Source organism: Phyllobates terribilis, unplaced genomic scaffold (assembly GCF_046119375.1).
Source record: "Phyllobates terribilis strain yellow unplaced genomic scaffold, ASM4611937v1 Scaffold_1__5_contigs__length_1240528914, whole genome shotgun sequence".
NCBI classification, from domain to species: domain Eukaryota; kingdom Metazoa; phylum Chordata; class Amphibia; order Anura; family Dendrobatidae; genus Phyllobates; species Phyllobates terribilis.
This window is the reverse complement of record NW_027362761.1, coordinates 864,264,544-864,408,722: the sequence shown is the minus strand read 5'-3', so window position 1 is coordinate 864,408,722 and position 144,179 is coordinate 864,264,544. Positions and strand designations below refer to the sequence as shown.

At 40.4% G+C, this 144,179-nt stretch overlaps 2 protein-coding genes across 2 annotated transcripts in view; both read left to right on the top strand.

Annotated features, from left to right (window-relative positions):
• UBE2D3 (ubiquitin conjugating enzyme E2 D3) overlaps positions 1 to 43,219 on the top strand; it is a 58,043-nt gene extending 14,824 nt beyond the window's left edge. The window contains exons 2-7 of the mRNA XM_073639180.1: positions 11,668 to 11,731; positions 14,259 to 14,290; positions 17,403 to 17,480; positions 39,348 to 39,453; positions 40,290 to 40,383; positions 41,708 to 43,219. Coding sequence (XP_073495281.1) covers positions 11,668 to 11,731; positions 14,259 to 14,290; positions 17,403 to 17,480; positions 39,348 to 39,453; positions 40,290 to 40,383; positions 41,708 to 41,753 — 420 coding nt within the window. The 3' untranslated portion in view covers positions 41,754 to 43,219. The remainder of the gene's footprint in view (positions 1 to 11,667; positions 11,732 to 14,258; positions 14,291 to 17,402; positions 17,481 to 39,347; positions 39,454 to 40,289; positions 40,384 to 41,707) is intronic.
• A 31,784-nt stretch (positions 43,220 to 75,003) lies between these two features.
• On the top strand, positions 75,004 to 143,655 carry MANBA (mannosidase beta). Its single transcript, XM_073639168.1, has 17 exons — positions 75,004 to 75,352; positions 85,902 to 85,996; positions 93,800 to 93,905; positions 94,653 to 94,820; positions 105,927 to 106,050; positions 112,378 to 112,553; positions 113,708 to 113,818; positions 115,804 to 115,955; positions 116,211 to 116,328; positions 116,685 to 116,771; positions 122,733 to 122,900; positions 125,450 to 125,668; positions 131,091 to 131,255; positions 136,025 to 136,169; positions 138,209 to 138,351; positions 140,905 to 141,162; positions 143,307 to 143,655. Exons 1-17 carry the CDS (start codon positions 75,155 to 75,157, stop codon positions 143,538 to 143,540), a joined length of 2,667 nt encoding a protein of 888 aa, XP_073495269.1. The 5' UTR covers positions 75,004 to 75,154; the 3' UTR covers positions 143,541 to 143,655.
• The last annotated feature ends 524 nt before the right edge of the window (positions 143,656 to 144,179 follow it).

Sequence of the window (144,179 nt, the reverse complement as noted above, 5' to 3'; positions counted from 1 at the left end):
TGAATCGACACTTCAGTTTTTTCAGCAGTATGGCTAGGAGTTGATCTGCAGTACCTGGCAACGCCCACTAAACTGACAGAACTGGAGTGTTCACTGTTAACATCTGGTTGCTGATTGGAGTTAAACAGATTGTCCTGGAAAACCTCTTTAACAAATGGCTGCACTCATTTTCAAGAGAATGAACTTTAACCTCTTTCTGGCCCAAGGCGACTAATGTATATCTGTGCTCTTGGCCTTATGGGCCAGATATGTATTAGTACGCCTTGGCAATTTCGCCCGCGCACAAGCGGTGCAGGCGAGATTGCCGCTGATTGTCAGAGCTGACACCCTGTGCTATGTGCAGGGAGAGGTCCAGCACCGCTCCCTGCACATTAACCCCCGAAATGCTGCGATCAATTTCGATCGCAGCATTCCGGTGGCAAGAGGGGGTTAAGTGCGATACCTACCTTCTCTGCCGGTGTCTTGAGTCTGGTCCCGGATGTTGTCATGGCAACATCCGGGTCACTAGGAGGCAGGAAGTTACTTTGGTCATAGGCAGTGCGCGACCAAAGTAACTTCTCCCTGTGCAGCAGGGACGGTGTTGCATAGCACGTTAGGCTGCAAAAAGTGAAAGTCCCATAGTGGGACAATGTGTAAAAGATCAAAGTACACATTTGGTATGCTGTGTCCGGAACGATCTGACCTATAAAACTGTCCCACTAGTTAACCCCTTTAGTGAACACTGTAAACAAAAAAACAAACAATGCTTTATCATACCGCCAAACAAAAAATGGAATAAAACGCGATCAAAAAGACTTAATATAAATAAAAATGGTACCGCTGAAAGCATCATCTTGTCCCACAAAAAAACAAGTCGCCATACAGCTCCAACGGCCGAAAAATAAAGTTCTAGCTCTCAGAATAAAGCGATGCAAAAACAATTATTTTTTCTATAAAATAGTTTGTGTAAAAGCACCAAAACACAAAAAAAATATTAATGTGGTACCGCTGTAAACGTACTAACCCGAAGAATAAAACTGTCTTATCAGTTTTACCACACGCAGAACGGCATAAAAAACAATTCGTGAATTGTTGGTTTTTGTTTATTCTGCCTCCCAAAGATCGGAATAGAAAGCGATAGAAAATGTCACGTGCTCGAAAATGGTACCAATAAAAATGTCAACTTGTCCTGCAAAAAAACAAGCCGTCGCATGACTGTCGGCTGAAATATGGAAAAATTATAGCTCTCAAAATATGGAGATGCAAAAAAAGTTTTTAGCGTGTGACAGCGGTCAATCATAAAAACTCTCTATGAATCTGGTATCGCTGTAATCGCACTGAGCCGAAGAACAAAGTCGTCTAATCACTTATACTACACGAGGAACGGCGTAAATAATTGAGGTTGGGCTGGGTTTTTTTTTTTTTTATATAGAAGTAAAGAAAAAAAAAATGCTGACAATATGGCCACAATTGTTGAGCACAAGTGCTCGCTACTTGAGTTTGCATCAGGTGCTCGGGTATGCACAGAGTATCGCGGGTGCTCAAGTTTAAGCCCCTTATGTCTTACAGCTTTTATACAGCTACAAAAACCTTGCGGGGATTTCCTGCCATGCACGAGCGATCCCAGCATGGTTTTTTATTTTTTGGGTGTCTAATAACCGTGAAACATGCGGGCGGGGACTCGAGCGTGTCACTTGACCACCCACGATGCTTGGTGCATACCAGAGTACCCGATGCAAGCTCATGTAGTGAGCACTTGCGCTCAAGACTAATGACAACTTAATATGATGACCTAATGTTATCAAATTCTCTGTTGTACCTCTGGGTTCAAAATGTTCACTGTACCCCTTGATAAAATCCTTGAGGGGTGTACTTTCCAAAATGGGGTCACTTGTGGGGAGTTTCCACTGTTTAGTCACATCAGGGGCCCTCCAAATGCAACATGGCGTCCACTAATTATTCAAGCAAATTTTACATTCAAAAAGGTAAAATGGCACTTCTTCCCTGCCGTATGCCCAAACAGTGGTTTTCCCCCACATATGGGGTATCTGCGTGCTCAGGAGGAATAGCACAACAAATTTTGGGGTTAAATGATACCCTTGCGAAAAAAAAAGGGGGTCTAAAGTAACATTTTTGTGAAAAAAAGTTTACTTTTTTTTCTTCAACATTCCAAAAATTCCTGTGAAGCACCTGAAGGGTTAATAAAGTTCTTGAATGGGGTTTTGAGCACCTTTAGGCTGTGTGCCCACGTAGCGTTTTTCAAGCGTTTATGCTGTGGAATTTCCGCAGCGGAAACGCTTGTGAAACGCTAGGTAATCCGCACCCCATGGTCCCCAAGGGGATTCCGCATGTTCTATGCACATGCTGCGGATTTTTCCGCAGCGTTTATGCTGCGTACAAAAATCCGCAGCATGTCATTTAATTTTGCGGAAGTGCAGCGGAACTCCCGCCATTGACTTGCATAGAAACCGCGACTGTACATTTTTACAAGCGGCTTCTATGCGTCTCTATGTGCGGATGGTACCCAGTTCTGGAGGAGAGGAGACTCTCATCCAGACCTGGGTACCATTGTACCTGTAAAAAAAAGAATAAAATAACAAAGTTTATACTCACCTGTCCGGCGTCTTCTCTCTGAATGCCAGCAGCGCTGAAGGACCTTCGGTGACGTCAGTCATGTGACCGCAGGCCCTTCACCGCTCTGTCTCGCGATATGCCGGCAGCCAGGAACCAGACAGGAACGAGTGCTGCTGCACACACCGAGGCCTCGGGGGTGAGTATAGCTTTATTTGTTTTAATTTTTACAGTTCACACTGTATAAATCCATGCTGTTTGCATGGATTTATACAGTGTGACCTAGTTGTCAAGCACTTTCCAAGTGATGCTATCGCCTGGAAAGTGCTTGTCAATCTGCATGTGGATCCGCATGTATTCTGCAGGAAAAACGCATACACAATCTGCATGCGTTTTTTTCTGCCAGGGAGATGCAGAAATTTTCTGCTTCATTTCTGCATCGTGGGCACATAGCCTCAAAGCAGAGAGTTATGTCAGACAAAATAGTTACTACATAACATTTCCCACGTCTACATCAGTACAATTTTGGAACCAGAAAATACCCCAAAGTGACACAATCCTAAAAACTGCACCCCTCAGGCTATGTGCCCACGATGCAGAAATGAAGCAGAAAATTTCTGCAGCATTTCTGCATCTCCCTGGCAGAAAAAAACGCATGCAGATTGTGCATGCGTTTTTCCTGCAGAATACATGCGGGTTCACATGCGTTTCCACATGCAGATTGACAAGCACTTTCCAGGCGATAGCATCACTTGGAAAGTGCTTGACAACTAGGTCACACTGTATAAATCCATGCAAACAGCATGGATTTATACAGTGTGAACCGTAAAAATTAAAACAAATAAAGCTATACTCACCCCCGAGGCCTCGGTGTGTGCAGCAGCGCTCTTTCCTGTCTGGTTCCCGGCTGCCGGCATATCGCGAGACAGAGCGGTGAAGGGCCTGCGGTCACATGACTGTGACGTCACCGAAGGTCCTTCAGCGCTGCTGGCATTCAGAGAGAAGACGCCGGACAGGTGAATATAAACTTTATTTGTTATTTTATTCTTTTTTTTTACAGGTACAATGGTACCCAGGTCTGGATGAGAGTCTCCTCTCCTCCAGAACTGGGTACCATCCGCACATAGAGACGCATAGAAGCCGCTTGTAAAAATGTACAGTCGCGGTTTCTGTGCGTCTCACTGCAAGTCAATGGCGGGAGTTCCGCTGCACTTCCGCAAAATTAAATGACATGCTGCGGATTTTTGTACGCAGCATAAACGCTGCGGAAAAATCCGCAGCATGTGCATAGAACATGCGGAATCCCCTTGGGGACCATGGGGTGCGGATTACCTAGCGTTTCCGCTGCGGAAATTCCGCAGCATAAACGCTTGAAAAACGCTACGTGGGCACACAGCCTCAGAGCATGAAAATTCAAAGTTTGAAAATTGTGAAATTTTCACCAAATTTCCGTTTTTTTTTTCACACAAACGCTAGTGATATCGAATAAATTTTACCACAATCATGAAGTACAATATGTCATGAAAAACAATCAGAATCGGTGGGATCCGTTGAAGCGTTTCAGAGTAATTACCTCATAAAGTGACAGTGGTCAGAATTGTAAAAATTGAGCTGGTCATTAATGTGCAAACCACCCTCGGGGGTAAAGGGGCGTAATATATATATATTTTATACACGCATATGCGCCCAGCCTTTGTTTGTGGAATACAGGGTTAAAGTTAATCTCAACACTAAAACCAGATTTTTGTTTTGTATGCACTCAGTCTAAAGACCTTTCAGTAACGTTTCCACTGATATACTTCTACCACCAAAATGAAAGTGCTGTGGTACCTACAAGCAAAATGATTGGCTATTTTTGTAAAATTAATTTGTCTTTCATGCTGATTAGATATTTTAGTTCACTCACAAGCTGCCCATGCATGTTAGATGCACATCAGTGGTTCTGGCTGACCAGCAATTCTGTATGGGTTGTATTCACCCTCAAGGGTAGAAAAGGGGCTCGATATTTATCTTATTAGGTCTGACTCATCTGGGTTGAAAAAATGGCTCCGATGTTCCTGAAAAGTCGGGCAAGTGTCTGCGAGTACAATTTGATTTTTCTCACCTAGCATCCGTATGCAATGCGTCTTTACATCACCTTTTACATACAGGAATTGTCATTTCAAGCTAGTTACTAAGAAAACAATCTTCTATAAAAATATAGATATGGGATAATGTCATTGAGATATATAATCAGTGCAGGGTGTGTGTAGTTTAGTTTACATGTATTTAGCTAATCAATAAATTAAACAAAAAAAATGGCATGGAGTCCCCCTACTTTTTTCTTAACCAGCTGAGGGAAAGTGGACAGCTGGGGGCTAATGTTGTTTATACCTTGGGAAGGGGGTAGTAAACATGGAAGTTCCCAAGCTATTAATATCAGCTCACAACCGTATACTCAGCCTTTATTGGTTATTAAAATGGGGGACCCCACAAAAATGACTTGCGGTCCCCCATACAATTAATAACCAACAAAGGCTAGGCAGGCAGCTACGGGCTGAATAGGCCATGGATATTGGCCCCCCTCCCAGACTAACACATCAGCTCTCAACCACCCCAGAAATGGCGCATCCATAAGATGAGTCAATTCTGGTGCTTGGCCTTTGCTCTTCCCACTTGCCCTTGTGCGGTGGCAAGTGGGTTAATAGTATTGTGGTTAATATCAACTTTGTATTGTGAACTGACATCAAAGCCAGGGGTTAGAAATTGAAAGGAGTCTAGAAGATGACTCCAAAGACATACTGAGAGGGAATCTATATTGTGAGCCCCGATGGGGACCGCGACGATAATATATGTAAAGCGCTGCGGAATATGTTAGCGCTATATTAAAATAAAGATTATTAGATGCCCCATTATTAACCTCATAGTCATGTTAAAAAATACACAGCCAGTATAGGTTTTTTCTTTAATTGAAAAAGGCTAGCTCCTTTTATTCTAAACACTCACCACCCTCTTTACCCAATTATTGTGAAGTGCAAAATGCCATATTTCTCACCTGTCCAGCGATGATCCATTTTGTCCCTCGACGAGTTCAACTCTGCTACATTTACATGCCTTGCTTAATGGTGACATGTGACCGTTCAGCCTGGCATCTAGAAGAGACACTGAGCTGCGAGTGATAGCGCTGCATCAGTACCTCGTGGTCACGTGAATAAGGTGAGCGGCGTTCAAAACCGATTACGGTAACTCCTTTCAGAAATTGCAGAAAAATGCTGCATTTATTCTGTATGTGAACACAGCCTAGTGAAACATGTATGATCAGGGTTGAATTTAACACCATGTATTATGTGACAGGTCTTTGACATTCAGATTTTTAAGCCAGGAAAAACCACATATAAAACGTTTTTTTTTTTTTTCATTTGAGTTTATTAAAGGGGTATTCCCATCTCAAATCCTGTTTCAATATCTACTAAGTGTAATATTACCCCTTTCGCACCAGAGCCTGTTTTTGCCTTCGTGACAACCAATTTTTCAATTCTGACCAGTGACACTTTGAGGTTATAACTCTGGAACGCTTCAACGTATCACACTAATTTTTTTTTCTTCTTGACATATTTTACTTCTGATAGTGGTAAAATTTGTTCGATAAAATTTGCGTTTGTCTGAAAATATCCCTTAACATGTCCCTTTTGTCACATTATTTTCATGGGTACCATCATTTCTGTCCAGGCCTTTCATGAGTTTAATTTTTTTTTTAAATTCTGTGGAAGCAGGATTGAAAAGCAATGACTGACTTTTATTTGTTCATTTTCATAGATTTTTAATTTATTACTTTTGTCAAATTCAAGTCATTTCTGTGACCATTGTGGGTTTTTCTTTCATTAAACGAGGGGTACCAACAATTTTGACCACGTGTATATAGTTTCCATCTGAATGACGTGATTTAGATGAAATCCCTGAGGGATCCATTCATTATAACAAGGCAGCATAGTTACTCTGGACTCCGTCTTGCTTCTGTTCAATTGGTGACCTTTTCATAAGTGCACAAAACTGTGGCAGACCACACTTTTCTGCACGCCAAAAGAGACTGCCACCGCCGAATTATAGGCCAGACTGCGTCCAGTGTACCCATCTGCCTCATTATAGGGAATCTTCTGTTGGTATTTCAGAGATTTACATGGAAACCCTGGTGTGAGCGCAGGATAAATGTGAACTGAGCCATACTATGATCTTTGGGAGACAGAATGAACAAATCAACAGCAGGTGAAGAATTGGTTTTATTTATTTTATGCTGTTCCTCGTGCAGTATAAGTGATTAGATGACTTTATTCTTTGGCTTGGTGCGTTTACAGCGATACCAGATTTATATCAGGTTTTTCTGTTTGGCTACTGTCACACACTAAACTTTTTTTTTTTTTTTTTCCCAAAAACAAGTTTTTGCATTGCCATATTTTAAGAGCTATAATTTTTCCATATTTCTGCTGAGTCATGTGATGGCTTGTTTGCGGGACAAGTTGACATTTTTATTGGTACCATTTTAGGTCACATGACCTTTTTTTAATCTTCTTCTATTAACATTTTTGGGAGGCAGAATGAACAAAAACCGGCAATTCGGGATTTGTTTTTTTGCTTTTGTTCCCCGTGTGGTGAAATTGATAAGGCCGCTTCATTCTTCAGGTCAGTACCATTACAGCAATACCACTTTTTTTTTTTTTTGTTTTATAACTTTTTAATTTTTCCACTGACTGAGCTTTATGGCTTTTTTTTTATTTGCTGGACAATTATATATATATTATATAAAATATACACTGCTCAAAAATATAAAGGCAACACTCAAATAACACATCCTAGATCTGAATGAAATATTCTCATTGAATACTTTGTTCTGTACAAAGTTGAATGTACTGACAACAAAATCACACAAAAATCAATGGAAATCAAATTTATTAACCAATGGAGGCCTGGCTTTGCAGTCACCCCCCCCCCCCCCCCCCTCCCCTCCCCTCCCCTCCCAAAATTAAAGTGGGGGAAAAAACACTACAGGCTGATCCAACTGTGATGTAATGCCCTTAAAACAAGTCAAGATGAGGTTCAGTATTGTGTGTGTGTGTGGCCTCCACGTGCCTGTATGACCTCCCTACAACGCCTGGGCATGCTCCTGATGATGAGGTTGCGGTGGTCTCCTGTGGGATCTCCTCCCAGACCTGGACTAAAGCATCCGCCAACTCCTGGACAGTCTGTGGTGCAACATGACGTTGGTGGATTGACGAGAAATGATGTCTCAGATGTGCTTAATCGGATTCAGGTCTGGGGAACGGGCGGGCCAGTCCATAGCTTCAATGCCTTCATCTTGCAGGAACTGATGACACACTCCATCCACATGAGGTCTGGCATTGTCCAGCATTAGGAGGAACCCAGGGCCAACCGCACAAGCATATGGTCTCACAAGGGGTCTGAGGATCTCATCTCTGTACCTAATGGCAGTCAGGCTACCTCTGGCGAGCACATGGAGGGCTGTTCGGCCCTCGACAGAAATGCCACCCCACACCATTACTGACCCACTGCCAAACCGGTCATGCTGAAGTATGTTGCAGGCAGCAGATCGCTCTCCATGGCATCTCCAGACTGTCACGTGTTCAGTGTGAACCTGCTTTCAATCCTGGTGTTCTGTGGCAAATGCCAAGCGTCCTGCACGGTGTTGGGCTGTGAGTACAGCCCCCATCTGTGGACGTCGGGCCCTCATACCACCCTCATGGAGTCGGTTTCTAATCGTTTGTGCAGACACATGCACATTTGTGGCCTGCTGGAGGTCATTTTGCAGGGCTCTGGCAGTGCTCCTCCTGTTTCTCCTTGCACAAAGGCGGAGGTAGCGGTCCTGCTGCTGGGTTTTGCCCTCCTACAGCCCCGTCCTGGTGTACTGGCCTGTCACCTGGTAGCGCCTCCTGCCTCTGGACACTACGCTGACTGACACAGCAAACCTTCTTGCCACAGCTTGCATTTATGTGCCATCCTGGATGAGCTGCATTACCTGAGCAACTTCTGTGGGTTGTAGAGTCCGTCTCATGCTACCACGAGTGTGAAAGCACAACCAACATTCAAAAGTGACCAAAACATCAGCCAGAAAGCATTGGTCACCTGCAGAACCGTTCCTTTGAGGGTGTCTTGATAATTGCAAATAATTTCCATCTATTGTCTATTCCATTTGCCCAAGAGCATGTGAAATTGATTGTGTTGCTTCCTAAGTGGACAGTGTGATTTACTTGGAGTTACATTCTGTTTAAGTGTTCCCTTAATTTTTTTGAGCAGTGTATTTAAGTGTGCACAGAAGGGTTTAACTAGTGTGACCGTTTTACAGATCGCGTTTTCCTGATGCAGCAATACCAAATGTGCGCTTCTTGCTTTTACAAAAATACTTCTTTATTGGTTTAATTTTTTTTTTTTTTTTTTTTTTTTTTTATAAACTTAGTCCCTGTATGGGACCTCAATTTTTATTTTTCTGATCACTGTCAGCTATACACTGTGAGATCGCCTGTTAGACTCAGCTGCTGGCTGCACTGTACATTATCAATCGCTGGGTTCTATGCTCAGACTGTGTAGCCGTCCTGTCTTGGAAGCTCTATATGAGAACAGTCAGTGCGCATAGAAGCTGGCGATTAATGCAGGAGTGAGGTGGCCGGGCAGGAAACTACTGCACAGACTAACTATACGCGCTACTGAGAACCCCGACAGTCCTAATAATGACCTCCTTACTAACTGCGCCAGCGTGGCCAGAAACGCCATAGAGGTCGTGACCATGGATACTTGAGTGACTGCGATACACTGCACATGGGGTAAGCAATACAGCTAAAAAAAACTATACAGAATATCTAATTGAAGGTAATTACTAATATTACACCTAGTACATATCAAAATGGGATCTTTGAGATGGAAATTCCCCTTTTAAGTTAAAAAAAAAAAATACCCGGCAACTTGATTTTTCTTACAGCGATACAAAATTTGTATACTTATTTTATTAGTGAAAAGTTAAAATTCTAAAATTTGTGTTGAAAGAAAGGCTTTCAAAACTCGAATTTTAGTTCATTTTTTTTTTTTTTATCAATGGGGAAAAAAAATCAAAATCATATCAATATTTGGTGTGACCACTTTTTTGCTTTTAAAATGGCATCAATACTTCCAGGTACACCTGTACATAACTTTTATAGAAACTGTGTAGGGGAGGTTGTTCCAAAAATCGTAAATCACTAACCACAGATCTTCTATGGATATAAGATTCTCTCTCCAGTCTCGTTGAGATTTTCTCTGCTGGCCGGGCTGTATCCTCGCTACCAGGACTCCTTGTTCTTTTACCCTGAAGATCGTTCTTAATCCCTTAAGAACCTCGGGTTTTTCGAGTTTTCGTTTTATGCTCCCATAGCTTTTTTTTTTTTTTTGGTCAATATGGCCGTGTGAGGGCTTATTTTTTGCGGGATAAGTCTTACTTTTGAACGACTTTACTGGTTTTACCATATCGTGTACGGGAAAACCATTCCAAGTGCGGTGAAATTGAAAAAAAAATGCCGTGTGTGTTTTGTTTTTTTACCCTACATTCACTGAATGCTAACACTGACCTGCCATTCTTATTCTCCAGGTCATTACGAGTTCGTAGATGCCAAACATTTATAGGTTCTTTTTTTAAGTGGTGATAAAAATCCAAAGTTTGCTTTAAAAAAAAGTGCCATTTTCCGAGACCCGTAGAGTCTTAATTTTTCAGAATCTGGGGACGGGTGAGGGCTTTTTTTTTTTTTGCGAGCCGAACTGACGTTTTTTATTGATACCATTTTGGGGTAGATCCGATGTTTTGTTTTATTGCACTGTTGTGGTGACCAAGAAAACCGTAATTCTGGCGTTTAGTATTTTTTGCTCTCGTTACGCCGTTTACCGATCGGCTTAATTTTTTTTATTGATCAGGAGATTCTGAACGTGGTGATGCCAAATGTGGGTGTTTTTTTTTTTATTTTTTTTTTTTTATTTTGAATGGGGCGAAAGGGGGGTGACTTTAAACTTATTTTATTTTTTTAATATTTTTAAAACCCTTTTTCTTACACTTTCTGCATGGTTCTATAGTCTCCATAGGAGACTAGAAGCAGCAGGTGTGTGATTGCTTCTACTGCATACAGGCGGTGAGCAGATCGCCTGTATGCAGTAGAAATGCTCATGTGCTATGAGTGCCGACCACTAAGTGGCGCTCATAGCAATCTTCACATGACAACCACATGTCTGCTGCAGACCCCGGTTTGTCATGCCCATGCATCGGTGACCTGCGATCATGTGACAGTGTCACCGATGGGCTGGGCTAATGCCTAACTTCCGGCGTGGCAATGTTAAATGCCGCTGTCCGCTTGACCGTGGCATTTAACTGGTTAACAGCCGCGGGTGGATCGCGATTCCACCCCTGGCTGTTGCTGGCACATGTCGGCTGTATAAATCAGCTGACATGTGCCCGGTTCAGTGCAGGCTCGGTGCCGGAACCTGCACTGAACCAGGGGTGATGTACTAACACGCCCGAGGCTTTAAAGGGCTTGTTCCACGAACAAAGTACATGTTAGTTAATTGTGGAATAATAAGGTCCACAAATGATGTGCTGAAAAAAAAATGTTCCTGTGCGGAGTCTTATAAATGTGCCTCTAAGTACTGTGTAATGGCTGTGTCTGACCGTGCAGGAACATCGGCTGCACATGCATATCTCCTGACCACTGCAGGAGATTCATCTGAAAATTGGATGAGACTGCTATTTAAGTTTATGGGTACGCGAAAAAAAAAGATTGCCGTATGGAGCCACAGTATCCAAATTTTAAAGCTACATTGCAATTCTGTAGCATGGGAAAATAGTAAATGGTCTTGTAACTGATAGCAGCTGCTGTAAGAAACAAAAAACAGATTGCATAAGTTGTCCCACTTTTCTGGATGAAGCTCTAAAATGTTTCTGCCGTCATGTGAACATATCCTTCCTGAAAGAGCAGCAATTTTCTAATCCTTTCAAAACCCTGGTACTTGCAGCATACGACATGAATTTCTTCATTAAAAATATACCATTTTTTTTTTTGTTTCATCTAACAATTGCCTGGATTTTCAGTCTCGTGTATATTTTTATCTTCACAGGAACTGAATGATTTGGCCCGTGATCCTCCAGCACAATGTTCTGCAGGTCCAGTTGGAGATGACAGTAAGCAATACTTATTAGAATAAGCTTTACAGAATAATTCCTGCATGTTACTTCCATGTTTAAGTTCTCCAACCTCCAAAACTGGGTTGTGCGCACATTTTACCTATGACTGACTTAACTCCTTAACCCTTTTCGTGACCGGGCCATTTTTGTTTTTTGCTCCCTTTCTTCCCAGAGCCATAACTTTTATTTTTTGGTCAATATGGCCATAGGAGGGCTTGTTTTTTGCCAGACAAGTTGTACTTTTGAAAGACCCCATTGGTTTACCATATCGTGTACTGAAAAACTGGAAGAAAATTCCAAACTTTGTTACAAGAAAAAAAGGCTCCATTATCAGTGACTCGTAGCGTCTCCATTTTACAGGATCTGGGGCTGGGTGAGGGCCTAACTCTTGCCCTCCGCTCTGACTTTTTTTTTCTTGATACCATTATGGGGTAGATCTGATGTTTTGATCGCACGTTATTGCATTTTATTGATATGTAGTGGTGACTAAAAAAATGTAACTCTGGCATTTTGACTTTTTTGCCACTCGTTACGCTGTTGACTGATCGGATTAATTAATTATTTTTTATATTGATCGAGCGATTCTGAACTCGGCGATACCATATGTGTATATTTTTCTTTTTTTTTTTTGAGTGGGGCAAAGGGTGGGGGGGGTGATTTTAAACTTCTATTTATTTACTTTTTTGCATACTTCAATAGTCTCCATACTAGAAGCTGCAATTGTCTGCTTCTGCTGGACGCAATCATCAGATCGCCTTTGTGTAGCAGAAATGCTCACTTATGAGCGCCGACTACTGGGCGGCTCTCATAGCAATCTGGCAATGACAACGGCAGGGGTCTCCTGCAGACCCCGGGTTGTCATGCCAACCCATTGGAGAACCGAGGTTATGTGACACGGGCACTGATGGGAGGTGACAATGACACGCACCCGGTTTGTGCGCGTTAAATGCCGCTGTCAGACATGTTGTAGTAATACAGCACATGTCAGAAAGGGGTTAAGGACCAGGTGACGTCTCGTTCTTTTGTTTTTTTTTTTTTCCTCCCTCTTATTTAAAAGAACCATACCTATATATATATATATATATATATATATATATATATATATATATATATATATATATATATATATATATATATATATATATATATATATATATATTCCGCTGACATAGCTGTATGAGGGCTTCTTTTCTACAGGATTTTTAGATTTGACATTTTGTGGCAGCCAGAGCCCCGCACCTTCCATGCTGTCCTATGCGGTAGACTCCGGGAAAATGGCCGCCGGAGGTGGTTCATGCTCAGCATTTTCCCGGAGTCCACAAAATGTCGGCGGAGCCACTGCATCACCGAACACCTCTCAGCAAAACGTGGCAGACAGCATGGGGCCCGCAGCCGCCTCTGAGCACCCCGTCTTGCCTCCGCAGCATCTTCAGGACCTTGCTCCACTGCAGCCGGTAAGGTGATTTCGCTTTGTAAGACGCACTCCTATTTTCCCCCCAAATCTGAGGGGAATAAAGTGCGTCTTGTAAAGCGAAAAATACGGTATTTCCCCAAAAGGCAAGAATAAAGTAATTTTTGCAGGAACTGGTTATGAAGCAAGCTCTCAAGTTGAGCATGCTAAATGAATTGCAGGTGCTGGCTTCTTACACAGCTGACGCCTGCCTCTAAGACCAAATTTACACACCTGTGGGAACCCATTATAGTCTAGGGGTATAATTGTCCAGAGACGGACCAAAAATTGATGAAAAATCTGATCCAACATGCTGGTGTACTAGTGAAAAATGGTCCTTACCACTCCCCCTTCAGATAGAATCCCTTTAAGAGATCTGTCACCCCCCCCCCCCCCCCAGGCAATATCAGACCACTACTATGGCCATACAGAGTATAGAAAAGTAAATCTGCAAGTCGGATTTTATTAAAGAAGATTTCTCAGCAATTAGACCATTACTATTGGCCATCCAGGTAAGTATAGATTTACTTTTCTATACCCTGTATGGCCATAGTAGTGGTCTATCGCCCGGGGGGTGACACATTACCTTTAATTTTAGAGTACACTGCACATTAGTATTACTGTCTATTGTACAATCACAGGTTCAAGTCCATTAGATGAATTATAGAAGTGTGAATTTTGTATAGCCATTTAACTTCTTAAAACATCATGTAATTTAAAAAGCAATGAGTTTATTTTATCTGCCCCAAAATGGTACCATTAATTAGGAGCTCACCCAGTTAAAATTATAAAATATTGTGTATCCAATGATGTTTAAATAAAAACTTCTTAAATTAAAATGTTCACCATTTTTGTTCAATTTGGTATAATCCTACAGTTGCAAAATGAAGGTGAATTGTCACATTTCTCTGCTTCAGAGTGAAGGCTACATTCCTCCTCGCATTAAGTAAAGTTCACAGAAAAATGTAAAAGTTGTGGCTCTTAGAAGGCAACTTAAAAAAAATTGCCTAAACTATAAGCGTAGGTTTAACTGCGGGTGTACGAATGCTTAAAGATTTTTTTAATCTCTTCCAGTGTTTCATTGGCAAGCAACAATTATGGGCCCTGTAAGTATGAAGACTGTTTTAACTTGAGCGTTTGTCCACTTAATTTCATGTAAAATATTCTTGCGCCAAGGAAAAGTCTTTTTCTCAAATTTGTTCAAATTGCTTTAAGAGTAGCGTTTATTTTTTCATAAGTTGGTAGCACACGCGAAAATAAACTGCAGTATATCTTATCAGAGAGTGTGCTTCTTTCTCCGCCAACACGGATCTTTCATTCTCAATGCACAGGTAAAATGTCTTCTGTGAAGACACGGGTATATTACTGAGATGGCAGATAACAGTTGGTGCTTACAAAGATTTGTGAGACAGTGATTTTTCAGGCGAAGTTGCAGCAGAATTTGCCTCTAGCTCCTCCATAGAATTGCACCAATGGTTTCACTAATGTGTAAATCTGTCTTCACTGAAAGCATGAAATGAGTGAAGTAGTAATCCAGGGGTAGAGAGAAGCAGAATTTCCTGATAAAGATGTTAAATTCATGTGTACTAATAATTGAGATAAAAATGTTAATTGCAGTTACTCTTTTTAATATTAGTATTAAAGCTATTAAGTAAGGCCTGGTTCATGGTAGTGTTTTTAAATCTACGTAGAACTGCAAAATGTTCAGCAGGAGAGATTTTAATATATATAGTTAAAATTTAACCTTTAATAATATACATTTAAAAGAAGACATTACCTCAAATTTGTAAGACGTAAGTGCTGTGACTGACAACCAGTGCTCAAGTAATAAAAAAATGGCTTTGTCTCACCAATCAGAAGGTTCAGTTCAGGAAGCAGGAGAATTATGAAGCGGGAACATTCAATATTTCTAGTAGAAAGAAGTCAGAAAGGGAATATATGTAATATCAACTTCCCTGTTGTGCCCCTGTCTAACTTCTGTCCTGACAAGGACAGACCCCAAGTATAAACTAATGACCCATCAAAGCAAGAGTGTATAATACATGTGAGCTTTTTCAATCCCTACGCGTTTCCTCCCCCATCTGGGGGAATCGTCAGTGGATTTAGATTGTGGCCTCTGGTGCCGCAGTGGCAGACTCCCAGAGATGAGGTCTGACTTGCAGTCCCTGTTTGTAAAGTGGTCACTGACCATTCACAGCACTTGCACTTTTGTGTTACAAGTTTGAGGTAATGTTTTCTTTAAAATGTAACCTTTAATAATATACATTTAAACTATATTTATATATTATCTCTCCTGCTGAATATTCTGATACTTTGTGAGTCATCATAGGGACAGTGACTACACTGTTACCCTTGCTGCTTATATATACTATGTAGAACTGCATCAGAAAAAAATATGTACATTTATCTGCAGTTTTTTCAGTGCCTGGGCTACACATAAAACGATCTACAAGATTGCAGGGAAAAAGTTCTTGGTGAAGGCGCTTAGCCTAAGGCTAAGTGCCCACGATACAGAAATGCAGCATATTTTTTCCGCTTCTCCCTGGCAGGAAACGCATGCGGATTTTACTAGCGTTTTCCCTGCCAGGTAGAAGCGTTTGTCAAGCGTCTTCACATGCGGGTTTTTCAAGCGTTTTTCCCGCCAGGTAGAAGCGTTTGTCAAGCGTTTTTGCATGCATTTCTGCATGCAGGTTATCACGTTTTTTTCCAAGCGATTTTAGCATCGCTTGGAAAGTGCTTGACAACTTGGTCACACTATATAAATCCATGCAACTGGCATATATAGTGTGACCAAGTAAATAGTTAAAAAAAAGAATGGTAAAAAATAAAGATTATACTTTCCTTCTGATGGCCCCCGGTGTTCTCACCTGCGTCCGGTCTGTTATACAGCCCGCGGTGGTGTGAAAGGACCTTGCATGATGTCATTTAGTCATGTGACGGTCGCGTGACCTGTCACATGACTAAATGACGTCATGGCTGGTCCTGTCACACCACCGCGACCCATACAACAGACCAGACGCAGCGGAGAAAACTCTGAGGGCCATTGGAAGGCAAGTATAATCTTTTTTTTTTTATTATTTTAAATTCTTTTTTTTAACAGATACTATGGTACCCGGGTCTGGAGGAGAGTCTCTTCTTCTCCAGACCCGGGTACCATCCGCACACAGAATCTCATAATATCCGCCTGTGCATATGTGCTCACACAGATATTATGCAAGTCAATGGCAGCAATTACACTGCGTGTCCGCAAAATTAATGGACATGCTGCGTATTTTTCTGCAATGATCCGCAGCGGAAATTTCCGCAGCATGTGCACAGCACATGCGGATTATCATTGGGGACCATGGAGCACGTATTAACAAGCGTTTTCACTGTGGAAATTCCGCGGCAAAAATGCATAGTTGGCACCCAGCCTTACTCTGAAATGCTTGTAGTTACCGTATTACTGTCAAATGTATGTGAAATAACACCTATGGGGGCCAGTGTGACGATTACCCATTAAAATAATTACCAGTACACCTCACATCAGGGTCACAACGTAGCCTATATTTAGTCTTTAATATCAGTGCATCAGCACCATATTTGTTCTCCATATGTTGCCATTGGCCCTAGCCTGGGAAGCACACATTGTGCTTTTTAAAGATGATTGTGCCAGGAGTCCGATTGCTTAAAGCGGATTTGTCAGATTTTGCAATACAAACTAAACACATTTAGTAAATAGATGACTTGTTGTATATGTGATGGCCGTATGTCAGAATGGCTACTCAGTGCTGAGATCTCGCACTTCTCTGTACAAGCTGCAGCTGCTAGCCAGAGACTGAATACAATTTTTCATGAACTCTTACTATAGGGAAAAACTAGCTGAGTATTGGCGAAGGGGATACACATATCTGCAGAGTGTATGCAGACTTGTCTCCTTACAGTTCAGTTTACTGCATTGAGGCAAAGTACGTACAGATCTATTTAATAATGCATGCAGTTTGCATTCACTGCTATATAATGGCAGATTTCACAAAGCAGTCTGGGGTTGCAACAATACACACTTAAACCCAATAGTTGAAATGACCAATGTCCTTTTATGCTTGGTCTCTAGGAATAAGCTCAGGCATATGTTCTTGAGACTAGGCTATTAGTTAGTTTTCCTGCCACTCTTAAATTCTTAATATATATACAGTTTTCTCAAAATGTTAATTAAATCTTTTTTTATTATTGTTTCAGAATGACAGTCCATATCAAGGTGGTGTTTTTTTCTTGACGATCCATTTTCCTACAGACTACCCCTTCAAACCTCCCAAAGTAAGTGTTTTTTGCTTTTTTAAGAAACCAAACTTATGCCACAAAAAGACAGAGGAAAAGTTGTTTTCTAAGACATCAAAAAAGCCTGTTGTATTAAAAGCTTTGCTATCTATTACAATATGCTCAGTCCTAAGCTGTTCTCTAGCATGTAAGAATCATTTTCACTGCAGAACCCTGATTAATCTATAGAAAATGAATGTGTGATATTGCAGCTAATGTTAAAATAATGGGTTATCTCTTCAGCAATGCAAACTTTTTTTTTCAAATCTGATTAGTGATGTGTGCACATAATTAAGCGGACTAAACCTCTTGGCCAGTACTGCTGGAAATACGATAAAGTACAGCACTAGAATCGCGGTCTGTCATGCTGCGGCGTATAGTGCTGAAGATTCCCTGGATACTGATGACCTACCTCCACTAGTTAGCTGTATGGAGCTGTTCTGGCTCTCTACAGTGGTTACATCTCGCCACCTTCAGCGCAGCATGGTGAAGTCCTTTTCAAGTACAGAATTCACTTAAATAGTAGCTGAGCTGTAGCACCTGAGCATGGCCACTATACACTGTAAGGCTGTGTAGGCCATCGATACTGAATTAATGGGCCAACCCTTTTAAAGGGGGCATGTCATGTCCAGAAATGCTATTTACCTGCATATATAGGATTAATTTGCAGGTTAACAGTGTTAAGTACCACTGCAGAGGGTTTTGTTTGTTTTTTTTTCTTTAATTTCGCCTCCAATTAGGTATCAGTAATGCATGTTCCCTGTGCTAGTAAAGTACTTGCGGCACGTTTTCTTCTGCACCATGTGACTGGCGGCTCTTGACGACTTATACTTCGATAGATGGTAATAGTTGTGACATCCGGACCTCACAAAATGGCAGAGAGGGGCCTGAACTAGTAGAATACAGCGACCGGTAAGTATTTAGCTACACATAAAGAACATGCATTAATGATTAAACTTGGTGGTGAAAGTAAAAGCCCCTCTGGAGTGGTACTAAAAAATTATTTTAGGCTGGCTTGCTAGAGCAGCGGCTACAAAAAAAAAACAACTTGTGGCCTCACTGCAGCAGCTTGCTTTGTCACCGGGGCGGTGCAGGGAGCTTTTAATGCATGTTCACACAACGTCTTTTTCAAGCAGATTGTGCCTGAAAAAGCACCATAAAAAAGCTAAAAGAATGAAAATATGAACTGTAATGTCAAAATAACTTACTATGACCTATGTTCAGTCTTTGTAGCTTCTTTTAGCCGCTTCATAGCTTTCAAAGCCTGAAGAGGTTAAATGAAGTTACCTGAACACTATATTTTGTTGACTTCCATTTGGAAGCCTCTAGTTTTAGTTTACATATACTGATAAAAAGATGCCAGCGGCAAATCCGACATAAAAACGACTAAAAAGACCATTCTTCAGGAAACTGCCGGCTGTGGTTTTCTTTAACCCCTTCAGGACCCAGCCTATTTTGACCCTAAAGACCTTGGCATTTTTGTCAATTCTGACCAGTGTCCCTTTACGAAGTAAAAACTCTGGAACACTTCAACGGATCCTAGCGATTCTGAGATTGTTTTTTCGTGACATATTGCGCTTCATGTTAGTATTAAACGCAAATATTATCAACCTAAATTTATTTGTGAAAAAATCAAAAATATGGGAAAAATTTTGAAAATTTTGCAATTTTAAAATTTTGAATTTTTATTCTGCTAAACTAGAGTGATGTGACACAAAATAGTTAATAAATAACATTTCCCACATGTCTACTTTACATCAGCACAATTTTGGGAAAAAAAAAAAATTTTGGTAGGAAGTTAGAAGGGTTCAAAGTTCATCAGCAAATTTTCTTTTTTCCAGCAAAATTTGCAAAGCCATTTTTTTTAGTGACCACATCACATTTGAAGTCCCTTTGAGGGGTGTACATGACAGAAAACACCCAAAAGTGACACCATTCCAAAAACTGCACCCCTCAAGCTACTCAAAACTACATTCAAGAAGATTATTAACCCTTCAGGTGCATCACAGGAACTAAAGCCACATGGAAGAAAAAAATGAACATTTTTATTTTTCTAACAAATTTTCTTTTAGCCTAAATTTTTTAATTTTCACATGGGTAACAGGATAAAATGCATCCTAAAATGTGTTGGTCAATTTCTCCTGAGTACACTGATACCTCATATGTGGTCATAAACCACTGTTTGGGCACACGGCAGGGCTCAGAAGGGAAGGAGCGCCATTTTACTTTTTGAATGGAAAATTAGCTCCAAAAGTCAAATTGCGCTCCTTCTCTTCTGAGCCCTGCCATGCGCCCAAACAGTGGTTTATGACCACATATGAGGTATCAGTGTACTCAGGAGAAATTGACCAACACATTTTAGGATGCATTTTATCCTGTTACCCATGTGAAAATTAAAAAATTTAGGCTAAAAGAAAATTTTTGTGAAAAAAAAGTACTGTTTTGTTTTCACAGATCATTTTGTGAAGCACCTGGGGGTTCCAAGTGCTCACTATGCATCTAGATAGGTGCCTTGGGGGGTCTAGTTTCCAAAATGGGGTCACTTGTGGGGGAGCTCCAATGTTTGGGCACACAGCGACTCTCCAAAAGCAACATGGTGTCCGCTAACAAATTGTCGACTCAAATTGTTAGAAGACACCATGTTGCGTTTGGAGAGCCGCTGTGTGCCCAAACATTGGAGCTCCCCCACAAGTGACCCCATTTTGGAAACTAGACCCCCCAAGGCACTTACCTAGATGCATAGTGAGCACTTGGGACCCCCAGGTCCTTAGGAAATTAATCCGTAAAAATAAAGTTTTTTTTTTTTTTTTTCATTTTTATCAATCAATTTGTGAAGCACCTGGGGGTTCCAAGTGCTCACTATGCATCTATATAGGTGCCTTGGGGGGTCTAGTTTCCAAAATGGGGTCACTTGTTGGTGAGCTCCAATGTTTGGGCACACAGGGACTCTCCAAACGCAAAGGGTTCCAATTTGTTAGCGGACACCATTGTGTAGTGCATGTCAGGTTGGTGTGCGGTGTGGTATATTGTGCATACAACACACACACACACACACACACACACACACACACACACACACACACACACACACACACACACACACACACACACACACACACGGAGTGGCGGCGGCAGACGCGATCCGCAGGGGGTCCACAGCAGACGATCTAGGGTTGGGAAGGTGCTGGGAGGTTTCAGCCATCCCTCCATATCTGATTGGGGGGCTAGCGTCACATGGATACTAGCCCCAATCAGATCTGGGGGGAGGGGGGGGAACAGAGGGGACACTCCCCCCAGCCAATGGCTGATGCTGTAAGCATCAGGCAATGCCCAGATTTAAATATTACACCAATTTTCATTGGTGAAATATTTAATTCATACCGATTGGCAGTTTCACTAAAAGTGAAAATGAAACAGCCAATCGGAGGGGTCCCAGGCACGGGGAGGTTAATCCACCCCCCGGGGGGTCGACTTCAGGATGTCCAGTTGCAGTAGCAACTGTGACACCTGAGCGACCCCGCTCGCAGGCGCTGCAGGGGCTCTTTCCCTCCATGTCACAGACGCTGTGACATGGGTCGGGAACGAACTGTTTTCCATGTCACAAACGGTGTGACACGGGTCGGGAAGGGGTTAAGCGTCTTCTGCTTCAAATAATGCAGCTGGTATGCCAGCATCAAAATTTTTTGTGTGCACATACCCTTACAGTCACTGCTCACTTTACCTTAGCCTGCTCTGCACAACAGGCTGTCCCTGCTGGTTTCATGCTTTTTTTTTTTTACTGGTGGAGACTGGCAAGTGACCACAGCAGTCAATAATTAGCCACAGCAGTAAACCTGTCACCACTGTCGACTGAGTGAAGGGCCTGTCAGCACAGAATGACTGCTAAACCAAGTACAGGCACTCAGTGCTTCATGGTGGGGCCAAACCTTTAAATACCCCTTACCACCTGCTTGGTTTTCATCTATCTCCACCATTCTCATGAGGGGAATGGCGATGGGTGGGAAGGGAAGGTGTATTTAAATGATTGGCCCTGCCGTGAATCACCGAGCAGCAGGACTTCGTTTGAATAGTGCCTTCAACACCAGGGGGTTAAGTGTGTTTGGACTCTATGGATTTTAATGTGAATTGCCAGTTTGTCACGCATCCAAATTTCTGGCGAAAATGAGCTTTGAAAAGTTTCATTTTTTGGGGGGGGTGGGTGCAACTGTGATTTTGCACACAAAATGCAACACTTTGCAGTTTCGCACCATTCTTGCTCCACCTCCGACAATGGGGGGTGTGACTACTATCAAATTCATGACGAGCCCCAGCGTTCGATACACCACAAATCTTACTACAGCAGCGGCTAGAGTAAGACTTGTGAGGAGTCTCAAGTCAGTGCTCGACACTATGCGCCTCAACGAATTCGTTAAGGGGCACGAGCCTATTACTTTTGATTCATTATCTACACCAAAACGCCACCTCCTCAACACGGGCGAGCGAATCGCTGGTCTTGATGAAACGTTATACCAGACCCCCGTGTGATTTGGCAATGCAGAATAGGAGTGATGAGCAAGCGTGTTCTGTTAACACTTACGGCGAGCATGCTCGGGTACTCACTGAGTATTTGCGGCGTGCTCGAATGTTATGTTTGAGTCACTGTGTGTGTATGATTTGCAACTGTTTGTTTGACAGCTTTAATACATGTGAGGAATGCCTGACGGTCGCAAATCATGCACACACTGACTCGAAACATAACATTCGAGCATGCCGAAGATGCTCAGAAAACACCCGAGCATGCTCGTAAATCTTGAGTAAGGAGCATGCTCGCTCATCACTACAGAATAGCTGTCATGTGACTCAGAAGAGAACTGGAGCCTGCTGGAAACAGGGAAAGTCTGAGATTTGTGAGACAATTACCACACTTGCAATTCATATACATTTACACAGGTTTAGACAATACGTTTCATGAGTTGCTTTAGACTAAGTATGGTTAAGGACCCTATTTTCTCACAAAACAAGTGAACTCTTATCTTTCTATTGACGTTATCTATCCATATTCTCACTAGAACACAAGTATTAAATAAGTAATTAAAAAAAACAAAAACCTACGTGCATAAAATGCACCAATAAATCCAAGAATACCTATATAGAAATGTGCAAGGCTCAATCAATAAGAACTTTTTTTTTTATCAAATAAAGGAAAAAAGCATAAAAACAGACATACAAAAGTCAGACATATAAGATGCTAAAGGTAGGCAAGTGATAACAAAACGCCCTGCTGTGAATACTACAAATCAATACACAGTTATTGTGTGCAATCGCAGTATCGAGGACTGATATTCAGAAGGCCGAAGCCAAATTGCCAGTGCTTTATAAGTTAAGACCCTTTAAGGGGACGACTAAAGTTGATGCGAGATGCGCGTTGGGTGTGCTTTTCTTTGACAGCAATACAGTGGCAGGAAGTACGTTTACCTATCAGTGTAATCACTTGATATCACTTGCTCACTTGCTCCCTGTTTATCTGAATGTACCTTAAAGGGCCTTAATTTATTCAGCACTGGCTATTTTGGCTTGTACCTTTTTGAGTATCTGTCAATACTGCGATTGCACACAGATATCACTCTATTGATTTTGTAGTATTCACACAAGGGCGTTTTATCACTTGCCTACCTTTAGTATTTTATGTCTGACTTGTGTGCTTTGATTTTTTTTTTTTTTTTTTCATTTGGTTACCAAATGAAGAATATTATTGACTTTGAGGCTTGCACATTTCTATAGTAGTTATTCTTGAGTAATAAACGAAAAATCACTTTCAAAAAGGCCTCCTAACCAAAAATTGTAAACCTATATAGTACAATAGTAAACTATATTGGATATGGAATTTATAAAATATCTATCTCTAAAAATATGAAAATGGTGACACTCACGCAGACATAAGCCTACTCTACTACTTAAGGAATGGGTGTTACAGGTATTGAGGGGTGAGTACAGCCATAAAGCACTGATCAAAACCACTAGTAAACTCTGCTTATACTTTTCAGTGCTCCATTCAAGTTATAAAGATAACTGTGGTAATATAAGTGATCCATTTATCAGGTGAATTTGCCCAATACGTGAATTGGAAACAGTGCTAAAAAAATCAACAGTAAAGTGAAGAAAAAAAATCTACTGCATAGAAGCTGTGTAAGGCAGTGCTACAGTTTTTTGATACTCGCCCCTCACCATAATCTTGCTGCCTGCAAAGGCGTACCTCGACGTGCGTTTCTTTGCTATTGCAACTTCGTCAGGAGCGCAATATCTCTAACCTGTTATACCAATCCCTTCAGTGGTACGGCATGTTGTATGCCTTGGGTTTGCCACCATTATATTCATGTTTTGTTGTTGTGAATTTCAGATCTAAAATATTTTACTGCTGTCCCTCCTTAGTTTTTCTATATAGGTTTACAATGAGTAATAAGATTTGCCTAAGAATAACTTTCATCACTGGTCTTGGACGATCTCATCTAGGCTAAAAATTCTGATCTACCTATTCTGGATCTAGGTTATTGCCATGACCACAGTTTACTTACATGTATCTTCAGCTTCCTATGTCTCGTATTTCTGGTTCTCCCCACACTGGTGTTTATGGGACAACCACTCCTAAAACACCTGAAGCAGTTGCTTGATGAGACATTCTGTTAGGTAGTCAGGGCCCTACTCTGTATCACTATACATAATGAGGCTACATAATGTGACATAGCTGTAGTGTGATGGCTATTAAAAACCGAGCAGCATGAACCACCTGACAAAATGCACAACCATGGGTGCTCTGACATGCTGTGGCATGTTAGCCAAAACCTATATTGAGCTGGGAACAATGTGATGTAAATGACTAGTCACAGGGGAAGGTCCAAACTGTCCCCCACCCACCCCTCTCTTCTAGCTCTGCTTGACTGACTGCTTAATGTATATGCACATAATGTCCTGCAAAAGTTTTAGCCAGGTCTGGAAGAAATTCTGCAAATAATGCTTTAAAAAAATGTGTTTTTAATCAACTAAGAATATGAACAATTAAACAAAATAAAAATCTAGATCAAATCAATATTGTGATCACATCAGCAATATATTTGCAGAGTTTTTGAAAAAGCTCTGTAGGGAGGTTGTTCAAATATCTTTGAGAACGGACCACAGAACTTCTGTATGTAAGCTTTTGCAAATCCTTCATTCTCTAAAAGGGAATTTGTCAGCGACTAACTCTTTAAAGCCATTTATATTGCATGTAAGTCATAGAATAAAATGAGTAAGTCGTTGAATAAAGATCTCTGAACCGATGTGGATTTCTGAGGGAAAAGATGTTTTTTCTTAGATCTTAATGGCTCATCTAAGTATTAGGCTAAGTGCCCACAATACCGAAATGCTGCATATTTTTTCCGCTTCTCCCTGGCCGGAAAAACTGCAGATTTTACATGCGTTTTTCCCGCCAGGTAGAAGCGTTTCAAGCGTTTTTGCATGCATTTCTGCATGCGGGTTATCAAGTGAATTTAGCATCACTTGGAAAAGAGCTTGATAACTTGGTCACACTATATATAAATCCATGCAACCGCATGGATTTATATAGTGACTAAGTAATAGTTGGGGGAAAAAAAAGAATAAGAATGGTAAAAAATAAAGATGATACTTGCCTTCCGATGTCCCCCGGTATTTTCTCCACTCAGTCTGGTCTCTTGGGCGGCTCGCTGTGGTGTGAAGGACCTGCGGTGACGTCATTGAGTCATGTGACAGGTCACGCGACCGCCGATGTCAGCGGTCTCGTGACCTGTCACATGACTAAATGATGTCCTAACGCCACCGATACAACAGACCGGACGCATCGATGAGGGGGCCATCAGAAGGTAAGAATAATCTTTTATTTTTTATTTTAAAATCTTTTTTTAACATGTTCTAAGGTACCTGGGTCTGGAGGAGATTCTCCTCTTCTCCAGACCTGGGTACCATCCGCACATAGAAACGCATATTATCCGTGTGTGCAAATGTGCTGACACGGATAATATGCGTTTCAATGCAAGTCAATGACTGCAATTACGCTGCAAGTCTGCAAAATTAATGGACATACTGCGTATTTTTCCACAATGATCCGCAGCTGAAATTTACGCAGCATCGTATTGCCAAGCGTTTTCGCTGTGGAAATTCCGCAGCAAAGCCACTTGAAAAGCGCATAGTGGGCACACAGCCTTAAGGACACGAATCTGCCTCCAGAGCTTATTGTAAATTAAAGGGGGGTGATACCAGAGTAAGATATGACTGGTGGTCTGCTCTCCTGATTTGCATAATTCACAATGACCTGTTATTTTAAATGAGAACTCTGTGGAGGCAGATTCTCAGGGAGATCAGTGTCTGGGCTATATATCTTAAAATGTAAATGATCTGTTAAGGAAAACATGGATTTCTCTGCAATAAGACATTGGATCACTCATATCAAGATATCATTTTCTTCAACTTTTTATGACTTGTATGGCTAAGGGGGGCTGATCCCACTGACGGTCCCTTTAATATAATCTCAGACACACCCATTGTTGAGATCTGCACTGTGTGGGCAAATCACTTCTTGGACTCTGGTGTTTTTTTTGTTTTTTTAGGGCTCATTCAGACGTCCGTGCCAAAAAGTCCAAGAATAGACTGGCCCTGGGTCTCCTGACCGGAGCATGACAGCTTCATGTGTTTCTGAGGCTTTCATGCTCTGATCGCAATGCATGGACTGGCTGCAGGTCTCCTTACACTGAAGATAATTCTTAATGACAATGGGTTGTATATTTGGGTCATTGTCCTACTTCAGAACAAATATCAAGCCATTCAGAAGATTCCCTGATGGTATTGAATGATGGGTAAGTATCTGCCTGTATCTCTCAGCATTGATTGCACTCAGAAGTGGGCAATGTTGAGGACTGTAGACTCCATGGTTGAGGAAACTTGGCAAATGAAAGACACATCATGCTCCTTTCCCTTTCACCCCTTACATCAGATGTAGAGTTGCTTCATATGTCTGTTCCCTGCCTTTGATGCGACTCCCCAGCCGAGACCGCACCTTTCCCAGCAGATAATGGCTGAATTATTCAGCTGATAGGTTGCTATGACAGCTGGAAGTCTGCTGAAGACATCAGTGATTGTCATGACTGTACTCCTGTGAAGGTAAACCTTTAAAATGTTATGGCTCTTAAAAGAAAGGGAGGAAAAAATGAAAAATGGCCGCAGCAGGAAGTGGTTAAATCGGAAGATGCTTAGGATTATACGCAACCAGTGGGACTCTGCTGGACCAATGTACTGTTCGGAAAAGTCTGTCCAAAAGTGGACGTTCTAGAAGAATTGGGGCCAAAAAAGGCTATACCTTCGACATGGAAACAAGCGAGCCGACTCAGCTAGGGTGCAATAAAAAAATTGTCAGCAGGTGCTCAGAAAAAAAGTACTGGAATTGATAATGCGGGCCCCCAAAAAGCAGTGATCTCATCGAGTCTGTCTGGGATTACATGAAGACACGGGAGAATTTACACAAGCCTACAGTCATGCCAAAAAAGTTTTGAGACTGAGGCTGCGTGCACACGATGCGTTTTTCATGCGTTTATGCTGCGGAATCTCCGCAGCGGAAACGCATCAAAAACGCATGGTAATCCGCACCCCATGGTCCCCAATGGCATTCCGCAATGTCAATGCACATGCTGTGGATTTTTCCGCAGCGTTTCTGCAGCGCTCATAAATCTGCAGCATGTGCATTAATTTTGCGGAAGCGCCGCCATTGACTTGCATTGAGACGCATAGAATGCGCGTCTGTACATTTGTGCAAGCGGATTCTATGCGTCTCTATGTGCGGATGGTACCCAGTTCTGGAGGAGAGAAGACTCTCATCCAGACCTGGGTACCATTGTACCTGTAAAAAAAAGAATAAAATAATAAAGTTATATTCACCTTTCCGACGGCTCTCTCTGCATGCCGGCAGCGCTGAAGGACCTTCGGTGACGTCAGTCATGTGACCGCAGTCCCCTCACCGCTGTGTCTCGCGATATGCCGGCAGCCGGGAACCAGACAGGAAGGAGCGCTGCAGCACACGCTGGGGAATCTGGGTGAGTATAGCTTTATTTTTTTTATTTTTACGGTCACACTATATAAATCCATGCTATTTGCATGGATTTATACAGTGTGACCTAGTTGTCAAGCACTTTCCAAGTGATGCTATTGCCTGGAAAGCGCTTGTCAATCTGCATGCGGAAACGCATGTGGATCCGCATGTATTCTGCATGAAAAACGCATGCACAATCTGCATGCGTTTTTTCTGCCAGGGAGATGCAGAAATTTTCTGCTTCATTTCTGCATCGTGGGCACAGCCTGACACACATTCTGTTTTTCAATTTTAGCAACATGTTTCTATGCTTACTGAAGTACAATTATAAGCTTTTCATAGTCTTTACATTTTTATTAACCAATCCATCAAGCTTATTCAAAGACTTACTATTTACAGTGCTGACCCTGTTTTTCCAGACTTCTGCAATTTGCCATGGCACCTTGATATCAGCTTCTGGGTCAAATCTTTTCTGATGGAAGCCCATTCTTACCGAAATAGTGCTTGGGGTTTATCACAATTTCTGGCTTTGTTTGTCCACCCACCTTATGAGAATTAATCAAAGGTTCTCAATTCCATTGAAAACTGGAGTTCCTGCACATGATCCCACAATTTTCATGTTTTGCTCATCGAGCTACTTATTTATCCCTTTTTGCTTGTCATGGTGCTCCATCATACTGAAAAATCCATTGTTAATCATCAAAATTGCTTCTTGGAGTAGCTTCTCTTGGAGGATACTTTAATTCCATTTTTTATTCATGGCAGTGTTAGACAAAGTTGTTAGTGAGCCCACTCCCTTAAATGAAAAGCAACCCCACATACAGTATGAATGATCTTCAGAATAGTATCGGCATGAAGCAAGACTCATGGTGGCACTCAACTATTCTTCAGATGTCCTTTCAGGTGTGCCAAACAGTCTGAAAGGGGCTTCATCAGAGAAAATAACTTTGCAAGGATTGGACTGCAGAGAGCTGGGGTAAAGTTATTTTATTCTCTGAAGCCTCCTTCAGATTGTGTAAGCGCTAAACTTTTCAATGCTATGTCAGGATGTGGCGCAGGAGCGGATTTCTGCATGTCTTGATAAATAAGGGTCAGCACTGTTTAATATTGAGTCTTTTTGCATAAACACAATATTTTTGTCAAAAGTATGAACTTATGAAATTCATATAATTGTATGTCAGTAGCAATAGAAACATCTGACTACAAGATCCATAAACTGAAGCGGAAAACTTATTACCAAAATTTGTCTATCTCCAGTTTTGACCATGACTGTATATCCACACAATCTGTGGTTGGCTCTCCGAGGTGTTAGGAACAGCCTCTGCCGTGTTTATTCAAAAACTGTGCAGGTGTATCTGGGAAAGAATGCGGTCTTGAAAAACATAGCCACGCCAAGTATTGATCGGATTTAATTTCTTACTCATTCACTAATTTTTTTTGCATTTATTACTTTTAAAGTAATTATCAAATATCTTTACATTGCAGCATTTTTACCCACTCCTAAAATACATGTAATATAATACATCACCTACATAGGTGTCCGATTCATTAAGGCCTGCTTTTTGTATGCTCTGTCTTAATGGGATGCTGTAGTAGGATCCAGCAAATTGATTAAGTGTGCCTCTTAAAGAGGAACCTGTAAACTGTCCCCAGTGCGGTGTTAGTGATGCAATACTAACATGCTTTTTTTCATTAAAATTGGCGCTATAATCCTTTGCAAAAACCACTTTATATAATTACATGGTACCTTCCCATTTAGTCATAGGGGTGTGCTTCATTGCATTGTCAGGCTGGTCGTCGACCGTTCAGTTTGAATTATGTTCCTGGGTTTGTGCTGACGTCACTTGAATATTCGCTTTGAAAATCACGCCTTTCCGCAGTGTGTATTACTGTATCCGCACTTGCGAATTGTGTATTGGGGAGCCGCACTTGCACATCGTCAATCGGCGAGCCACTCATTGAAGCTGTGCATTTCCCAGCGGCTTCGGCGCAAGAGCTTGTCCCCAATGTGCAAGCACGGATACTGTAATACACTGCGCCAGCACAGGATTTCTATGCAAATGCAAGTGATGGCACAAATCCGGGGACATTCAAATTGAGTAGGCTGCAACAAGTCGGACTGAATGCCATGAAGCACACCCCTATGACTAAAAGAGCAGGTACCATATACAGTGGGTACGGAAGTATTCAGATCCCTTTAAATTTTTCACTTTTTCATTGCAGCCATTTAATAAATTCTAAAGTTCATTTTTTTTTCTCTCAATGTACTCTGCACCCCATCTTGACTGAAAAACATAGAAATTTTTGCAAATTTATTAAAGAAACTGAAACATCACATGGTCATAAGTATTCAGACCCTTTGCTCAGACACTCCTATTTAAGTCACATGCTGTCCATTTCCTTATGATCCTCCTTGAGATGGTTTTACTCCTTCATTGGTGTCCAGCTGTGTTTAATTAAACTGATACGACTTGATTTGGAAAGGCACACACCTGTCTATATAAGAGCTCAGAGTGCATATCAGACCAAATGAGAATCATGAGCTCAAAGGAACTGCCCAAGGAGCTCATAGACCTGGCCAAGGTTACAAAAGAATTTCTGAATTACTCAAGGTTCCTAAGAGCACAGTGGCCTCCATAATCCTTAAATGGAAGAAGTTTGGGACAACCAGAAGTCTTCCTAGACCTGGCCGTCCAGCCAAACTGAGCAATCGTGGGAGAAGAGCCTTGGTGAGAGAGGTAAAGAAGAACCCCTAGATCACTGTGGCTGAGCTCCAGAGATGCTGTAGGGAGATGGGAGAAAGCTCCACAAAGTCAACTATCACTGCAGCCCTCCACCAGTCGGGCCTTTATGGCAGAGTGGCCCGACGGAAGCCTCTCCTCAGTGCAAGACATATGAAAGCCTGCATAGAGTTTGCTCAAAAACACATGGACTCCCAGACTATGAGAAATAACACTTTCTGGTCTGATGAGACGAAAATTAGAAATTTTTTGGTGATAACTCTTAAGAGGTATGTGTGGAGAAAACCAGGCACTTCTCATCACCTACCCAATACAATCCCAACAGTGAAACATGGTGGTGGCAGCATCATGCTATGGGGGTGTTTTTCAACTGCAGGGACAGGACGACTGGTTGCAATTGAGGAAACATGAATGTGGCAAAGTACAGAGATCCTGGATGAAAACCTCTTCCAGACTGCTCTAGATTTCTGACTTGGTCTAAGTCCACCTTCCAACAAGACAATGACCCTAAGCACACAGCTAAAATAACAAGAATGGCTTTAGAACAACTCTGTGACCATTCTTGACTGGCCCAGCCAGATCCCTGACCTAAACCCAATTGAGCATCTCTGGAGAGACCTGAAAATGGCAGTCCACCAACGTTCCCCATCCAACCTGATGGAACTGGAGAGGATCTGCAAGGAAGAATAGCAGAGGATCCAAAATCCAGGTGTGAAAAACTTGTTGCATCATTCCCAAGAGGACTCATGGCTGTACTAGCTCAAAAGGGTGCTTCTACTCAATACTGAGCAAAGGGTCTGAATACTTATGACCATGTGATATTTCAGTTTTTCTTTTTTAATAAATGTGCAAAAAATCTTACATTTTTTCTTTGTCTAGATGGGGTGCAGAGTGTACTTTAATGAGGAGAAAAAATGAACTTTTAGAATTTACCAAATGGCTGCAATGAAACGGTGAAAAATTTAAAGGGGTCGGATTACTTATCGTACCCACTGTAACTAGTGTTTTTTTTTGTTTTTTTTTTTGTAAAGGATTATTGCACTGATTTTAATAAAAAAACGTATTAATGATGTGCATTGCATCACTAACACACTGACAGTTTACATGCTACAAATGACATGTCAGGTTCCTTTTAAATGAATTTGGGAATATTTTTTAACTGCAATGTTCCGCAAATGTATGAATCGGGCCAGGGTACATTTCTGATGCTTGTCTCTTTTGTGGTGTAAATTATGAATTTATTGGGGCTCGCTTGGCCTTGTCCTCATCCTTGACCTCTCAAAACGTTGGTAGAGCTGGCCGAACATTTGCAAAACCGTCAAGTCGCAAAATGTTTGCATAACTTCCAGATTTTACAATACTTCAACATGATTTTACACCAGAATTCTGGTGAAAACTGGTGGATGAATTGGGGCCATATTTTTTTTTTTTTTTACTGAAAAATTGCCTATACAGAACATAGGATCTGCCATTCACAATTGGTCATGTCTCTGCCCAGATTAGACATGCTTTGATAATGGTTCTGTACAAAAAGGGTATGAGTCCATTATATTGCTACTGATGTGAAGAACTGGAAGTAGGAGTCTTTTATTAGGCTTGAGATGAAATGTGTATGTCCTGCTTGACTGACTTGTACAACTACGCACCGTCCGTCATTTGTGGTGACGGTATCCAGTGGGGTAAAGTGGATGTGTGGTCAAATACTGAGATCCAACATTGAGGGTGACCTGTCCGGTGGCGTCTCTCAAAAACAAATGTTTGCACTGCCTTAGTGATGTCACTGCAATCTACAGAAGGCAGGAGAGACCAAAAATGTCCCATGTATTTCACAAAGGAGAGCTTTCCTTTATCAGGGATATCCGTTTTACAGAGTCTCTTTATAACGGCATGAAGCAGAGGTTTCCATATGCGAGTACCGTATATACCAGTGATGGCGAACCTTTTAGAGACAGTGCCCAAACTGCAATAAATAAGTGGGTTTTGGATTGCAGAGTGCCAACACTGCAATTTAACCTGAATACTGAGGTTTTAGAAAAACAACTGTTACATTAGTGCACGCTATAGTCTAGAGCACAGAGCTTGTAAGCACTGCACTCCAAGCCTAAGATACTAGCCACTGATTGCAGTGGAGGTCTGTTCTTGAGAATGGAATTTTTTTAATAAAGTAAAACTGCAAAGTTGTGTGTTTTTTTTTTTTTTTTTTTTTTTTTTTAACAACCTCTTTGCAGTTGTAACCCTCTATCGTAATGAGAATAATCCTTTAAGCCAGGGATGTCAAACTCAAATACACAGAAGGACAAAATTACTTTTGGAATTCTATTGGAATAATGTTATGTAAGAGCAGTAAAAAGCATATTGCCCAATTGCCTAACTTAAATATGTAAAAACAGGATAAAAAAACCTTGAATAAAACAATGATTAAAGTATGATGCAAACAAAAGTGCCCCCAAACACAGCATTATAGCCCCACAGTACCCTCCACATGCACATCATAGTGACCCTACTGTACCCCTTCCCTCAATCCCCCAACCAAAGAATGGTGTCCCTAGCACAGTATGATTCCCCAACTGTAATCCCCACACAGACCTCCATACTGTGTAATGGGCCCCCTATTAAAAAAAAAAAAAAACTATTCCCCTTCTCCTGCTGTTCTGGTCTCTTCATATTAGTCTTGCCTGTGGGCACGCTCACCATCTCCTCAGCACTGGGAGGACTGTGTGCCCCCCCCCTCTTTAAGCTTCCTCTGTCACTGCTAATGTTCCCTTCATAAAAAAGAAAAAGTGCTATTGTAAAAAATATATTCCTTTTTACAGCAGAATGTTTGTTTGTTTTTTTTTTAAGAACGGTTTCCCCACAATGCAAATGGATGGATCTTTACATATGCAAATACATTTCTATATGACTACATATACAAATCTGAATGAAAATGCACATATTTAATAAATATAACTACGCTAGTGTTATGAGAAGCAAGTAATTTGTGTTCTTTAAAGAATAAGTTGATACTGTAAGCGATTGGATGATCACTTTAGTCCCGTTAAAGAACTTGTACAGTAAAAAAAATAACCATAAAAAGCCCCTTGCTCCCATTAAAAATAAAGAAATAGAAAAGGTATTGATGTGTCCGTTTAAGTCTGATCTATTAAAATGTAAAATTAACCTGATCAGGTAATGCTGTAAAGAGAAAAAATCGATATGCCAGATTTGCATAAAAAAAATTTATCTACTTCAAAAAATGGTGTCAATAAAAACATTCAGTTCACTACATTAACCACTTCGCACCAGAGCCTGTTTTTGCCTTCGTGACCAGGCCAATTTTTTCAATTCTGACCACTGCAAGTTTATGAAGTAATTACTCTGGAACGCTTCAACATATTCCCCTGATTCTGAGATTGTTTTTTCGTGACATATTGTACTTCATGATAGTGGTAAAATTTATTCGATATAACTTGTGTTTATTTGTGAAAAAATCGGAAATTTGGCGAAAATGTTGAAAATTTTGCAATTTTCAAACTTTGAATTTTCATGCCCTTAAATCAGAGAGATATGTCACACAAAATAGTTCATAAATAACATTTCCCACATGTCTACTTTACATCAGCACAATTTTGGAACCAACATTTTTTTTTTGTTAGGGAGCTATAAGGGTTAAAAGTTGACCAGCGATTTCTCATTTTTCCAACAAAATTTACAAAAACATTTTTTTAGGGACCACATCATATTTGAAGTCACTTTGAGGGGTCTTTATGACAGAAAATACCCAAAAGTGACACCATTCTAAAAACTGCATCCCTCAAGGTGCTCAAAACCACATTCAAGAACTTTATTAACCCTTCAGGTGCTTCACAGGAATTTTTGGAATGTGGAAGAAAAAATTAACATTTAACTTTTTTCACAAAAATGTTACTTTAGACCCAATTTTTTTTATTTTCACAGGGGTAACATGAAAAAATGGACCCCAAATTTTTTTGTGCAATTTCTCTTGAGCGTGCTGATACCCCATATGTGAGGGAAAACCACTGTTTGGGCGCACTGCAGGGTTCGGAAGGGAAGGAGCGCCATTAGACTTTTTGAATGTAAAATTTGTCTGAATAACTAGCAGACGCCATGTTGCGTTTGGAGAGCTCCTGATGTGCCTAAACAGTGGAAACCCCCCACATGTGACACCATTTTGGAAACTAGACCCCTTAGGGAACTTATCTAGATGTGTGGTGAGCACTTTGAACCCCAAGGTGCTTCACAGAAGTTTATAATATTGAGCTGTAAAAATAAAATTTTCACATTTTTCCCACAAAACCGTTTTTCATCCCTTAATTTTGCATTATCATAAGGGTAATAGGATAAATTGCACCATGAAATTTGTTGTGCAATTTCTCCTGAGTACGCCGATACCCCATATGTGGGGGAAAACCACTGCTTTGGTGTACGGCAGGGTTCGGAAGAGAAAGAAGCGCTATGTTGGCTGGGATAGGCCGCAGACACCATGTCACATTTGAAGAGTCGCTGACATGCCAAAACAGCAGAAACCCCCACAAGTGACCCCATTTTGTACACTACACCTCTCAAGGAATTCATCTAGGGAAGTAGTGAGTATTTTTTAATTTTTAAATTTATACCATTGGGCAGTGAAAAAAGCATAATTATATTTTTACCACAAAAAAAAATGTTTTACCCTCAGATTTTACATTTTCACACAGGGCAATGGGTAAAAATGGTGCCGAAATGTGTCACACAATTTCTTCTAAAAGTGGCAATACCCCATATGTGGCTGTATCGTACCACTTAGCCATACGGTGAGATTTGAGGGGGAAGGAGTGCTATTTGACAATTGGAGAACAAATTATTGTAGAATAGGCATTTGGATTTGGGACCACAAAATTTTCTGAATTTCTTTTGGGGGGCAAGGACCATTTTGCTTTTCCAGAGCCTTTCTGCTACCAGTAACTTGGCAGTCCTTTATATTTTTAACAGATGATGGACCTGAGTGGGGACTAGCTTTTTTTGAGGACTGAGTTGAAGCTTTTATTGGGAACATTTTACGTAACATTTATCCGGCGCTCTATGCTGAGCACTTACATCGGGGTTTCCATCTAAATTTCCAAGTGATGTAATTCAGATGAAACCCCTGCAGGATCCATTCACTATAATGAGGCAGCAGAGTTACTCTGGACTCCGTCTGGCCTCTGTTTAGTGGTGTCCTTTTTTTCAGAAGTGCACAAAACTGTGGCCAACCGCACTTTTATGCACGCCTAAAACAAATGACACCGTGGGATCACAGGCCAGATGGCATCCACAGTGGCCTATATCTGCCTCATTACAGGGAATCTTCCATCATGGGTTCTGGCTGAATCACGTATTTCAGAGATTTACACGGAAACTCTGGTGTAAGTGCTCAGCGCAGAGCACAGGATAAATGTGAACAGAGTCTTACTGGGATCTTTGGGAGACATAATAAACAAATCAGTAGCAGGTGAATAATTGTTTTATTTATTTTTTATGCCGTTCCTAGTGTGATATAACTGATTAGATTACTTTATTCTTCGGGTCGGTGCGATTACAGAGATACCAGATTTATATCGGGTTTTTATGACTGACAGCTGTCACACACTAAAATACGCTTTTTTTTGCAAAATCTAGTTTTTGCATCACCATATTTTGAGAGCTATAATTTTTCCATATTTCGGCCGACAGTCATGTGATGGCTTGTTTTTTGCGGGACGAGTTGACATTTTTATTGGAACCATTTTTGGGTACGTGACATTTTTTGATCGCTTTCTATTCCGTTTTTTGGGAGGTAAAGTTAACAAAAACAAACACTTCAGGAATTTTTTTTTTTAGGTTTTTTTTTATGCCGTTCTGCGTGTGGTAAAAGTGATCAGGCAGCGTTATTCTTCGGGTCAGTACGTTTACAGCGATACTACACTTACTGTATTTTTTTTATGTTTTGGCGCTTTTACACAATAAAACCATTTTATAGAAAAAAAAAATATTTTTTTTGCATTGCTTTATTCTGAGCGCTATAACTTTTTTATTTTTCGGCTGATGGAGCTGTATGGCGGCTTTTTTTTGCGGAACAAGATTGAAGTTTTCAGTGGTACCATTTTTATTTCTATTCTGCTTTTTGATCGCATTTTTTTCCACTTTTTGTTTGGCGATATGATGAAAAAGCATATTTTTTTGCTCCGTTTTTTATTTATTTTTATTACGGTGTGCACAGAAGGAGTTAATTAGTGTGACAGTTTTATAGCTCGGGTTGTTTCGGACGCGGCGATACCAAATATGTGTACTTTTTTTGGTTTTGTAATATACGGATTTATTGGTTTAATATTTTATTTATTTTTATTTATTTGATTTTTTTTTTTTTTTTTTTTTTTTTTTTTTTTTAATACCGTAGTTTAAAAACTTTTTTTTTTACTTAGTCCCTGTATGGGACATTAATTTTTATTTTTCTGATCACTGATCTCATGTAATGTAATAGACATATATTACATTACATGTGATCTTCACTGACTGTTTCAGTCTCCTGTCTGGCATCAGCTACATACAGGCTGAAGCCAGACAGGAAGGACACCATATATGGCAGAGCTGGAGGCGGTCATGTGACCTCCAGCTGCCATAGCAACCCCAGGTCCTCAAACGAAACGGAGGTCTTCGGAGGTAAGTAAGACGACCCCCTCTTCCTGCTGTCTCCTATATGCCGCGATCACTATAGATCGCAGCATATAGAAGACAGCAAAGGGTTAACATCACTGGGACCTGATCTAATCAGGTCCCGATGATGTACCCTGTCAGAGCTAACGCTCTGCACCGGAATCGCAGTGCTTGCAGGACCCTGGGGGTCCTGAGCACTGCGAGACCACCCACCGTTTTTAAACGTCGGCGCTGCACAGAGCCCAGGCAGCGCGGACGTTTATCTACAGTGGGCGGTCGGGAACCGGTTAAAAAAAACCCTCAAACGGCTCCATTGATTTAAACTTGCAGGTCTCGGGGGTAAATTACCACTTACATGAACTATGCAAGTCTTGTAACTTTGCAAACTTTCTGGCTTGGAGAATCATGTTGCCAAGTATTTTTTTACAGCACACATGAACAATATAAATTCTAATCCCATTGAATATATGGGGAAAATGCTTTCATTCAAAGCTACAACTCTACAGGAATGTGTATCTGTGGTCTCTGCTGTTACCAACAGTCAATTCTTTACATTCCATTTTAATCTATCTGAAAACTGCAGCTACATGGTGGTTATATTTTTGTGGCCGATAATATCTGCATATCTGACATCCTCCCTCCCATGAAGCTCAGCCAGAGGCTGCGCTTAGTGTGCACGTACCCCTAGTCCTCCTGCTATCAGTGGATTGCAATCTGCAGCGACCAGATGTTAAAGCATAGTGGATTAGGATCTCAAGAAATCCCATGCCCACTATGCACACCCCCCCGTACATCTGTTGATCACCCGCGGGCATGCGTCGCGTCCGTCCAGACTGCAGCATGTTAATTTCCGCAAGAGAAATTGGATCACTGTAATGTATAGGATGCGGTGAATCCGCATGGTTCAATGAATACATGCGGATTCACCTGTGTGCAGTGGTTTGGATGCAGCATAAAGTATACAGTGTTCAAAGCGCTGCCAATACCGATCCTGTGCACATACCCTAAGACAGCAGCCATGGAGGTTTTCAGCAGGTCTTATTGGCTTTCCGCGATCGCAGTGTGGGAGAGCCGATGGGAGGTGGTGCTTGAGCGCACAGACAGGCAGGCTATTTAAGCTGCTGGTTGAACAGTAACAATTGGAGCTAGCTCTAGTCAGGGCTGTGGAGTTGGTAAGCCAAACCACCGACTGACTCCACAGCACTGGTCACTACTGAGCATGTCCATAAAGTGCTGCACAGATTCATCTCAACTAAAAGCAGAGATCCTTAGATCAGGAACAGACATTTATAGGACCTTTCATAACTTTCCTAAACTTGTATGAAAAAATTTACAGCACATCCTGCATTGTACTACTGAACCCAATGTATTATATATTGTCGGAGTCGGTCCATTATATACAGACTCTACCAAAATGGACAGACTTCACAGCCCTGGCTCTTGTCACTCCTCTATAAAGTAAATGTTGGCTGTGTAGCATACCCAGTGTCTGCCCACTGTGGGGCGAGCTCCGCTTTCAGAGCTGACTCTATGCCTTACAAGTAACCTGTGACAAATATACTTTACTAACTGTTAAAGCGTAATGCAAAGTTGAGCAGCTTGTCGATCTGGTCTTCTCCCATGTCCTGCTGGATTTGTTTTAGTCACAGCTCTCTGCATTTACAGCTTTTAAAGGCATTGTAGCTTAAGGCAAATTATCAACTATCCATGGTATTAATAACTTGTAGATTTGTTTGGGTCTGACTGCTTGGACCTGCACTGATCAGCAGAGCCGGGAACTTCTATCCACATTAGAATTGTGCGGTAGTGTGGGCATGTGCTCCATTCATTTCACATAAGGCTGCTGAGTGCTGCGCACTCCACCACCCCCCAAGCAACCCCAAAGAATGAATGTAGCACCAGTTGGGCAGTCGATGGGCCATGCGATTTTGTAACTCGAAACCAATTTCCAATATTGCAGGTATAACTGGACAGCCCTATTAAGCTAGCGATAGATGTGAAATATCTGTTGGTCAAAAGGTAATTTAGCAGACTTGTTGGGAGCGTTTGCACCTGAGCATTCCTTTTTTTTCCAAGGCAAGATGGGCCTTCTCTCTCACCATAGAACACACTTGATAGGTTATGATGTTTCAGCTACCCACACCATCTTGTCAGCAAGACCCATACATATGGGCAGATTCAGCTGACATAAATCTGTCTTTGGGGGGCTTTTAGACTCAAGATATCCTTTTAGGGTTAAACATCACTGAAAATGCCACTGAGCTATTAAATGATCATGCAGCTGAATGCCCACATGGAAATTGATTCGTATAAGATACATTTTTATTCTGGAAATTTCCAAGTCAAATTACATTTAAATTTAATGTTGGATTGCACTGTATGTTATCCTTGCTTTTTACTTAATAGGTTGCGTTTACAACGAGAATCTACCATCCAAATATTAACAGCAATGGCAGCATTTGTCTTGACATTCTCAGATCACAGTGGTCCCCAGCTTTAACTATTTCTAAGGGTGAGTCTACCTGCTATGTGTTCACTTTTTGTATTGCTTTCGGAGAACTCTGCAGTTAGTGAAATCTGAAAATTTTCAGTGAAATCAACATGCGAAGTATTAAAAACCACACCAAAGGTCCACATACTCTGCACTTTTGTTTACATTTTTTGACTCTACATTGTTAGCGGTCTTGTACAGTCACATCTAGCTTGCTTGCACTGTAATACCCAGCATATTTTCCACAAGCCATTCCACGGCAGAAAATTCAGTGGGTTTGCCATGCATGCACATGCCTCTAACAGTTCTGTGCACAACAGCTTTAATGGGATTATTGCTGTGGCAAATCAGTGACGTTTCTGCAGCTCGACCATTCTGATAGGTGGGGATTTGACTGCCGTAAAAGCACTATCATGAGGTTAAGGCTTTTCCCAGTTATGATGTGAACACTTAAGGGGAGAAATAACTTCCAAAAAGTTTTCATTGTGGTCTTTCAGTTTTGACAGTTGCAAGTTGTTGGCTACTGGTGATTGCGTTTTAATTGCTGCAGCAGAGATTCTCCCTACATAGTGATAGTCCAGGCTGACTAGTAGCCACGATGTGTGTAGGAAAAAAATTAAAGGGATGTATCTCCCTTTTATTCAACACCAACAATTCTGATGGTAATGCATATTCTAATATAGCATGTCGACTAATGTTGGAGATTCATATACCTTCAAGAAGAACTATCCAGATTTCATGAATTCAAACCATTGAAAATGTGCTTTACATAGATTGAACTGATGTATACAAACAAGTTTTAGTGACTTTTAATAAACTTCATTACTAATTTTTATTTATTTTTCTTTGCCCTCCAGTTCTTTTGTCAATTTGTTCACTGTTATGTGACCCAAACCCAGATGACCCTCTAGTGCCAGAGATTGCACGGATCTACAAAACAGATAGGGAAAAGTAAGTATGCTTTATGTGATCAGTGACTTTGCTAAATTAAACCTCTTTTTTTTTTTTTTTTCCAACCCTGTATCTCAAAGTATAATTATATTAAGCAGCTTGCATTCTATGTGACTGCTTCCAAAAAGTTGTATGTTTAATTTATTAGGTACAATAGGCTAGCAAGAGAATGGACAGAGAAATACGCTATGTTATAGGGTAAGCGTATTTTACAGCATAGATTTATAAAATTACAAGCTTTGGTTGCTGCATGGATTACACTTCTGCTACAGATTAATTTAGAGGTTTGTGATTCCTGTTTGGTACTGTTGCATGGCCAAACTTGTAGCTGCCAGATGTAGGTATGTTTCCTTTAATCAGACTGCTTATGGCAGTATTATATGTGCATTTAAATGGGTGTCTGAGGCAGCTATCCTTAAAGGGGTTGTCCAGTCAAGTGTTGTGTGACTGCAGGCTTATGAATCCCCCCTCCACCCCCCCAGCACAGGCTCTGTGTGCTGCGGGAATTCGCCGGTAAGAGACCTGGGACCGGAGGGTATGTATGCATTATACATACCCCCGGCCAGTGGGCGTGGCTCCGCTCTCCATACACTTGTATTGAGCGAGGCCGCGCCTTCTAGTCGGACGTGCCCACTGGCTGTCCACGTCACTAGACAGGGTGTTGCCTCGCTCCTTACAAGTGTATGGAGCGAGGCCAGGCCCACTGGCATGTATAACTAATACATAGCCTCCGGTCCTAGGTCTCATACCGGTGAATCCCCGCAGCGCACAGTACCTGTGCTGAAGTGGTGCTTTAAGTGTAAGTCCTTAGAAGAGAAGAATTAACTGGGTAGAAGGGCAGAATGAGAAATAAGTATACAGTGCTACATAATGTGATTGCAATATAGTAGAGGATAAATAATTTTGATGGGAGTGGTTCTTTAAATTGTCAACAGGTCTCCATACGTTGTGTGCGCACAATGGTGCAAGTGTCAAGCATGATTTAACTGGATTGCTTTGGTGGTCAGAATACTCGGTGTGTAGGTGGCTTCCAAAACAGCACCTGGCTCAAAGTCAAGTCAAAGTGAAGAGCAAACTCTGGCCACTTTTTTGGCTTGGAGACAAGTGTTGCTTAAATGGCAGTGATACCAGATACAACCTCTGGATAGACGTGGAACGGTTTTGCAAAAAAGTTCTAATCCTGTACACAACCTCTTTTTAAAATGTTCTGCAGAATGAAATTACCTGTCCAAGTGGGTGTGATTAAATAGCATGGATTTTGTTTTTCTTCAATGCATAACTGGCCACTTGCTGTATGTTATAATCCTTTTCTGTATTGTTTTAGGTACAACAGAATAGCCCGGGAATGGACTCAGAAGTATGCTATGTGATGCTACCTTCAAGTCTAAATACACCTGCATTATAGCTGGAATAAAATAAACTTTAAATTACTGTTTTCCCCTCCCTTTCAGACCTCATCTACTTACCCCTTCCTTATTATTTTTTTTTTCTTTTATTTTGTGCTGCCTCCCTTCATGCACATGCTCATATGGGAAGACTTAGCTCAGCATCGGACAGAAACTTCTCTAGACTGTCAAGTAGTTGCCCGAATACAATTGCCCAAGATGTTTAATCTTATCAAACTGAGCATGTGTTAAAACATGGCCGTCGTCTTCACTGTAACTTGGTTATGAGAGAACCCCATTCTTCATTTCTTACTGCAGTGGTGAAGATTAGAGCCTTTCTGTTTGGGGTAGGGAGGGGAAAGGGTCAGGCAAAATTAAATAATAAAAAAAGTTATTAAATCCTCTTTGTCTTATTGTAGGATTCAGCAATGTGGATTTACTATTGATATTTTTTTTTGTTCAAAACCTCCAGACATTTAAGACTTTCATTTACTTTATGCTCATAACTGATGTTTTGGGTGCAGAGTTGGTGTTGAAATTATATAGCTGCAGAAGTAATGTATTTTATGCATGTCAATAAACATGACAGATTGAAATTAAAAGGTGAAACCCCATTGAATAACAAAGATAGGATCAAAAGTTTTTTGTAATCTTTCATTGAGGTTTTTTTTTTGTTTTTGGAGGCTGAGCTATTAGTTAATCTCTCTTCCAAAACACTGTTAATATAGCACTGAATAAAATGATTCAAACGTCATTGGATGACTGATCAACTAATAGCTCTTTTCTTTTTTTTTTTCTTCAATAAAGTTGCATAAACCAATGTGTTAGCTGCCTGAATTAATCAATGTTTGCAACCTTATTTTCTATGTAAATTCAACAAATCTGTGTGTATATAAAGTTTGGATTCTGTTTGACGTCAAATGATAGTGTATAGAGCATAAACTTTTTTTCCCCTCTATGTTCATTTAAAGCTGTTTATCCACTTATATGCCAAATCCGTCTCTTATTGCCCATCCTAGGCACGAATTCCAGCAATTAATATTGGACTGGCTGTGGGGGAGGGGGTCACTGTGGTTTAGAGTATCCTGGTTGTTTAGCAGATTGAACATTCATGGTATATTATCAACTAATAAAAGTTTTTCCTAACTTCTGGAATATTGAGCTGCAGATCATGTAGTGAGATTGGCGCTATTGGGACATAATAGTAAAGATTCACGTGGGCATCTTTTACACGGCCAAATCCTTGCTGTCATGTAGACATGTGGGACTGGTTGTGAAGCTTGTTTAAAAGTTTTTTTTTTTTTCTTTTTTTTTTTTTGTGAGATGTTAATTAGATTGAAAGGATTATTTGCTCTGCTGTTTACAAAATACGTATTTTAGTGCAAACAACAAGTTTAATCTCTAGGTGAAATATCATGAATGAATAAAAAGCAGTACTGTCGTTTTTTTTTCCATTTCACAATAAAAAAAAAAGCTGTCTGTGCCATTTAGTATTTCCCTCTTTTTGTTACAAATGTCGTACATAGCCTTGATGTCTTAAGGGCTTTTACTGTGCCTGTTAAGTTTTTTTTTTTTTTTTTTCTTTAAAAGAACTCAAAGCTGTCAATTTGAACAGATATAATCTTGTTCATTTTTGGTGCCTGTGTATACAGCTGTATGAGATATATTTCCCTTAAATTTTTAACAACTTTGTTAATAGATGAGCAAAAATCGGAAGGCACCCATGTAGAGGAAAAAAAAAAAAAAAATAACGAACTTTCACACATACGACTTGTGTTACAAAACTGTTTCAATCTGTATCTGTTTAAAATGGCAGCTAAATACTTAATTTCACCCTATTGACACTATTAGCCTGAAGAATAACTCTAAAGCTGCAGGTTAATAGCGTTACGGAGGTGCCTGAACACTATACTGAAAGAGCGGCGCCTGGGAGAAAACAAACTTTCAATCATGCAGGTGTGCCCGGAGCAATTGGTCCCCACTCACAGCACTGACAGTGGTGGCGGTAAGCCTGTCCCCAGTGGTGATTTAACATCTGGCTATGCACTGCAAGAGCCAGTAGTCAGTGCTGTGACATGCTTACTGCTGCCACACTACTGTGAGCGGTGACCGTTATTGCTCTGGACATGACTGAAAGCTGGAGGCTTTTGAGAGAAATGAAGTTCATTTTCCCACAGGTGTCACTCTTCAGTACTGTAGCCAGGCACCTCCATAAAGCAATTAACCTGCAGCTATATTTGTTAATCTGCAGGTTAAGTGTTTTGTTCACTTTTTAACCCCTTTCACCTTGAAACTTGTTTTCACCTTCCTGACCTGGCCAATTTTTTGAATTCTGACCAGTGTCACTTTGGGGTAATAGTTCTAGAATGCTTCAATGGATCCTGATTGAGACAGGGGTTTTTTTTTTTTTTTTTTTTTTTTTTTTTTTTTTTTTAACATATTTTACATCCTGGTAGTGGAAACATTTATTTGATATGACTTGTGTTCTTGTGAAAAAATCTGAAATTTAACAAATTGTAAAAATTTTGCAATTTTTAAACTTGTAATCTTTATGCCCTTTAAATTAGAGGGGCATATCACACAAAATAGTTCATAAATAACATTTCCCACATGTCTACTTTACATCAGCACAATCTTGGAAACAATTTTTTTTTTGTTAGGAAGTTACAAGGGTTAAAAGTTGACCAGCAGCTTCTCGTTTTTACTAAAAAAAAAAAAAAAAAAAAATTTTAGGGACCACATCACATTTGAAGTGACTTCGAGGGGCCTTTATGACAGAAAATACCCAAAAGTGACACCATTCGAAAAACTGTACCCCTCAGCTTGCTCAAAACCGCTTTCAATAAGTTTATAAACCCTTCAGGTGCTTCACAAGAATTAATGGAATGTGGAAGGAAAAAACACTACACACATATGCACGCACGCACGTACGTACGTTACGAGAAAAAAATAATAAAAAAAAGGTCTTAAGGGTAACAGTAGAAAATAAACCCCAAAATTTGTTTTGCAAATTCTCCTGAGCACACCCATACCCAATATGTGAGGGGAAAAACACTGTTTAGGAGCATGGCAGGGCTTGCAACGGAACAAGCATTATTGGTGTCTCAATGTAAAATTTGTTGCCATAATTAACTGATGCCATGTTGTTTTTTGAGGGCTGCTGATGTGCCTAAGCAGTGAACCCCCCCCCCCCCCCCCCCACACACACACACACACACACACACACACACACAAGTGACACCATCCTGGAACCTAGACCCCTCAGGAAACTTGTATAGATGTGAGCACTTTGAATCCACAGGTGCTTCACAGTTTATAACGTTGAGCCGTGAAAATAAAGAAATCACATTTTTTTCCCACACAATTTTTTTTTTTGTTAGCTCAAAATTTAGCTTTTTCACCAGGGTAACAGGAGAAAATGGACCCCAAAATTTGTTGTGTAATGTCTCCTCAGTATGCAGATACCCCTATATGTGGTCTAAAACTACTTTTGAGACATAGGGAGAAAGCGCTATATTGGAGTTCATGTTTTGCTGGACTAATTTGAGGGTGACATGTCACATTGGCAGAGCCCTAGAGGTGCCAGATCAGCCGAACCTTCCCATCAGTGACTCAATTTTACAAACTACACCTCTCAAAGAATTCATTTAGGGGTGCAGTGAGCATATTGACACAAGAGGTGTGGCACAGAATTTTATACCATTGGGCAGTGAAGAAAAAAAAATAACATTTCTACCACCAAAATTTTGTCTTAGCCCCCCAGATTTTACATTTTCACACTGGGAAATGGGTAAAAATTGCACCAAAATTTCTGCAGAATGTAGAAATACCCTATATGTGGCTGTGTAGTACTGCTTAACCATACGGCAAGACTTGCGCGGGACCGAGCGCTTTTTGTCTCCTCCATAACAGATTTTCCTAGAATAGTTTGCGGACTCCATACACAGAGCCCCTACGTGCTAGAAGAGCAGAATCTCCCTCAAGTGACCCCATTTTGGAAATTATACCCCTTTGTGAATTTATATACAGGTGTAGTGACTATTTAGTCTCCATGGGTGGTTTCCAGAAACAAGCAGCAGTGATGTTGCTAAGAGAAGATTGCAAACTGTTGCTGTCTTGACCAGTACGTTCTGCCCAACTTATGCTTCTGGAGACATGCACCCATAAATTAGGCGGGCTCTCGTCGCTACAGAAGTGCCAAACGTGGACGCTAACTGCGGTTTAGACACACACTGGAGCTCAGAAGGGAGGGGCACATTTGGATTTGGGAGCACAGAATTCGCTGGATTTCTTTTGGAGGGCGAGGAGCCATTCTGCTTTTCCAGAGCCTTTGAGCTACCAGTAATGTGGAAGCCTCTGATATGTTCGTTAACAGATTGCAGACCTGAGTGGGGACTTGCATTTTTTGTGAATGGAGTTGAAGCTTTTATTGGGAGTGCCCATCTAAATCTCTGAGTGATGTGATTCAGATGAAATCCCCATGGGATCCATTCACTATAATGAGGCAGCAGAGTTACTCTGGACTCAGTCTGGCTTCTTCAGTATCCTTCTTTTCAGAAGTGCACAAAACTGTGGCTGATGGCACTTTCATGCACGCCTAATAAAAAAGACACCTCCAGATCATAGGCCAGACGGCCTCCATCTGCCTCACTATAAGGAATCTTCCTCCGGGGGTTCCCTCTGAATCATGTATTTCAGAGATTTACACGGAAACGCCGGTGTAAGCTCTCAGTGCAGAGCCATACTGCGATCTTTGGGAGGCAGAAAGAACCAATCAACAGCAGGTGAAGAATTGGTTTTATGTTTTATATGCCGTTCCGCATGCGGTATAATTGATTAGGCAACTTTATTCTTTGGGTCGGTGCGTTTACAGCAATACCAGATTTTTATGTTTAGCTACTGTCACACACTAAAAGACCCTTTATTGTAAAAACAAGTTTATGCATCTCCATTTTTTGATAGCTATAATTTTTCTATATTTTTGCCGACAGCCATGTGACGGCTTGTTTTTTGTGGAACGAGTTGACTTTTTTTATTATTGTTGCGATTTTTGGGCAAATTACATTTTTTTTATTACTTTCTATTCCATTTTTTGGGAGGCAGAATGAACAAAAACTAGCAATTCAGGAATTGTTTTTTGGTGATTTTTTTTTTTTTAATGCCATTCTGCGTGTGGTAAAATTGATGACACAGGTGTATTCTTTGGGTTAGTACGATTACAGCGATACCACATTGATGTTGTGGTTTTATTTGATGTTTTGGCGCTTTAGCACAAAAACTATTATAGAAAAACGAATTATTTTTGCATTGCTTTATTCTGAGAGCTGTAACTTTATTTTTCTGCTGTATGGCAGCTTGTTTTTTTGTGGGACAAGATGGCGTTTTCAGTGGTACCATTTTTATTTACATGTGTCTTTTTGAACACGTTTAATTCCACTTTTTGTTCTGCAATATCAAGATAAAGCTGTTTTTTTTGCCTTGTTTTTCTTTTTTATGGTGTCCACTCAAGGGGTTAACTAGTGCGACCGTTTTATAGGTCTGGTAGTTACTGACGCAGCAATACCAAATATATGCTTTTTTTTTTTTACACAGATAAATGTATTTATTGGATTAATATTTTTCCTTTTTTGTGATTTTTTTTTTTTAAATATTGTAAAAATTTTCATTTACTTTTTTTTTTTTTTTTTTACTTTTTCACATTGTTCCAGGATGGGACATCAACTTTACACAGTCACATCAGCAATCTGATACTCTGCAATGCGTCTGAACTGCAGAGCATCAGATCAGCATGACAGGCAGGAAGGAGGCGTCTCAGCTGCTGCTCTCTGGACTTCCATCTGAACTACTTTGATGTGGTTTTATATATCTATACAGTTGAAACCAGAAGTTTACATACACTATAAAAAGACACATGCTTGTTTTTCCCAATATCTGAAATGAAATCCGAATAAACCTTTCCCGTTTTAGGTCAATTAGGATTATCATAATTTTTAATATTTGCCAAATGCCAGAATCATGAGAGAATGTTTTAAGGCATTTAACATCAAAAATTTACATAAATAAAAAATTATTATGCCTTTAAACAATTCTGGACTGCCCCTATGATGATGTCATGTGTTTGGAAGCGTCTGATTTTTTGGCAAAATCTGAGTTAGAGACACACCTGTGGATGTATTTTAATAACCATAAGAAAGAAAAATGAGCTGCACTCACCAGTCCTTAAAAGCAGTATCTTTATTCCATAAGAATAAAAAGTCCGGCAAGCAGAGAGAGTGGGGAAGAAAAAAGCAGACAACAGCTGTCTCGCGTGAAGATGCTTCTACAGATCTGTGTTACACACAAAGCATGACATCACATCCTTTATATGCAAATTAAGCAATAACACATGATCTCAAAATAAAAAAACACAAATCAGAATCATAAAAACAGAAAAATCCAGACTATCATTTAAGCCCAATGGACCATTAGCATTCAGGTGAATGATCCATTTAGTTTCGATTTGAAGCAGCAGCTTTATAAGTCACTGTCGCAATTGGCAGATTCCAATACTTATACACCTTTACCTAGTGACTCCACATTTAAAAATAAAAATTTATTGAGATCTTTATTAAGAAAATACGTAGAGAAAGGCGTTCTATCTAAATCTACTGAAAAGCTTCTGCCAGAATTCCCATTGAGACCTTATTGGTATACTATACCAAAAATTCATAAGTGTACCAAAATGCCCCCAGGCCGCCCTATTGTCTCGGGGGTGGGCTCCCTTTTGGAGCCTCTCTCGAGATATATAGATTGGCTTTTAAAACCGTTTCTACAAAAAATACCTTCATTCATAAAGGACACTGATCGCTTTCTGGTTGCTCTAAAGGAGGTAAACTGGCAACCTGATTTTTCTCTATGTTCTATAGATGTTACCAGTTTATACACTCGCATCCCCAAAGCACTAGGCTTGGAGGCAGTAAAAAAAAATTCCTGATGCAGTCTAATAAAAGTGAGGAATTTTCCTCCTTTATTTTAGAAAGCCTTGATTTTGTGCTCTGAAATAACTGTTTTCAGTTCCAGAATCAATGGTACCGCCAGAATATCGGGACTGCGATGGGCACACCTGCAGCGTGTGTCTATGCAAATATTTTTTCATATTTTTTTGAAACGCAATTCATCATTTCCTGCAAAAATCCGTTTGTTAAGTATATTAGATCTTTTTTAAGATATATTGATGATATTTTCATCGTTTGGTCGGGTACCGCAGAAGATTTTACGGCTTTTGTTCAGTTTTTGAACACCACAAATACAGATAATATGAATTTTACTGCAAATTTTCGGGGACTTTTTCTTGATTTTCTGGACGTTTCTATTTCAATTGAAAATACCATCCACACAAAATTATTTAAAAAACCTTCAGCTGGTAACACTTTGTCACATTATAATAGTGCTCATCCAATGCATACTAAATCTGGGGTTCCATACAGCCAATTTCTCCGTCTGCGCAAATTGAATACTTCTGACCAAACCTTTCTTGATCAGGCTTCAGAGTTGAAAAACAACTTTCTTGCTCGTGGTTATCGTAGACATGAACTAAATACCGCACTTGAGAAAGCACAAAAATTTACACGAGATAGTCTTTTATCAAAACGCTATAAGTCATCCTCCCATCATGCACAAACGGCTACTAAGAGGTTTGTTTTTCATTTCAAACATAGTCCCATTAATGACACGATTAAAAAAGCCATTTTGAACAATTGGCATCTTTTGGAGTCTGATCCAGATTTATTATCAGTGGCCAAAAACAAGCCTATAGTATCCTACATGCGTAGTCAGAATATAGGAGACTTAGTCAGTAAACACAGACTTCCAGTGGAATCTAAAAATTGGTTGCAGAAAAACATTCCCTCCGGGAATTTCAGATGCGGTTCTTGTTCTTTTTGTAATCTGCACTTCACGACTAATCCCTTGCATATTGGCCCGATTACACATTTTGTTAAGGATTTCATTACCTGTAGGTCCAAAAATATTGTTTATGTAATTTTTTGTCCTTGTAATTTTTTTTACATAGGGAAGACTATACGTTCTTTATTTATTAGGATCAGGGAGCATTTACATTCCCTAGAAACCCAAAAGGGCTCTAAAAGATTTATTAAGCATGTTACTGAATTTCATAATGCTAACCCTAAATCATTGAGATTTGCTGGCTTAGAACAGCTTCATTTTCCCAGTAGAGGCGGCAATCTGAATAAGCTGCTGCTTCAAATCGAAACTAAATGGATCATTCGCCTGAATGCTAATGGTCCATTGGGCTTAAATGATCGTCTGGATTTTTCTATGTTTTTATGATTCTATTCTGATTTGTGTTTTTTTATTTTGTGATCATGTGTTCTTGCTTAATTTGCATATAAAGGATGTGATGTCATGTTTTGTAACACAGACCTGTATAAGCGTCTTCGCGCGAAACAGCTGTTGTCTGCTTTTTTCTTCCCCGCTCTCTCCCTGCTTGCCGGACTTTTTATTTTTATGGAATAAAAATACTGCTTTTAAGGACTGGTGAGTGCAGCTCATTTTTCTTTCTTATGGTTATTTTGGACTGTTTAAACTTTTTTTATGAGCTTTTGCACCTGAAATGTTACCAAGTCCTATTTAGGTGTCTGCATTGTACATGTTCAGCTTTGCACTGACTATTGTAGCTGCTGGCAGGTGGTGCAGGTTTTTTCACTTTCCTCGCTGTAGGATGTATTTTAATGCACACCTGAAACACACTACTTCTTTGTGTAACATTATGGGAAAGTCTAAAGAAATCAGCCAAGATATCAGGAAGAGAATTGTGGACTTGCACAAGTCTGCCTCATCCTTGGGTACAATTTCAAGATACCTGAAGGTGCCTCGTTCATCTGTACAAACAATTATACACAAGTACAAACAAGATGGAAATGTCCAGCCATCATATCTCTCAGGAAGGAGATGGGTTCTGTGTCCCAGAGATGAACGTGCTTTGGTCCGACGTGCATATCAACCCAAGGACAAAAGCAAAAGACCTTGTGAAGATGATGGTGGAAACTGGTAAGATTGTGTCAATATCCACAATGAAACAAGTACTGTATCAACGGGCTGAAAGGACACTCTGCCAGGAAAAAGCCATTACTCCAAAATAAACATACAAAAGCCAGATTAATGTTTGCAAATGCACACAGGAACAAAGACCTTAATTTTTGGAGACATGTCCTATGGTCTGATGAAACTAAAATTGAACTTTTTGGGCATAATGACCATGGTTACATTTGGAGGAAAAAGGGAGAAGCTTGGAAGCCTAAGAACACCATCCCAACTGTGAAACACGGGGTGACAGCATTATGTTGTGGGGTTGTTTTGCTGCTGGAGGGACTGGTGCACTTCACAAAATAGATGGCATCATGAGAAAAGAAGATTATGTGGCAATACTGAAGCAACATCTCAAGACATCAGCCAGGAAGTTAAAGCTTGGTCAGAAATGGGACTTCCAAGTGGACAATGACCTGAAACATACTGCCAAAATTTTAACACAGTGGCTTAACCCCATTTCAACCCTTGGATTTTCTGTTTTTGCATTTTCGTTTTTTGCTCCCCTTGTTCCCAGAGCCATAGCGTTTTTATTTTTTGGTCAATATGGCCGTGTGAGGTCTTGTTTTTTGCGGGACGAGTTGTACTTTTGAACGACATTACTGGTTTTACCATATCGTGTACGGGAAAAAAATTACAAGTGCGGTGAAATTGCAAAAAAAGTGCAATACCACAGATGTTTTTTTTTTTTTTTTATAAAACACGTTCACTGAATGCTAAAACTGACCTGCCATTCTTATTCTCCAGGTCATTACGAGTTCGTAGACACCAAACATGTATAGGTTCTTTTTTATTTAAATAGTGAAAAAAAATTCCAAAGTTTGCTAAAAAAGCAAAAAAAATGGCGCCATTTTCCAAGACCCGTATCTGGGGCCGGGTGAGGGCTTATTTTTTGCTCGCCGAGCTGAAGTTTTTATTGATACCATTTTGGGGTAGATCCGATGTTTTGATCGCCCGTTATTGCATTTTATTCCAATGTTGCGGCGACCAAAAAAACGTAATTCTGTTGTTTAGAATTTTTTTCTCGTTACGCCGTTTACCGATCGGATTCTTTTTTTATATTGATAGATCGGGCGATTCTGAACACCACCGCGATACCAAATATGTGTGTGTGGGTTTTTTTGTTTTATTTTGAATGGGGCGAAAGGGGGGCGATTTAAACTTTTATATTTTTTTATTTATTTTTTTTATATTTTTAAAAACATTTTTCACTTTTTGCTTGCTTCTATAGTCTCTATAGGAGACTAGAAGCTGCAGTTATCTGATCGCCTCTGCTACATAGAGGTGATGAGCTGATCACCTCTATGTAGCAGAAATGGTCCTGTGCTATGAGCGCCGACCACTAGGTGGCGCTCATAGCGATCAGCACATGACAACCACTGGGGTCTGCTGCAGACCAAGGGTTGTCATGCCCACGCATCGGTGACTCGCGATCACGTGGCGGGGTCACCGATGGGCGGGGTAAGTGACGTGATTCCGGCGCGGCGATGTTAAATGCCGCTGTCAGAGATTGACAGCGGCATTTAACATGTTAACAGCCGCGGGTGGATCGCGATTCCACCTACGGCTGTTGGGGGCACATGTTAGCTGTAAGAATCAGCTGACATGTGCCCGGTTCAGTGTGGGCTCAGCGCCGGAGGCCGCGCTGAACAGGGGGGTGACAGCTTGGTGCGTACTAATACGCCCCAGGCTGTAAAGTTGTTAAGGATAACAAAGTCAATGTTTTGGAGTGGCCATCACAAAGCCATAAATCCTATTGAAAATGTATGGGCAAAGCTGAAAAGGCAGGTGCGAGCAAGGCGACCTTCAAACCTGGATCAGTTACACCAGTTTTGTCAGGATGACTGGTCCCAAATTCTATTGTGAGAAGCCTGTGGAAGGATATCCCAAACGTTTGACCAAAGTCATTCAATTTAAGGGCAATGGTACCAAATACTAATGAAATGTATGTAAACTTTTGACTTTCAGTACTAATGCCTTAAAACATTCTCTCATTATTCTGGCATTTGGCAAATATTAAAAATTATGGTAATCCTAATTGACCTAAAATAGGAAAGGTTTATTCTGATTTCATGTCAGATATTGAGAAAAAAAATGCATATGTGTCTATATAGTGTATGTAAAATTCTGGTTTCAACCGTGTATATATAATCGGCCACGACTGTATATACACACGCGTATGTGTGTACATATATAATGTGTGTGTGTGTATATGTACAATACAGACCAAAAGTTTGGACACACCTCATTTAAAGATTTTTCTGTATTTTCATGACTTTGAAAATTATACATTCACACTGAAGGCATAAAAACTATGAATTAACACATGTGGAATTATATACTTAACAAAAAAGTGTGAAACAACTGAAAACATGTCTTATATTCTAGGTTCTTCAAAGTAGCCACCTTTTGCTTTCATGACTGTTTTCCACACTCTTGGCATTCTCTTGATGAGCTTCAAGAGGTAGTCATCGGAAATGGTCTTCCAACAATCTTGAAGGAGTTCCCAGAGATGCTTAGCACTTGTTGGCCCTTTTGCCTTCACTCTGCGGTCCAGCTCACCCCAAACCATCTCGATTGGGTTCAGGTCTGGTGACTGTGGAGGCCAGGTCATCTGGCGTAGCACCCCATCACTCTCCTTCTTGGTCAAATAGCCCTTACACAGCCTGGAGGTGTGTTTGGGGTCATTGTCCGGTTGAAAAATAAATGATGGTCCAACTAAACGCAAACCGGATGGAATAGCATGCTGCCGCAAGATGCTGTGGTAGACATGCTGGTTCCGTATGCCTTCAATTTTGAATAAGTCCTCAACAGTCACCAGCAAAGCACCCCCACATCACACCTCCTCCATGCTTCACGGTGAGAACCAGGCATGTAGAGTCCATCCGTTCACCTTTTCTGCGTCGCACAAAGACACGGTGGTTGGAACCAAAGATGTCAAATTTGGACTCATCAGACCAAAGCACAGATTTCCACTGGTCTAATGTCCATTCCTTGTGTTCTTTAGCCCAAACAAGTCTCTTCTGCTTGTTGCCTGTCCTTAGCAGTGGTTTCCTAGCAGCTATTTTACCACGAAGACCTGCTGCACAAACTCTCTTCTTAACAGTTGTTGAAGAGATGTGTCTGCTGCTAGAACTCTGTGTGGCATTGACCTGGTCTCTAATCTGAGCTGCTGTTAACCTGCGATTTCTGAGGCTGGTGACTCGGATAAACTTATCCTCAGAAGCAGAGGTGACTCTTGGTCTTCCTTTCCTGGGGCGGTCCTCATGTGAGCCAGTTTCTTTGTAGCGCTTGATGGTTTTTGCAACTGGGGACACTTTCAAAGTTTTCCCAATTTTTCGGACTGACTGACCTTCATTTCTTAAAGTAATGATGGCCACTCGTTTTTTTTTTACTTAGAATTTGTATTATGGCAAGAAAAAAGCAGCTAACAGTCTATTCAGTAGGACTATAAGCTGTGTATCCACCAGACTTCTGCACAACACAACTGATGGTCCCAACCCCATTTATAAGGCAAGAAATCCCACTTTATACATCTTAGTCAAGATCACGATTGGCGTCATCTATATCGGTGACTTAAGGGGAGGAGAAATCATTGTCCTCTAACAAAGCTGGTCCCCATATTGCATCATCCGTTCAATCCATATCCAGGAGAGCGGCACTTTGCGGTCAATTGCCTAGCGGTGGTCATGTGATTTTACACGTGACCGCCATATATGGGTATTTAAGGTCCTGTTACTAAGTGTCTCTCAGCCTCTTCAGAAAGCTGAAAAATTCCAAAGCGAAACGCGCGTTGAGGCATTTCCTTTCCCCACTTCCACCTACATCACTGCTGGGGTGCTCTGCCTGACTTTGGTAAGCCTGCTGGAACCTTCTTTACTCTCTTATCTAATCATACTATGAAGTTTACACTCATTCCCTTATGGTGAAACCATGATCTCTATTATATTACATTATCACATTGATGGATATGTTCTTTTTGTGGCTGAGCTACCCTGTTGATTTGTAGTTTCCTGGCACACTGCACTTTTATCATTGTATTGAATTCTATCATTGATTATAGTACATTATGTATTTTATATTTCAATAAAATTAATCATATTACGCTAGTCAAACTCTGATTCTCTTGTTTATACATGTAACCAGAGTTGGCATCTTGCACCGGTGCTGGTATATTAGGTTCTCTACCGGCTACCAGGTGTTTTTTGTAATATGTTCCCGGCTTCTTGTTTTTCATCTGTAGTTTAAAAGTCCTGTAGAACTTTCCCATTGTTATTGGAATTATATTATTATTTAAATAACCCTGTATAACACTCTCCTTGTTCTCGTAATTCTACTGTAGTTTAAAAATTCCTTAGAGGTCTCTCATTGTTCTTGGAAAGTTATTGTTATTTATAAATGCTTTGGAACTCTCTTATTATTCTCTGAATGTTATTATTATTTAGATAACCCTGTAGAACTCTGCCATTGTTCTTGGATTTCTACTATAGTTTTGGAGAGGGGATACAGTAAGCGTTGTGTTAAGAAGGAGAGCTAGGACCAGTCTACGCAGCACTCGCACTCTGTTGGGATTTACTACGAGAGTAAGGGAAGGATTTGGACCACCCAGATTCATCTCCACTTATAACCAAGACTGTCCACGTATGAGATCTATTCTTCAACGTCATTGGTCCATTCTATTGACTGAACCGTCAATGGCTCCATATATTCCTGCATCTCCTCTTATGACTTCTAAACGATGCAGAAATATTAAGGACATATTAGTAAAAAGCCACTATATTCCACCGAGAATAAACCCTTTTGGATCTAGGGGACAAACAAACGGATGTTTTCCATGCGGCCGCTGTCTGGCTTGCACCAATGTCCCACAGCACTGAGTTTTCAAATGCCTCTGGAAGCAGCCATTATAAAATTTATGAGTTTATTTCATGCGGGACTTCAAATATGATATACTACGCAACCTGTGGATGTGGTAAAATTTATATAGGATTGACGTTGAGAGAATTGAGGATAAGGACCAGAGAGCACGTGAGGGACATTGGTGCGGCAAGGACAGCGGCCGATATCACACTGCTAAAGACACTGCTAAAGACGATACCACACCATTTTAGACAATACCATGGGAGTAATCCCAAAACATTTGTGTTCCAAGATATTGATGTAATTCATGGTGGTATACGGGGTGGCAATATCAAAAAATTGCTGACCCAGAGGGTGATCAAATGTATCGTGGAACTCGTGACCAAGACCCCAAATGGACTCAATGAGGCATTAAGTTTCTCTCCGTTTCTATAATAAATATGACCCTTGGTATTTTTTAAAATTATTTTATTGTTTACTTTTTAATTAATGTGGTCCTTGTTTTTTCTTTTGTATATTTTTCTCTTTCCATAGCCTAACACCTACATGCACCATGAGATATACTACCTTCATTCAAGTCATGAAACTACATCATGGAAGATTATTTTACTATGCGACTATTATGCTTATATATGTATTATTTTGTCACCTGTCTCGTTGTGCGCGTGTGTGCTGGGCTGTTCGGCATCCCCGCATTTTTCCCGGCATCTATATGTGGTCTGCGCATGTCCGAGAGCCATGACAATGCGTCCTGGTTTCCCTGACATGCGCAGTACTACTTGATGGCCTTGGGGGGTGTGGTTGACGCATGTGGCTCAGTGCGCATGCGCCGAGAAAACAGGATTTCATTGGTGCACCGCGGTCATGTGACCGCAGGTCCTAGAAGGTATTTAAGCAAGCATGGAAGGTCCTACAGGTATTCCCCCCCGAGGAAGCTGTAATACACCACGCGAAACACGAGTTGGAGATTTGTTATGCTGGGCGCTTTGATTTCTATTTTATGGGTAAGACTGCAATACTATAAATACAATAATGAACTGGAGTTTTCTGTAGTTCTTATCTATGCATACCACATGACCATCTTGTTATGGCTATTAGGCCGTTTACACATTAATGAAGTGTTATGTGTTGTGCATATATGATTTTTCATTTGAGACTGGCACGATTTGCACTTTAGCCCTATTACTATTTATCTCATCTATTGCATCATCTTTATATTGACAAGCTGCCCAGCTTGGTTGTCTAAGTCGTCCTTTTTATATGTTATTTGTCTTATATGTTCTATAAAGTGTGTTGTTTCTTTTTTGCCAAAAAACTCAGATTTTTGGCCATTTTCTTACTTATAGTTTAAAAATTCTGTAGAACTCTGACATTGTTCTCGGAATGTTGTTATTGAAATTATTCTGTAGAACTCTTCCATTGTTCTCTGAACTCTACTATCGTTTTAAAATCCTATAGAACTCTCCCATTGTTATACGAATTCTACTGTAATTTAAAGATTCTGTAGAACCATTTTTCACGGAATGTTACTGTCATTTAAATAATCTTGTTGAACTCTCCCATTGTTCTCCCAATACTTTTGATATTTAAATAACCCTGTATAACTCTCCCATTGTTCTCGGAATTCCACTGTAGTTGAAAAATCCTGTAGAACTCTCCCACTGTTCTCAGAATGTTATTGTCATTTAAATAACCCTGTAGAACCCTCCCATTGTTCTCACAATGTTATTGTTTTTTTAGTAAACTTGCAGAACACTCCTATAGTTCTCAGAATTATACTGCTGTTTAAAAGTCCTGTAGACCTCTCCCATTATTCTCAGAAATGTATTGTTATTTAAATAACCTTGTAGAACTCTCCCACTGTTCTCAGAACTCTACTATAGTTTAAAAATCCTGTAGAAATCTCCCATTGTTCTCGTAATGTTACTATTATTGAAATAACCTTGTACAACTCTTCCATTGTTCTCTGAATTCTACTAGTTTTAAAATCCTATAGAACTCTCCCATTGTTCTCGGAACATTATTGTTATTTAATAAAAAACCTGTAAAACTCTACCATTGTTCTGAAAATTCTACTGTAGTTAAAAATGCTGTAGAACTCTCGAATTGTTCTTGGAATGTTATTATTTAAATAACCCTATAGAACTCTCCCATTGTTCTTGCAATTCTACTGTAGTTTAAAAATCTTTTAGAGCTGTCCCATTGTTCTCGGAATGTTATTCTTATTTAAATAATCCTGTAGATATCTGCCATTGTTCTCGGAGTTCTACTGTAGTATAAAAATCCTGTAGAACTCTCCCATTGTTTTCGGAATGTTATTGTTATTTAAATAATTCTGAAGAACCCTCCTATTGTTCTCGAAATTCTACTGTAGTTTAAAAGCCCTGTTTAATTCTCCCCTTGTTCTCAAGAAATCTCCTGTAATTTGAAAATCCTATATAACTCTCCCATTGTTCTACGAATTCTACTGTAGTTTAAAAAACCTATAGAACTCTCCCAATGTTTTCGGAATTCTACTGTAGTTTAAAAATCCTGTCGAATTCTCGCATTGTTTTTGGAATGTTGTTGTTATTTAAAAAACCCTGTAGAACCCTCCAATTGTTCTCGCAATGTTATTGTTATTTAAATATCCTTTATTTAAATATCCGATTGTTCTAATCTAGTCTAAAAGTCCTCTAGAAATCTCCCATTGTTCTTGGAATGTTGTTGTCGTCATTTAAATAACCCTGTAGAACCTTCCCATTGTTCTCACAATGTTAATGTTTTTTTTTAATAAACTTGCAGAAGTCTCCCATTGTTCTCAGAATTCTACTGTTATTTAAAAGTCCTGTAGATCTCTCCCATTGTTCTCAGAATGTTATTGTTATTTAAATAACCATGTAGAACTCTCCCATTGTTCTAGCAATTCTACTGTAGTTTAAAAATCCTTTAGCGCTGTCCCATTGTTCTCGTAATGTTACTATTATTGAAATAACCCTGTACAACTCTCCCATTGTTCTCAGAATGTTATTGTTATTTAATAAAAACCCTATAGGATTCTAGAATTGTTCTCGAAAGTCTACTGTAGTTTAAAAATGCTGTAGAACTCTCCCATTGTTCTCACAATTTTACTGTAGTTTAAAAATCCTATAGAACTCCTCCATTGTTCATGAAATGTTATTGTTATTTAAATAACCCTGTATAACTCTCCCATTGTTCTCGCAATTTTACTGTAGTTTTAAAGTCCTGTAGAACTCCCCCCTTTTTTCTTGGAATGTTATTGTCATTTAAAAAAGCCTGTGGAACCCTCCCATTGGTCTCAGAATTCTACTGTAGTTTAAAAGTCCTGTAGAAATCTCCCATTGTTCTCAGCATTCTACTGTAGTTTAAAAATCCTTTAGAGATCTCCCATTGTTCTTGGATAGTTATTGTTATTTAAATAACCCTGTAGCGCTCTCCCACTGTTATCAGAGTTCTACTGTAGTTTAAAAATCCTGTAGAACTCTCCCATTGTTTTCAGAATGTTATTGTTATTTACATAATTCTGAAGAACCCTCCTATTGTTCTCGAAATTCTAATGTAGTTTAAAAGCCCTGTTTAATTCTCCCCTTGTTCTCAAGAAATCTCCTGTTTAAAAATCCTGTAGAACCTTCCCATTTTTGTCGCAATGTTATTGTTTTTTTTTAATAAACTTGCACAACTCTCCCATTATTCTCAGAATTCTACTATTGTTTAAAAGTCCTGTAGAACTCTCCCCTTGATCTCAGAAAATCTCCACTTGTTTAAAAATCCTGTAGAACTCTCCCATTGTTCTCGGAATTCTACAGTAGTTTAAAAATACTGTTGAGCTCTCCATTCTTCTCGGAATGTTATTGTTACTTAAATAACCCTGAAGAATCCTCTCATTGTTCTCGGAATTTTACTGTAGTTTAAAAATCCTGTCGAATTCTCGCATTGGTTTTAGAATGTTGTTTTTATTTAAAAAACCCTATAGAACCCTCCAATTGTTCTTGCAATGTTATTGTTATTTAAATATCCTTGTAGAACTCTCCCATTGTTCTAATCTAGTCTAAAAGTCCTCTAGAAATCTCCCATTGTTCTTGGAATGTTGTTGTCATTTAAATAACCCTGTAGAACTTTCCCATTGTTCTCGCAATGTTAATGTTTTTTTTTTTTTATAAACTTGCAGAAGTCTCCCATTGTTCTCAGAATTCTACTGTTATTTAAAAGTCCTGTAGATCTCTCCCATTGTTCTCAGAATGTTATTGTTGTTTAAATAACCATGTAGAACTCTCCCATTGTTCTAGCAATTCTATTGTAGTTTAAAAATTCTTTAGAGCTGTCCCATTGTTACTATTATTGAAATAACCCTGTACAACTTCCATTGGTCTCTAAATTCTACTGTAGTTTAAAAATGCTGTAGAACTCTCCCAATGTTCTTGGAATGTTTTTATTATTTAAATAACCCTGTAGAACTCTTCTATTGTTCTCAGAATTCTACTGTAAATTAAAAATCCTGTAGAACTCTCCCATTGTTCTCGCAATTTTACTGTAGTTTAAAAATCCTATAGCACCCCCCCCATTGTTCATGAAATGTTATTGTTATTTAAATAACCCTGTAGAACTCTCCCATTGTTCTTGGAATTCCACTGTAGTTTTAAAGTCCTGTAGAACCCGCCCATTTTTCTTGGAATGTTATTGTCATTTAAAAAACCCTGTGGAACCCTCCCATTGGTCTCAGAATTCTACTGTAGTTTAAAAGTCTTGTAGAAATCTCCCATTGTTCTCAGCATTCTAGTATAGTTTAAAAATCCTTTAGAGATCACCCATTGTTCTCGTATAGTTATTGTTATTTAAATAATCCTGTAGAAGTCTCCCATTGTTTTCGGAGTTCTATTCTAGTTTAAAAATCCTCTAGAAATCTCCCAATGTTCTCTGTATTCTACTGTACTTTAAAAGTCCTCTAGAACTCTCTCATTGTTCTCAGAATGTTATTGTTATTTAAGTAACCCTGTAGAACTCTCCCATTGTTCTTGCAATTCTACTGTAGTTTAAAAATCCTTTAGAGCTGTCCCATTGTTCTCGGAATGTTATTGTTATTTAAATAATCCTGTAGCGCTCTCCCACTGTTATCAGTTCTACTGTAGTTTAAAAATCCTGTAGAACTCTCTCATTGTTTTTGGAATGTTATTGTTATTTAAATAATTTTGAAGAACCCTCCCATAGTTCTTGGAATTATACTGTAGTTTAAAAATCCTGTTGACCTTTCCCATTGTTCTCGAAATTCTACTGTAGTTTAAAAATCCTGTAGAACTTTCCCATTGTTCTCCTACTGTTACTATTATTGAAATAAACCTGTACAACTCTTCCATTGTTCTCTGAATTCTACTACAGTTTTAAAATCCTATAGAACTCTCCCATTGTTCTCGGAATGTTATTGTTATTTAAAAAAAAAGCTGTAGAACTCTACCATTGTTCTCAAAATTCTACTGTAGTTTAAAAATGCTGTAGAACTCTCCCATTGATCTCGGAATGTTTCTATTATTTAAATAACCCTGTAGAACCCTCCCATTGTTCTCAGAATGCTACTGTAGTTTTAAAGTCCTGTAGAACTTGCCCATTGTTCTCATGTAATATCCTGTTGTTTAAAGATCCTGTAGAACGCTCTCATTGTTCTTGGAATGTTATTGTCATTTCAAAAACCCTGTGGAACCCTTCCATTGTTCTCAGAACCCTACTGTAGTTTAAAAGTCCTGTAGAACTCTCCCATTGTTCTCGGAATGTTAATGTTATTTAAATAATCCTGTAGAACTCTCTCATTGTTCTCGGAGTTCTACTGCAGTTTAAAAAACATCTAGAAATCTCCAATTGTTCTCGGAATTCTACTGTAGTTTAAAAATACTGTCGAGCTCTCCCATTCTTTTCGGAATGTTATTGTTACTTAAATAACCTTGTGGAACCCTTCCATTGTTCTCAGACTTCTACTGTAGTTTAAACGTCCTGTAGAACTCTCCCATTGTTCTTGGAATTCTACTGTAGTTTAAAAATCCTTTAGAGACCTCCCATTGTTCTCAGAATGTCATTGTTATTTAAATATTTCTGTAGAACTCTCCCATTGTTTTCGGAGTTCTACTCTAGTTTAAAAATACTGTCGAGTCCTCCCATTCTTCTCAGAATGTTATTGTTACCTAAATAACCCTGAAGAATCCTCCCATTCTTCTCGGAATTCTACTGTAGTTTAAAAAACCTATAGAACTCTCCCATTGTTCTTGGAATGCTACTGTAGTTTAAAAATCCTGCAGAATTGTCGCATTGTTTTTGGAATTTTATTGTTATTTAAATAACCTTGTAGAATTCTTGCATTGTTCTCCGAGTTCTACTCAAGCTTAAAAGTCTTCTAGAAATCTCCCATTGTTCTTGGAATGTTGTTGTCATTTAAATAACTCTGTAGAGCCCTCCCATTGTTCTCCCAATGCTTTTGATATTTAAATAACCCTGTAGAACTCTCCCATTGTTCTCGGAATTCCACTGTAGTTTAAAAATCCTGTTGAACTCTCCCATTGTTCTTGGAATGTTGTTGTCATTTAAATAACCCTGTAGAACATTCCTATTGTCCTCGCAATGTTAATTTTATTTTAATAAACTTGCAGAACTCTCCCATTGTTCTCAGAATTCTACTGTTATTTAAAAGTCCTGTAGAACTCTCCCATTGTTCTCAGGATTTTATTGCTTTTTAAAAAACCTTGTAGAGCTCTCCCATTGTTCTCTGAATTCTACTATAGTTTTAAAATCCTATAGAACTCTCCCATTGCTCTCAGAATGTTATTGTTATTTAAAAAAACTCTGTAGAACTCTACCAATGTTCTCAAAATTCTACTGTAGTTTTAAAGTCCTGAAGAACTCGCCCATTGTTCTTGGAATGTTATTGCCATATAAAAAACCTTGTGGAACCCTCCAATTATTCTTAGAATTCTACTGTAGCTTAAAAATCCTTTAGAGATCTCCCATTGTTCTCAGAATGTTATTGTTATTTAAATAATGCTGTAGAACTCTCCCATTGTTCTCGCAGTTCTACTGTAGATTAAAAATCCTTTAGAGCTGTCCCATTGTTTTCAGAATATTATTGTTATTTAAATAATCCTGTAGAACTCTCCCATTGTTCTCAGAGTTCTAATGTAGTTTAAAAATCCTGTAGAACTCTCTCATTGTTTTTGGAATGTTGCTATTTAAACAAATCTGAAGAACCCTCCTATTGTTCTTGGAATTCTACTGTAGTTTAAAAGCCCTGTTTAACTCTCCCTTTTTTCTCAGGAAATCTCCTGTTTAAAAATCTTTTAGAACTCTCCCATAGTTCTTGCAATTCTACTGTAGTTTAAAAACACTTTCAAGCTCTCCCACTGTTCTCGGAATGTTATTGTTACTTAAGTAACCCTGAAGAACTCTCCTATTGTTCTCGGAATTCCACTTTAGTTTAAAAATCCTATAGAACTCTGCCATTGTTCTACAAATTCTACTGTAGTTTAAAAATTCTGTAGAATTCTCCCATTGTTCTTGGAATGTGCTGTCATTTAAATACCCCTGTAGAACCCTCCCATTGTTCTCCCAATGCTTTTGATATTTAAATAACCCTGTAGAACTCTCCCATTGTTCTCGGAATGTTGTTGTCATTTAAATATCCCTGTAGAACCCTCCCATTGTTCTCGCAATGTTATTGTTTTTTTTAGTAAACTTGCAGAACACTCCCATTGTTCTCAGAATTCTACTGTTGTTTAAAAGTCCTATAGAACTCTCCCATTGTTCTCAGAACGTTATTGTTTTTTATAAATCCCTGTAGAACTCTACCATTGTTCTCGAAAATTCTACTGTTGTTTAAAAATGCTGTAGAACTCTCCCATTGTTCTCACAAGATTATTGTTATTTAAAAAAATCCTGTAGAACCCTACCATAGTTCTCAGAAATCTACTGTCATTTAAAAATCCTTTAGAGATTTCCCATTGTTCTTGGAATGTTATTGTTATTTAAATAATCCTGTAGAACTCTCCCATTGTTCTCAGAGTTCTAGTCTAGTGTAAAAAACTTCTAGAAATCTCCCATTGTTCTCGGAATTCTACTGTAGCTTTAAAGTCCTGTAGAACTCTCCCACTGTTCTTGGAATGTTATTGTTATGTAAATAACCCTGTAGAACTCTCCCATTGTTCTCAGAGTTCTAATCTAGTGTAAAAAACTTCTAGAAATCTCCCATTGTTCTCGGAATTCTACTGTAGCTTAAAAGTCCTGTAGAACTCTCCCATTGTTCTTGGAATGTTATTGTTATGTAAATAACCCTGTAGAACTCTCCCATTGTTCTCGCAATTCTATTGTAATTTAAAATCCTTTGGAGCTATCCCATTGTTATCGGAATGTTATTGTTTTTTTAAATAATCATGTAGAACTCTCCTATTGTTCTTGGAGTTCTACTGTAGTTTAAAAATCCTGTAAAACTCTAACATTGTTTTCGGAATGTTTTTGTTATTTATATAATTCTGAAAAACCCTCCTATTGTTCTTGGAATTGTACTGTAGTTTAAAAATACTGTTGAGCTCTCCCAATGTTCTCAGAATGTTATTGTTACTTAAATAACCCTGAAGAACCCTTCCATTGTTCTCAGAATTCTACTGTAGTTTAAAAATCCTATAGAACTCTCCCATTGTTCTACAAATTCTACTGTAGTTTAAAATTCCTGTTTAACTCTCCCCTTGTTCTCAGAAAATATCCTGTTGTTTAAAAAATCTGTAGAACTCTCCCATAGTTCTTGGAATTCTACTATAGTTGTTGTCATTGTTCCCATAATGTTGCTGTAATTGAAATAACCCTGTATAACTCTTCCATTGTTCTCTGAATTCTACTATAGTTTTAAAATCCTATAGAACTCTTTTATTGTTCTCGGAATGTTATTGTTTTTTAAATAACACGGTAAAACCCTTCCATTGTTCTCGTAATTTTACTGTCATCCTTTAGAGCTCTCTCATTGTTCTCAGTATTTTATTGTTATTTAAATAACCTTGTAGAACTCTCCCATTTTTCTCGAAATTCTACTGTAATTTAACTATCTTGTAATGTTACTATTATTAAAATAACCCTGTACAACTCTTCCATTGTTCTCTGAATTCTACTACAGTTTTGAATTCCTATAGAACTCTTCCATTGTTCTAGGAATGTTATGGTTATTTAAAAAAAAAACCTGTAGAACTCTCCCATTGTTCTCAGTATTTTATTGTTATTTAAATAACCTTGTAGAACTCTCCCATTTTTCTCGAAATTCTACTGTAGTTTAACAATCCTGTAGAACTCTCTTAATGTTCTCGTAATGTTACTATTATTAAAATAACCCTTTACAACTCCTCCATTGTTCTCTGAATTCTACTAGTTTTAAAATCCTATAGAACTCTCCCATTGTTCTCAGAATTCTACTTTAAATTAAAAATCCTATAGAACTCTCCCATTGTTCTCACAATGTTATGTTTAATTTATAAAAAATCTGTAGAACTCTCCCATTGTTCTCAGAATGTTATTATTTAAATAACCTTGTAGAACTCTCCCATTGTTCTCAGAATGTTATTGTTATTTAAAGAACCCTGTAAAACTCTTCCATTGTTCTTGGAATTCTACTGCAGTTTTTAAGTCCTGTAGAACTCGTCCATTGTTCTCAGGAAATATCCTGTTGTTTAAAAATCCTGTAAAACTCTCCCATTTTTCTTGGAATCCTATTGTTATTTAAAAAACCCTGTTGAACTCTACCATTGTTCTCGGAATTCTATTGCAGTTTAAAAATCCTTTAGAGATCTCCATTGTTCTCGGAATGTTGTCATTTAAATAATCCTGTAGAACTCTCCCATTGTTCTCAGAATGTTATTGTTATTTAAATAATCCTGCAGAACTCTCCCATTGTTCTTGGAATTCTACTACAGTTTAAAAATCCTTTAGAGATCTCCCATTGTTCTCGGAATGTTATTGTAATTTAAATAATCCTGTAGAACTCTCCCATTGTTCTCAAAGTTCAACTCTAGTTAAAAAAAACCTCTAGAAATCTCCCATTGTTCTCAGAATTCTACTGTAGTTTAAAAGTCCTGTAGAACTCTCCCATAGTTTTTGGAATTCCACTGTAGTTTACAAATCCTGTAGAACTCTCCCATTGTTCTCAGAATGTTGTTGTCATTTAAATATCCCTGTAGAACTCTCCCAATGTTCTCAGAATTTTACTGTAGTTTAAAAATCCTGTAGAACTATCTCATTGTTCATGGAATGTTATTATTATTTAAATAACCTTGTAGAACTTTTCCATTATTCTCAAAGTTCTACTCTAGTTTAAAAGTGCCATAGAAATCTCACATTGTTCTCGGAATTTTACTGTAGTTTAAAAATCCTGTGAACATTCCCATTGTTCTCGGAATGTTGTTGTCTCTTAAATAACCCTGTAGAACCCTACCATTGTTTTCACAATTCTTTTGATATTTAAATAACCCTATAGAACTCTCCTATTGCTCACCGAATTTTATTATTTTAATAACCTTGTAGAACTCTCCCATTGTTCTCATAATGTTACTATTATTGAAATAACCCTGTACAGCTCTTCCATTGTTCTCTTAATTTTACTATAGTTTTAAAATCCTATAGACCTCTCCTATTGTTCAAGGAATGTTTGCTGCTTTGCATGTCACCTTGCCAGGTTGGGTCAGTGACCCAATAGAATTTTATATTAGTTGCATACCACTCAACCCCCCTCCCTTGATATTGGTGGCACATAGTAAGCTATATCTGCGTGTCAGCTTGGAGATAAGCTTGTGGTCCACAGACAGGAAGTGGTGGGATGGCACACAGGAAGTTGAACATATGTCCTCACTGGTTTCGACTTGTGGTCCACGGACAGGAAGTGACGCGATTGGTGGGTGTGGCCCACAACCAGATCGCGTCCCAGCGCTGATACCAGAAAGGAGCACGTGTTCCATGTGCGCATGCCAGGCATGCATTCCACAGGCATGTAATATGCGTTAGTGTGCGTTCCAGTGGATGTAGCACAATGTGGGAGGGGTACACAGCTGCATGACATCTTTGATTGATTACATACGCTTGGACAAAGGGTATTTAAGACCACATGTGTTAATGGGTGGTAATGCCAGTCTCTTTTGTGAACCGCTGCTATGGGATTAGGGTGGTTATTCAACTTGCTTCTATCGTGCACTTTACTGACCTGAAGAACAAGGTGGGGGAAATGCACGATTTATTATTATAGTGACATTTATTGTTCAAGGGCTAGCTGTGGACTGCCCTTGTAAGGGCGGGAGCTCTGGGGTTTAGGGCCAAGATAGCCTTTGCAGGACAGTACAGGGCCTCCACCTCTGTTCCACCCTACAATGTATGAACTGGCTTGACAAGATTGGATGTCGGCTAATTGGATTACTATCGACCCCACACGAAAACTACATATTACGGGTGAGATTGTTCCTCTTTCTATTGATGTATTCGCCTACTTCTTTGTATTTATTTACTAGGCTACTTAAAGGTGACCATTTTGGCCTTTTTATGACATCCTTCGCTGTATGTTCTTGATACCCTGGGTATATCTGTGGATATGTGATGGTGGACATTTTTCTATTATTAACCTTTTTCTGTTCATGGTACTGGATGTACTTGGATATTGGTAGTATTTTTTTGTATTTTATAATTATTTATTAAAGGTTATTATGTTTTAACTCTCATATATATCTGGTATAAATCCTGGTATAAAACTATTGTCCTGAGATGAGGTACAGTCTTTTGTGTACCAGAGGTATGAAGTCTATCCAAAACGCATGAGGCATCAGGCCAGATAATGTTGCAACTGAAGAAGCCAAGAAATAAGGCATGAGGAGGCAGGCAAAGTCAAGCGATGAGAGAATGGGTTACGTCAAGAGGCATAAGGCGAGGGGCCTAAGCCAAGTGGCATGAGGCAATGGGTCAAGCCAAGATGCATGAAGCAACTGGGCCAAGCAAAGAGGTATGAGGTAGCAGGCCAAGCCATGAAGAATGAAACAGCAGGCAAAAGTGAGGCATGAGGCAGCAGGCCAAGTTGAAGCATGATACAGCAGTCTAAACGATGTCATAAGGCAGCAGGCCAAAAGTAAGGGGAATACCCAGACTGGTGGACTGCTCCTAGGAAGAGAAACTTCCCAGAGAATAAGTGTTATATCTTCATGGCTCTTAAAGAGGACTTAGCATCTTACTGCAGAGTGACCACAGAGAGACTGATATTGTACATGCGGCTGCTGGGGACATCACTTCATAAGAGGTAATTGGAGTAAGGGCTTTATCAGTTTTCCCTGCCTTTGCTTCAGCGTCTATGACTGTTACACTGCCCTCAGATCAGAGCAGAGATCAGTGTGTCAGTGATGGATACTGAGGCAGAGCACAGAGGAAGGGAACACATGCCTAATGAAATAATACTGTCCCCAGCAGCAGCTTCATGCGACAGCCCTAAACATGATCTATTTGCTTTAAAGAAGCACTCCTCCTCCCATCAAAATTTTTATCCTTTTAATATATTGCAATCATCATATTATATAGCACTGTTTACTTACAATTGCTCATTTTGACCTTCTACCCAGTTAATTCTTCTCTTTTCCATTAGGTGTAGGACATCACGTAATTAAAAACTGATTAGCTGAGTCCTTCTAAGCTCTATGTACAAACAGGAGGTCAATTCTCCCTGTATGAGTCATAGGTCACTGTAAAAGTCCCTGGCAGGGGTGGAGGAAGGAGAAACAGAGTCAGGAGTTGAAGAGGGGAATAATAAATGCAGGAACAAGAGACTTCCTGTTTGTGCATAGAGCAGAGAAAAGAGAGCATTAGCTGGGCAGAAAGGCAAAATGAGCAATTGTAAGTACACAGTGCTATATAATATGATAACTGCAATATATTAAGAGGATAAAAACTTTGATGGGAGGACTCGGAGTGCTTCTTTAACCCCTTTCCGACCTGGTCATTAATAGTATGCACCAGGTCGGAAAGGCCGGTTCGGTAAGGGCTCCGGCGCTGAACCGGGCACATGTCAGCTGATTCTTACAGCTGACATGTGCCCGCAACAGCCGCGGGTGAAATCGCGATCCACCCGTGCCTGTTAACCAGTTAAATGCCGCTATCAATCTCTGACAGCGGCATTTAACATCGCCGTGCCGGAAGTGCGGCATTGGCCCCGCCCATCGGTGACCCAGTCACATGATTGAGGGTCACCGATGGGTTGGCATGACAACCCGGGGTCTGCAGCAGACCCCTGTGGTTGTCATGTCTCAATTGCTATGAGCGCAACCCAGTGGTCGGCGCTCACAGCAAGTGGGAATTTCTACTGCTTACAGGCGATCTGCTTGTCGCCTGTATGCAGTAGAAGCAATCAGACAACTGCTGCTTCTAGTCTCCTATGGAGACTATAGAAGCAAGCAGAAAGTGCAAACATTTTTTTAAAAAAAATATATATAAAAGTTTAAATCACCTCCCTTTTGCCCCATTCAAAATAAAATTTAAAAAAAAACCACACATACACATATTTATTATCGTCGCGTTCAGAATTGCCCGATCTATCAATATAAAAAAAGAATTAATCCGATCGGTAAACGGCGTAACGTGAAAAAAGTTCTAAACGCCAGAATTACGTTTTTTTGGTCGCTGCAACATTGCAATAAAATGCAATAATGGGTGATCAAAACATCAGATCTACCCCAAAATGGTATTAATAAAAACGTCAGCTCTCAAAATAAGCCCTCACCCAGCCCCAGATCCCACAAAATGGAGACGCTACGGGTCTCAGAAAATGGCGCCAAATATATATATATATATATATATATATTTTTAGCAAACTTTGGATTTTTTTTTCACCACTTAATTAAAAAAGAAGCTATACATGTTTGGTGTCTACGAACCCTGGAGAATAATAATGGCAGGTCAGTTTTAGCATTCAGTGAACGTGGTAAAAAAAAACAAAAACAAAAAACAACTGTGGAATTGCATTTTTTTGCAATTTCACTGCACTTGGAATTTGTTTCCCGTTTTCCAGCACACGATATGGTAAAACCAGTGATATCGTTCAAAAGTACAACTCGTCCCGCAAAAAATAAGCCCTCACACGGCCATATTGAACGAAAAATAAAAAAGTTCTAGCTCTGGGAAGAAGGGGAGCAAAAAATAAAAACGCAAAATCGGAAAAACCCAAGGTCGTTAAGGGGTTAAGGAACTTCACATCTTGGCTGTGGAGTGACACAACATCGGTCAAAATGTTGGGAGCTGGCAGCGACTTTCTCCTAATTGTCATGTTTGAATATCATCTGCATGCACTTTGCATGGTATGTGAATGTGTTAGAAAAGGTAAAACACATTTTTCATGTGTAATATAGTAAAATAATAAAAAGGAGGGGTTATTTTACATGATAGGTACTCTTTATGCAGCATTCTCCAAGCTTCTCCGATCAAAGGACAGAAATCCACTTAAGGAAATAGTGAGTGTTGTCTTTTTATTTGGTCTAGACTTCCGGGCAAGCTGTGAGCTGGGACTCCTCTCACTTGTGTTGGCAAATAGGTGAAGGGGAAAATACCATCCCAAAAAATCCTGTAGAATTTCAGAAAAGGATATCAAGACCAGTTACATGCCCACAATATTTTTGTATTAAAAGAAACTTAATAACAAACATGTTGTTAAACCATCGCCAAGATGCTATAGGACATACCACTGTACAAGACCCACTGTTGAAACTGCTAAAGTCACACACTAGCCCTGCTTTGCAGAAGGTCAACAAAGCCAAGTAGACAGGCTTGGCACAAGAACATAGTGGCTCGACATTGCTGTAGCACAGCCCAGATGACTATTTAGAGCGGCATGCACTGGATTTATAACTTCAGTTTTTCCATCCTAGTCCAAGCAGCAACGTCTACAAAGTTATACATGAGCAGTATAGCATCCCAGCAGTGGTTTAACAACCACAACTTTGCTGAGCTTCCTTTTAACCGATAATGGTCACTTTTTAGATAAATCGCGATGGATATTCCCATTTTCTGAAATAATGGTTTATCACTAGGATATGAAAACAGCTTATGATCTGTGGAGGTTCAGCCTCTAGGACCCCCAGCAATCCTGACAATGATTTAGCACTGTATCCTTTTATAGGTTTTCTCTAAATAGTCACCCAGGTATGCTGGGGATTATGGTAGTCTCCATTTACTTGAAGAAGAACATGCTTCAGTTCCCTGCTCAGTCATCCTGAACAGCTGTCACTTAGCAGGAAAAAATTGTGTGGAGGCAGTGCTAAGCAAGATCTGCATCCTCTTCCTTCTCAGGATGACCCACATGGATCAAGGGGGTGACATACCGTATATTAGCCGTTTGCTATTACCATAAATGTGAGAGACCCATTAATTAGGGCCATATTCTATCAGCTAAAGCTTTCATCACTGCACATGGTAAATTATGAGCACTCAGCTCTCTGCATTTGGCAGTAGGAGGAGAGGCGTAGAAATCCTCAGTCTAAGATCAAAGGCAAGGAATAAGATATCTTGAGCACCTGATTCTCACACTTTCTATGGTGTATTTTCCGGGACTGCTGTATCATCTATTTTGTCACTTGCTGAGGTACTTACAGTATTTTTCGGACTATAAGACACACGTTTTTCCTCCAAAATTTTGGAGGAAAGTGTGGGGTCCGAATGTGGCTAGTGAGGGTGTGGGGGGAGAGGTAGCAGCAGAGGAGCAGGGCACAGGAGGCAGAAGCTACCTGCTGCAGCCAACACTGTTAAAAGAAAATTAATATTCACTGCTCTCCAAGCCCATGGGCATGGGGAGCTGTGAATATTCATGCTCTTTAATAGCGGGCACACATGATCGCCCAGCCTCGGCTCCGGTTGACACTGCGTGCGCTATTAAGGAGAGTGAATAGTCACTGTTCCCCACGTCTATAGTCCCGGCGTGGGGAGCAGTGACTATTCTAGCAGCTCATCTCAGCGTGAGGGCGCATGGCAGTGACATCATGTGTGGCTCACACAGTGAGATCAGTTGCTGGCAGCAGAGCAGGACGCAGCGCTGGAGCACAGGGAAGGAAGGCGAGTAGAATCCTCTATTTTTTTTGTGTGCACGGTGATGGGGGTGCTATGCATACCAGGCTGGGGATGAGGGCCACTTATAACAGGAAGGGGGGGGGCATATATACCAGGATGGGGGATATAGATACAGAATAGGGGGACATTACCCCACATCATGACCACATTTTTTGCTTTCATTTTTTTTTTCTGCTTTCCACCTCTAAAACCTAGGTGTGTCTTATGGTCTGGTGCGTCTATAGTCTGAAAAATACAGTAGTAGACAGAAATATAAATATAAGACACACAATATAAAGAGCGGGGTTCATGTGGTAATAATACAAGTTGGAAGAACAATACTAGCAGTAAAAGAGTGGGTCGAGGGGGGCTGTGATTTTCTCTTCAATAAGAGCATAAGGATGCATTTATACTGCACAATCATCGTGAACAAGCGTTCCTAGAAACAATTATATCCCCGATAATCAGGTAGTGTAAACAGGCTGAAAATCTCCCGACGAGGGAACACAATGCTCATTCGTCAGGTGAAATGATCTTTTAAACTAGTCGTACCTGTATGCCTCCTTGATGATGCCGTATTCATTCAAAATCATCATTTTTTTTCATTTTGATCCTCCAGGCTGCAGGGTGTATGCTGCCCGGAGATAAAAGACTTCCTCCTCTTTCATCATACTAGATCCCCCCCTTCCCTGCTTGCGTTTGACATAAGGTGAAAGGTGAGCAGCCGGAAATCCCGCCCGACTTAGTTACGGGCACAAGATGGTGCTGTGGGACCAGAGTCGGTAAAAGGTGAAGCCACTGGAAGGGGAGTATACAAATGGGGGCAGAGGGCTTACATTTAAAGAGCCACTCCAGCGCTGAAAAAAAACCCCACTGGAATGGTGCTGTAAATAACTGCTGATTGGCTCTATGTATGTGATCGGTGGTTGTTTACAGACACCGCTCAGCCAGTGTACACGAGCCCTAAGTAAGGAACTCATATAGTTAAATGTTGTACATAGTATTCAAGGATTTAACAGAATAAATACTTACTACTTTTTAAGCAAATGAGGGTGCAGGCTTTCTGGAAGCTCTGGGGCAGCCTCAAACCCCTAAGGCTTAGTGCCCACGATGCAGAAATGAAGCAGAAATTTTCCTGAGCATTTCTGCATCTCCTTGGCAGAAAAACGCATGCATTTTTTACATGCGCTTTTGATGTGTATTTGCATGCGTATTTGCCATGCGTTTTTCCAATGCATTGTATAAGGCAAATACGCATGCAGAAACGCACAAGAATTGGTCATGTCCGTATTTTTTCTGCGAATAAAATCTGCGCAGAAAAAATACGGCCCATGTGCACAGAACTTGCAGAATGTCATAGGAAGTCATGGGATAAGGTATGCAATGCGTTTCTGGAGCGTTTACGCACTCCAAATACGCACCAAAAACGCATCGTGGGCACACAGCCTAACACTGCAATGCATTTATAAAGGTGGGAAGTTAGAAGACTGGACTGATAAAGTTTAAATAATAAAAAAGTTAGTAAAATAATAACAATGAAGAAAATAAACACATTAAGGCTGTGTGCCCACGTAGCATTTTTCAAGCGTATATGCTGCGGAATTTCCGCAGCGTAAACGCTTGAAAAACGCATGTATATTCGCACCCCATGTTCCCCAATGGGATTCCGCAAGTTCTATGCACATGCTGCGGATTTTTCCGCAGCGTTTATGCCGCGTTCAAAAATCCGCAGCATGTCATTTAATTTTGCGTTTCCGCAAGCGGAATTGCCTTTGTCCAATGCATAAAAAACGCAAGGCAATTCCGCATGTGGAAAACGCGTGATAAACGCGCGAAAAATGCGCAATAAACGCGTGCGGAATTCCGCATGCGTTTTTCCGGGAGAGGACTTGCATTTATGCAGCAGAAATTTTCTGCTTCATAAATGCAACGTGGGCACATAGCCTTAGGGTCTGTGCACACGTTGCGTTTTTGTCATGCTTCTTCTGCGCAGATTTGTCACAAAAACTGAAGGGTTTCCTTGCAGATTTGGTGCAGATTTATATCTCCAGCATGTCAATGCTTTCAGCGTTTTGGTGCAGATTTCACCCATACTAATGAGCAGGGAAAATCTGCAACAAAAATGCACTTAAAAAAAACATGACAAAATGCTCATATTTTACGCAGCACTTTTCCCGCCAACTCATCAAGATTTGCAGCAGAGTTTTCTGCTGCAAATCCTGAACGTGTGCACATAGCCTTAATTGTTAGAGGCCCTATGGATGGAAACATCACTCCACTCTCTCAGCCATCCATCATCTAGTCCTATGTGCAAAACGTCTCTCACACCCATCAAACCAGCTACATCCAGTAAATCACCTCCCTTCAAAAAAAGTAAAACATCACCCTCCTCTCTCCAGCAGCACCATGTAATAAAACTTCCTTCAGACAGCTCCAACATCCAGGCTAATGGAAACGAAACATCACATCCCACCATCATACAGTGCCCCCAGCATACATGGATGGTCTGAGGGTTACCTGGCATATAGGACTGCATTGAAGATAGCCCCTTCCCTCAGGCCATCAAAAGTACAGTCCCACGTAAAAAATAACACGACTTCCCATCTACAGTCCCACGTAAAAAAATAACACGACTTCCCGTCTACAGTCCCACGTAAATAACATCACTTCCCATCTACAGTCCCACGTAAATAACATCACTTCCCATCTACAGTCCCACGTAAATAACATCACTTCCCATCTACAGTCCCACGTAAATAACATCACTTCCCATCTACAGTCCCACGTAAATAACATCACTCCGCAACTTTCAGCCTCTTCTAACAGTCCCATGTAAAGAACATCCCTTTCTTAACTTCCTGCCCCTCTTCTGTAAGACCCTCCACCATACAGCCCCTGTAAGAAGATATTACTCCCCTTCTTTCAGACCCTCCAACAACAGACAGGACCATGCAAGAAACATCACTGCCCCACATCCAATCTCCCCCAACAAACAGTCCCATGTAAAAAAAACCACTTCTCTCCCCTCTCTTCAGGACCCTTAACATGACAACGGAATCCTCCCACTTTGTGCAATATCCCTTCGGCCATTTCTATATACGCAGGTGTCATGCACGGGAATACACGCTGTATACCGCAGCCTCTCACATCCTATACCGCGCGCACTGCAGCGTCCTGTACGAGGAGCCCAGTAGTGTCAGCTGTTAAGCCCCGCCCTTAGCCATGACGTCAGACACCACGGGAGGAGACTGGCGGCAGCTGACCGTCCATGTCATGTGACTGGACAGACAGACTGAGGAAGTAGCTGATACTTTTATGGAGACGCCGTCGTGACACTGTGAGCTGTGAGCAGGTCGTGGTTCCCCTCAGCAGCCATGGAGCCCGGCAGGTTCCCGCTCTTTGTAGCGCTGCTGCACGTTGTCTGCGGGATGCCGTCCTCCAATTCTACCAATGCTCGTGTGTTCAGCCTGAACGGACAGTGGACTGTCTGGAACTCGAACAGCTCCATCCAGCTGCAGGGTGCGGTACCTGGCAGTGTGCACACGGCTCTGCTCAGCTGGGGCATCATAAAGGTGCAGTATGCCCTTACCATGCGCCCTAATGGGCCTAGTCCCACATTCCCCCAGGAGGGAGTGTTACCCTCAGTGATTGTACAGCGCTGCCCTGCGCACATCATGCCTGGGCCAATATTCCTATTAATAATCTGTTACACTGAGATCAAGGCCAATTTATAGGTAACGGAGACATTATAAACCTTTAAGGGGAAAAGGCAGAATTTCATCGAGGTGCCATATGGTGCCTACTGGTCTGCTAGATGAACGTTGGGGTTCAGCAGGATCGGTGGAAGCTTCGTATATAAGGAATATGTGCTGAACAGTCTGTAGTGGAGAACTTGTGTCTTGCTAATTAACCAGTTAAAGGGGTTGTCTGGGACTTAATGGGCCCCGCATAGTCCTCCATATATAATATGGGCCCCACATGGTCCGCTACTCAGAATAATGGACCCCAAATAGGGGTGGTAGTTCTGGTGTCACGGACCAAATAAAACCACCCTGCGGGCCAGAATTAGACATGTATGATATAAGTCATCATCATGAAATCAATGGAGCAGCACCCTCACCTCTCAACTAAGATATACTCCATCAGCTGCCAGATGTAACAATGTTTAAGGGTATGTTCCCACGATGCAGATTTGAAGCAGAAAGTTCCTGAGCGATTTTGTCTCTTCTTGCCAGAAAAAACGCATGAGTTTTTTATATGCGTTTTTGACGCGTTTTTACATGCCTTTTTTTTTTAAGCGTTTTTGAGCATCAATGAATGATTTTTGGAGCTAAATAAAGTTGGTGGGACATTGCTTAAGCCCTTGGATTACCATAAGAACTGGGGTGAGTATACAACCCCTGGCAAAAATTATGGAATCACCGGGCTCGGAGGATGTTCATTCAGTTGTTTAATGTTGTTGGAAAAAAAGCAGATCACAGACATGGCACAAAACTAAAGTCATTTCAAATGGCAACTTTAGAGCTTTAAGAAACACTAAAAGAAATAAAGAAAAAAAATGTGGTACTCAGTAAGGGTAATTTTTTTCAGACCAAACAGAGGGAAAAAATTATGGAATCACTCTGTAAATTTTCATTTCCAAAACTAACACCAGCATCAAATTAGATCTGCTCGTTAGTCTGCATCTAAAAAGGAGTAATCACACCTTGGAGAGCTGTTGCCAAGTGGACTGACATGAATCATGGCTCCAACACGAGAGATGTCAATTGAAACAAAGGAGAGGATTATCATAAAAGAAGTTCAATCATCACGCAATGTTGCAAAAGATGTTGGTTGTTTACAGTAAGCTGTGTCTAAAATCTGGACCAAATACAAACAACATGGGAAGGTTGTTAACCCCTTAAGCCCCGCGGGTGGTTTGCACGTTAATGACCGGGCCAATTTTTACAATTCTGACCACTGTCACTTTATGAGGTAATTACTCTGGAACGCTTCAACGGATCCCCCTGATTCTGAGATTGTTTTTTCGTGACATATTGTACTTCATGATTGTGGAAAAATTTCTTCGATATCACTTGCGTTTATTTGTGAAAAAAATGGAAATTTGGCGAAAATTTTGAAAATTTAGCAATTTTCAAAATTTGAATTTTTAAGCCCTGAAATCAGAGCGATATGTCACACAAAATACTTAATAAATAACATTTCCCACATGTCTACTTTACATCAGCACAATTTTGGAACCAAAATTTTTTTTTGTTAGGGAGCTATAAGGGTTAAAAGTTGACCAGCGATTTCTCATTTTTCCAACAAAATTTACAAAACCATTTTTTTAGGGACCACATCACATTTGAAGTCACTTGGAGAGGTCTTTATGACAGAAAATACCAAAAGTGACACCATTCTAAAAACTGCACCACTCAAGGTGCTCAAAACCACATTCAAGAACTTTATTAACCCTTCAGGTGCTTCACAGGAATTTTTGGAATGTGAAAGAAAAAAATGAACATTTAACTTTTTTCACAAAAATGTTACTTTAGACCCAATTTTTTTATTTTCACAGGGGTAACAAGAAAAAATGGACCCCAAAATTTGTTGTGCAATTTCCCCTGGGCACGCAGATACCCAATATTTGGGGAAAAAACACTGTTTGGGCGCACGGCAGGGCTCGGAAGGGAAGGAGCGCCATTTGACTTTTTGATTGTAAAATTTGCTTGAATAATTAGCGGACGCCATGTTGTGTTTGGAGAGCCCCTGTGTGCCCAAACTTTGGAGCTCCCCCACAAGTGACCCCATTTTGGAAACTAGACCCCCCAAGGCACCTTTATAGATGCATAGTGAGCACTTGGAACCCCAGGTGCTTCCCAAATTGATTCATAAAAATGAAAAAGTGTTTTTTTTTTCACTTTTTCATTTTTACGAATCAATTTGTGAAGCACCTGGGGGTTCCAAGTGCTCACTATGCATCTAGATAGGTGCCTTGGGGGGTCTAGTTTCCAAAATGGGGTCACTTGTGGGGGAGCTCCAATGTTTGGGCACACAGGGGCTCTCCAAACGCAACATGGCGTCCGCTAACAATTTGAGCCGATTTTCCATTCAATTTGTTAGCGGACACCATGTCGCGTTTGGAGAGCCCGTGATGTGCCTAAACAGTGGAGCTCCCCCACAAGTGTCCCCATTTTGGAAACTATACCCCTCAAGGATTTTATTAAGGTGTATAGTGAACATTTTGAACCCAGAGGTACGACACAGAATTTGTTTACATTAGGCCATCATATTGAATAAGTTGTCATTATTCTTGAGCGCAAGTGCTCGCTACTTGAGTTTGCATCGGGTACTCAGGTATGCACCATGTACAGCGTGTGCTCGAGTGACATGCTCGAGTCCCTGCTCCGCATGTTTCACGGTTATTAGACACCCAAAAAAAAACATGCGGCGATCGCTCGTGCATGGCAGGCAATCCCCGTAAAGTTTTTTGGCCGTGAAGCATATGGGGCAGAGACTCGAGCATGTCACTCAAATACCCACGATACTCAATGCATACCAGAGCACCCGATGCAAACTCAAGTAGCGAGCACTTGCTCTCAACACTAGTCGCCATATCGTCATCTTTTTTTCTTACTTTTGAAAAAAATCCCAAACCCAGCCCTAGCCCCAAACCCAGCCCTAGCCCCAAACCCAGCCCTAGCCCCAAACCCAGCCCTAGCCCCAGCCCAATCCTAACCCAAGAGTTTATTTTTGACGCTGTTCCTTGTGCGGTATAAGTGATTAGACGACTTTATTCTTCGGGTCGGTGTGATTACAGCAATGCCAGAATCATATGGGGTTTTTATGACTGACAGCTGTCACACACAAAAAGACGCATTTTTTGTAAAATCTAGTTTTTGCATCGCCATATTTTGAGAGCTATAATTTTTCCAGATTTTGGCAGACAGTCATGTGACGGCTCGTTTTTTGCGGGATGACTTGACGTTGTTATTGGTGCCATTTTCAGGCACGTGACATTTTTTGATCGCTTTCTATTCCGATTTTTGGGAGGCAGAATAACCAAAAACCAACAATTCAGGAATTGTTTTTTTTTTTTTTTTTTTTTTTATTCTGTTCCGCGTGTGGTAAAATTGATGAGGTAGCTTTATTCTTCGGGTCAGTACATTTACAGCGGTACCACATTTGTATCATTTTTCTATGTTTTGGCGCTTATACACAATAAAAGCTATTTTATAGAAAAAAATATTTTTTAGCATCGCTTTATTCTGAGAGCTATAACTTTTTTATTTTTCGGCTGATGGAGCTGTATGGCGGCTTGTTTTTTGCGGGACGAGATGACGTTTTTAGCGGTATCATTTTTATTTATATGCGTCTTTTTGATCGCGTGTTATTCCACTTTTTGTTTGGCGGTATGGTGATAAAGCATTGTTTTTTGCCTCGTTTTTTTTTTTTTTTACCGTGTTCACTGAAGGGGTTAACTAGTGGGACAGTTTTATAGGTCAGGTTGTTCCGGACGCGGCGATACCAAATATGTGTACTTCTATTGTTTTTTTTGTTTTTTTTATAATATTTATTGATGGGTACATTATATTTTTATTTTTGCAAATTTTTTTTTTTATTTTTTTTTCCACTTTCACACAGTTTAGTGTAATCTCTTTTTATTGAAATAATAAAAGACATAAACATACAAAATCAACATCAGTAGGAGCCAGTGCTCAGTCTCGATGATCAAAATATTACACATTCACATATCTACTATTTTTCTTATAAGACTGAAGCACCTTTTCCAGCAGTATAAACTTACTTTTGTCTGTTCCAACAATGGAACCAAGAGCATATATCAAATATCAACAATGCCAAAACGGGAGAAAAGAAGAAAGAAGAAAAAAAAAAAAGGGGGGGGGGGGGCAGGAGAAGAAGTAATAAGAAAGTGAAAATAGGAAAGGAGAGAAGGATTTAAGGAATGGGAACGGGGCAGGGGAATCTGAGCTAAGGTTCTATTTTAATTTCACTAATCATCTCCAGCACCAATCCGGATCCAATTCGCCTATTCATCAGTTTTTACCCAAATAGCCCATGGAACTCCGAGTCTTGAAACAAGATCCAAACACTCCAGATCTTCATGAATTTATCCGCACAATCATTGAAATCAGCAGAAAGCTCCAACATTCTGCAGATATTAGCCATTTCATTATACCACTCTGAGATTGGGGGGATTTGAGGTGACCTCCAATAACGTGGAATCACCGCTCGAGCTGCCGTTAAACAAAATCTTAAAATATCTTTTTTTTGGGATCTAATCGATGAAGGCAGAATGGAAAGTAGGGCTATCTCAGGGCAATTCTCAACCCTATTTCCAGTAATTAGGTTATAGTTAGAGAATATTTTATCCCACAGAGGTTTGATCCGACTACATTCCCACCAGATGTGGAGCATAGATCCCTTTTCCACTCCACATCGCCAACACATGTCTGAAGTTGCCGGAAACATGGAGTGGAGTTTCACATGGTACCGATACCATCTTGCCATAATTTTGAAATTTTTCTCCTGCGCATAATTCGCACCCGACATTTTGTGTGTAAACAAGAAACTTTTTTCCCAGTCCGACGAGGGTATGATATGTCCCAATTCCTGTTCCCACTTATGTTGAAAATTAAGCTTTCCTGAGATATTTACCCCTATCAGACAATTATAAAGCATGGATATTACATGGTTGGGAGGAGCTTCCTGCAAAAACAGTCTCTCAAAGGAAGATGGTGTACACTGGAACAGGGGCACTGCCCCCCTGGACGATAAAAACGATTGTAACTGTAGATATTCCAACCACTGGAGTTTTCTTGACGCACACCTATCTTGTATTGTATTGAATGACGGGAATCTACCATTTTCGAATATCTGCAGAAGGCGAACATCCTCCCTAGCTCTCCATCCCATAAAAGAATCCCTCAAATATCCAGGAGGGAAGGAGGGATTGGAGAATAATGGCATAAGAGGGCTGATTGTACTAGAGGAAAAGTATTTTTTCATAATTGCATGCCAAATTTTATTGTACCCCTAGTCAGTTCAGACAAACCTCCAATTGAGGAACTTTCACACAGTTTATACACTTTATTACTTTGTCCCACTCTGGGACTTTCACTTTTTTTTCTCTGATCGCCTGCTTGGCACAGGAATGCAGCACCATCCCTATGCCATGCAAGCTGTCAGAAATGCACAGTGTGAAGATTGCTTGGAGATGCACTGCGCATGTCCAAGCAATCTTCCTGCTGTCTGGTGACCCGGATGTTGTCATGACGACATCGGGTCGTCATGGCAACACCCGGGAAGCCTTTGCAGACTACGCTGGAAGCCGGAAGAGGAGGTGAGTATCGGCGATCACCTCCCCTTGCCCCCGCAATGCCGCGATCGACTTCGATCGCAGCATCGCGGGGGTTAATGTGCTGGGAGCGGTGCAGGACCGCTCCCTGCACATAGTACCGGGTGTCAGCTGTGACAATCAGCTGACACCCGGCGGCGATAGCGCCCGCACAGCCTGTGTGCGCGCGCGATCGCCATGACGTGCTAATACGGGTCTGGCTCTTAAGTCCCAGGGCACAGACGCGTATTAGTACGGCAAATGTTGTTAAGGGGTTAAAGGCAAACATACTGGTAGACCAAGGAAGACATCAAAGCGTCAAGACCGGAAACTTAAAGCAATATGTCTCCAAAACAGGAAATGCACAACAAAACAAATGAGGAACGAATGGGAGGAAGCTGGAGTCAATGTCTCTGATCGAACTGTAAGAAACCACCTAAAGGAAATGGAATTTACATACAGAAAAACTAAACATAAGCCATCATTAACACCTAAACAGAAAAAAACAAGGTTGCAATGGGCTAAGGAAAAGCAATTGTGGACTGAGGATCGATGAAAGTCATATTCAGTGATGAATCGCGAATCTGCATTGGGCAAGGTGATGATGCTGGAACTTGTTTGGTGCCGTTCCAATGAGATTTATAAAGATGACTGCATGAAGAGAACATGCAAATTTGCACAGTCATTGATGATATGGGGCTGCATGTCAGGTAAAGGCACTGGGGAGATGGCTGTCATTACATCTTCAATAAAGGCCCAAGTTTACATTGATATTTTGGACAGTTTTCTTATTGCATCAATTGAAAGGATGTTTGGGGATGATGACATCATTTTTTCAAGATGATAATGCATCCTTCCATAGAGCAAAATCTGTGAAAACATTCCTTGAAAGAAGACACATAAGGTCAATGTCATGGCCTGCAAATAGTCCGGATCTCAATCCAATTGAAAATCTTTGGTGGAAGTTGAAGAAAATGGTCCATGACAAGGCGCCAACCTGCAAAGCTGATCTGGCAACAGCAATCAGAGAAAGTTGGAGCCTGATTGATGAAGAGTACTGTTTGTCACTCATTAAGTCCATGCCTCAGAGACTGCAAGCTGTTATTAAAGCCAGAGTTGGTGCAACAAAATACTAGTGATGTATTGGAGTGTTCTTCTGTGTGTTTGTTTTTCATGATTCCATAATTTTTTCCCTCTGCTTGATCTGAAAAAAAATTAGCCTTACTGAGTACCACATTATTTATCTTGATTTCTTTTAGTGTTTCTAAAAGCCCTAAAGTTGCCATTTGAAATGACTTTAGTTTTGTGCCATGTCTGTGATCTGCTTTTTTTTCAACAACATTAAACAACTAAGGAACATCCTCTGAGCTCCGTGATTCCATAATTTTTGCCAGGGGTTGTATTGGTTCATTTAAATGATTAAAGAATGGGTCTGTTGTATTTCAAATAAAGTGTTTACACTGTCTGTCTGTTTCTTTACTTTGTTTGGCCATGAAAAGGTCTGATTGACACCTTGACATCACCAAACAAAAGAGATGCTTGTCAGCCAGTCCCATTCACTGAATCTTCATTAGCATTCCTATTCACGTAATTTATGCGCCTGCTGTGAGCTGTTTTTTTTTAGCCTGGGAATGTGCCACTAGGCAAACATTTCCCTGGCCATAATTAACATCTCACAGCTGGTTCGTTACCTCCTGTGTGCTCCCATCAGCACTCAGCAGCACTTTGGACACAACGTATTTGTTGCGTTCTAATGCTGCACTTTTGTTGTCGGTACATGTGAATCCACCGCATATAATGACACTTCAATCGGTCAAAATCTGCAGTGCAGACTGACGTGTCCGCTACAGAAGTTGACATGCTGCGGGTGAGTTTGGGTACGAGGCCACGGTCAGGAGCTGCTTCGGGTTTGACGCAGTATAAACACGCAGCGTCCAGATGTTACAGCATAGTGGATGGTATTTCTAGAAATCCCATGTCCGCTATGTTTGCTTCTGAGGCTGCGAATCACCCGTGGACACTGACATGCGGCGCGTCCTCCAGGACAGCAGCATGTCAAATTCTCTTGTGAAGTCGCTAGTCTCCGCAACAGAATTTGACCACTAGAGTGTATAGAATGCGGTAAATCCGCATGGTTCAGTGAACACATCTGGATTTACCTGCGTTCAATAGAATGCAACGTTTTGGGCGCAGCAGCAAAAATTTGCGTTTAAAGCAGTGCTACGTCTGAATTATGGGCACCAAGCCTAAAATTAAAAAAAAAAAAAATTGGGGTGGGCTCCTGCGTCATTTTTATAACCAGCAGAGGGAAAGCCGACCGCTGGGGGATGATATTAGTAGCCGTGGAAGGGGCCATTAGCCAACAATGTTCCATGGCTATTAATATCAGCCCACAGCTGTTTGTTTGCCTTTACTGGCTAGATTACAGGGGGACCCCAGAAAAATATTGACGTGGGGTCCCCTTATAAAATCGAGCCAGCAGCGAGCTGATAATAATAGCCATGGAAGGGGCCATGAATACTAGCCCCTTCCGCGGCTATTATCACCCCTCAGCAGTCCCAGAAATGTCGCATCCATAAGATGTGCCAAATCTGGCGCTTAGCCTCGCTCTTCCACACTGCCCTGTAGTGGTGGCAGGGAATAATGGAGTTGGTGTTCACGTCGGTTTTGTATTGGCGGCTGACGTGAGGCCCAGGTTAGTAATAGATGGCACCCCCATTAGAGTAAGACGCCCCCATTACTAACCGCGTGGCTAAATGGTCGCCGCTTTTTTTTTTATTGAAATAAAACTGTACTGCTGGCCGCCGACGAGAGAGGATCGCCGCTGGGGACCAGGAGGACACCGGGGGTCGCCGGACTGGTGAGTGTGAAGTTTTTTTTTTTAAATTTTTTATTCTTTTGTTAACTGCCGCTGGCACGCGGGCTGGGAGGAGCAGGCTGCTGCTTCTCCCATCCACGTTGCTCTCGCTGTTATCAGCCAGAGCAGTGGTTGGATGAGAGAAGTAGCAGCCTCCTCTCCCGACCCGGGTACCAGCCACTGCGCGATTTTGCGCCTATTGATTTACATTGAAACAAAGCAAATCCGCATGTATAGATATTATACATGCGAGTTTGCTGCGATTCAATGCAAGTCAATGGGCGCGATTTTGCAGCGAAGTCGCCCCTGAATTGGTCATGCTGCGGTTTGTGCCGCAATGATAATCCACAGCGTAAATTTCCGCATCAAGTGCACAGCACATGCGGATTATCATTGGTATACATGACAGACCTCTTACCAAGCGATTTTAATGCGTTTCTGCGGTGGAATAACTGCCGCGGAAACGCATTAAAACCGCATCATGTGCACTCAGCCTAAGGCTGAACACCCCAGCCCTGTACAGTGCTCAGTGTCCATTGCCGAGTTCTGCAATACAGGGCAACAGTCACTAAACAATATAGGGGGCTGCTGTGTTCACCGACCCCCGTATATTATATCCACTGACCTCATATTGCCATCAGTACGTAAGGCCCCTATACAAATGAGACGGTCGACTGATCCTGCTGTGACTGGTGGCTTCGGCCAACTTTAGGCTGTGTGCACACGTTGCAGAGTTGCTAGCAAAACCTGATGCCAGCAAAGTGAATGAGAAACCTGAAGTATCATGCTCATGTTGAGTATTTTTGACTTGCAGATTTAGTGCAGAAAATAATCTGCAGCATGTCTATTCTCTGTGCGTTTTTTCCTGCGTTTTTCACCCATTGTATGCACTGAAAAAACGCAAGCAAAAAATGTGGCAAAACACTGTTTTTGAGGCTTCATTTTCCTGCCAAGAGAGGCAGGAATTTCTGCACACAAAATACTCAACGTGTGCATATACCTTTAGTGTGTATTTCTATTGAAAAACGTGTTGCTGTTCATACGTTCAGGCTTTTGAGGTTCAGATTTTCAGAAAGCTATAAAAGGGGCTTGTCAATTCTTCAGGTGTTTTCTGCCATAAAGCTGCTCCATACTTACAATAGAAGTAAATGGGAAGGCGAAGAAAAACATCCAGGAGACACCTGGGCATTTTTTTTGAGCAATTTGAAAGAATTAGTTTTGTCCTCTGAAAATGCTAGCATTTTATTCATCGCTTCATGGATTTAAAAAATATATTAGAAAGTCGCCAACAAGAAATGTTTAGAACACACAAAAAAAATTCAATCACAAAACTTTTCAGGGCAAAAAAAAAAAACACATAAAAAGGAGTTTGCAAGGAAGGAAAGAAAAAAAAAAGTAGTAAATCAATCACAAAAATTGTCAAAATTTTTAATTTTATATAAAAATTACTATTTATTTTTTGCAGCTTTCCAATCTGACAGTGCCTAGTTTGGCGCATATTCATCAGGATTCGCTTCATGCAATCTGTTTTTCAGTCATTTTCTTTTATTAGTTTAATTTTCATGAAATATTCTTCAGTGTTGAAATCTATATAAAGGTGCAGTCAAACGGCTGTATTACTCGCACGAGGATCGCAACGCAATGCTTGGACTGGCCGTTGACTCTCCTGACATGAGCATGGCAGCATGTATTTCTATGGAGCGGTCATACGATGCAATCCTCACGCGGGCAATACGGCTGTCTGACTGCGCCCTAATACATTCAATAAACCATGTAAGTCACATTTATTAAGCAATGAACCCATCATTGTGTGGGCTATCAAACAAACAAGATGCTCAACAGTGATACATTTTGTTTATATTTTTTTTTCATTTTTTTGCTGTTAGTAACTTTTTTTGTTGTTGCACTTTATTGCTGTATGAAGGATCCTTACCTGGGATTTAACGACATCAATTACAAGTGGATCGTACAAGATGACTGGACGTACAGCAAGACATTTACTCTTCCTCCTGAAATAAGGTAGGCTGTTCATCGATTTAATATATATTTTTTTAATCTGCACCGTTTATGACAAAAAATCCCACTGTGCACCATGGAATTGTGTGATCCGTAAGGTACACAATAATTGCTGTCCGTCAGAACCTTGTTCAGGGCTGGTAAAGACGATTACTACCAGGACGGAGGCCAGACCATGTCTGCAGTGACTCCATACGCTTCATTCAAGTGAATGGCTCCGTCAGTATTTCCATAGGAATCCAGTTTTTCAACAGAAACTCCCGACACAGTGCTTGATGGAGAGCACTGGTAATGTGAGCTTGGCATTACAATAGACTGTGTTGCATCACATCTTTATAAATGGATAACTGTACATTTTATCCCACACACAAACCCAATTTGTGTTCTTTTTTTTTTTGTTTACAAACTATAATGTTATCTCATAAATGCAGAGAAAACCAAAGATGTCATTTCATTCCAGCTAATTATAGGTATGACGATTGATCCATTTTTTTAGTGCATACCTTAGCCATGATTGTGCGCAATCTTTGTATCATAAATGGTTTATGATGAGAAAGAGAAGATAGAACAGTTTGTGGGTTTGCAGAGGAGTGAGTCGGAAGACGTAAGAGCTGTATCTTAGTACATGTAATTACATGGAGGTGGCTATAGTGGTCTTTAAAAATAAAATACAAATGAATAAAATTGATGGTCTTCCTAAATGACAACAGTGACACAAAAGCCCTAAAGTGTGTTATTATTGATCATTTCCAAATACTCATTTGAATCTTCTGTCTTATGGGTATGACTTTTAAAAGGGTTGTCCATGGTGAGACATGCCAGAAAATCTTTAGGATCTCTACACACAACATTAAAGCAGTTATTCACTATCAGATTACATCCTGGCAGGCGAATAAAAGATGGGTGGAGACCATGGGAGTACTATATAGCCAGCAAAAGAAAAGCCAGAAGTGGTAATAAACCACGTCTGTCTTCTCCCCAGGGTGCTGTCTATGTATAAGTTCTGCACTGAACTTGCTTCCGCTAGATTGCTGGCATATGAGCTTTAACTCTGCACTGTAAATTTACAATGGCGTGAGATTAAAGCCCAGGACCAATTCATGGCACTTGGTCATCAATTGGTTAAAGTTGTCTTGACCCGCTAATTTCGACTGGTAAAAGTTGGTGAAAGTTCTTTTGAATGCTTCTCCTGTATTTATTTGATAGTAGGGATGAAGTATATTCGCATCTCCATGGCATTCCCTTTCTGTTATAGTTTCCTTCCTAGAGTTCATTCTGCATTTCATGTGCCTCAATAGAAAAAAATACAATAAAAGAAATGGCAAACTATTTTCCATTTAGTCATTTTAAAAAGACTATTCTATTATCTAAAATGTTTGCAATACAATAAAGTGTTCACATGTTCATGTGTTATATATGCATTCCCTTCATATAGTGCTGGAAACAGAAATATTAGTGTAGAGCAGGGGTATTACCTTTTGAAAGGTTTATGGCATATCCAAAGTATATGCCATAAATGTCTGAGATGCAGCTTCCACTACTAGGACTTCCACATACCTGGAGAATGAGGGCTCTCTTCTCCCTTATTCAAAAGCCATTGAATACTATGGGTGTTGTAGTACCTGGCTGCATTTCACATTTCCCTTGTCACAAGGTGAAAAGTGGACAGTTTATGCTCTGGCACTCCCCTGAGTGTTATGGTTTTTGTTTATTTAAATCCATCAGAGATGAGGGTCTTTTCTATTTTGTGTTCCTCTTCATAGTCTTTACAATGGGGTGTTGATCATAGGGCGCATGTCTATAAGCTGCTCTGCACTACTAAATAATAGCGTAGTGGTAAACCAAATATATAATATGTAGATAGCAAGTGGTTAAATAATTTTATTAAGAATATTAAAAATCATAGGTAAAACACCCAAGGTGCAAAATGAATAAACCAACAAAAACACATAGATAACAAAGAATACACAGGTCTGTGTGTGTGTGTGTGTGTGTGTGTGTGTGTGTGTGTGTGTGTGTGTGTGTACTGTATATATATCCTGGTGAGGACACCATAGAGATAATCAAACAAAGAAAATCTCTATACACACGTGTCCAAAATGGTACATCTATGGTGGAACATAACACACAGACCTCGAAAGTATGAACTATATGATAAAGGTATCCTGTTCCCCCAAAATGTAGAGTCAAAAGATCATCAAAAAACCACCGCTATTATAACGGTCAAAGAAAGGTTGACTCATACATTAAGGACCTACTTGATTCTGTCATACATTGATTAGAATCACAGAGGTCCTGTTAAACTTATAGAATGTGAGACATCTCCTTAATCTGCCATCCCAATTGTGAGGGACAACCCTATGCCATCATGCGTATTGCTTATTAGCCTTCAAATACACTGTCATGATATGCAGGGGTAAAAAGAAGCATGGACCTTCACACCAATAACATAGGAGATTTGTCACACTTAGCTTTTATCCCTCATTGGTGGCAGTGTTCCCATACAGCAGGCTCCTGACCCGTTTCCCTTAGTTCATCAGGGGAGTACGTTGAGAGTCATTATCAGCTCCTGTTCCATTGTGGTATGGGAACGCTACGTGGTCATTGTTTGCGACTGCTGTATTTTTATATATGCGCGCCACATACCTGAGTTGACGTGCGGTCTACTTCCGGTCCGGGTGTAATGTGTATCCGGTGCAAGGAGCCGTATGTAAGCCTACATCCGGGCTATGCACCGCATGTTGGAACGCAGTGGCTAGTGCGCATGCGTAGAGGCACTCAGCGCACTATACCATACGAAATTACACATAGAAGCCACATGCAAATCAATTATTTCAGACAATATCCACCTATAGAGAGGGAAGGAAATGCAAACAAACGATGCAGGCAAATTCCCAATATATAAGAAAGAGACAGCTGAAACTCAAAGTGAGCCATTAGTCTCGGCTAATATATAAATACCACAGAGTGATGTACAGTCAACCAGTCACGGTGATAGATTGAACCTAATAGAATGAATATGTATAAAAGCCAAAAGGAGGACCTATGATACACCAGATAATATAATGAATATGTTGAATGTAATATGAGGGGTGTCCCGAACTCACAAGTCAGCGACACGGAGAGTGCTCATATAGGATGGTGCTGGGGTATTGGGGGAGGAGGAAGGACAAGGAGACTAGTCCCGAAAGTTAACTAGCTAACACTGACACCTATCTAACTTGGAGGTTGGCACCCTAGGGGAAAAAAAGAGGATGGCGCCCCCACTCAACTACGGCTATCCCTGGTATAACGCAACTCTAGGTGACCCTGGATCTTAAAGAAAAGAGGTGAAAGAAAGCTGTTTGTTGAGACCAGATGGTTGTGTGGTTTGAAGCCAAAATACAAAAAGATCGTAAACAACTATTGATCCCCAATAATAGAAACAATCAGTCCCAGACTTCTCGCTTTATCGCCACATTCTCTAATGGAGCCAGTTTCATATTCTCTGAAACAAGGCCAAGAAAGGAAAAATTCTGCCGGGATATGTAAACTTTTGAGCACAACTGTATGTGTTTTTGTTGGTTTGTTCATTTTGCACCTTGGGTGTTCTACCTATAATTTTTAATATTCTTAATAAAATTATTTAACCTCTTGCTATCTACATGCTCTGCATAATTACCTTGTGAGTACCACCCCCTTGGTAAATATCATAAAAAATATCCCCAAATAAAGGTCCAAACATAAATAAACAAAATGGTATACTCAGGATAGCAGCAGGTATGAAGTAAGAGCAAAAACTGGTCACTTTTGACCCGGTGAAAGGTTTGCTTTATATTGAATAATAAGAGCTACATAGGCAGCCTCCTCTCTAACTTACATATGTTTTTGCTAAACAGGGGTCAATGAATCCTAGTCTGTTAATATATGGGGGACCCAGATATGGTTACACAGTGCTCTGTTTGGGCTTGTTCATCCCTTCTTCTGAGTAGTGTTTGACATTCCTTCCCTGTCACATGGAAACCACTGATATAGATGGTTGTGAGCCGCACAAAATGACATGGCAGGCCGCAGATTGTGAACCCCTAGTATGGAGCATGTGATGGTTACAGTACCATAATGTTATTAAATTAACTAAATAGTTTCATAAAGACAAAGGCCTCGATTCACTAAGACTAGTGTTTCGTATGCCAGTCTTACTGAGGGACATGCAGGAATAAAATGCGCCAAATTCAGTAAGAGGCGCATGCCGCTTAATGAATTTGGTGCATCTTATAAGCGGCATGCACCTCGTTAGAATTGTTACTTTAGTCAAGTACTGGAGTTTCATTTCTGCCATAAGAAATGCGGCCACTTTTCATGAATTTGATGGACAGGTATAGCCACACCCCATCCTGCACTTGCTCCACCCCATTTTGGCCGAGCTGCTTGAAACTAGCATGAAAATGGTAAAAGCTGCTAAAAATTTTGCAACTGTTCAAAGTTTTTACACCAGAAAACAGGCGTAAAACACTCTGATGTATCTCCCCATAAAGTTTAATTTCTTGAACAGTATCCCCTATTATTCCTTGTCATCATCCATTTGATGGTAGTAATGGAAATATTCTTGTTTAATCCTCTTATTTAAAGGGGTTGTCTACTACTAGGAAACCCCATCTGAATCTAAGCGTTTAGCCCAGTTAAAATAAAAACACTTATACTCGCCTCTCTTGCCGGCGCCGTTCCAACACTGTTGGCACTCGCTCTCCGGGGGCTCACGTGAGATTGTTACTTCACTGGGAGTCCCCGCTCACGTCCTGTTAATTACTTACAGTGGGTACGGAAAGTATTCAGACCCCTTTAAATTTTTCACTCTGTTTCATTGCAGCCATTTGGTAAATTCTAAAAAGTTCATTTTTTTTCTCATTAAAGTACACTCTGTACCCCATTTTGACTGAAAAAAAACAAATGTAGAAATTTTTGCCAATTTATTAAAAAAAAAAAACTGAAATATCACATGGTCATAAGTATTCAGACCCTTTGCTCAGTATTGAGTAGAAGCACCCTTTTGAGCTAGTACAGCCATGAGTCTTCTTGGGAATGATGCAACAAGTTTTTCACACCTGGATTTGGGGATCCTCTGCCATTCTTCCTTGCAGATCCTCTCCAGTTCCGTCAGGTTGGATGGTGAACGTTGGTGGACAGCCATTTTCAGGTCTCTCCAGAGATGCTCAATTGGGTTTAGGTCAGCTCTGGCTGGGCCAGTCAAGAATGGTCACAGAGTTGTTCTGAAGCCACGCCTTTGTTATTTTAGCTGTGTGCTTAAGGTCATTGTCTTGTTGGAAGGTGAACCTTCTGCCAAGTCTGAGGTCCAGAGCACTCTGAAAGAGCTTTTCATACAGGATATCTCTGTACTTGGCCGCATTCATGTTTCCTTCAATTGCAACCAGTCGTCCTCTCCCTACAGCTGAAAAACACCCCCATAGCATGATGCTGCCACCACCATGTTTCACTGTTGAGATTGTATTGGGCAGGTGATGAGCAGTGCCTGGTTTTCTCCACACATACATCTTAGAATTATCACCAAAAAGTTCTATCTTCATCTCATCAGACCAGCGAATCTTATTTCTCATAGTCTGGGAGTCCTTCATGTGTTTTTGAGCAAACTCTAAGCGGGCTTTCATTTGTCTTGCACTGAGGAGAGGCTTCCGTCAGGCCACTCTGCCATAAAGGCCTGACTGGTGGAGGGCTGCAGTGATAGTTGACTTTGTGGAACTTTCTCCCATCTCCCTACTGCATCTCTGGAGCTCAGCCACAGTGATCTTGAGGTTCTTCTTTACCTCTCTCACCAAGGCTAGTCTCCCACGATTGCTCAGTTTGGCTGGATGGCCAGGTCTAGGAAGACTTCTGGTGGTCCCAAACTTCTTCCATTTAAGAATTATGGAGACCATTGTGCACTTAGAACCCTTGAGTACTGCAGAAATTCTTTTGTAACCTTGGCCAGATCTGTGCCTTGCCACAATTCTGTCTCTGAGCTCCTTGGGCAGTTCCTTTTGAGCTCATGATTCTCATTTGGTCTGACATGCACTGTGAGCTGTGAAGTCTTATATAGACAGGTTTGTGCCTTTCCAAATCAAGTCCTATCAGTTTAATTAAACACAGCTGGACTCCAATGAAGGAGTAGAACCATCACAAGGAGGAAATAGACAGCATGTGACTTAAATATGAGTGTCTGAGCAAAGGGTCTGAATACTTATGACCATGTGATATTTCAGTTTTTCTTTTTTAATAAATTTGCAAAATTTCTACATTTCTGTTTTTCTTCAGTCAAGATGGGGTGCAGAGTGCACTTTAGTGAGAAAAAAAAATGAACTTTTTAGAATTTACCAAATGGCTGCAATGAAACAGAGTGGAAAAATTTAAAGGGGTCTGAATACTTTCCGTACCCACTGTATATGTCAGAAGTCTGGGACAATGAAGGCAGTGCTAATTGGGCGCCAGGCTCACATGACGCAACAATCTTACTTGAGCCTCGACACCGCTGTACGCTCAGCACAGGAGGTGAGTATAAGCTTTTTCATGGGGGCAAACCTGGGGAATGAGCGGGGTTGTCCTAGTAGTGGGCAACTGCTCTTAACTTTGTATTTCTACAAAGAAAGATCTATATATGTATTTCATTTCACAGAGCAGCATTATAGAAGGCAAATATAAAAGCAAAAGTTGGGATAGTAGTTGCTTTATGTACTCAGGAGTACTACACGAAGATGAAATCTGTCAGTAAGGTCAAGTTCCCTCCCCCAAAGTGTATATATGGGCATGCAAGTTTTTGAAAATTAAAGCCATCAACACCTTTTATATCTTCTATCTGTTGTTGCGTTCACGATTTAGTGTCTTATCCAAATAAGCCAAATAAGGCATTAAATGCTCTGGTTGTGACAGAACAGTTCCCAAACCTCTGCATCCTGAATTTGTGTCTCCATCCAGCACCATCGTCTTTTTCAGCTTGATTAATAGCTCACTACTTATGTGAAAACAGCTAAGAAAATCAGACCGTGAGCTATCAATCAAGCTAAAAAAAGTGGTCTTGGACAAGAAAGCAACCATTTAAAGGGATTTTCACACTAACAAAAGTTGATTTTAATCAATAGATCTTGGAATACTAACAGGTTCCACAATTGGATGTGTTTAAATAAAATGTCCCTGTGCTGAGATAATCTTATAAATGTGCCCCTGCTGTGTACTGTGTAATGGCTGTGTCTGACCGTGGAGGGACATGGTCTGATCATACCACAGCTCCTGGGCAGGGGAGGAAGCAAAAGAGTATACAGATATTACAGCACAGAATCGCAAATGATTCTTTGAAGTAAACATTGTTTAAAAACAGGCAGGGAAAGGTTTTACCTCACAGAAAGAATCAGCTGTGATCCCATGCTGTAATGTCTGTATACTCTTTTGCTTCCTCCCCTGCCCAGGAGCTGTGGTATGATCAGACCATGTCCCTCCACGGTCAGACACAACCATTACACAGTACACAGCAGGGGCACATTTATAAGATTATCTCAGCACAGGAACATTTTTTTTAAATACATCCATTTGTGGAAATTATTATTATTCCAAGATCTATTGATTAAAATGAACTTTAACGTTTATGGTAATCTCCAGATCTATTAAAACGCTAGTTCCTCAGAAATGCACAACAGAAAGAAGCTTTAGCTGTTCAACTAACTGTAGTTCTATTTTGTGACTAAATAAAAGCACAATATATTCATGGGTGTACTGGTGCTCCCACTTTGTGTATGTATACATAATTAATGTTTTTCTCTGACTTTATCAAATTAATTTTTCTAGACATTGGCAGAAAGTCAACTTGGTTTGTGAAGGGATTGACACTATTTCTACCATTGTTCTCAACTCAGTGCCTATTGCAAAAACTCAGAACATGTTCAATAGATATGTGAGTATAGAGATGACGTACGTTCATTTCCTGATACCTTTGATGACAGTGATATAAGGGAACAGAGGCCTTTATATAAGGGTTAGTCTTTTCTTAGGATATAGATATATATTAATCTGATCTGCTCCTCCTGCATATTGAACTGGATTTTCGTGGTGACAGGTCTCCTTTAAAGGGAATCTGTCACCAGGTTTTTGCTACCTTATCTGAGAGCAGCATAATTTAAGGACAGAGACTCTGATTCCAGTGATGGATCACTTACTGAGCTGCTTATTGTAGTTTTTTTTTATAAAGATCACTGTTTTATCAGCAAGATATTATCACTAGAGGACTACTTGGTCTGCTGCTAAGTAGTCCAACCACGCCACCACCACTGATTGGCAGCTTTCTGCCTATGCACAGTGTACACAGAAAGCTGCCAATCAACAGTGAGGACTGGGCTATACAAAGCTCAACATACAGAGAACTGGTAGATCTGTTGCAGAGAACTAATTTTTAAATTAAAACTTCAGCACCCAATAAAGTAAGTGAAAAATAGCTGGCATCAGAATCTCTATCCGTGCATTATGCTGCTCTCAGGTGGGGTAACAAAAAGCTGGTGACAGATTCCCTTTAATGTAAAATGGAAGATATCAAATCCAAATTCCTGTATAACCAATTAATGTTAGATTTACTAATATAAAATTGGATGTATTTCTATACATTTCAGCATAATACTGACTTGTCATTGTGTTTTTCCACTTACAGACTGTAGATATAACCAAAATAATTGAAGCGGAAAACCACATAGAAATAAAGTTTCAGTCTGCTATAGACTGGGCAAAAGAAAGGAGCACTCAGCACGCCTATGGTATCCCTCCAGACTGCCCTCCGAAAGTACAAAATGGAGATTGCCATGTCAACTTCATAAGAAAGGTGATTCCCCTCATTGTAACATTTAACTGTTATTCACAGGCTTTAACCCCTTCCTGATGGGGCAATTTTTTAGTTTTTCCCCTTTTTCTTCCAAGAGCCATGACTTTTTTATTTTTTCGTCGAAATAGCCATATGAAGGCTTTTTTAGGGTGCGGGGGGTGAGTTGTACTTTTGAATGATGTTATTCATTTTATCATGTAATGTATTAGAAAGTGGGGGATAAAATTCGAACTGTGGCAAAATTGCAAAAAAAAAAAAGTGCAATTTCACAATTATTATTTATTTTCCTTGTTCGATATATGATAAAAATTACCCGGGAACATGATTCTTTATGTAAGTGCGATTATGAAGATACCAAACATGTATAGTGTTTTTTTTTTTTTTTTTTTTTTAAATTTCTGAAGAAAAAAAAATTGCTTCTGTCGCCATTTTCCAAGACTCGTAACATTTTATATTTTTGGTTGATGAGGCTATTTGTGAGTTTTTATTGATACCATCTTGTTGTAGATACAATGTTTTGATCGCCTCTTGTGGTGTCTGAAAAACTGTAATTTTGGCTTTTAGATTGTTTTTACACTGTCTACTTATTAGGTTAATTAATTTTAGATTTTTATTGATCGGACTTTTACGGACTTAACAATACCAAATGTGTATTATTTTTATTCTTTTAATGGATGAAAAGGGGGTGACTTGAACTTTTTATATTTTTTTTAAAACAATTTTTTTTTTCACTTTCTACTGTGTTTTAGTCCCGTTAGGGGACTTGAACCTGTTCTCATCCGATCACTTGTACTATACACAGCAATACTACCATACTGCTGTGTATAGTGGAAATCACTGTCTCCTATGAACGCCAGCCACGGGCTGTCTTTCACAAGACATGTGAGGCACGGTGGTCTTCAGCACACTTCGACCCATCATGACAACCAATAGGTGCCTCACCATCGCGTCACGGACCGCATAGAATAACATGCCCCCTTTGCCATCATGCAGTAAGTACCAATATCAGGTTGATAGCGGCATTTAACAGGTTAACAACTGAGGGCAGCGCTCCGCTCCATCACGGCTGTTAGAAGCAGATGATGGCTGAATATTACAGCCATCATCTGCCGTAAAGATGCAGGCTTGGCTTGCGAGCACCCATCAAGTCAGGGAACCGGAATATAACGTAACTATATGTCCTATGTAGTTAAGGGATTAAAGAAGAACTGTCACCCGGTCAGAAGTGTCCAGTTTTCTTAGTTTTTTCCCACTTCTCCACTAAGTTTATTTGTTTTTTTTTAATTCCGCCATGCAATTCCAGAGATATGGGCCTTTTGTACTTCGTTCTCATTTTTATAGCCTTTATCAAGGGAGCGCGTCTCACACGTTTCTCTAGCGGTATGTCTTTTATATTTTTTGCATTATTACCTAGTGAGCCGCGTCCCCTTCTTAAAGACCATGAAAAGTAGCTCTACGTACAAAGGACTATATCTCCTGTACATTATGGAAGATTTTATAAGATCAGAAACCAGAATGCTTTGAGGAACAGCTGGAATAAAACAGAGCAAACCCTGGCCACTATTGACCTGGTGAATGGCTCTGGATGGACTTTCATTGTGATTGTGGAATAGTATATTGATTCAGTATTTGCTATGACTGTCACTTCCTGGCCACTTTCTTAAATGCTTTGGTATGCTTTGTGTTTTCGGAGGATGTCAAAAACTGTTTTTAGGAATTTGTTGTAACATTATAATAATTTTTTATAGCGGCAAACATATTCTGCAGCACTTTACAATTTTAGAGGGAACTTGTACAGGCACTAAAGACATTACAGAATAAGCATAATTCAGATATCAAAAGGAGTGAGGGCCCTGCTAGCAAGCTTACAATCTATGAGGGATTAGGGGAGACACGAGAGGTAAATGGTAAAACGTGCTTATATTGTACAATACAGCCATAATATACTAAATAGAGTATGCACATAACGCTGCATAAGTTGGTCGCCAGAGAGTATGTGTACAGTACAGACATAGAAGGCTATTAATTGCATGGAGGATGTGAACAGATGCTACGGGGGTCATGAAAATTTTGTATGGGCCAAATGGGGTTAGGTAGATGAGTGAGATGGGGCAATAGGCCAGTCTAAAGAAATGGGTTTTTAGGCCACGCTTAAAACTGTAGCTATTGGGAATTGATCGAATTGTCCTGGGTAGTGCAGCAGCACGCGTTACGTTTTGGAGACTGGAATGGGAGGTTTGGATTGAGGATTTTAGTTTTAAGTCATTAGCAGAACATAGGGCACGGGTAGGGTGTAGAGTGCGATGAGGGAGGAGATGTAGGGGTGTTCTGAACCGTAGAGTGCGTTGTGGGTGAGGGTAGTTTAGTTTATATTGAACTCTGCATTGGATGGGCAACCAGTGCAACGACTGGTACAGGGTAGAGGCATCGGTGTAGCTGTCGGAAAGGAATATGATCCTGGCTGCTGCATAGACTGATTGGAGAGGGGAGAGTTTAGTAAGATGGAGACCAATTAGTAAAGAGTTGCAATAGTCCAGATAAGAATGAATAAAAGCTACAGTAAGCGTTTTACCTAGTGAAAGGTAAGAAAAGGTCTAATTCTAGAGATGTTTTTCAGGTGTAGGTGACATGAGCGAGCGAGTGATCGGATGTGGTGAGTGAAGGAAAAATCAGAATCAATGATGACGGCAAGACATCGAGCATTTACTAGGGAGTAATGGTGGAGCCACACACGGAAATGGCAATATCAGGCGTAGGTTAGTGGAGGGAGGAACGTGAGGAGTTCAGTTTTTGACAGATTCAGTTTTAGATAAAAGGATGACCTAATGTTAGAGACTGCGGAAAGACAATCACTAGTATTTTGTAGTAATGCAGGGTTGATGTCAGGAGACTATATATAATTGGGTATCATCGGCATAGAGATGGTACTGAAAACCGAATCTACTGATTGTTTGTACAATAGGAGCGGTGTATAGGGAGAAGAGGAGGGTGCTTAGGACTGAACCTTGAGGAACCCTGACAATAAGGGGAACGGGAGAGGAAGAGAAGCCGGCAAAAGATACAATGAAGGAGATGTCAGAGAGGTAGGAGGAGAACCAGGAGAGAACAGTGTCCTTGAGCCCAATAGGAGCATAGTGAGGAGGAGCTGGTGATCCACAGTGTCGAATGCTGCAGAGCGATCCATGAGAATCAGCAGGGAGTAGTGATCATTAGATTCAGCTGTTAGTAGATCATTAGAGACTTCAGTAAGGGCAGTTCCAGTAGAGTGTAAAGAACGGAAACCAGATTGTAAAGGGTCAAGAAGAGCGTTTTCTGAGAGATAGCAGATTAGACTGGAGTGGACCAATTATTCCAGGAGTTTAGAGATGAAGGGAAGATTGTTGACAGGTATGTAGCTAGCAGCGCAGTTCTGGTTGAAAGATGTTTTTTTTAAGTAATGGATGTATGCTGGCATGTTTAAAGGAGGAGGGAAAAATACCAGATGAGAGGGAGAGATTACATATTTTACTTAGGTGAGTGGTGACAGCAGGGGAAAGAGACTGGAGGTGATGTGAGGGAATAGGGTCACTGGTGCCGGTAGTAGGGCAAGAAGATGTAAGGAGCCTGGTCACTTCTTGCGTGCCGTGTTGAAAGACAGAAAGTGAGCAAGATGCAGTGCAGGAAGGAGGAGAATGCATAACAGGGGATTGGGAGAACATTTCCTGTCGGATATGGTCAGCTATTTCTTTGAAATAATTGGCCAGATCATCAGCGTTGAGGTCGGTAGTGGGGTCCTGTACTGTTTAAGGAGAGAGTGAAAAGTGTCAGCGTCGTTTAGGATTATTAGATAGTGAGGTGATGAGGGTGTTGAAGTAGGTTTGTTTAGAGAGGTGAAGGGTGGGGTTTAGGTTTTAAGCATGCATTTATAATGGATGAAATCTTCAGCCATAATGGATGAAATCTTCAGCCAGATTGGATTTTCTCCACATATGTTCGGTGCACCTGGAGCACCGCTGGAGAAAACGTGTTTGCAGCGGGTGCCAGGGTTGTCTGTGCCGATTTGTGCTAAATGTAGGAGGTGCAGCTTCACCCAGGGCAAATTGAAGTGTTTCCTTATAATGCTTCAGTGCAGAGTCATGACATGAGAGGGAGGAGATTGGGGCCAATGATGACTGCATATTCTTCATAAATTTATGGGTATTAATGGCACGTATATTTCTATAAGTGTGGAAAGTGGCGGGGTTGTCCTGAGTTGGGTGACAATTCTTGATAGAGAATGAAAGAGGGTTGTGGTAAGAGATTGGAAAAGGGGGGTTAGTGAAGTCATACACTGAGCAGAGCTGGGAGAGGACCAGGTCCAGCTTATTACTATTTTCATGTGTAGGAGAATTAGTAAGCTGTGAAAGGCCGAAGAAGGAAGTTAGCGATTAAAAGGTAGAAGGCAGATGGGGAAAGGGGATCACCAACAGTGATGTTAGAGTCCCCCATGATGAGGGTAGGGATGTTACAGAATAGAAAGTTTATAATCCAGGTGGCAAAGTCATCCAGGAACTGACTGGAGGGCGATGCACAACCACTCCCAGGGAGAAGGACCGGTTGAGTCTGACAGTGTGAACCTCAAAAGAATAGAAAATAAGGGAGGGTACTGGGGGGATGACCTGAAAGGTACATTTTGTTGAAAGGAGCCGGCCAACACCTCCACCTGATCTGTTGTCAGGTTTTGGGGTATGAGAAAAGTGTAGGTTGTGGTATCCGACTTCTAGATCCAGGTTTCAGTAAGAGCCAGAAGGTTGAGGGAATTCGAAAGGAAAAAGTCATGGATGTAGGAGAGTTTGTTACATACTGACCGAGCATTCCAAAGGACACTTAAAAGAGACAGAAGGCATGCAGGGAATATTAATGAGATTAGCAGGGTTTCTGAGTGTAGCAGGGAAAGAATAAGTCTCATTATTACAAGAACGTTCTGGATTAGGAGAAATATCTCCTGCGACTAGGAGAAATATCTCCTGCGACTAGGAGAAGGAAAATAAAGAGAGTGAGCTGATGATTGAGTGATTTGTGAAAGCGTCTCGTGTCGTATGGTGGGAGTGAATGGATCTGTGCGGATTAACATTGTGAAAAGAGCGTGAGTGCTGTGCATAGGAGGAGAGAGAGGGGCTGATATGGATGGAGTGTGCCGAGTTTGTGAAAGGACGGTAGATGTGAGTAAATGCTGCAGCCAGAATATGAATGGTACAAATACATATGGTGAATACTCTTTGCAAATCAGATGACTTGGAAGCAAGTTTGTTTAATTGTCTTACCTGTCTACTGCCCTGTCCAAGTACCATGTTTAACTGTCCTGGCACTTAGAAAAACATGGCACTTCGATAAAATCTTCACAAGTGCCCCCCTGCACGAAGTGCCTTTCCCTTGGCTAGGTCTAAATATATAGGGACGTATGTGCTTAGATCTAATACACAAATATAAATAATTAGCAATCAATCAGCTAACTTAAGACAGCAGGAGGCAATAAAATGCACAGACAAACAAACAATCCTGCAGCTCAACTTGGATCATAAACTGTAAAAGTGAATGACCTTACATCATGGATTAAACACAGCAGATGAATGAAATATATGTACCAATGAATAGCAGTGCTTTACACACGGGAGTGGAATGCAGGCTTCTGAAGGTTTAACACACAGTAAATGAATGAAATATGAAATATATACAGTACAGACCAAAAGTTTGGACATACCGTCTCATTTAAAGATTTTTCTAAAAAAGTTTAAAATATCCAATAAATTTCGTTCCACTTCACGATTGTGTCCCACTTGTTGATTCTTCCAAAAAAAATTTGAATTTTATATCTTTGTTTGAAGCCAGAAATGTGGCAAAAGGTAGAAAAGTTCAAGGGGGCCAAATACTTTCACAATGCACTGTATATGTATATATATATACAGTGCCTACAAGTAGTATTCAACCCCCTGCAGATTTAGCTGGTTGACACATGCGGAATTAACTTGGCATTGTGACATTTGTACTGTAGATCAGTCTGGAAGTGGGAAATGCACTGCAGCAATTTTTTTTTTTTTTTTTTAAAACGTAAAAAGTTAATTCAGAGTGTCATTTATTATTCAACCCCTCAAACCACAAGAATTCTGTTTGGTCCCCCTAAAGTATTAAGAAGTAGTTCAGGCACCAAGAATAATGAGCTTCACATGTGTGGATTAAAGATCTCTTTTGCCAGCCTTTTCTGACTATTTAAGACCCTCCCCAAACTTGTGAACAGCACTCAGACATGGTCAACATGGGAAAGACAAAGGAGCATTCCAAGGCCATCAGAGACAAGATCGTGGAGGGTCACAAGGCTGGCAAGGGGTACAAAACCCTTTCCAAGGAGTTGGGCCTACCTGTCTCCACTGTTGGGAGCATCATCCGTAAGTGGAAGGCTTATGGAACTACTATTAGCCTTCCACGGCCAGGACAGCCTTTGAAAGCGTCCTCCCGTGCCGAGGCCAGGCTTGTCCGAAGAGTCAAGGCTAACCCAAGGACAACAAGGAAGGAGCTCCGGGAAGATCTCATGGCAGTGGGGACATTGGTTTCAGTCAATACCATAAGTAACGTACTCCACCGCAATGGTCTTCCGTTCCAGACGAGCCCGTAAGGTACCTTTACTTTCAAAGCGTCATGTCAAGGCTAGTCTACAGTTTGCTCATGATCACTTGGAGGACTCTGAGACAGACTGGTTCAAGGTTCTATGGTCTGATGAGACCAAGATCGAGATCTTTGGTGCCAACCACACACGTGACTTTTGGAGACTGGATGGCACTGCATACGACCCCAAGAATACCATCCCTACAGTCAAGCATGGTGGTGGCAGCATCATGCTGTGGGGCTGTTTCTCTGCCAAGGGGCCTGGCCATCTGGTCCGCATCCATGGGAAGATGGATAGCACGGCCTACCTGGAGATTTTGGCCAAGAACCTCCGCTCCTCCATCAAGGATCTTAAGATGGGTCGTAATTTCATCTTCCAACAAGACAACGACCCAAAGCACACAGCCAAGAAAACCAAGGCCTGGTTCAATAGAGAAAAAGTCAAGGTGTTGGAGTGGCCTAGTCAGTCTCCTGACCTTAACCCAATTGAAAACTTGTGGAAGGAGCTCAAGAATAAAGTCCACATGAGACACCCAAAGAACCTAGATAACTTGGAGAAGATCTGCATGGAGGAGTGGGCCAAGATAACTCCACAGACCTGTGCCGGCCTGATCAGGTCTTATAAAAGACGATTATTAGCTGTAATTGCAAACAAGGGTTATTCCACAAAATATTAAACATAGGGGTTGTATAATAATTGACCCACACTTTTATGTTTAAAATTTAATAAAATTCAACTGAGCAACATAACTTTTTGGTTTGTAAGATTTATGCTTCTGTTCATAAAACCTACTCTCGTTTGCAGTTTGAAGGCTCTAACTTATTTGCATCTTATCAAACCAGCTAAATCTGCAGGAGGTTGAATACTACTTGTAGGCACTGTATATATGTATGTACAGTACAGACCAAAAGTTTGGACACACCTTCTCATTTAAAGATTTTTCTGTATTTTCATGACTATGAAAATTGTACATTCACACTGAAGGCATCAAAACTATGAATTAACACATGTGGAATTATATACTTAACAAAAAAGTGTGAAACAACTGAAAATATGTCTTATATTCTAGGTTCTTCAAAGTAGCCACCTTTTGCTTTGATGACTGCTTTGCACACTCTTGGCAGTCTCTTGATGAGCTTCAAGAGGTAGTCACCAGAAATGGTTTTCACTTTGCAGATGTGCCCTGTCAGGTTTAATAAGTGGGATTTCTTGCCTTATAAATGGGGTTGGGACCATCACTTGTGTTGTGCAGAAGTCAGGTGGATACACAGCTGATAGTCCTACTGAATAGACTTTTAGCTGCTTTTTTCTTGCCATAATACAAATTCTAAGTAAAGAAAAAGGAGTGGCCATCATTACTTTAAGAAATGAAGGTCACTCAATGAGAAAAATTGGTCAAACTTTAAAGTGTCCCCAAGTACAGTTGCAAAAACCATCAAGTGCTACAAAGAAACTGGCTCACATGAGGACCACCCCAGGAAAGGAAGACCAAGAGTCACCTCTGCTTCTGAGGATAAGTTTATCCGAGTCACCAGCCTCAGAAATCGCAGGTTAACAGCAGCTCAGATTAGGGGTGGTGGTTTGGGGTGATTGGGTTCAGGTCTGGTGACTGTGGAGGCCAGGTCATCTGGCGTAGCACCCCATCACTCTCCTTCTTGGTCAAATAGCCCTTACACAGCCTGGAGGTGTGTTTGGGGTCATTGTCCTGTTGAAAAATAAATGATGGTCCAACTAAACACAAACCGGATGGCATAGCATGCCGCTGCAAGATGCTGTGGTAGCCATGCTGGTTTAGTATGCCTTCAATTTTGAATAAATCCCCAACAGTGTCACCAGCAAAGCACCTCCACACCATCACACCTCCTCCTCCATGCTTCACGGTGGGAACCAGGCATGTAGAGTCCATCCGTTCACCTTTTCTGTGTCGCACAAAGACACGGTGGTTGGAACCAAAGATCTCAAATTTGGACTCATCAGACCAAAGCACAGATTTCCACTGGTCTAATGTCCAATCCTTGTGTTCTTTAGCCCAAACTAGTCTATTCTGCTTGTTGCCTGTCCTTAGCAGTGGTTTCCTAGCAGCTATTTTACCATGAAGGCCTGCTGCACAAAGTCTCCTCTTAACAGTTGTTGAAGAGATGTGTCTGCTGCTAGAACTGTGTGTGGCATTGACCTGGTCTCTAATCTGAGCTGCTGTTAACCTGCGATTTCTGAGGCTGGTGACTCAGATAAACTTATCCTCAGAAGCAGAGGTGACTCTTGGTCTTCCTTTCCTGGGGCGGTCCTCATGTGAGCCAGTTTCTTTGTAGCGCTTGATGGTTTTTGCAACTGCACTTGGGGACACTTTCAAAGTATTCACAATTTTTCGGACTGACTGATCTTCATTTCTTAAAGTAATGATGGCCACTCGTTCTTCTTAACTTAGCTGCTTTTTTCTTGCCATAATACAAATTCTAACATTCTATTCAGTAGGACTATCAGCTGTGTATCCATCAGACTTCTGCAAAACTCAACTGATGGTCCCAACCCCATTTATAAGGCAAGAAATCCCACTTATTAAACCTGACAGGGCACATCTGCAAAGTGATATATATAACACCTGTATGAAGAGATGAATATTAGATTGCTGCCATGTTTAACTGTCCTGGCACTTAGAAAAATATGCACTTCGATAAAATCTACACAAGTGCCCACCTGCACAAAGTCATTGGATAATAGGTCATGGTGGACATTTTCGGAGTGGGTTTATACACAATTGGGAAGCTTTTAAAAGCAGATTGTGTTCACGTTCAGGATTTGAAGCAGAAGTTTCTGCATCTCCTTGGCAGGAAAAACTGCTTTTTTGACGGGTCTTTGTACATCAATGAATGCTTTTTGGAGCTAAATAAAGGTTTTTGGTGGGACATTGCTTAAACCCTTGGATTACCATCAGAACTGGGGTGAATATATTGGTTAATTTAAATGATTAAAGAATGTGTATGTTGTATTTCAAATAAAGTGTTTACTCTGTGTCTGTGTGTTTATTTAACTCTTTACTTTACTTAAATTAGGTTTGGTGACGAAAGGGTCTGATTGACACCTTGTCATCATCAAACAAAAGAGCTGGATGTCAGCTAATCCCATTCGCCCAATCTCATTAGCATTTCCATTCATGTAATTTATGCGGCAGCTGTGAGCTGCTATTTTTAGCCTAGGAAGGTGCCATTTGCAAACGTGGTCCCTGGCCGTTAACAGCTCAAAGATGTTTGGTTAGCCGCTACATCCCCCGATCAGCACTCAGTGGCGCTTTGGACGCAGCGTATTTTTGCAGCGTCCAAAACGCGGTGTTCTAATGCCAAACTTTTGTCGTCGGTACATGTGAATCCACCGCATATAATGACACTTCAATTGGTTAAAATCTGCAGCGGAGACTAGCGTGTCCGCTACAGAAATTGACAAACTGCCGGTGAGTTTGGGTACTTCGCCACGATCAGGAGCCGCTGCATGTTTATACAGCGTCAAACCCGCTGCATCCAGATGTTACAGCATTAGTGGATGGGATCTCTAGAAATGCCATGTCCACTATGCGTGCATCTGAGGCTGCGGATCACCCGTGGACACTGACAGGATGCGTGTCTTTCAGGACCACAGCATGTCAAATTCTCTTGCGGAGTTGCTAGTCTCCACAACATAAATTTGAAAACTAGAATGTATTGAATTCGGTAAATACGCATGGTTCAGTGAACGCATGTGGATTTATCTGCTTTCAATAGAATGTAACGTTTTGGACGCAGCAAAAAATATGCGTCCAAAGCGCTGCTACGTCCGGGTCATGGGCACAGAGCCTAAAATAAAAAATGTTGTGGGCTCTCGCTTCATTTTTATAACCTGCAGAGGGAAAGCCGACCACTGGGGGCTTATATTAGTAGCCGGGGAAGGGGCCATTAGCCAAAAATTTTCCCTGGCTATTAATATCAGCTGTTTGATTAGCCTTTACTGGCTAGATAACAGGGGGACCCCAGAAAAAAATTGATGTGGGGTCCCCCTATAAATTCTAACCAGAAAAGGCTAAACAGACAGCTGCGGGCTGATATTATTTACCAGGGAAGGGTCCATGAATACTAGCCCCCTCCTCGGCTATTAATATCACCCCTCAGCATTCCCAGAAATGGCGCATCCATAAGATGCTCCAAATCTGGCGCTTAGCCTCCGCTCTTCCCACTGCCCTGTAGCGGTGGCGAGTGGGGTAATGGGGTTGGAGTTCACGTCACCCTTGTATTGAATTTCCGCATCATGTGCACAGCACATCAGGATTACCATTGCTATAGCTGGCAGACCTATTAACAAGTGTTTTTGCAGTGTTTCCGCGGCGGAAAAAACGCAGCGGAAGTGCAGTAAAAATGCTTTGTGTGCACATAGCCAGTCGTGTTCTAATGACTGCATTGATCATGTCTTTACTGTGTCTCTAAGTAACCACCCCCTTATTTCCCTATTTTCTCGTAATGCAGGCCCAGTGTTCGTTCAGCTGGGATTGGGGACCTTCATTTCCTACACAGGGCATTTGGAAAGATATAAGAATTGAAGCATATAATATAGTCCATCTAATCTATATTTCCTACACCACTGTGTTTGGTAAGTCTTTCAGCTTTCAATTATTTGGGAAATGCATTGCATGGTAAAGTTATGTGAGTGGTGTCTATATTATCTCAAGTACATCCTACAGTACTAATGACGCACTGTTTTATTTTTGGGGTGTTGTGGGGGAAGAGTATCCAAATTTGTCAGGGTATGACTGAACATGAGTCAACAGTGTGATGCAGCAGCAAAAAAGGCAAATACAATTCTGGGATGTATTAACAGAAGCATACAGTCTAGATCAGGGTTCCCCAACTCCAGTCCTCAAGGCCCACCAACAGGTCATGTTTTCAGGATTTCCTTAGTATTACACAGGTGATAATTGCATCACCTGCACAGGCAATAATTCCATCACCTGTGCAATACTAAGGAAATCCTGAAAACATGACCTGTTGGTGGGCCTTGAGGACTGGAGTTGGGGAACCCTGGTCTAGATCACGTGAAGTCATTATCGGTCTTTACTCCTCTTTGGTCAGACCTCATCTGGAATACTGTGTACAGTTTTGGGCACCACATTTTAAAAAAGACATAGACAAACTGGAGCAAGTTCAGAGAAGAGCGACCAGAATGGTGACTGGTCTGCAAACCATGTCCTATGAGGAGCATTTGCAGGATTTGGGAATGTTTAGCTTGCAAAAAAGAAGACTGAGAGGAGACTTAATAGCTGTCTACAAATATGTCAAGGGCTGTCACATTGTAGAAGGATCATCTTTATTCTCATTTGCACAAGGAAAGACTAGAAGCAATGGGATGAAACTAAATGGGAGGAGACACAGATTAGATATTAGAAAAAACTTTTTGACAGTTAGGGTGATCAATGAGTGGAACAGGCTGCCACGAGAGGTGGTGAGTTCCCCTTCAATGGACGTCTTCAAACAGAGGCTGGGCAGACATCTGTCTGAGATGATTTAGTGAATCCTGCTTTGAGCAGGGGGTTGGACCAGATGACCCAGGAGGTCCCTTCCAACTCTACCATTCTATGATTCTATGACAAAAAAAGTTTACCATACAAATCTGCACAGTGATCAGGAAAATGAAGAATAAATACAAGAGTCTGCTTTTAATAACTTTACTGGCTTATAGTTGTCATGTATTGTGAAGCTTATACTGCTTTCTATTGTGTGAAACCTAAAGGGAGCACGTTATTAAATGAGTAAATGAAAGTTCTTTCATAAACCAGTATAAAGGGAAACTCAAATTTATAGTAGTATAATGTTATCTGGTAGGTAGCCATGTCTATTAGTTGATTACTAGTAGGCTCTTTTGCCAGTGGTCACACCATTACATGAACAAACGTCTGTGTTCACTAGGCTGGAGAAGGTTTAGTGGAGTGTGATGGTGATCATGCCAAGTACTCACAAAGTATTCCACAGCACTATTCACAATTCCTTGTTGGATGGTTATGCCGAGACCACTAGTGCTAGTTTTCTCTACTCTCTGCGCAAATAGCCTCTTACAGGGGACAAGAGCAGGGACTCTAGTGCTACCTATTGGAAGTAAAAATCCTAAAAGTCAATATTGACTCTGTAAAAGGCTTTGCACATGATTAAACCAAAACTTCTTGTTTGGTTTCTGTTACCCCCTCCTTAGTGCAAAGTAGGAGAACTGGAACACGTCTGCAAATGGAGGTTTCGGTGTTTACTGCATATCTTAAGTCATGTGACAAGGCTCCTTAAACCTTTCCGACATATGTTGGTGTACATCATAATGGGAAAAGTGTTCCTGACATTTGACATACAGCTGTGCCCTCACAAACAACACCGGAAACGCGACTTAACTAACAGGCAAGCTCCTGCAGTAACAGCCAGCACCATTCTAGGTTGTTTGAACCTCTATATGCCATGATCAATAGCGATCACCACATTTTGAAGGTTGAGAGGGAGGGGGTTTCCTCTCTCACTCCGCCGTCCCCCCCACGATGCAGTGTTGGGGAGGCAATGGTTGTGATGGTACCCAGAGATCAAATAATGAACTACTGGCCTCCATCTGCCTTGTACGGTGGCCTTTTAGACCCTGCATTTGGTAGGGTCTAACAGGCCTCCTGTCATTATAAAACTAATATGTTTAATGCCCTCCAATGTAAAGTTATTGCAAGGTATTCGACCAACAATCGGACAAATGAAAGTAGTAGACCTATACAGAGACTAAGTAAAAAAAATAATAAAAAATAGACAAAGAAGCTCCACAAAATAAAGTACAAAAAAAATAACATTTGTAATCTAAAAACAGAAATAAACCAAAAAAAAGTACACATTTTGTATTGCTCCACATGAAGCCACCTGTTCTATAAAAATCTCATATTATTTAGCCTGGTTGGTGAACACCATAAATAACTAGAAAAATGGCAGGAACATTGTTTTTCATCATACTGCGGATCAAAAAGTTGTATGTATGAACAAATGATATCACTGAAAATGCCAGCTGGTCCAAAGGAAAAGCAAGCTCGCACTCAACTCTGTCAGTGGAAAAATAAAAAGTTATAGCTCTCAAAATAGGGTGATGCAAAAAAAATTTTTTGTTAAATTATTTTTAGGATGCAAAAGTAGCAAAACAAAAAACCTATATAAAGGTGGTATCACTGTAATTGTACTGATCCGAAGAATAACTTTATCTTGTTACTTTTACCACGCGGTGAATGGCGTGAAACCATTCCTGAATTGCTGTTTATTTTGAATCTCAAAAATTGGAGTAAAAAGTGATCAAAAATTGTTATTGTCCAAAATGGCACCAATAAAAACTTCATCTAATCCTGAAGAAAACAAGCCGTCATATAGCTCTGGTAGGAGAAAAATAAAAATGTTATAGCTCTCAAAGTATTGTAATTTGCCAAAATAAGATTTTTTAGTGTGTAAAAGTAACAAAGCACAAAGTAATATAAATCTGGCAATGCTGTAAATGGTACTGACCCAAATAATAAAGCGGTCTTATCACGGATACCGCACAGTGCATGGCATAAAAAAATAAACAGCAGTTTGTTAGTTCTGACTTTCAAAAATTGGAATAAAGCTCAGTTCACATTTACTGTGCTCAACACTGAGCTCTTACATCGGGGTTTATGCCTAAAATTCCAATGCAACAGTTTAGTGGAAAAAAACCTCACCATCTGCCCATGTAATAGTGTCTGACAATATACCGCTCTGGCAAAAATTAAGAGACCACTGAACAGTTTTCTATTGGAAAGCATGGCAAGACACATCAAAGCTGTGATTAAAAATCATGGTTAGTCCACCAAATATTGATTTCGGAACTGTTCCTGAGTTAAAAAACATAAGTAATTTGAGGTCTGAAAGCACTTGTTTCTTTTTTATTATTTTGACGCTTTATCATTTGCTGCAAATAAATACAACATTTTTAGCTTTGAATTTCGGAGACATGTTGTCAGTAGTTTATAGAATAAAACAACAATGTACATTTTACTCAAAAATATACCTAGAAAGAGAAAAATGAGAGAAAATGGAAATTTTGCAGTGAGCGCTTAATTTTTTGCCAGAGCTGTATAGGATATCCCCGCACTCAGAAGAAATTGCACAACAAATTTTGGGGTCCATTTTTCTCCTGCCGCTTTTGTAAAAATGAAAAATTTGCAGCTGAAGTAAAATTTTCACAGAAAAAAATTAATTTCTAATTCCTGTGATGAACCAGAAGGCATTTAACCTTTCTAACTTCCAATCAACAGAAAAGAAAGAATGTTTCAAAAATTATCCCTGTGTAGTCATATGGTAAATGTTATTTATTAACTATTTTGTGTGGTATAACCAACCCTTTTAAGTGCATGAAATTCAGAGTCAAATTTCATATATTTTTACAACTAAATATGCAAATCATATCGACCTAAATATATCGCTAAGATAAAGTACAATGTGTCATCAGTAAACAATCTCAGATTCGCTGGGATACGATGTCCGAAGCATTCCAGTATTATTACAACATAAAGTTACACATATTAGTATGGAAAAATGTGGCGTTATATTATTTTTAGGATTGCAACTTCCAATAGAGGACAACACCATCCCTGCTCGCTTCCTCTGTAAAGAGGCTGTTTGCATATGTAAAGGGAATTTGTCACCAGGTTTTTACCCCCTAATCTAAGAACAGCATAATGTAGAGACAGGGACACTGGAGTAATGTGTCTTTTACTGGTCTGCTTGCAGTAGTTTTGATAATCCCCTACTGATAAAATTATTGTTTTATCATTAGATGTCTAGTCATGCTGCCAGGTAGTAAAGCATGTTTATGAGCTTTGTATAATCCCACCCAAACACTGATTGACAGCTTTCTGTGTACACTATACATGGATAGAAAGCAGCCAATCAGTAGTGTGGGTGGGTTATACAGATATACAGAGCTCAGTATTCAGAGAACTGGTAGGACAGCAAGCTGCTCAGTAAGTGATACATCACTGGAATCGGGGTTTCTGCCCCTACATTATGCTGTTTTCAAATGGGCTAACTAAAACCTGGTAACAGACTCCTTTTAATTTCCCAGAGGACCATTGCATGGCCTATAAATCTTCCTATATCATTTTAGTGCTCTCCAGAAGAAGAAACTTTACCCTTTAACAGTATACCCCCCTTTCCCAGCTAGTAGGACATATATCCTGATTAAAACCTAACAAAGTAGCACGCTGTAGCGCTATAGCATGAAATATATGAAATTTGAATTGCATTACTGCTCTAGAAAATAGGAAAAAGTGAAAATACTTAGCCAATTTATGCACTAAGTATTCTCAGGTTTTCCTATTTTCTACAGCAGTAATGCAATTCAAATTTCATATATTTCATGTTTGCATACTATAGCGCTACATATTGCTACTTTATTTGTTCGTTATATTTGGAGTTGCTACTCTTAGTAACCACCTGTACACACCTGTTTTCTGTTTGGAAGTGACGGTCAGTCTTTTGATATTTGTATACATAGGCTTTCTGACTGAGCACTCCACACCTAAGCCTCAGGCGGTTTTAATTACAGCAGGATCCTACCTTCCCATATAAATGTAGGATTCAGCCTAAGAGAGGATTCACATTAGATAGGTTCCCAGCAGAGAGAAATGCCTTATTGTGGCTTCCAGGTACACATGAATTGGCCAATTTATGCGCTAAGTGTTCTCAGTTTCTCCTATTTTCTAGAGCAGTAATGCATTTCATATATTTCATGTTTGCATACTACAGCGCTACAGAGTGCAACTTTGTTACTTATATATGGAGGTGGCTACTCTTAGTAAGTACCTGTACACACCTATTTTCTGTTTAGAAGTGACTGTCAGTCTTTTGATATATATCCTTATGAAACAGCCCCATTAAGTGGGTTCATAATAGATCGTTATAGTACTGTCTGTCTTAGGCTAGGAGCACACCACTCTGTCTGTGCACGTACCCCACAGTATGCATTGAGAACTTTTCCCAAAGTATGCTGTAACATCCCCATTTGTGATCCTTCACAAAATGGAGACCAAAAGTGTTTTTCTAGCCTCTGTCTTTAAGGTATGCAGTTGCATATAACTGTATGTAAAGGGAAGCACACATTACTTTCCTAAACAGAGGGCCACTGCAAAGAAACATGTACCATGCTGTATACGTCTTTTACAGTGGGTCCCTATGGTGGACAGATGCCTCTGCATCGGTCCTGACTGTGCACACTGTCGGTCGTATGCTCCTGACAGTGTGCACAGACGCAGTGTGGACCGAACCTAAGTTCGTCTTGTCTAAATAATCAAGATGCCAAAATGCTGTCATCCATTTTGTTAAAGTTCATTATATCAGATATGAGTTTAATCACCTAGGAAAATGAGATATTTAGACAATGGCTTCAAAATTGAGCATGGTCTCTTCAGATTGAAGGCACTGTGATTTTACAATTTTTCAGAAATAAAATAGACCCTTTAAATAGAGGCTGATTGTTGGGGGTCCGGGTCTTGAGACCCCCACAAATCGTTTAAAACATTTTGAGTGTATGCGTTCAATAAAAACTGCATACAAGAGAAGAGCACTTCAGAGCGGTGTTTTAAGCGATTGACGATGGGGGGTCCCAGGACCCTTTCATCCACTGATTGGCACCTATTTGCAGTGTCTATTATATTAAAACCTTCAAAACAGTAAGAACATATTGTATTTTTTGTACATATTGAAGATATATTCTGAGGATTTTGCCACTTTGTTGTATTTTTGTCTTTAGAGTTTACTTTCTGAATGCCTAGAGCTAATAATGAAATGGCAGCTTTCACATCTTGGCATATTCCTGTGTTCCCGCTGAGCTATTTAACTCTGCTCTTTATGTATTTGGATAATCAATGTAACGATCTGTTTTGATGTGTTCTTTTCTGTTCAGATAATTCAACATCTCAGTGGGCGGTTGTCATTGAGCCTGTGTTTGATGCAGTCGCCAAGAGTGTCCTTCCAGGGCATGTAGTCCTCAGGATACCACAACTGCAGCTTGACCAGTCCCAAGATTTGCAAATTGATCCTGGTCAACGAACATATCAAATAATGCTAAAAATTAATAAGGTAATTCTAGAAATCTTTTCACATATTCTTTCCCAATGGATAAATGTGCAGTCAGTGAAGAACCCAAACTCAAAATCTAGTCGTGGATGGTAACTGTGTGATATACATATTCATATAGAAAAAACCCTGAATCTATTTAGAACAACCAGTTTTCATGTAGTGGATCTTCTTGCAGCTGATTAAATATAATGTAATTTATTTGATCAGTTGTTTCTAGAGCGGGCAGTTGGGTAAGGCTTCACCAAACCAGTAATGCTTGGACACCAGTGGTCCTCCAGAGTCGACCTTCACAGGAGCCTTCTACTTTTTATGATAGGAGGGCAGCTAATTGATGGTATTCCCATAGTCTTTCCTCATTTCCTGGTATAGCAATTCCCCTATTTGTTTTAAAGTTTTTTTTTGTTAACCTGTGTCTTCAGCAGCTCAGGTCTCCAGTCTCTTCACTTCCTTGTTGCTGGGGAGCCGCCACTCCTCTTTGAGTAACAGTTCTGGTTCAGTAGATTAGTCTTACTCCTAATCTTTGTGCTGCTAACCATTAATGGTCTGTCAGTGATTGTTCTGAAGTCTACACTGTTAGTATATTTGTATATGGAGATAAGAGTGCCTTTCAAAAAGCACAGGGTGCAAGTAAACAGTGAATAGGAGCACTGTGTGGGTGTGGGGGGCGACTGCCTGAGGTGTGGGTGCCTAGCCTTGTGATTTTACAGGAATGACATCAGCTTGGGGTCAAGAGCTGACAGGGAGGGGGAGATGAACAGCTAACTGCTATATAGAATCAATGGGCTGGAGCGAGGTGACTGGTATCTTTTGAGTTAACTCCTCAACCTGGAAAGTTACTACTATATGTACTCACTCGGCCAATCTCTGGTGGTCGATCTCCTTGTCAACAAGCTGAACTCTATGCAAGATAAAAGTTTTCATAGCAGGAGAATGAGAGCAGATAGAGATACGTAGCAAGTCAATTGCAAACTTGCTTTTTTTCCTGTTGTCTAACTGTACCAATTTCATAACATGAGAATACCCATTTATATGTTAATTTACATTTATCAATATGGAAGATGCCATGAAGCAAATAAAGAAACCAGTGATGAATGTCTGTTTTGGATATACACATATAATTGTTTAATCATCATCTATTTTTTCATCTGTTTCAGAATTCATCTGTAGATTTGTGGTGGCCAAATGGTTATGGACTTCAAACTGGTTATAATATGTCTCTCACGTTTCACTTTGAGGGTGAATACATCATTGAAAAAACAACTAAGGTTTGTGGATTTTATGTGTTCTCATGAAATTAAATCTTAAAACTTTTTCTCAGATTTTTTTTGGAATTTACGGCTTTTGAGGCCTTTTGGACAAATACCTAATGCCGGTTGACTATGTACAAGTGGATGGTTGCCCTTTTTACTCGCCTGTTTACATGGCTTACAAACCCTAATGGAAGACTAATTGTTGATTTGTTATATCCCCATATAGCCTCATATTGATTAGTGACCTTTATGGTGGCATAGTTGATCTGATCAGACTGTTTATTTGTCGGTGTACCGTTGGCATGTTTACACCAGGGCTGTGGAGTCGGTATAAAATGGACAGACTCCCAACTCCTAAAATATATAATAAATTGGGTACAGTAGTTCAATTCATAAGAATTTGGGGAAGTTATGAAATGTCCTATAAATATCTGTAATATTCCTGCTCTAAGGGGCTAGACTTTTAGCTGAGATGAATCTATGCTACAGTAAATTTATCACTTAAACATGAGCCATGTATGAGGGGGTCGGAGTCGGTGTTGTGGAAACTGAGGAGTCTGAGGTTTGGCTTACCGACTCCACAGCCCTGGTTTACACCGTTCAATAGTTGGGAAAGTTTGGCAAAACTCAGCTTGTGTAAATGGGCCTGTCATTAACATTGCTAAGTAATAGTGTAGAAGCGGAAGGTTTCTCTTTTCCAACCAGAGAAATTCAGAAAAACATTTAGAAGCCCATCAAACTATTGTTGCAAAGTATTCACTAATGAACTTTTGTTTCATTTCTATTTAAAGGCATTGTAATCAGGGCTGTGGAGTCGGAGTCCGTGTCTATTTTGGTGAAGTCTGAATCGGAGTTGGTATAAAATGGACCGACTCCAACTCCTAAAATATATAATAAATTGGGCACAGTAGTTCAATGCAGTTTGTGGGGAATATTTTTTAATAAGAATTTGGGAAAGTTATGAAATGTCCTATTCCTGATCTAAGGGTCTAGACTTTTAGCTGAGATGAATCTGTGCTACAGTAAATTTATCACTTAAACATGAGCCGTGTATGAGGAAGTCTGAGTCTGTGACATGGAAATTGAGGAGTCGGAGGTTTGGCTTACCGACTCCACAGCCCTGATGAGACCTGCCCACAGGCCCGCCCCGAAGCACAAGTATGTTCCTCATCATAGAGACAGCCAAGGAGAGAGAGACAGGGGTGGCCTGTGGGCACGTCTTTTCTTGCTGATCGGGCCTAGAGCCCTAAGGAAAGACCCTGGCTACAGTCCCGCCCCGGAGCACTGGCATATCATTAACTCAAAACTGCAAATAAAGATTACACAAGAACCACAAGACGGATTTCTTCACCTCAGGTATCATATTAATCAGTGCAACAGCCCCAACATGACAATGCCTGTAGTTTACTTAGCAAAAACCTGCTGACAGGTTCGCTTTAATCCGATTGAGATGCTGTGGCATGACATTAAAAAGGCGGCTCATGCTCGGAAATCCTCCAATGTGGCAGAATTACAACAATTTTGCAGAGCTGAGTGGCCCAAAATTCCTCCAGAGTGTTGGAAAAGACTCATTGCCAGTTATCACAAATGCTTGATTGCAGTTGTTGCTGCTATGGGTGGGCCAACCAGTTATTGGGTTTAGGGGGCAATCCCTTTTTCACACAGGGCCCCGTAGGTTTGGACTTCTTTTTCCCTTAATAATAAAAATCTTCATTTTAAAACTGCATTTTGTGTTTACTTGTGTTATCTTTGCCTAATATTTAAATTTGTTTTGTGATGTGAAACATTTAAGTGCAACAAACTCTGGTTAGCTGATCTACGGCCATTCTACTAATTGCGGTCCGTGCTTGGACCGTATTTCATGAATGTCTGAAGCAGTCTTTGGAAGGGAACTGCAAAACTACCCTATTCACATGAGGCTTATCACATTGAGTCAATATACTGAATTCTTACATTTTTTTCCTCTTAGCTTTGCTAAGGTTCTCATTCTCTCTATGCAGATTTATTTTCGTACTGTAGAACTTGTTGAGGAACCAGTTGATGGCTCTCCTGGTCTGTCGTTTTACATGAAGATTAATGGAGTTCCCATTTTCCTCAAAGGATCCAACTGGATACCAGCTGACTCTTTTCAAGACCGAGTCAACTCTGACAGGTGTGTTTTGGACTTGCCATAAAATTGCACAGTTTTAGCCCTTTTACTATAATCCATTTAAAACTATTGGACAACAAATAAGATTTGGACAATTTTAGTTTTTTTTTTGTATTTGCACCAAAATTTATGACAGATTACATTCCAAAACTTCATTCACATGTAATGGAAAAAAAATGGAAAAACACAAATCTTGGAAAGGGATTTTTAGAGATGGATTTGTGTTGACACTTACCATTGCCACCAATCTATATACAGGCTCCGTAATCTCCTACAGTCAGCGGTTGATGCTAATATGAATACTCTTCGTGTGTGGGGTGGAGGAGTATATGAGAGCGATGAGTTCTACAGCATTTGTGATGACTTGGGAATAATGGTAATCACTTTACTTGTGCTTAATATTATAGCTAATAGCATGATGTTACAAGAGCTATAAAACACTAATTTCCTATGTTGTAACATGTCATATTTACTAGATAAACAAGACAACGTTACACTTTTAAGTCCCCCCCCCACCCCACCCCTCTTTTTATTTGGAACCATGCAAATAATTATATAACTTAAATCTCAGTTATGCTGCTGCAAGTAATGCCTTTTTTTTGCGTTTATTAGTTGTCAGTTTGTTAAACTGAGATATTATATCCATATTGGAAGGATCATGTTCTTGCGATTATCAGCTAGCCATAACTCATGTCTGTTTTTATGTTCATCGTTGTATTGTTGCTGTTGCAGATCTGGCAGGATTTTATGTTTGCATGTGCCCTTTATCCAACTGATGATTGGTTTCTGGATTCGGTCAGAGAAGAAGTCATTCACCAGGTACATTGTCACAAGGGGACATGAATTAGAGTGTATTGTAAATTACTTTATTACTATTTCATATTAGTCATATTATTTAATGGAACTATTCATACTTTTTCTTTGTCTGTGTGTTCTACTAGCTCTCCTAGTGTTTTTTTTTTGTTTTTTTTTAAGTTTATCCCGTCACTAAACACCCACTAAACATAATTCAGTTAGAAAGTGACAGCTTAATAAGGTAAACTACACCTAGCACGAAAAATTGAAGGAAAAAGATCCAAGTAACCTATAAAACTTTGATTTTATTGAATAAATCGTATTAAACATCATAGCAAAAATAGAATGTATACATGAAGCAGGGACATGACACATCAGGACAACAAAAAACAGAAACCAATGAGCCAAACAACACAACGGTAATACCTCACCCCTTAGTCAAAGGTATAGGTGTAATAAAGGATAATAATAAACCCATATACTGACCTGTAATACCTATGATATAACAATACAGTCAAATGTAAAATACAATAAATAGGCATCCCTGACACAGCATTAATCACCAAGGTAAAAATAGTGCAGATATGAGGGAATCAATAATCATGGTTAAGGAATCAATTACCTGTAGACATGGCGGTGGTCGTGTGTAGGAAGCTCACAAAAACCCTCGACGCGCGTTTCACTGCTACTGCGGTTTCGTCAGCCAGCTTAATAAGGTAATACTACCTGAAAATTCAAGATGTTCTTCTCTTAGGTGTTTGGTCATTTGATCTTATGGTGACCCCATAGAACCACATGGAGTTATGCTCTCTTCAGGGGGTCAAGACTCACCATCTCCAGAACTGACTGTGTGATGAAATTGCATGGATTGTACCTCTGAAGTTCTCAATAGGAATGTGTTGGTCAGAGGCTCATATCAAAGATAATGATGATGACTGCACAATGCTTGTCACACAGTAATAATGTAAGCGCTCATAGTTCAGCCCCCATTACCGTATATTTATTATTTATTATTATAGCGCTATTTATTCCATGGCGCTTTACATGTGATAGGGATATACATAGCAAAAACATTTACATAATCTTAACAAAACAAGTCAGCGACTGGTACAGCAGGAGCGAGGACCCTGCCCGCGAGGGCTCACAATCTGCAAGGGATGGGTGAGAATACAGTAGGTGAGGGTAGAGGAGGTCATGCAGTAATGTGGTGGAGCGGTGGTTACTGCAGGTTGTAGGCTTGTCGGAAGAGGTACCGTATATTCCGGCGTATAAGACGACCTGGTGTATAAGACGACCCCCCTACTTTCCTGTTAAAATATAGAGTTTAGGATATATTCACCGTATAAGACTACCCCTTTTCCAACGCATACCAAACACCGGTAAAAATTAAAAAAAAACAGATTTGAATTTAACATGGTCCTTTTTTAATTTAAATTCTTATGACATGCAGGTATATAGCAGGAAAACTGTCACTCATAAACATATTAAAATAGGGGGGACCCCACGTCATTTTTTGGAGGGGTCCCCCATTCTAATAGCTAGTAAAGGCTAGGTATTCAGCTGCGGGCTGATATTAGTAGCCTGGGAAGCTCCGTGGGTATTACCCCCTTCCCAGACTTCAAACATCTGCCCCAGCCGTCTGCTTAACCTCCGCTAGAGACTATAATGATGGGGGATCCCACGCCAATTTTCTTTTTAAAAAATCCTTTATTTTAACACTAAATGACAATTGAGGGGTTAATAAAGATGCAGTCCCTAAATTATTATTAATTTTGTAATTAATTTTTCCCAAAAATGTTGACGTGGGCTTCGCCATATTTTTGTGTCCAGCCAGGTACAGCAGGCAGGAACGGGCTGCCCCCAACCACCAGCTGCCTATTTGTACCTGGCCGGACACAACAATATAGGGAAGCCCTTTTTTTTTTATTATTTCATGAAATAATTAAAAAAAAAAAAGACGTGGGGCTTCGCCCTATTTTTGTGTCCAGCCAGGTACAACTAGGCAGCTGGGGGCTGGAATCTGCAGCGCAGGGAGGCCCAAGCTTTCTGGGCCCCACCCGCTGCAAATTGCAGTCCGCAGCCACCCCAGAAAATGGCGCGTTCATAGAAGCGATGGCGCTGTACCCAACTCGTCCAGGGCCCTGGTGCGGTGGCTCACTGGGTAATAAAGGGGTTAGGGCCAGCTTGGCATTATCAGCTGGCCCTAAGCCTGAAATTCATGGGGTCACGCCAATATTAGACATGACCGCCATGAATTTCTAGTAAAGTAATTAAAAAAAACACAACACCCAGAAAAAAGTCCTTTAATTGAAATAAACACACAATTTTTTAATGTTCTAAATTAAACCATACTTACCATCACGCCCATTCCAGCTGAAGCCAACGATCTCCTGCAATAAAAGTAAAATAATAAAGCAACCTCATCCTTACCTTCCCATGGTTCCCAGGACCGGTCCAGCTCTGCTACATCGAGATGACAGGCTGGACCGCAGCAGAACGCTGCCATCCAGCCTGTCATCCCGCAGACACTGAGAAGCGCAGGCATGCTTGTGCTCCTCAGTGTCTGACTGTGACGGCATCCAGATGAGCCGACAATGAACTCGGCTCACCTCATGCACGTCACTGACAGCGTGGGAAAATTCTCCTGCTCCCCGCATGCGCAGTAGAAGTTTCCCACGCTGTCAGTGACGGACGTCCAGGAGGTGAGCTGAGTTCATTGTCGGCTCATCTGGATGCCGTCACAGCGAGACACTGAGGAGCGCAAGCATGCCTGCGCTTCTCAGTGTCTGCGGGATGACAGGCTGGATGGCAGCGTTCTGCTGCGGTCCAGCCTGTCATCTCGATGTAGCAGAGCTGGAGCTGTCCTGGGAACCATGGAAAGGTAAGGATGAGGTTGCTTTATTATTTTACTTTTATTGCAGGAGATCGTTGGCTTCAGCTGGAATGGGCGTGATGGTAAGTATGGTTTAATTTAGAACAATAAAGAATTGTGTGTTTATTTCAATTAAAGGACTTTATTCTGGGTGTTTGTGTTTTCTTTTAACTTTGACTATGGGGATAGTAATGGGGGTGTCTTATAGACGCCTCTCCATTACTAACCTGGGCTTGATGTCAGCTGGCATTATAAGCTGACATCAACCCCAACCCTATTACCCCCTGCCACCGCACCAGGGCAGTGTGGAAGAGCGAGGCTAAGTGCCAGAATTGGCGCATCCTATGGATGCGCCATTTCTGGGGCGGCTGACGGCTGGTGTTTCTAGCCTGGGAGGGGGCCAATATTCATGGCACCCTTCCTGGGCTACTAATATCAGCCTCCAGCTGTCTGCCTAGCCTTTGCTAGCTATTAAAATAGGGGGGACCCCACGTCATTTTTTTGGGGGGGTCCCCCATTTTAATAGCTAGTAAAGGATAGGTATTCAGCGGGGGGCTGATATTAGTAGCCTGGGAAGCTCCGTGGGTATTACCCCCTTCCCAGGCTTCAAACATCTGCCCCAGCTGTCTGCTTAACCTCCGCTAGAGACTAAAATTAAGGGGAACCCCACGCCAATTTTTTTTTAAATAAATCCGTTATTTTAACACTAGATGACAAGTACAGTAACCAGCACTGTCACTGTACTTCATATATATGTGACTGACATGTTTCTATCTATCTAATCTATGTGTGAAGCTCTATTCTGTCTGTTATAAATTGTCGGGTACCGCTGCTGAATTGCCGGCCGGCTTTTTTAAAGAGACGGTGCATGAAAACACTAATATTTGTTTTAATAAATCCTTTACACTAAATGACAAGTACAGTAAGCAACACTGTCACTGTACTTCATATATATGTGACTGACATGTTTCTATCTATCTAATCTATGTGTGAAGCTCTATTCTTTCTATTCTAAATTGTCGGGTGCCGGCTTATGCCGCTGCTGAATTGCCGGCTTTTCATATATTGTCACAGAAGCGATGCGAACTTCCCTGCTCCGGACACAGCGCACCGCTTCTGTGACAAGTGAAAGCTGTCGGCACAGAAGCCCTGCGCTGTGTCCGGAGCTGGGAATACGCAGCGATGTGTCAGTTTCAGCACAGAAGCGCTGACTGTCTGGACCTACCGCCGCCGTATTTTAACTCCCTCCACCTTATATTAACTCCGACATGGCAGGGATACGGCCACGGCAGCTTATTAACACCCCCAGAGTATCCCCGCATGTCAATTTCTGAAAGTTCAAAAGCATTACCGGCGTATAAGACGACCCCAGACTAGACAGAAGATTTTTCAGTCTTCAAAAGTCGTCTTATACGCCGGAATATACGGTAGGTCATTTATAATCAATTTCTTTATTTAGGAGAATATAGAGGAAAGATGATCATTGTCCTCCCGTCAGAGAGAGATGATACTGGCTTTACCTGGTCATTTGATGCTATGTTGATGTAACTTGGGATTTATAGCAGAGCATAGAAGAATAACATGCAGGACAAATGCTGAATGTACCCTTAAATAGGCTTGTGTGATTGTTCAATATTTGTATAATAGTTGGAAATGTTAGAAAATAGATTCATCATTAATGGTTATTTCTTTAACAGTCATGTGAATGATGAGCAGATCATTATATCGGTAGGGTTAGGGTCCATGGGGACCACTTGAATTGCAAGAGATTCATTAATAATGGTTATATCTAGCGATGAGCGCAAGTGCTCGTTACTTGAATTTGCCTTGAGTGCTCAGGTATGCACAGAGTATCATGGGTGCTCGAGTAACATGCTCGAGTCCCTGCAGCCGCATGTTTCACGACTGATAGACAGCCACAAAACATGCAGGGTTTGCCGGGGTTTGTCAGGAACCCCCACATGTTTTGTGTCTGTCTAACAGCCTCGAAACGTGGCTGCGGGGACTCTAACATCTCACCTGAGCACCCGCGATACTCGGTGCATACCCAAGCACCCTAGGCAAACTCGACTAATGAGCACTTACGCTCATGACTAGTTATATCTTTATTTTAAATCATTCTCTACTATTTGTCAAGTTTTGCAAAATCCTGAAGAACCCTTTATTACACTCCTAAAATTGCAGTCTGAAGAAATGGCAAAGCATTAATGATTTAAAAGGAGCCTAACAGCTTATCCAGTTCCCCCAAACTGTCCCCATGTAATTATTGATCTTTTTATATACTTCCTAACAAGCCCATTTGTGTTTTTTTTTTTTTTTTTGTTATAGATTTTTGAACATGTCTAAAATAAATTTTATAACTAGACTTGCGACATTTGCAAAGAGTCGGTGATAAAACACATTGAGTTTTATGTCACCGCTACCTCCTTGGGCATGCGCAGCACGACAATGAAGTTGGTGTGCGTACACTCGGCTTCAGTGCACATTGTCAACGAGGCAGAGTTGCAAAGAACAGGTGGAGACGCCGCTCTTACAAATCGGGTAACTCGCACCCACAGGAGTGTGATAACATAATTAGCGGGAAGATTAGTGTGGGGGAAAGCAACGCCCCTATGACTAGATGCCCACTAATGAGCGTATCGCAAGCCCAGTTATGAAATTGATTTTAGGCATATGTAAACATTTGAAAGCCACGAAAAGGGGCTTGTTAGGAATTATATAAATGGATCAATAAATGCGTGGTGTCGGTATGGGAGCCTGAGGAAGTTTTCTTTTTAATATCTTCCAAATATTTCCGAAATTGAAATGACATTTAAAATAAGTCGGAAGAAACAATCAGCGATCCTGTGAATCCTGACAGATCTGCAGTTGTTTTTAATTTGTGTCCATAAATAATGATTTACGGTATGTTAGGACTTGGTTAGTTTTTCCATATTTCATAGACTGCTCCACACTGTGTGCTGACTCATCTTCATTATTCTTCCATAGTAGATTTCCTTCCTGTAATCTATTTTAGCCGCATATAAAAATAGAGAATTCTCTGAAAATAATGTGTGCTCTAAAAATAGTGATATTTTACTGTATAAAGTTTGATATTTTGGTGATTATTACAGATTAGAAGACTTAAATCTCACCCTTGTATTATTGTGTGGAGTGGCAATAATGAAAATGAGGCTGCCATCGCCAGTAACTGGTTTTCAATACCAAGTTACATGAAGGAGGTTTATGTAAAGGATTATCTGACCCTTTACATAAAAACTGTCAGAGAGCTTGTCCTCAAGGTAAGTGGTAACTCTTTAATGGTTTTGGTTCAATAAAGATCTTTCAAATGTGACCCTCCTTATGTTCCTCTTTTATTCTTTTTTAAATGTAAGTTTGGCTTGTATATACATGCTTAACTATTGACATTTCATGTTCCGCACAACGTGTCACACTCCGAATTAGTGAAATAAAAAAAAACGTATAAAAACCATCTTATTTACAGTGTACCGCTACCCTGTACAGCAGGTCTATTATGGCTGAGCCTAGATGAGCTTTTTTCACATTGATGTCCACAAATTTAGAGGCATAGGGGAGAAGTGATATGGGGCGATAGCTAGACAGAGAGGATGGGTCAAGGGAGGGCTTTTTGAGGATAGGTGTGATTGAGGCATGTTTGAAGCATGAGGGGAAGACACCAGTTGTTAGTGACAGGTTGAAAAGGTGGGTTAGGGTTGGGATGAGGATAGTGGTAAGGTTAGGGATGAGGTGGGACGCGATTGGGTCAAGTTCGCTGGTGGTGAGGTGTGATTTGGAGAGTAAAGAGGAGAGTTGATTGTCTGTAATGGTGGAGAAGCTGGTTTTGGAGGAGGATGGTTGAGTAGGTGTGAGGAGGGGCTGAGGGGACTTTAGGCTAAAGCTTTGTCTGATGGTGTCTATCTTATGCTTGAAGAATGTGGCAAAGTCTTCGGCTGAGAGGAGAGGGAGGAGGCACTAGGGGACAGAGGAGAGAATTGAAAGTTTTGAATAGCTGTTTACGGTTGTGAGACAGGGAGGATATGAGACATATGTTTTTTTTTGCTGCAGTAAGTGTGGACTTCAAGGTAGTGAGGGACTGTTTTAATGCAATGAAGTGCTCATTGGAGTGGGACCTTTTCCATTTCTGCTCAGCAACCCTGGAGGCCCTTTGCAGTTCTTTAGTCAGGTCGGTGTGCTAGTGTTGCCAGTTGAGTTGGGTGAGCTTTATGTGTGAGGGGGCCGAATTGAGATCTGCAGCTGTTGTGGTGTTATATAAAGTGGCAGAATCATTTGCATCGTGTAATGAACTTATGCCTGTGAGAGGGAGAAGGGATTCAGAGAGTGAGTGTAGGTCAAGGTGTTTGATATTTCTGCGAGGGTGTGCAAGCTTGTGGAGTGGTGCTTGTGCACCTGGAGAGGAGAGGGAAGAGAATGTGAGTAGGTTGTGGTCAGAAAGAGGGAGAGGTGAGTTAGAGAGGTTAGATAGGGAACAGAGGTGGGTGAAGATGAGGTCCAATGTTATTCAATGGGGCAGTGCAGGGGAGCGATTTTTTTTAAATTTTTTTTTTTTTACTGAATCTGCATATGAAAAATATTGTAGCATGCACTACTTTCTTCCATAAATCGTATGTGACTCACCCATTCAAGTCTAAGGGTGTGCAAATAAAATCGGATCACATATGGAGCCACAGTATGGCATTTGTTTTTTTTACAGAGACATTGCAATTCTGTAACATAAGAAGCTGTGAATGGTCTTATAAATGATTAATAGCTGCGACTATTAAAAACGGATTGACTACGGAACTGACAAGTGAGAAATTCTGTTTTTCTGGATGAAACTCGAAACAAATTTTTAGACACTTGTGTGAACCTACCCTGAAGAGGACATGTCGTCAGGTCAAAAGTGGGCAGTTTTTGCTACTTTTTTTATTCCTGCTGCTCCTGAGTATTCCGCTTTTTTTTTTTTTTTTATTCACAGTACAGTACCAGAGATGTGACTATTTATTTAGTGCTAATTTTTATGATCTTTACCAAGGGGATGTAGCTCAGAGGATTCTCTGGGGTGTCTTTAGACTGCTCTGCATTATTATCCTGTGAGAAACATCCCCTTAGTAAAGACCATAAAAACTAGCACCAAACAAAAAGGTCCATATCTCTGGAACCGTAAGGCAGATTTACGAAAAATGGAATTCTCAGTGGTGCATCAGGATTAAGAGAAGAATGAAAATTGGCCACTGTTGACCTGGTCACAAGTCCTCTTTAACTCTGTGAAGGGGAATCCATTCTTTTAAACATTTCTTTGGCCACACTAATTTCTGATTTACACCAGGCTCACTGTAACAGGCACTCTATTACCCTATTAGAGCCCATAAGTGTTATCCATCAATATTTAAGACACAGAAACCAAGGAGCCTGTGAGATTGATCTGATAAAAACTACACACAGAGAACAACACTTGTACATTTTTTTTTTTATAAATCAACAGCACAAGTGTAAAAAAAGAAGAAACCTTGTAATAGATCTTTCCACACTTTTCACTTCTCTCCCTCTGTTTGCTGCACTGATCGTTCACTCTCAAAAAAATCCTCATCTCTGCCTTTAGTTCTCTCTTCACTGAGGGATCAGGTAGACTTCCTGAATATAGAAGTCTATATAGAGAGGGTGAGTGAAGAGACTGGAAGGAGAAAGGGGCAGAGCACAAAAAAAGCTATTGAGTAGATCCTTCAAGGGAAAATCCACTAAAATGTAGGATACAAGTCATACACACAGCACTGAAAAGTCGCCCAAAAAAGCAGTTATACTTTAATTGTTGCCTGATGTTATCTCTTCTCAGATGGATATAACTCGTCCTTTCATTGCTTCGAGCCCTACTAATGGGAAAGAGACTGTACAAGAAAACTGGATTTCTAAAGACCCATATGACAATCACTATGGTGACGTTCATTACTACAACTATATGACAGATTGTTGGAACTGGACAACCTACCCCAAACCTCGCCTAGCTTCAGAATATGGTTTTCAGTCTTGGCCATCATTTAGTACGATACAAAAGGTATATTTCATCATTGTCATGAAGGTCAAGAAAAAAACTCTATTGTGGAGCGTTGAGAATTGTTACAGAATATTCTCATCTAGTTCCCAAATTTTAGTTTCATGATCCGGATATCATGTAAAGGAAAGCATGTATATAATGCTTTTCAGGAACGGCGGTCATGTGACCGCAAGTATGCGGTATGCATACTCTAGACCACATTCCGACTAGACTTTCCGGCGTCGCTCAATACACTTGCATTGAGTGAGGCTGCGCCCATCTAGTCGGATTGTGGCTGGGCATAAGCATATTGCATACTTGTGGTCACATAACCTCCATTCCCGGTGCTGACACTGGAAAATCTGCACAGTGCACGTGATATGAGGATTCACAAGTCTGCAGTCATATAGAATGACTGCAGACTTGTCGTTTTAGACTGAACAAACCCTTCAAACCCAATATTTGGCATAGAGTTCTTAGATTAGAAAATGACATCATTGATCTAATTGGTTTTCTTGCGCAATATTGACTTTTAATAGCTGCTAACCATGAGAACCTTTTATTTGTTGTTTGTTTTTTTTCTTAGGCTATGTTCACATGGGGCCAATCTGCTGCAGAAAAATTTGCAGAAAATATACAACAAAAGTGCACATTTATTTGCCTGTCTATTTCACCCTTTGTAATGCCAAGAGTAGACTCAAAAGCAAAATCCTTCATCCTTGTCCAATAGAATAGCTTGTGTTGTAGATGTGAACATCTGTAATGAACTAAACGTAATCCCTTCAACTCCAAGCCTGTTTTCACCTTCATGACCGGGCCAAATTTTACAATTCTGACAACTGTCACTTTAACTCTGGATCATACTGATTGTGAGATTGTTTTTTTTTTCGTGACATATTGTACTGCGTGATAGTGGTAACATTTGTTTGTTATGACTTGCGTTTATTTGTGGAAAAAATGAAAATTTTCAATTCTTATGCCCTTAAATCAGAGTTATGTCACACAATAGTTAATAAATAACATTTCCCACATGTCTACTTTACATCAGCATAATTTTGAAAACATACTTTTTCTTTTGTTAGGGTTAAAAGTTGACCAGCGATTTTTCTTTTTTTTTTTTGTTTTTTTAGGGGCCACATCACAGTTTAAGTGACACTGAGGGGCCTATATGACAGAAAATACCCAAAAAGTGACATCATTCTACAAACTGCACCCTTCAAGGTGCTTAAAATCACATTCAAGAAGTTTTATTCCTTCAGGTGCTTCTCAGGAATTAATGGAATGTGGATGGAAGAAATGAACATTTGACTTTTTTTTTTCACAAAAATTTTACTTTAGACCCAGATTTTTCAATTTTCACATGGGTAACAGGTGAAATTGCACCAAGGTGCTTCACAGAAGTTTATAATGTTGAGCAGAGAAAATAAAAAATTACATTTTTCCCACAAAAATGTTTGGGTTTTTTTGCCTCCAATTTTGCATTTTCACAAGGCTACCAGGAAAAATTGTGCCATAAAATTTGTTGTGCAATTTCTCCTGAGTACATCGATTCCCAATATGAGAAGGAAAACCACTGTTTGGGCCATAGCATGGTTTAGAAGGGAAGGAGCACCATTTGTCTTTTTGAATGCAAAATTTGCTGGAATAATTAGCGGACGCCATGTTGCGTTTGGAGAGCCCCTGATGTGCCTAAATAGAAGAAACCCCCACAAGTGACACCATATTAGAAACTAGATCCCTCAGGGAACTTATCTAGATGTGTGGTGAGCACCTTGAAACCCCAGGTGCTTCACAGGAGTTTGTGAAAATAAAATATTTGTGGGAAAAATTAGATTTTTTATTTTCAAAGGGGTAACAGTAGAAAATGGACCCCAAGATTTGTTGTGCAATTTCTTCTGAGCACACAGATACCCCATATGTGGGGGAAAACTAGTGTTTTGGAAGCACGGCAGGACTCAGAAAGGAAGGAGTGACCCCATTTTGGAAACTAGACCCCTCAAAGAATTTATTTAAATGTGTGGTGAGCACCTTGATCCCACAAGTGCTTCACAGAATTGTAAAACGTGGATCTGTAAAAATGAAAAAAAATATTTTTTTCCCACAAAAATGTTGTTTTTGACCAAAAATTTTTCTTTTTTCACAAGGGTAGCAGGAGAAAAAGGACACCAAAATTTGTTGTGCAATCTTTGCTGTGTCCACCGATACTCCATATGTGGTCAAAAAAATACTTTTGAGGCACAGTGCAAAACTCGGAAAGGAAGATGCACCATATTTGAGTTCATATTTTGCTGGACTGGTTTGAGAGTGCCATGTCACATTGCCAGGGCTCCTGTATTGCCAGAACAGCAGATCCCCCCCCCAACTCCCCCAAGAGACCCAACTTTACAAACTACACCTCTCAATGAATTCGTCTTGGGGTGCAGTGATCATATTGACACCACGGGTGGGTCACAGAATTTTATACCATTGGGCAGTGCAGGAAAAAAATCATTACATTTTTACCACCAAAATGTTGTTTTAGCCCCAGATTTTACATTTTCACACTGGGAAATGGGTACAAATGGCACCAAAATTTGTCCCACAATTTCTGCTGAATGTAGAAATACCCCATATGTGGCTGTACAGTACTGCTTAGCCATATGGCGAGACTCTGGAGGGATTTGCCTCCTAAAGCGCAGATTTTTCTAGAATAGTTTGCGAACTCCATACACCGAGCCCCTAAGTGCTATAATAGCAGAATTGTGAATTCATTTTGTAAATTATACCCCTTTGGGTATTTGTCTGCAAGTGTAGTGATGATTTTGACTCCATGGCTCTTTTCCAGAAATAAGCAGCAGTGGATGTTGCTGACTAAAAATTGCAAGCTGCCATTGTAGTGACCAGTACATTCTGGCGAGCATGTGCTTCTGGAGACATGCACCCGTAAATTAGGTGGGCTTTCATCGCTACAGAAATGCCAAACATGTGGACGCTAACTGCGGTTTAGGCACACACTGGAGCTCAGAAGGGAGGGGGGCATTTGGATTTGGGAATGCAGAATTTGCTGAATTTCTTTTGGAGGGCGAGAAGCCGTAGCGCTTTTCCAGAGTCTTTGTGCTACCCGTAACGTGGAAGCCCCTATATTTCCATTGACAGATGACTGATCTGAGTGGGGACTTGCTTTTTTTTGTAGATTGATTTGAAGCTTTTGTTAGGAAGATTTTACATAACATTTTGGATCACATTTATCCAGCGCTCTACGCTGAGCACTTATATTGGGGTTTCCATCTAAATCTCCGAGTGACATGATTCAGATGAAATCCCCGAGGGACCCATTCACTATAATGAGGCAGCAGAGTTACACTGGACTCTGGTTTCTGTTCAGCGTTGTCCTTTTCAGAAGTGCGCAAAACTGTGCCCGACTGTACTTTTATGCACGCCTAAAAAGACGGACACTGCAGGATTATAGGCCAGACGGCGTCCACAGTGCCCCCATCTGCCTCATTATAGGGAATATTCTGCCGGGGGGTTCTGTCTGAATCATGTATTTCAGAGATTTGCACAGAAATCCCAGTGTAAGTGCAGAATGCAGGATAAATGTGACCCAAGCCATACTGCGATCTTTGTGAGGCAGAATGAATAAATCAGTAGCAGGTGAAGAATTGGTTTTATTTATTTTTTACGCTGTTCCTCGTGCGGTATAAGTGATTAAACGATTTTATTCTTCGGGTCTGCGATTACAGCGATACCTTATTTACATTGAGTTTTTATGTTTGGCAGATGCACACACTAAAAGATGCTTTTTATTGCAAAAACTATTTTTTTTTTTCGCCATATTTTGAGATCTATAATTTTTCCAAATTTCGTCCGACAGTGTCATGTGAAGACTTGTTTTTTTTGGGGCGAGTTGACTTTTTTATCCGTACCAATTTCGGGCACATGACATTTTTTGATAGCTTTCTATTCCAATTTTTGGGAGGCAGAATAAACAAGAACCTGCAATTCAGGAATTGTTTTTTTTTTTTGTTTATTTTTGTTCCGCGTGTGGTAAAATTGATAAGGCAGCTTTATTCTTCAGGTCAGTCCGTTTACAGCGATACCACATTTATATAATTTTTTTATGTTTTGGTGCTTTTACACAATAAATACTATTTTATAGAAAAAATAATTATTTTTGCATCGCTTTATTCTGAGAACTATAACTTTCTTATTTTTCCGCTGATGGAGCTGTATGACGGCTTGTTTTTTGCGCGACAAGATGACGTTTTCATAGATGACATTTTTATTTACATTTGTCTTTTTGATCGCGTTTTATTCCACTTTTTGTTCGGCGGTATCCAGGGCTGTGGAGTCGGAGTCTGTGTCCATTTTGGTGGAGTCTGAATCGGAGTTGGTATAAAATGGACCGACTCCAACTTCTAAAACATATAATAAATTGGGTACAGTAGTTCAATGCAGTTTGTGGGGAATATTTTTTTCATAAGAATTTGGGAAAGTTATGAAATGTCCTAATCCTGATCTAAGGGTCTAGACTTTTAGCTGAGATTAATTTTTGCTACAGTAAATTTATCACTTAAACCTGAGCCATGTATGAGGGGGTCAGTGTTATGGAAATTGAGAAGTCGGAGTTGGAGGTTTGGCTTACCGAACCGCACTGCCCTGGCGGTATCATGATAAAGCATCATTTTTGCCTCCTCTTTTGTTTTTTACGGTGTTCACTGTATGGTTTAACTAGTGGGACAGTTTTATAGGTCAAGTCGTTCTAGACGCTGCGATACCAAATATGTGTATTTTATTTCTCAGAAAAATATTGATTTATGGGCACAATATAAAAAAATATATTTTTCCTTTTTTTTTTTCATTATCTTGTGATTTTAATTTTGTGTGTGTGTGTATATATATATATAATATTTATAATTTTACAATTTTTTTTTTCACTTTTTTATTTTGTCCCTCTATTGGCCTTTCACTTTTTTTCAGCCTGATCGCTTATAAAGTATTGGGATGCAGGAGCACACAAACTTGCTACAGTTTGCTCTGAGCATGATCTAGCAAGTTTGCTAGCTCTGGTGACCTGGACGACATCTGATCACCATAGCAACGATCGGGCCCCTGCGATGATGTTGTGGGGCGCCGATCCAAGAGCAGAGGGGCTTCTTCCCTCTGCCTGGCTCGCTAAATGCTCTGATCGATATCGATCGCAGCATTTAACAGTGACGGGAGCGGTGAGGGCACCACTCCTGGCACTGAATCCTGCGTATCAGCTGTCAGAATCTGCTAACACCTGGCAGCAAGTGTCAGGAAGGGGTTAATGAATGAAAACCCATTTATTTGCACTGTAGATTGCTGTGGGATTCTAGTGGACCATTTATAGTAAATCTGTCCTGAGTGAACATGGCTGTAAAGTACAGTAGAAATTTCATCAGTCAGGACTCTTGTAATGATGAATTATATTTTACTTTAGGTGTCTGCTCCTGAGGACTGGTCTTACTCTAGCAACTTCAGTGATCATCGTCAACATCATGATTCAGGAAATGAGCAAATGATGTTCCAGGCCGGTGTCCACTATAAGATGCCAAAGAACGCTGATCCCGTAAAACAGTTCCATGACACTTTATACCTCTCTCAGGTAGAATGATTTCTTTTCTAACTGGCTTTGTGTTGGTGTGATTATAATAGTTGATGTGTTGTCTATGTACAATTTAGAGGCTGTGCTGTATGTGGCCTTAGAAGAGGGTTCTCAATTAATTTTGGAATTGGCGCTAAAAGGTTTTTAATTGTATTATATAATCTATTTTATGTAAATGGGTACAAAAGAGTATATATAATTCGTCAACCTTATAATATCAAATTTTCTGTACCTGTAACCTCCAGTAGGGGGCTCAATAAAGACAAAGGGGAAAATTTATTTAGACCAGTGTTATTTTACAATCTTAAAGAGAATCTTTCAGTAGGATCAACCCTGCTAAGTTCTCTCTGTGACAAAGAAAACATGCAAACACTGCTACTGAGAATAGTACTATTCTCACCAGTGTCATAATTTTCCGGCTTGCGTACACTACCACTATTATCATCCAGGTAATCAGGTCATCAATATCATAGTAGTGGAAAGCCTCTGTAAACTATTTTGTATTTACTCACATTTTTTTTTGCTGATGTCATTTCATGGTATACCTTTTTAGCCATTTAAGTTGCCTCTTTTTGTTAAAGCTCTCGAAATCCCTTGCATAGACATACAATTAAATGATGACCGGTTGCCAGTATCCACCATTATGAGTTGCTTACTGCATATTGTGCATACACTGGACATAATCTAACAGTATGCAGTAGGCTCATTAGATATCACTAGTGGCAGGTGCAGGCGGCAAAAATACAAAGGCCGAAATTACCAGAATAGAAACCTACACCCAATCTCGGGAAAGAAATATTATAAATAAATCGGCACAAAAAGTTGAACATTAAAAAAAACATACTGACAAGCTCCTCCATTACAAATACAGTTATATGAAAAAGTTTGGGCACCCCTATTAATCTTAAGCTTAATGTTTTATAAAAATTGGTGTTTTTGCAACAGCTATTTCAGTATGATATATGTAATAACTGTTGGACACAGTAATGTTTCTGCCTTGAAATGAGGTTTATTGTACTAACAGAAAATGTGCAATCTGCATTCAAACAAAATTTGTCAGGTGCATAAGTATGGGCACCCTTATCATTTTCTTGTTTTAAATACTCCTACCTACTTTTTACTGACTTACTAAAGCACTTTTTTTGGTTTTGTAACCTCATTGAGCTTTGAACTTTAGAGCCAGGTGTATGCAATCATGAGAAAAGCTACTTAAAGTGGCCACTTGCAAGTTGTTCTCCTGTTTGAATCTCCTCTGAAGAGTGGCATCATGGGCTCCTCAAAACAATTGTCAAATGATCTGAAAACAAAGATTATTCAACATAGTTGTTCAGGGGAAGGATACAAAAAGCTGTCTCAGAGATTTAACCTGTCAGTTTCCACTGTGAGGAACATAGTAAGGAAATGGAAGAACACAGGGACAGTTCTTGTTAAGGCCAGAAGTGGCAGGCCAAGAAAAACATCAGAAAGGCAGAGAAGAAGAATGGTGAGATCAGTCAAGGACAATCCTCAGACCACCTCCAGAGAGCTGCAGCATCAACTTGCTGCAGATGGTGTCACTGTGCATCGGTCAACTATACAACGCACTTTGCACAAGGAGAAGCTGTATGGGAGAGTGATGCGAAAGAAGCCGTTTCTGCAAGCACGCCACAAACAGAGTCGGCTGAGGTATGCAAAAGCACATTTGGAGAAGCCAATTTCTTTTTGGAAGAAGGTCCTGTGGACTGATGAAACCAAGATTGAGTTGTTTGGTCATACAAAAAGGCGTTATGCATGGCGGCAAAAAAACACAGCATTCCAAGAAAAACACTTGCTACCCACAGTAAAATTTGGTGGAGGTTCCATCATGCTTTGGGGCTGTGTGGCCAATGCCGGCACCGGGAATCTTGTTAAAGTTGAGGGACGCATGGATTCCACTCAGTATCAGCAGATTCTTGACAATAATGTTCAAGAATCAGTAATAAAGTTGAAGTTACGCAGGGGATGGATCTTTCAGCAAGACAATGATCCAAAACACCGCTCCAAATCTACTCAGGCATTCATGCAGAGGAACAATTACAATGTTCTGGAATGGCCATCCGAGTCCCCAGACCTGAATATCATTGAACATCTGTGGGATCATTTGAAGAGGGCTGTCCATGCTCGACGACCATCAAACTTAACTGAACTGGAATTGTTTTGTAAAGAGGAATGGTCAAAAATACCTTCATCCTGGATCCAGGAACTCATTAAAAGCTACAGGAAGCGACTAGAGGCTGTTATTTTTGCAAAAGGAGGCTCTACTAAATATTAATGTCACTTTTCTGGTGAGGTGCCCATACTTATGCACCTGACAAATTTTGTTTGAATGCAGATTGCACATTTTCTGTTAGTACAATAAACCTCATTTCAAGGCAGAAACATTACTGTGTCCAACAGTTATTACATATATCAAACTGAAATAGCTGTTGCAAAAACACCAATTTTTATAAAACATTAAGCTTAAGATTAATAGGGGTGCCCAAACTTTTTCATATAACTAACTCTGGCCTTGATTCTTCATTGCCCTCGCATCGTTTTTTTTGCCTGCTTTGTTTTTTTTTGTTTTTTTTTCCACTCAATCATTATTCTGTTTGCGCCTTTTTGAAGTCTCAAAATTTGGTGCAACTCCAGTTATCCTACTGGTTTATAGGTCAGTGCGACTAATTTTTGGTGCAAATTTTTGCCCCCCAAAAGTCGCAAAAACAGTTCAAAACAGGAAGAAAGCCCATTTTTTATTTTGCACCGAATTCATGAATCGCATTTGTCATGTTGATGAACTTGCCAAAAACTGCAACCAATACCACAAGATAAAAAAGGAAAGTGACTTAAAAAAAGTGCAAATGATGAATCGGGGCCTGTTTTTTCCTATGATTTTCTGCAGTGTATCAGATAAAACCTGGTTTGAAGAAAATAAAAAAAATAAACTGACATGGGGTGAAGTGTTTGCTGGATTTCTTCATGCCCGTTTGGCTTGATTGACATATTTTCATCTACGGTATATTCCATCTAATCAAGCTGAGCTGTCTGGCACAAATAGTTTTCACTTAAACGCTTTCGCGTTTTTAATTAACAGGTAGTAGTAGTACATTGCAATAAGAGCTTGTAGATATTTTAGCACAAATCTGACCGGTTACCTTTGATAGAAAGTGAACACTTTTCCTGCTAACACAAGCCACTTTAATGTCATTTCTACTAAGCTTCTTCATTTCAGGGGCTCAAAAGTAATTGGACAACATAACTTTACCATAAATAAAATGTTAATTTTTAATACTTTGTAGAGAATCCTTTCCAGGCAATGACTGCCTGAAGTCTGGAAGCCATGGACATCACCAAACTCTGGGTTTTCTCCTTTTGTGATGCTTTGCCAGGGCATTACTGCAGCTGACTTCAGTTGTTGCTTGTTTGTGGGTCTTTTTGCCTTAAGTTTTGTCTTAAGCATGTGAAATGCTTTCTCGATGGGGAAGAAGTCTGGTGATTGACTCTGCCATTGCAGAATATTCCAATTATTGGCCTTAAAAAACTCCTGGGTTGCTTTCACAGTATGTTTTGGATCATCATTGTCTATCTGTACTGTGAAGCACCGTCCAACCAATTTGCTGCATTTGGTTGAATCTGAGCAGAAAATATAACCCAGTACACTTCAGAATTCTTCCGACTGCTTCTGTCTTCAGTCATATCATCAATAAACACTAGTGACCCAGTGCCATTGGAAGCCATTGATGCCCATGCCATCACACTGCCTCAACCATGTTTTGCAGAAGTTGTGGTGTGCTTTTAGATCATGAGCTGTTCCAAGCCTTCTTCATACTTTTTTCGTCCCATCATTGTGATACAGGTTGATCTTAGTTTCATCTATCCAAAGAATGCTTTTCCAAAACTGGACTGGCCTCTTTAGATGTTTTTTTTGGCAAAGTCTAATCTGGCCTGTCTATTTTTTACTGTGATTAATGGTTTGCACCTTGTGGTGAACACTCTGTATTTGTTCCTATGGAGCTTTCTCTTTATGTTAAACTTAGATACTGAAACTTTTATTTCCTGGAGAGTGTACTTCACTTGGGTGGATGTTGTGAAGGGGATTTTTTTCACCATGGAAAGGATTCTGCGATCATCCGCCACGGTTGTCTTCCGTGAACATGCCGGCCTTTTTCAGTTCCCAAGCTCACCAGTGCTATATTTATTTTTTTATTTATTTATTTATTTTTTAGTGAATGTACCAAACTGTTGATTTGGCCACTCTTAACATTTCTGCTATCTTTTCTGACGGCTTTCTTCTTATTTTCAGGCTAATGATGGTATGTTTCTCTTCCTTTGAGAGCTTCTTTGACTGCATGTTGTGGGTTCATAGCAACAGATTCCTTTTAAAAAGAGGCAGCTACATATTGAAGAACTGTAATTCCTAAACCCTTACTCCAATTGGGATTTGAATATCCTCAAATTAAAGCTGAGAGTTGACAGTTTAAGCCCATATTGATTATATCACTGTATCTTGAATATGTTTTGGTAAACAGCTAAAATGCCAAAACTTGTCACTGTCCAAATATTTTTGGATTTTACTTTGCATGTATATAACCCCATATCTAGTAGTACAAACTAGAGCACCTGTAAACATTCCTGGTACATTCAATCTAAGTCACATTGTCTTTTTAACAAGTCGAGCTTTTCTATCCAATTTTATCATAAAAGTAAAGGAATAAGGTTTACTTTTCACCCTGACAAATGATAACAAAACTTCTTGTTTTTCTCATCACCAGGTAATGCAGGCTCAGTGTGTCAAGCTGCAGACTGAATTTTACAGGCGTAGTCAGAGTGAAATTGTGAATGGACGGGGCTTTACAATGGGTGCTCTCTACTGGCAATTAAATGATATCTGGCAAGCACCATCTTGGTCTTCTATAGGTATGTGAGAATCCAACATTTCAGCTTGGCATACACAATGCAAAGAAAACATAGAGAATTGAATAACCCTGGTCTAAATTTTGAAGGGAACTTGTCTGAACATTTATGTAACAAATCTGGCTGTTTTAATCCTACAGGGGTCATTTTGAAAGCTAGAAATTTTTTTTTGATAATCTGTCTTCCTTACTCGAAAAGAGCCACAAAAAGTCACTTAAACAATTTACTTTTAGGCTACCTGAGGGTTGATTAATGCTGCCCGAAGCACAGATAATATGAATTAGAGACCGGCTCTGTTATTGCTTTCATGTATGTTTTACTCTGAACCGCCGTAGTAGATGTTGCAACCAGCATATACATATAAGATATATATCCGCTTTGCTCCCCTAGACTGACAGGTCTTTTCCCATGTGTATTTAGAGAGACTTATCAGTCAGTGGGAGTGGGGCAGGGAGAAGTCATCAATGACCTGCCTCTTGAACTAGTCAACCTAAATGCTCTTAAATATTCCTGGACAAACTTTAAAAGTATGTTTTCTCTGGGGATTGGGGGGGGTGAATTATTTCCATCCCATAGATCTTAGCTCATTTACTTATTAAGAAAAATGGGGATTACTATGGAATAAAACATCAGTTCACAGATATCAAGGTATCATTTCGTTCAACTTTCTATGACCTACATGCCCATATAGGCGGCTTTGGAGGTTTGATCCTACTGACAGATTACATTTAACATGCTAGTAAAATAAAAGAAAGCTGGAAAACAGGATGCTGATGGGAAATGTACACATGTGGGAAATGTTATTTATTAATCATTTTGTTTGTTATGACTATTTGCTATAAGGGCATAAAAAAATCAAAGTTCAAAAGTTTAAAAATGTTCACCAAATTTCCAATTTCATAATTAAACGAATTTTATTGATATAAATTTACCACTTACATAAAGTACAATGTGTCACAAAAAAACCCGTCTCAATCACTGATATATGTACAGGCATTCCTTAGCTATTACATAGAGTGAAAGGTCAGGCACCAACATTGCCTGGTGTCGTCTCCTAAGATAGACGTGCTGATAGATATTCCAGCTTTCCCAATGTCATCAGGAGCTAACAGCGTATGCCACCCCTCCCCCCTCTGAAGAGACAACCATGGGCAATGACTGTGCCTGGTTAAAAATTTGAGCAGGGGAGGTAGGTCATTGAGACAAGAGTGACCAGCAAGTCAAAGGACAGAGGTCGGGCGTCAGGCAGGGAAGGGCAAGAGAGGAATGAGATCTGTAAGTGCAGTGCTTGCCCCACTGCACTTCCAACTAAAACTCAACTGCTATTAATATGGACATACAGGTTCTAGAATGCCTGAAAAAGTCCTACCTGTATGCCTCATATCAGATGCCTTGTTGTTGAGAAATCATCTGTTATCACTTTATGTAAATGATCTCTTCCAGGCTATGGGGAGAATTCTGCCTCCAGAGCTTATTTTACATGAAGGGGGAGTTAACAGTGTGATGTGTGATGGCCGCTCTCTGCTCTCCTGATCTCACTGCAGAGCTGTGTGTGAATATACCAGACACATCTGCAGGTTCCTCTCAGCTTCCATCTCACAGGCAGACATTGCTTCAATATTGTTGCAATACAGCAGAGCTGTGAAAGCTGCAAAAAATGTTTGTAAGAAGACAATGTTCAGTTCTCCTCTTCTGTGTTAGTTTCTTGTCTCACACTGATAACTCCCCCTTTTATGTAAAATAAGCTCTGGAGGCCGAGTTAGCTTCCAGGCAACGTCCTCCCAATAGCCTGGAAGAGCTCATTTACATAAAGTGATAAAAGATGATTTCTCAACTACAAGGCATCTGATATGAGACATACAGGTAGGACTTTTTCAGGCATTCTAGAACCTGTATGTCCATATTAATAGTTTACAGAGGTCAAATGTGGTGACAGATTCCTTCTAAAGTACACATTGCGTTAAATTATGCCACATGTTTGATAAAATGCTGAATTATGACATAAATTAGACAAATCAGATAACATATTCTTTGTTTTCTAGAATATGAAGGCAAGTGGAAAATGCTGCATTACTATGCCAAAGGTTTCTTTGCTCCTGTAGCAACAAGTGCATTTGAGGACCAAGATACCTTAAACATTTATGGAGTGTCTGATCTGTTGAAGGATTATTCTTTCAAGCTTGCAGTAAGCTTCTTTTATATTAATCTGGAATGTAAACTTGCATAAAGATGGACCCAAAATACCAAATTTTTAATTTGAATAACAATATTTTATATTTATTGAGATTTTTATGAAAAGACCTAACAAGGTTATTAAGATATCTCTTATTAATTTTGATCCAAGCTGCATTTTCTAGACTCTTGTACTTGGGTAAGCCGTACCATTTAAAGTGATTGTCCATCCCTGAGGACATTTTTGGCAAGTCTTGCCGCCAAATATTAGCGGTCTTGATATTGGGGTATGATCTCAGATCCATCAAAAGTTTTTTTAGTTGCAAATAGTCAACAGGGTCGCAAAAAATGTTTTGAGGAAAAAAAGACATTAACCTCAAAAGATTTTGAGAAGAATCAAATGTGAAGCGACCAGGAAACCATTACCCTTCAGTGCTGTCATATTTCAGAACTGCCACCTTCTTGGAGTGCCCAGAAGTACAAGATGTTCAGTGCTGAGAGACATGGCCAAGGAAAGGAGGCTGAAACCCAACCACCATTGAACAAGACAAAGAAGTTGAAACGTCAAGACTGAGCCAAGAAATATCTGAAGACAAATTTTTCAAAGGTTTTATAGACTGAAGAGATGAGATTGACTCTTGTCGGATCAGATGGATGGGCTCTTGGCTGGATCAGTAACGGGCACAAACCCCTTCTTTGACTCAGACGCCAGTAAGGTGGCAGTGGGGTACATTGGGCTGGTATTATTAAAGATGAGCTAATTGGACCTTTTTCAGCTTGAAGATGGATTCAAAATCAACTCCCAAACCTACTGCCAGTTTTTAAAAGATACAACTTCTAAATGCTTGGCACCCCTTGATCTCCCATCCTGGTATGCATGGGGCCCCCCTTGAGCCCCCATCACTCTGCCCACAAAAAAAAAAAATAAACAATCATACTCACCTCCTCTCTCCTCCAGCTCTGTCCCACTCTGCTGCCGACACTCTCATTGTGTGAGCCGCACATGGCGTCCCTGCCATGTGCCCTCACACAGTGTGAGATGCTGTGCCGGAATAGTCACTGCTCCCCATGCCGGGAGCAGTGACCATTCAGTCTCTTCAATAGACTCTCCCCCACACCCACCACCACGCACATCCATATAGTATATACATGTATATTGTGTTCGGCCAATAAGACGCACCCCCCACTTTCCTCCAAAATTTTGGAGGAAAAAAGTGCGTCTTATAGTCAGAAAAATATGGTAACTAACAAATAAAGCTGCACTCTGTAATGCTATAGCATGCAAACATGAAATATATGTAATTGGATCCTACCTACCCATGTAGTTATAGGCTATTCGGCCCAGGAGAGGTATCATATTAGGCTAGGTTTCCAGCAAAGAGGATCGCCTTGCCCTTGGCTTCTGCGCATACTTGAATTAGCCACTTTATTTGCTAAGTATTTTCATTTTAATCTAATTTCTAGAGAAGTAATGCAATTCCAATTTCATATATTTCATGTTTGCATGCTATAGCATTACAGAGTGCAGCTTTATTTGTTAGTTATACATGTAGGTGGCTACTCTTGGCCTTTTCTGTTTGGAAGTGACTGTCAGTCTTTGATATTTATAGACTATAATGGTGCCGGCAGAGTGAACGTACTCTCTGACGTGCATCATTTTCAGGCATTTACGCCTACTGGAGGCTGCCACCCAGACACAGTCTGCTATGTGGGATCTGGATACAAGCCCCAACGGGGCCAACGAATGGGTGCCTGAACGCAATTTGAAAGCACACTAGCATTGGTCCAAGTGCTAACAGATAAAAAATCGGATAGCACTCGTCCGATGTATATGCTGGTGTGAGTGAGCCTTACGTCCCATGAATGGGTGGTTTCATCCTGCCAGGCTACTTAAAAGGAATCTGTCACCTCGTGGGACCTATCAGAAAGCTAATATGGACATACAGGTGATAGAAATGTAAATCTATACATCCGGTATGTCCCATATTAGCGGTCTTGTGGCTGTGAAGTTGCTTTAAATAAAATCCTCTTTCCTAGGCTTGGCATCCGGGGGACTCCAAGAAATGCAGCCTATATGCTTAATTTAAATATCCCCCCCCCTCCCCTGCACTTCACAGGGCCCTGTGACGTGCAGTGTAGGGTTGTACATCCCGCGCATGCGCAATGCGCCCATAGCTTAAGGCGCTTTTTTTTTCTCCCTGCCCTATTTTACTGATCTGCTCTAGTGCGCAGGCGCCGGGAGTCACTGTGACTTCCGCTCCAGTGATCTCCGGTGTGCGCAACAATGAGGTTCGGTCCCTACTTCCTCCCGGCATCCTGCCATCCAAGCCTAGGAAAAAGGATTTTCTGAAAAGCAATTTCACAGCCACAAGACCGCTAATATGGGACATACAGGTAAGTATAGATTTACATTTCTATCACTTGTATGCCCATATTATCGGACTGATAGGTCCCAGGGGGTGACAGATTCCCTTTAAGGTGGTAAAATGAGATGGTCTAAAATAGTTATTTTAAGTATTTTAATTTGATAAGTTTAAATATTGTAACTTGTATTTTATTCTTTCAGATCAAAGTTTACAATTGGGACTCTCTAGCACCAGTCTGTGAAAAGGTGACAAATGAGTTTGTTTTAAATGCAATGAGTTCTGGAGTAATCTACAAAGAGTCCATAACAGAACTGCTCAGTAGATGTGGAAACACTACCAGGCAGAAGAGCGTGGTCGTCTTTCATCTGCTAAACAATGGACACGTTTCTGGTTCAGAAAGCTGGTATTTTTTAAGCTCCCTGAAGGAGGCACAAGGACTACTGAAATCTAATATTACTGTAAGTACTAGTTAAATGGTAACTACAGTTTATTTTTGTCATACATCAGCAGTACAAGTGAAGATAAGAAACCTTGTAAGATATCCTATTACAGAAATGTCTTTTCCCACTAATTAGTGACTTTGCCTCTAATGCACTGATCATTAACTCTCAAACTGCTCAAATCTGTCTGCAACAAGTGATGAAATTACATCTGCTGCCCATAGAACTCTATGGAGGGGGGAGAACTGGCAGGAAAACAGGCAAAAAGGAGAAACTGCTGAGGCTTCTAGTGCTGAGGGAATAAGAGCTAAAAACATAGGATACAATGGCAAGAAATGATGTTATTCCTCACGTACACACGACAGCTTATTCTGAAAAGTTACCTGAAAGTGTACTCACCCTTCATAAATAGTTTTCCAACACCATTTTCAAGTCTAGAAAGTAGTATTCATTGACTTTTTTTTGTTTGTTTAAAAAAGATATTCGTTTTGCTGTATTTTTTTCAAAATTCGCCATGTTTTGGATATGACTCTCTTTTGTGACATTTTCCGTTATCCTTCTGTATAGGATTTCAGAAACACCACAAATGCATGTTACAAATGTAAAAAAAAAAGGGCATAATATGCTATATAAATGTCTAAAAGCCATATTTTTTAGAAGCTTTTAAAACCTATCATAACAGATTTGTGAGAGAATGGTGGTTTTTTTTCATTTTTGCAAAGCGTAACTTCATTTATACAGTAAAATGTTTGCAAGAGACTGCGCTATAATTGTTTTTTACTTAATCCCTTTCATTAGTACTTTTGCACTTTATACCAGCAAAGTCCAGCCATGATCCATGTAGTCTCCTGGGCTTCCATCTCTAGTGTGGGAGCCAGGGCTGTAAAATCTCATGATATTCCATAGAGCTGGAGATGAAAACCAAGAGATCTCTGGTCCGTAAAAGCAAACTCGCTAATAGCCGTGATTTAGATAAACAATTCTAGTATAGGCCCCTGCAGGATAGCTAACCTTTAGGGTATGTGCACACGATGCAGAAATGCTCAGGATTTTTTCCTGAGCGTTTCTGCATCTCTCTGGCAGGAAAAAACGCATGCGGATTGTACATGCGGTTTCCTGCCAGGGACATGCGGAAATGAAGCGGTCTTCACTTTCATTTCCGCATGCGGGTTGACAAGCGCTTCCCAAGCGATTTTAGCATCACTTGGAAAGTGCTTGTCAACTTCACACTATATAAATCCATGCAACCGGCATGGATTTATATAGTGTGTGAATGTCAAAAAATAAAAAATAAATCTATACTTTACCCTCTGATGGCCCCCGGTGTCCTGCTTCATCGGTCCCGGCTGCCGGCAGTGAAGACTGTAGGACCTTCTGACGTCAGCGTCACGTGACCCGTCACATGACTCTGACGTCAGCGAAGGTCCTTCATTCAACCGCGAAGTGCCCGGGAAGCCAGCAGGACGCAGCGCGGGCCGTCAGAAGGTGAGAATATATATATTTTTTATTTTATTCTTTTTTTTTTTAATGGTACCTGGGTCTGGATGAGAGTCCTCTCATCCACACCCGGGTACCATCCGCACATTAGACCGCATGAAAAGCGCATCAACATATACAGTGATGCGGATTCCATGCGGTCTAATGCAAGTCAATGGCGGCAAAAGAGCAGCGTTTCCGCAAAATTAATTGACATGCTGCGGATTTTTGACCGCAGCGTTTACGCTGCGGAAAAATCCGCATCATGGGCACAGCACATGCGGATTTCCATTGGGGAACATTGCTGCCCTTCTACCATGCGTTTTTAATGCGTTTCCGCGGCGTTTACGCAACTGCAAAAACGCAGCGGAAACGCATGAAAAACGCATCGTGTGAACTCAGCCTTAATATCCTGTTAAATGGGAAAATATTGATAGTAGGAATAATGATCTTTTCATGAATGATTCAGGTTGTACATCCCTTTTTGTTACAGTATTTCACACTGATCACAATCCCATTAGAATCGTATAAATAATTCTCAATGTCAATAAAGCAAACTAATGATTATATTAACGCCTACACAATATCAGGCTCTAGAACAATTAACCATGCCAGACAAAAATTTCAATTATGTGAATTTTGAACTTTCAAGTAATTTTGTGATTATTCTTTTTTTTTAAACCCAGGTGTCTATTTCCATGGCGGACCCTGCCTATGAGTTCACACTGATTAGCTCTAGTCCAGCTGCTTTTGTTTGGCTGGATGTCTGGGGCATTGCAGGGCGGTTCAGTGATAACGGCTTTCTTCTGACAGAGGAGAAGACTGTAGTTTATTTTTATGCCTGGGAACCTACAAGTATTAATGCACTAAAGAGTTCACTCCACATATCCACCATACGAGACATTTATGAACAGGAATGACTGCGGAGGTTTACAGAGCTGGGTGCCAGCTGCTCTACCAGAATGTACACATTTTCCAATGCTAAATAGAAGATTTGGATTCTAATTAATTATTTTTAATACATTATTGTTTGGCTATGTGTCTTGAAGAGTTTTCTTGGGGTGGCTATAGCGGAATAGTTTGATTATCAACTCCAACAGTAGCCAGTACATAATTTTTAAAGAGCAACTGTTGGGTACCCTCCATAGGTGAGTAAACATTAATGACAGTAACTTAATGTCCATTTATAATGTAAGATTATAGTGATTGAGCCCCCCTAAATGTGCTTGCAGTGTAAACAAGCTGGTGACCGCGTGATGAACGAGCAAAACGCTTGTCCATCTGGTGAAATGATCTTTTGTGCTGCACAAAAGATTGTTCTCGATGGCACATTGTTCTGTGTAAACCAGATTCGCACTACCAAGAACAATGGCCGCCTATGTGCACTGAACAATGTATTACAAATCGTATGGCGAGCATCATTAACCGCGGTCTGCCTTTGTAAACAGGCTATAAAACGATTGCCAATCAGAGGCCATTTAATACGGCCCATTAGTTTTTGTAAGGTTAACGAACCTTTACTCCAGACAGCCAAACAATGTGCCAGATTTATCGTAATG

What these genes read in the sequence shown, in the direction of transcription:
- MANBA (XM_073639168.1), top strand. Translation starts at nt 75,155, where the DNA reads ATGGAGCCCGGCAGGTTCCCGCTCTTTGTAGCGCTGCTGCACGTTGTC. An exon ending in TAATGCTAAAAATTAATAAG is followed by an intron (nt 112,554 to 113,707) that starts GTAATTCTAGAA and finishes CATCTGTTTCAG; the next exon opens with AATTCATCTGTAGATTTGTG. An exon ending in ACACTTTATACCTCTCTCAG is followed by an intron (nt 131,256 to 136,024) that starts GTAGAATGATTT and finishes TCTCATCACCAG; the next exon opens with GTAATGCAGGCTCAGTGTGT.